Source organism: Drosophila gunungcola, unplaced genomic scaffold (assembly GCF_025200985.1).
Source record: "Drosophila gunungcola strain Sukarami unplaced genomic scaffold, Dgunungcola_SK_2 000109F, whole genome shotgun sequence".
NCBI lineage: Eukaryota > Metazoa > Arthropoda > Insecta > Diptera > Drosophilidae > Drosophila > Drosophila gunungcola.
In genome coordinates this window covers 36,573-180,751 of record NW_026453271.1, presented here as the reverse complement: position 1 = coordinate 180,751, position 144,179 = coordinate 36,573, and the positions used below count along the sequence as shown (strand labels likewise).

Sequence of the window (144,179 nt, the reverse complement as noted above, 5' to 3'; positions counted from 1 at the left end):
AAGTCGTACTTGGCCTTGTTCATCTGTTTTGCGTCCAAAGCGGTCCATTTAGAATTAGTGTCGGACCTAACCACTGATGCGTTCTTGTTGGCATTTTAAAGGTTCGTGAGCCGTCGTGGGATTCCGGAGAAGGTGTGCTGCGACAACGCCACCAACTTCGTCGGCGCAGATCGGCACATTAGGGAGTTCCGAGCCTGACTGGTGGAACAGGGGGGCGGTATCGAAACATTCGCATCAAAGAGCACCGAACTTCGGCGGACTATGGGAGGCAGGTGTGAAGTCTGCAAAACACCTGTTCTTTCGGACGGTAGGCCAACATTCCTTGACCGCGGAGGAGCTCGGAACTGTCCTCACCAGCGTGGAGGCCGTGCTCAACTCCAGGCCCCTCGGAGCTCTAAGCAGCGACCCGAACGACGGCGAAGCCCTGACCCCCGGTCATCTGCTCATCGGCGGCCCTCTTCTGGCTCCACCATCAGATCAGCCTGACCTGCTTGCGACGATGGCGAGGTGTCTCGTCTCTCAGGCACAGGTTTCGGCAGCGATGGTCCCGTGAGTACTTCTCTAGCCTCCAGCAGCGGTCCAAGTGGCACCAAGGGGAGCCCAACATCATCTTGGGAGCGCTCAGTTGTCGTCGCTGAAGACAACCTTCCGCCCCAGCAGTGGAGGATAGGCCGTGTGCTAGCGTTGCACGCCGGCGCCGATAACAAGGTTCGCGTGGCGGACGTCAGGACGCAGGAGGGGGAGTATCGGCGAGCAGTCCATCGACTGGCCCTGTTGCCCGTTCTGGGCTGAAGGACGTCGTCCTTTCAGAGGGAGCGGTGTTTGCGCACTTGGCGCGTTTATTTAAATTGAAGTCACTAGTTGTAGGGCGAGAGCGGGAGCCAATAAAGCTTTCATCCGTTTGCTCTTGCGAATTCGCCCCGTCTCTCGCCACCTTAGCATAAGTAAGGTTCTAAGAGAAATGATTGGAATATTAAATTTAGTGATCATTTGAACTCCATCGCTTTCGTCGTCGCATTTTCGCACAAGTTTTACACAAGTTATCGCAAATAAATTATCTCGAATTCTACTGCAGTCACACAAGTTTCGCGTTCGTTAAAACAAACAAGTATTAAATTTTCACAGGTATTCCGAGAATTACACTGTCTACTCACTTGATCCGCCAGCAAAAGGTATTGACAAATGCTGAAAGACAAAGCAGGCGACCATTATTTTGGGTAACACTCTTTAACCCAATCAATGACCAGAGCCTTTTCGACGTCTGAGAACGACTATGTCACCATAAAAGAATTAATGGACGACGACGGGGATATACCAAGAGTTTGGAGCATTATATTTCTGCAATGCACAATTTGCAGTTTTAACTAAGAAATAAGATGTCAGAATCCAACCTTGTGGAGATATTGAAGGAGAACCTAAATTCTCAAATGGGAGCCTCTTTGTTGGCGTCAAGCATATCTACACTAGTCGAGCTTAAGAGAGAAAGAACACGTGTCGAAAAATGGTTGAATGTTGAAGGTCGCAACCGCGGCACGTTAACGAGATCATAAATGAATCGGAAGAAGAATATGAGCCCTCCAGACTAACGTGATTATAAAGAAGACGAAGACGACAACTGGCCGACACCAGCAAGACGGCGTTTATCAATAGAAAAAAAAAGGAAAATTTTTAATATTTATTCAAATAAAAAAAAAAAAACATACGTTTCAACAGACTTTTTGCTTTATTCTGATGGCAAATTAATGATAACAATAGCCTGGCTATCTCAGACAATAGAGCGTGAGACTCCTAAATCCCAGGGCATGGGTCGAGGCCACACTTTAGGGCAATAACAACATAATTACAATCGCTCTTCGTAGTTTTTTTTGCGAGTGCATTCCATGCTGAATCACCATCGACGACCCTCGAGCGTGTTCCGGGAGCGGCCTAAGGCGGGGTAAGCAATAAAACAAACAAAAAATAAAATAACAAGAGACAGAAGAAGAAGATGAAGAAGACACTGTGAAGGGCAGGTGGTGAAACACCGAAATTGGACAATACAGTAACCAGCAACGAATTGGTCAGAGTAAGCAATTCACAGGAACATACAGCAGACAATGGGTGTGAGCAGCAATTATTACGAAACATAGCAGAAGCCAGAAGAAGGCTATTAAGCCAGAAAACGGTGAATGCTGTGGGAACACTTAGATGACCCGGAAGCAATACCACCGGTATAGAAGGTCCCCCCACTTTAGGATCGAGCAGTCACAGTCCAAGATAATTGAAAATCAGGAGTCGAAACATAAACAGAAACGACCGCGGAACCGCGTTGGTCCACTACCGGCGAAAACAGTAAACGCGAAGGACCTAACCGAGTGATTTAATTTGGAACCCGATAAAAACACACTATATATCATGGGATCTACAAGCTCAAAGGCATCCGACAATACGGCAAACGTGGTTAACAATGTCGAAATTGTAGACCACAAGGAGGTCATAATTAAAGTCTACAATGTTTTGTGCCTCATTACTGGACTCTTGATCCTTATAGTGATTCTGAATTTCCTCCGGATGTATAAGCGATGCATAACTAACTAATACTTCATAACTAATTATTTAAATTTCGTCAATATAAGACTCGTCAGAACAATCAACAATACCCAACAATAATAAATGAACAATTGAATACAAGCAATACATATGACCAAAGTTTTTATATGTAATTGGAACCACCAGGAGAAACCACTGCGCTACCGTCAATCATCGCGAGTGCCGTTTCCACTCATCTCTTCCTCGCAATTCGTTTCGCAATAAAGCGAATACCTATTTTTCTGTTTGTGAAAAATTACCAACATTGCTCAATTCAAAGAAATATCAAGTGAAATAATTTTTTTTATATAAATTAATTCAACAATTTATTAATAATGTTACGTGAATTTGCACTGATATATATAATTATAATGTGAAGCGGAAGTCTATAATGTCTTGGTAAACGTCTATAAAAGGGGGAGCTGGCGCAAATGGAAAAACTCGGGTCAAGAACAATGACGTAACTTTCGACTGACGACATTGACAATAGGGGATCGCATTGCAGTGGCCGGCAGCGATCCATCGGCATACGAAACGTATGAAGGGGCAGGGTAAAACAGCCACACGCTGCCGATCGAAAATCGGCCAAGCGCTCGAGATAGCTACTTGAGAAGCTTGTGGGCAGCGACGACAAATGACAAAATGAACTTAACGAGCTCTTTCTTTTTCCTAAGGCACGGTAAATTTATTCTCGTTATTTAGGGGTGGGAGTGGTTTCCAAATACCCAACCCGTCCGTAGAGCTGAGTCGGCACCCAGCGTGCCGAAATTCGTTTCACCTTTCAAGTAACGCAACTTGTATTTATTTTTAAAAGGTCCTGCCGGTTGGACAAGTCCAGTTCCTTGAAATGGCGATTAGTTTGTTTACTTTTGAATTTTCGGAAATCAAAACGAAATGAATTGAAAATCATGAATATGAGCGAGTTAACGGATATCTTAAATGTCCAACAGGACATCCATAATCCGACCGAGGCATTTGCCCACTTGGACGACAAGGAAGGGGAGCTGATGGCTGCATTACTGCGGCATCTCTGGCAGGAAAAAAGTCCCACATCTACGGGGACTTTTGCTCTTTTTGTAGTGATTTCCTTTGCAAACCCGTCAAACAACATCAGCTTCCCTCTCTTTTCGACCAAGTTGGCAAGTGCTTCGATAGCATTAGGGATGATATCCGTAAACTTGCTCATATTCATGTTTTTAATTCATTTCGTTTTGATTTGCGTTAATTCAAAAGTAAACAAACCCAGATCAGTTGTTCGTGCTATTCACATGTCGGAGTAGCATTAGCTAAATGCTAATACGCCAATGGAATCAGGCACATTTGAAAAGTCCACTAATGCGGCAATGGAATCAGGTTATAACATTTTATAACACAAAAAAAGCTTAAACATCGTGGGTCCACATCGAAAATCAACGCTGAAAATTTTGCTTGCTCTTCGGTTGTGAGCGTTACGTATCTTATAGCCTGATTCCATTGCCGCATTAGTGGACTTTTTAAATGTGCCTGATTCCATTGGCGCATTAGCTAAATGGAGCATTATATTTCTGCAATGCACAATTTGCAGTTTTAACTAAGAAATAAGATGTCAGAATCCAACCTTGTGGAGATATTGAAGGAGAACCTAAATTCTCAAATGGGAGCCTCTTTGTTGGCGTCAAGCATATCTACACTAGTCGAGCTTAAGAGAGAAAGAACACGTGTCGAAAAATGGTTGAATGTTGAAGGTCGCAACCGCGGCACGTTAACGAAATCATAAATGAATCGGAAGAAGAATATGAGCCCTCCAGACTAACGTGATTATAAAGAAGACGAAGACGACAACTGGCCGACACCAGCAAGACGGCGTTTATCAATAGAAAAAAAAAGGAAAATTTTTAATATTTATTCAAATAAAAAAAAAAAAACATACGTTTCAACAGACTTTTTGCTTTATTCTGATGGCAAATTAATGATAACAATAGCCTGGCTATCTCAGACAATAGAGCGTGAGACTCCTAAATCCCAGGGCATGGGTCGAGGCCACACTTTAGGGCAATAACAACATAATTACAATCGCTCTTCGTAGATTTTTTTGCGAGTGCATTCCATGCTGAATCACCATCGACGACCCTCGAGCGTGTTCCGGGAGCGGCCTAAGGCGGGGTAAGCAATAAAACAAACAAAAAATAAAATAACAAGAGACAGAAGAAGAAGATGAAGAAGACACTGTGAAAGGGCAGGTGGTGAAACACCGAAATTGGACAATACAGTAACCAGCAACGAATTGGTCAGAGTAAGCAATTCACAGGAACATACAGCAGACAATGGGTGTGAGCAGCAATTATTACGAAACATAGCAGAAGCCAGAAGAAGGCTATTAAGTCAGAAAACGGTGAATGCTGTGGGAACACTTAGATGACCCGGAAGCAATACCACCGGTATAGAAGGTCCCCCCACTTTAGGATCGAGCAGTCACAGTCCAAGATAATTGAAAATCGGGAGTCGAAACATAAACAGAAACGACCGCGGAACCGCGTTGGTCCACTACCGGCGAAAACAGTAAACGCGAAGGACCTAACCGAGTGATTTAATTTGGAACCCGATAAAAACACACTATATATCATGGGATCTACAAGCTCAAAGGCATCCGACAATACGGCAAACGTGGTTAACAATGTCGAAATTGTAGACCACAAGGAGGTCATAATTAAAGTCTACAATGTTTTGTGCCTCATTACTGGACTCTTGATCCTTATAGTGATTCTGAATTTCCTCCGGATGTATAAGCGATGCATAACTAACTAATACTTCATAACTAATTATTTAAATTTCGTCAATATAAGACTCGTCAGAACAATCAACAATACCCAACAATAATAAATGAACAATTGAATACAAGCAATACATATGACCAAAGTTTTTATATGTAATTGGAACCACCAGGAGAAACCACTGCGCTACCGTCAATCATCGCGAGTGCCGTTTCCACTCATCTCTTCCTCGCAATTCGTTTCGCAATAAAGCGAATACCTATTTTTCTGTTTGTGAAAAATTACCAACATTGCTCAATTCAAAGAAATATCAAGTGAAATAATTTTTTTTATATAAATTAATTCAACAATTTATTAATAATGTTACGTGAATTTGCACTGATATATATAATTATAATGTGAAGCGGAAGTCAATAATGTCTTGGTAAACGTCTATAAAAGGGGGAGCTGGCGCAAATGGAAAAACTCGGGTCAAGAACAATGACGTAACTTTCGACTGACGACATTGACAATAGGGGATCGCATTGCAGTGGCCGGCAGCGATCCATCGGCATACGGAACGTATGAAGGGGCAGGGTAAAACAGCCACACGCTGCCGATCGAAAATCGGCCAAGCGCTCGAGATAGCTACTTGAGAAGCTTGTGGGCAGCGACGACAAATGACAAAATGAACTTAACGAGCTCTTTCTTTTTCCTAAGGCACGGTAAATTTATTCTCGTTATTTAGGGGTGGGAGTGGTTTCCAAATACCCAACCCGTCCGGCGAGCTGAGTCGGCACCCAGCGTGCCGAAATTCGTTTCACCTTTCAAGTAACGCAACTTGTATTTATTTTTAAAAGGTCCTGCCGGTTGGACAAGTCCAGTTCCTTGAAATGGCGATTAGTTTGTTTACTTTTGAATTTTCGGAAATCAAAACGAAATGAATTGAAAATCATGAATATGAGCGAGTTAACGGATATCTTAAATGTCCAACAGGACATCCATAATCCGACCGAGGCATTTGCCCACTTGGACGACAAGGAAGGGGAGCTGATGGCTGCATTACTGCGGCATCTCTGGCAGGAAAAAAGTCCCACATCTACGGGGACTTTTGCTCTTTTTGTAGTGATTTCCTTTGCAAACCCGTCAAACAACATCAGCTTCCCTCTCTTTTCGCCCAAGTTGGCAAGTGCTTCGATAGCATTAGGGATGATATCCGTAAACTTGCTCATATTCATGTTTTTAATTCATTTCGTTTTGATTTGCGTTAATTCAAAAGTAAACAAACCCAGATCAGTTGTTCGTGCTATTCACATGTCGGAGTAGCATTAGCTAAATGCTAATACGCCAATGGAATCAGGCACATTTGAAAAGTCCACTAATGCGGCAATGGAATCAGGTTATAACATTTTATAACACAAAAAAAGCTTAAACATCGTGGGTCCACATCGAAAATCAACGCTGAAAATTTTGCTTGCTCTTCGGTTGTGAGCGTTACGTATCTTATAGCCTGATTCCATTGCCGCATTAGTGGACTTTTTAAATGTGCCTGATTCCATTGGCGCATTAGCATTTAGCTAATGCTACTCCGACATGTGAGTGGCACGAGCAGCTGATCTGGGTTTGTTTACTTTTGCATTTTGGCAAATCCAAAAGAAATTAATCAAAATAAATGAACATGAGTGAGTTTACTAAACTCTGTAATGCTCAGCAGGACATCTATAATGCGACCGAGGCATTTGCCAACTTGGACGACAAGGAAGAGAAGCTGATTACGTTGTTATGACGGGTTTGCAATGGAGACCACCACAGTTTCCAAAAAGGGCTAGGATCCCCGTATATGTGGGAGTTATTTTATGCCGGAGATCCAGCAGTAATGCATTGTGGTACTGCGAGCAGAATTTGCCGCGTGCGCCTTCGTTTTCAGTCATTTTTATACAAAATAGATTTTCAATTCAAAAGAAATCAAAAATTGCGCCAACCTTGCATATAGAAAACAGCTGTTGTAGTGGTGGCACGAACAAAATATCGTTCAACATCGGTATTTTCCGGTATTTTTTCTAAATATGTTCGGGGCGAATGGTTTTTAATCGCATTTAAAAATCGCATTTATTTTAAATGCGGCATTTAGCCTTATGGGTGTAAATAAATGCGCATTAGGCTAAATGCGTTTTAATGCGCCAATGGAATCAGGCTATTAGTGTATTATACAGTCTTTGGCCAAATGGGTCCCCCCTCAGTGTTACATTTTCGAATTCTTTAATGTAAACACAAACAAAAACAAATTCTCTATGAAAAAAGACCCACCGCCGTTTCCTACACCACCAGAATATATAAAGATATCTCAACACAAAAAAAAAACTTGATTTTACCCACATACCTTTCGAGCTTCCTATACATTAGTGATTATTAATTTAATTACGTACGGCATATTGAAATATGCCGCAGCTGACCAGCCACCCTTTTATATAAATAGAGTTTTTTTTAATACAAAAAGCTTTTTTTACTTAGCCCTGGTTTAAACCATAATCCTCCACATATCGACAAAACGGATCCTAAGCCGGAACATTATCAATCGCTTATGTTTTAAGACATATAATAATTATTCATGTTGATTATTGTAATTATTTTAATTATTTACAGATTTTAGCAGGGTAATTTGTTTCAATTCGTTGTAATAAATAAAATAAAACCCATAACTTTTTTTAACTTCTAAAAAAATTAAAAAATAGCCGGATTCCATTGGCGCATTCTAAACGCATTCGCCTAATGCGCGTTTATATATTTTACAGGGCTTTCCATAAGGCTAAATGACGCATTTAGATTAATGCTATAGATGAATATGATTAAAAATCATATTAGCTTCCCTTTCTTGTCGCCCAAGTTGGCAAATGCCTCGATATCATTGTGGATGACCGGCTGAGCACTAAAGATATCCGTAAACTTGCTTATATTCATGATTTTTATTTCATCGCTTTTTGATTTGTGACAATTTAAAAGTAAACAAACCCAGATCAGCTGTTCGTGCCACTCACATGCCGGAGTAGCATTAGCTAAATGCTAATGCGCCAATGGAATCAGGCACATTTAAAGAGTCAACTAATGCGGCAATGAATCAGGCTATAAGAATGCTTGACGGTAGACTGGCAGTGTGAATTGGAGTTTCACTTTTGCATCGTTTTCTTATCGTTCCTCCCATAAGTAGCAATGTGAATAGGCTATTACAGTTTTTTTGAGGATGTTGGATTTTTTATTTTACCTTCTTTGGCCACACAAGGAATGTTTGTGATAAATGTTTTCTTTTAAACCACTTTTGTTATACTGAAGGTACAATATAAAAAAAAATGTTTAAATAATTAAACTCAATCTGTATAATTTTATTTACTAAAAAAAAAAATTTGCAAGTAATAACATCATACTAATAAATTTAAAAATCATTCTATTAAACAAGGACTATTGACATTATTAGTAATAAACGACTTTATTTATAAGAAAGAGCGTAAGTCGACAAATTTTTCAGTATTTTGTACAAGTTACATTTTTTTATAAATACAGGTCTGTGCAGGAATATTTCGGACTTCGAAGCAGTGCTTAATAAAAAAAACAAAACACAATGTAAGTAAATCGTTTTAAATAAAAAAAAAACATTAGGTTTCTTAAAATCTGTTTTTAAATGTGAAACAAACGTACAAAAGTATGTTTTCGAGCTAAAGCGTTTATAAGCGCAACAAATTAATGCAATTGATTTTGTAACAATTTATTTATTTATTTACATTTTTATTTCGTCAACAGATTTAACCAAAGCTGGCTACTTAAATAACTAAACATTTGTACTATAAAAAAACAGCAATAAAGTATCCTAGATCGGCTTTAAATTTGTGCAGATCGAAAATAAAAATAGGTGCGAACACAGTTCAGCGATACTGAAGCCGAAGAACGACGGAATAGGAAGGAGCGGGCTCTTAACAAGGTTTATAGACTGATATTGTATTGTAGTGTATAGACTGAATTGTTATACCCTTGCAGAGGGTATTATAATTGCATTCAGTGAAGCTGACATATCCGACTCTAAAAAGTATAGATATTTTGAGTCGATCCATCCGTCCGTCCGTCCTGCCGACCGTTTCTACACAAACTAGTCTCTCAGTTTAAAAGCTATCTGCATAGAACTTTGCCAAAAGTTGTCTTTCTGTTGCAGGTAGTATACATAAGTCGGAACAAGCCGGATCGGACGACCATATCATTTAGTTCCCAAAAAAAGGTACAAAAATTGTAACTGCTGTTTTTTCATATTTTACTTTTGTTCTTAGACACACAGTAACTATTTAAATTTTATTGAAATCAGACGACTATGGAAATAATCAGAATATTACAAAATAAATGAAAAAGTTGAAACTTATTATTATAAAAATAAGGCACATTTAGATTGAATTTCAACTTGAAGTCATTTTTACCGTTGGTTATCGTAACTACAGCGGCTCACAGCTTATTTGATGCAGAGCCCATTTAAAAATGTATTCGGCTGTAACTCTTAAAACGCTAAGAGCTGTCTTAAAAATTTTAATGGCTTATAATAGATTTATATATTTAGTGTAATAAAGGAACATCGTTTTTTTCATACGAAGAAGTCAATGGGTTAATATAACAAAAAACAAACATTTTCAATTTTATTAGGTCCACCTTACATTTAGTCTTAAATAATTAACATAAAAGTCTTAAAAATATTTTCAGTACTTTGTATGATAGCTTTTGGCTTTAATGACCGCATTCAGGCGTGATGGCATTGAATCCACCAGTTTCTGGGTAGTTTCTGGTCCTATTTTAGACCACTCATCCAAAAGGCAATTTCATAGATGTTCCTTACTGATAATATTGGGTTTCCGTATGTTATTATCCAGTAAAGCCCACAAATTCTTTATAACATTCATATCTGGTGGCTGTGCAGGAGGCGTCTCCATATGAGGACAATTATATATCAGCCAAAACTGCACAATTGAGGCTTTGTGCTTGGGGTCATTATCCTGGTAGTACCTAAAACAATCACGGATTTGAAGCTTCTCAGCAAACTGAAGCAAATTTTCTATAGTATATCAAGGTACATGTTTTTGTCCATTATGCCCTCGATAAAAACCGAATTCCCTACGCCGGCTGCCGACATACAGGCCCAAACCATGACGCTTCCTTCTCCACGTTTAACGGTGGGCTTAAGGTTCTCCTTTGGAGCTCGGTATTTGGTATTTTAGTATTCAGTATTCCAGTAGTCAGATGACTTACAAATGTGTTCCTTAGCGAAGTTTAGTCGAGCAACTTGATTCTTTTTGCTTATTAAGGGTTTGTTCATGGCTACTCGACCATTAAAGTCGTGATCAAGGAGCACCAGGCGAATAGTTTCTGCGCAATATGACTTGCCTAGCTCTTGGTGAATCTTTAATTTTCCTTACTATAAGGCGCCCGCCATAAGCGTTGAAAATCTTCTTCGGTGCGTTTCTGCCCTTATTTTCGACTCGATTTTCGTGAACGTAGCGTTTAATTATATGCTGAACAGTAGACATACATACATAACGACGTTGCTGTTTCATCACGCATTGCACCCCTTATGGAGTAAACCTCGACCATGAAAGTACACGTTATTTTAGTTTGCCGATACTCAAACTCATCAACTATCGTTTGGGTACAAACTGCCGACGAAACTTCATTGTGATCTAGACATTGGTTGAGCTTTGTAGTTACTTTGATAGCGATCCGCTATTTTTTTGTAGACTGCAACATTTAAGATAATTAATTACTGAATGTAACAAGTACATTATTATTTTATGCAACATGTGACTTGTTATTTGGTCGTGTTGTCTCTCAACGAGCCCCAACGCCCTATCATTTTCAAATATGACGAATAAATAGGTCAAAGTTTGCGACAAGAACGATTGCTTTCAAATAACTGTAAAAACCGTTATTTTTCTTATGTTCTGGCAATTTTTTGCAATTTATGAAAAAAAAAAACTCAGACAAAAGTTGTAGATCCAATTGAAATACAGATTTTATGATTAGAGCGGCGAAGTAAGTTGGTCGATCACCTAGATAGGGTTGAGCAAACTTGCGTATTATCGCGTTCATGAATTTTTTCGATGTATGTATTGTCGGAAATTATTAAAAATCGTATCGATGAAAAATGCTTTTAAAAGAAAATATCATTTTGATATTTGAAAATATCGATTTTGTCGACTATTTTTGATATTTTTTAATGTTTAATAGCCTGATTCCTTTGCCGCTTTATAGCCTGATTCCATTGGCGCGTTAAAACGCATTTAGCCTAATGCGCACTTATTTACACAGGGAATCCCATAAGCCTAAATGCCGCATTTAAAATAAATGCGATTTTTAAATGCGATTAAAAACCATTCGCCCTGAACATTTATAGAAAAAATACCGGAAAATACCGATGTTGAACGCACATGCTAATGCGCCAATGGAATCAGGCACATTTAAAAATTCCACTAATGCGGCAATGGAATCAGACTTTTTAAATTAGCATTTAGCTAATGCTACCCGACATGTGAATGGCACGAACAGCTGATCTGGGTTTGTTTACTTTTGAATTTTGGCAAACCCAAAAAAAATTAATTAAAATTAATGAATATAAGTGGGTTTACTCGGACTTCCATGATCCCCGGATAAGGACAAACTTTTTTAAAATTTTTTATTTTCAATTTTTATTAACTAAATAATTACAAGTTAGCCATTTTATATGGGCTAGGGTATTTTTATATCTGTTACTCGTAGAGTAGAACGGTAATGAGTAATTGTTGAAAAGTATGTAACAGGTAGAAGGAAGCATTTCCGACCCTTGATCAGGATCGAAAGCCGAGTCCATGTCCGCCTGTCAGTATGTCCGTCCGTCTGTGCGACTTTCCGTCTGTATGAATGCCGAGATCTTGAAAACTATAAAAGCAAATGCTTTGTGATTTAAATGCAGATACATCTTACGCAGCTGAAGTTTATTTCAATCCAAAGCCACACCCACCTTAACGCCCACAAACTTACATTTCCAATATAATCATCTTTTTCAAAATCAACATTTTTCAAACTATGGTTTTCTACAATTGTATCCCAGCAAGAATTACAAAAGTTAACATGGTTACATGGTCGCAACAAAAACAGATTTGGGGTTCTCAAGGCAAACGGGTTCATTTGAAAAATTGCACTTCGGACAACTGACTTAAATTATAGACATTTGAAGGAATTGACGAGATTTGGTGGTCCTAGTTGACCGCTTGAATACGGTTATGTTTTTAAGTCCTTCCTTTAAATTAAATCAAACTTAAATTATACCAAAAACAAAACCTATTAAACACGCACCTTTTTAAGCCACTGTTTCTCAAAGTAATTTAGTATATGGTAAAAGCGGTAAATACAAACATTTTAAGAAGAGCACATGAGCAAGTTTGTTACATTTTAGCATTTTTTCGATTCCGGACGTCTTTTTGATTGGTTCCACGGAGTTTGTTAATTATTTTTTCCCACAGTTTAAGCCAGATCAGGTCCTCCTCAGTATATCAATGTTTTTATATTTTATTCAGTGTAATTTAGTAATTAAAGGTATAAAGGTTGTAGTTGCTCAGTTCCTGGTCAGAATGCTTTTGCCTCTCGTCCACTCGATCCAGTCCCAGCAAGCCTCGCTTGCCGGCGCTGCTGACACTGCAGTTTTGCCCCACCGTTTGTGATTGTCGTTATTGTAGGTATTGCAACTATCGGCCGCCGTGTCTTGTGGCTGTACTGCTGGAATTGCTGGATTGTCGCCGGACCGAATCTGCTAATGTTGGGGTGATAGCGGAAGCCGTGAGTGTCAACGGCACTTGGAATGCTGGTAGCGCTTTGGGCAATTTCCTCCACACTTTCGGTGTTTCTTATTAAAATATAACATTAAAATACATGAACAATATTGCAACAGCGATCTACCTAAAAATGTTGTCCAAAAAAGGAACAGATGTACATTTTCTAAAGTGCAAAAAAGGTCTGTACAACTAATTGTGTCGCGCCAAATATTATCCTTTTACATACATAGAATGTTAGCACAGGTTCACGCAACTTTTTTGTTGGAATTAAAAAGGAGTAAATTAAGCAAACCATAAAAAATGTAATGTATATGAGAATTAAAGCAAGTTCCAGTGCCGTATTAGTAGACTTTTTAAATGTGCCTGATTCCATTGGCGCATTAGCATTTAGATATTGCTACCTTCCGACATGTGGGCTGATCTGGTTTGTTTACTTTTGAATTGTCGCAAATCAAAACGAAATGAACTAAAAATCATGAATATGAGCGAGGTTCGGAAGTCTTTAACGCCTAGTAGGACATCCACAATGCCACCGAGGCATTTGTCAGTTTTGGACAACAAGGAAGGGGTGCTGATGGTGATGTTTGAACGGGTTGCAAAAGAAACCACCACAGTTTCTAAAAAAGAACAAGGATCACCGTATATGTGGTGATTTTTTCCTTCCAGAGATCCAGCAACACACATCAAAAGACCTAAAATTGATTTGTTTGGTGGTGCCTAAGAGTAGCTATACCAATATTGCAATATTGTGCTTACAGTTATGGCTTTGTGTCCAAGTGTGTACAGTAGGAAAGGGAGAAAATAAAGCATATACATAAAGCAAGAAAGGGAAGCAAACTTCGGGAAGCCGAAGTTTATATACCCTTGCGCCTATTGCAAAAATTAAATATTCTTAAAAAAATTATATTATGATGACTTGCAGCTCATTATTCGGTAGTACCTATGACAGCTATACGATAGAATTAAAAGTGAATTTCTGAAATGGTAAATTTTTTAAAAATATAAAAAAAAGAAAACTTTATATATTTTAAATTTTGTTTGTTTGTTTGTTTGTTTAACCGCAATTCTAAAATATTTAACCATTTCTATATGTCGAATAACTAAACACAAGCTAAAAAAAAAAACAGCAAACTAATAATTTTTATTTCATTGTTTTTTCCGAATGTTTCTATGGGAGCTATATGCTATAATTGTCCGATCCGGCTTGTTCCGACTTATGAACAACCTGCATAGAAAGACAACTTTTGGGAAATTTTGCAGATAGCAAATCCCAGCTATTTCAGCTATTTTGCGGTCGGCATCTTTGTGTGTAAGACGTACTCCGTCTGCATTGATAATGCTTATTATGAAAAGCGGCTGCGTATCTTCTAGGATTTTGGCAATTCGGATCCGACAATGAGTTTGGGATAAGGCCTGAGCATTTGGCACCTGCTGTGCACTAGACTTGGCCTTTCGGGCTTTTTGGTCCTATATGGGCTGCACGTGTTGGTGCTGATAGAAACATCGATGTTCGACAGTGTGCTAGACATATATAATATGAATTATTGTAGGTGCTGATAGACATAATTGTTTTGATAAAACGTTCGCTGCTACCAAAGTGCCAAGCTAATGATTGAAATATCGGGTAAAGGTAAAAATATTAAGTCCCAGTGATTGTTTGGTAGTATTAGCAATATGCACTTACTTTATATTGACTTAACATTTGGGAATTGATTGTATTCTTTTTCCCAAGACATATGTTACTGAACCAGTGTTGGAAACACGTGTTTGCATTGGGGCAAATACTTTTATTATAAATTAAAACATGAATGAAAGCAAACTTCGGCAAGTCAAATTCATATACCCTTGCAGCTGTTGCAAAATTGAATTAGTCTTAGCATTGTGGGCAATTATCGAATTCGAACTATCAAATTATTACTATGTCAAAGAGATTCAAAAAAAATTTTAAAAAGAGAAGTATATTTTTTTTAAATTAATTTTTTTAATGTTTTGATTGTTCTCATGGGAGCTATTGAATAGTCGTCCGATTTGGATAAATCCAAATCGTAATTCTGAAATATTTAACTATTACTACGTCTTGACGAACTAAAAACAAATTAAAAACAGGAATGCTATGTGGGGAGCTATGTGCTATACATGTCCGACGCACGGACAGAGCGGATGCTGATCAAAAATATATATACTTTTTCGGGTCGAAATGTCACCTTCACTGCGTTACAAGCTTCTGACTGAAAGTATAATACCCTCTGCAAGGGTATATATAGCACTAACAAGATTTCTGGTTGGTGGGTTTTGCACTTGTGTATTTACTCACAGTTTAACGGGTCTTGGGTTTAGGCCGAAAAATTCTTAACACAGAACAAAAACAACGATGTCCGTCTGCTGGTTGGAGACAGACAACTGGTATTGATGACGGTGGAAGTATAATAATAAATAATTAGCTGAAGACGTGAGCTACGCAGGTTACCCCAAACGGAAATTTTGGTCTGTCAAAATGACTCAATGACTCTCCCTACAGCCCCCATGACATCTACTCAGCTGATCTAATTTTTTGAGTTGCCGGAAACGACATAGTGCGGTTTCCGTCATAGAGGGCGCCAGCTGATTTTGATTGGCTGCATTTTTTTTGTTGTTGTTTGTTTTAGTACAGCTTCTGTCTATGGTTAGTATTTAAAATCGCAAAACCAATCACGATGTATACTTTGGGATTCCATAAAAGAGATCGAAGAAGCCCTTCTTCAAGACGCCAGACTTCAGCCTTGGGTGCAACAGTTGGGTAAAACTATATTTTGTGCAACAACAGTATTATAATCTCTGCATATTGTAAAATAACAAAAAAGGAAATACTAATCCAATCGACGCGGAAGCGAACCCATAACACATAAAAAACTGAAGGAGCAAAAAATGGAAAAAAAAGTTTATAACTTGCTTTTTTGTTTTTGAAATTATTTATGTAGCTTACTTATCACGATCCGCAGTCTCTATATGCATAACATTTTCCTCTTATACTATACCGTTAAGTTAAACTTGTTTTTACGTGTAGGAAAATAGGCAGTAAAAACACCTTATTTAAAATTGTTTAAGGGTTCTATTCTTTTAAATCATACAAACATACCTTCATGACTATTGAACTTAATTTTAATGGTCAAAAATGTAGTTTTACAGTTAATTTATTTTCAGAATTTATACCTAAAAAGTTACAATTGAAAATTGTCCACCGTGTCGCTAATGACAATATAAATGATTTCCTTGGCGGATGGATGGACAACAGAGTAAGAGCTCTGATTTTGGACTACGCAGTTTGATTAGGGTCCGATATCTACTAACCGCCCTTGGATTCTACGACCGCGTCGCTTTTGGGTAAGATCTCTTAATATATATTCTGATGATAACTTGAATTTTTTTTAATTCTCTCAGTTTTCCTTACTGCACATAAGTATTTGTGTACCATATTTGTAAATACAGTCGGCCGACGATATCGCGAACGAGTCACCGAAACTTATCTCTTATTTTTTGTTAGTGACAGTAAAGCTTGAAAATTTTAATTTAGCCTGATAAGAGAAAGAAATACAAGACAAACACAAAGGGGACAGCTATAGTCGAGTTCCTGGACTATTAGATACCCATACTGCTTTGACAATACTACAAGCAAAGAGCGATCTTATGCAGAGCAGCGGCAAAGCGCACACGAACTGTAAAACCGCTGTCGGCACACACAAATTGACAAGTTCCCCTCTGCAAATTACTCACACAAATTAATTGCGTGCATTTATTAGTACCATATGTGTGCTTTCCGCTGCTTTTCATTAACGAACTTGGTTTTTTTAAATATGCTGTGACGTCATAACAAAACATATTTGCCAATATTATTAAAAAAAAGCTCGCTTTTGAAAATTGCTGTGTCTTCCGATAAACATGGCCTAAACACACACACAGATTTATAGCTAAGATCTTAAATGCCCCAAAGTGATTTCTCGATTTCTGGGCGTGTCTTAGTTTTGAAATAAAATTGCGCTGCGTAAGAATTACTAGAACCTGCATGTCAAATCCTTAATCTCTACTTTAATAGTTTCCGAGATCTCGATGTTCATAGACAGGCAGACATATTGACAGACAGACAGACGAACAGAAAGACATCTTGTGCTGTTTCTTTCTCCAACGATATTCTTGGCATAAGCCTTGCGGCTCCTGGACAACTTCTGGGGTATTCCTCTGAGAGGGGTAAGGATCTACCTCTGTGAGAAACTTCATGCTCCGGACAATTTTAAGGCAAAATCGTAATATCTCTCCTTTTAAAATTCGTCTCACTGATTCCTATTCTCTAAGGCACTTGATTCTACACTTTGGCCAGTACATGAGTATCTTCAGAAAGAAGAAGAAGATGCTTTAAAAACTGAGAAAAACAAATTTGTCAATTTTATTCCAAAATGTGCGAAGTCTGTATGAATCCGATGATTCCACCTAATCATAATGGGCGATTTCAACATATTTAACGTGTCCTAGGTTTATTCAATAGACTGCAATCTACTTTTTGCCGAAAGCCTGCACGACTTTATCGACGGCCTGACGGACTTGTCTCTGGGTTAAATTAACATTGTTAAGAACAATATGGATAGACTTCTTGACTTATTCTTTGTTAATAACGACACTCTCGAAAATGTCCCTTTCTTTTCTCTGCCTGAGACCCCCCCCATCCAATCCTGTTTATTAATGTTGAGATTGTTGCAGAAATTAAGACTTAGGCGGCCTTACGCCAATTTTGTTGGTATACATTAGCATTTGAGTGCTATCGATTGGTCGTCCTTAAAATCATATAAAGTCCTTGAGGCTGCAGTAGGTTAGGTTAGGTTATAGAAGCTGTCAAATTATTGACACACTTACCCTAGAAGGTCCATTGTGATACCACGTGGATCTGTGTCCCCTTTCCTATATTATTGTCTGCTGCTCTTACCGCAGCTGACCTAGCTCCCATCCGGTTGCTTTCATGAATTTTATTATTCTCTTTAGGTTTATACTCGCCAGTTCAGATAGACTGCTCATGAAGAGATTCCCTAAGTGGTACAGTCTAGATCTGCATAGGGCCGGGCAGGAACACAACAGTTGTTCCACTTCCTCCTCGTCTCTGCAGCTTCTGCAGAAATCGTTTTGGGACGCGCCCAGTCTGCTTGCATGTGTGCCGACCAACCAATGGCCTGTAAGCACTCGTGTGAGCCGACCAACCAATGGCCTGTAAGCACTCGTATTAGCATTCCGCACTCGGTATGGTTTAGCTTTAAAAGTTCAGAAGTTCTCTTCGCATTTATAATTGGCCATGTCTGGCGAGAGATGCGACAATATCTTACGTGTGTCCATGCTAGGCTCGCAAGTTCTTTATATTTGTTTTAATGTTTTAATGTTAGTGACATGCCTGTCCAACTCATCTATATTTTATACTGCAAAGCCATCTCATGTAGAGATTTGCGGCAGTTTGATATAGTTTGAGAGTTTGTATTGGTCGAGATAATCGACCTGATAGCCGCTTGACTATCACTGTAGATGTTTACCCATTCTTTTGACAGTTTGCATCGTTTAGGAGCAACAAAGCTTTATTTATAGCATATACTTCCGCTTGGAAGACACTGAAGTGATCCGGAAGTCTGAAGGATTTCCTGATGTTAATTTGGTCGGAGTATATTCCTCCTCCGACTTGATTATTTAATTTGGAACCGTCAGTGTAGAAGTTGACTGCCTCTTTTAGGCCCGGTAGACCTTGCTCCCAGTCTTCTCTGGTTGGGATTAAAGCATCAAAGGGGGTGTGGCTGTGTTCAATTGGTTCGCATAGATCCGTTTTAGGTGGGATCGTTGTGCCTTGCTGGAGTATCCTGGCATGACCATATGTTTGGGGTTTCCATTGCCCTAAGCCCCTCACTCGAACCGCAGCTATCTTGGCCCGCTCCATACCGGCTAAGTCCAGGCTGGGAAGGTTCAGAATAGCAATTAGTGCCTCGTTGGGGGTGGTGCGAAGGGCTCCGCTTAGGCATAAGGATGCCATTCGTTGAACTTTGTTAAGGCTGCAGTATCATCCTTTAATTTGACATTGCAGTCGTCGATCAATAATTTCGTTCCTGATGTATCGGTAAGTGACACCCATAGTTCAATAGCACTTGTCTTACCTCAAAATTACAAAACCAACTCTGCGGTCGATTTTTCCAATTATGTCACGAACCGTGCGCTGTTTATTAATGATTCTAAAAATTGTTATGAATGCTACATCGCTTAATGTAGAGAAAACATTCGTAATGATCCGAAATTTTTACTCCTTTTTAAATTCTAAAAGAAAACGCTTATGATCTGCCCTGCATCAATAATATTTTGATTCCTCAATTTGAAGTTAGCGATGTTTTTAATGCCCTTCTGTCGCTGGAAACGTCCTATTCTGCGGGCCCTGGTAACATTCCTAGCTGTATTCTAAGAAACTGTGCCGAAGCCCTGTCTTGGCCAATCACTTTTCTATTTAACTTATCTTTATTATTTTCAGAGTTCCCGAAAATTTGGAATGAATCTTTTATTATTCCAAATCATAAAAAAGGCTCAAGGTCCGATGTGGAAAATAATCGTGGTATAGCCAAACTTTCTGCCATACCTAAGCTTTTCGTGCAGATGGTCACTTGTGAGCTTCAACATATGTGTGCCTCCATCATTTCTCCCGCACAGCATGGCTTTGTAAAACATCGGTCGACTACTAATGTTCTTGAATTTTCTTCTCTCAACCACCGTAGTTTCCTAAATAAACTAAAGATAAACTGACGTTATCTTTACTGACTTCAGCAAGGCATTTGATTCAGTTAACCATAGCCTTCCTTTATAAACTTTCTCTTCTTGGTTTTCAACCTAAATTACTTAACTGGTTTTCGGCCTATCTTTCAAACAGAACTCAGCGCGTTCTTTCCAATAATCAACTTTCCTCCTTCCTAAATGTTTTTTTTTTCTGTTGTCCCCCAAGGAAGTCACCTGGGGCCACTACTTTTCGTTCTTTTTATTAATGATCTTCCAGAAGTAGTGTCGTTTGCCTCTACTCTAATGTATGCGACCTCGTAAAAATTTGCCTATCATTCTCTGACCAAATGGCATACCTTCGCCTACAGTCTGACACGATCAATTACAATTATGGTGTTCCAACAATTTATTGCTTTTAACCACTCTAAATGCAAATATATGTCCTTTGTCCCACACACTCTCTTACCATCTTAAAACTCTAATTTAGAACGTATTAGGCAAGTGTCCTATTTCAAGGTCATATTTCTGTCATCATTAACAGAGCTGAGAGTGTTTTAGTCTTCATAAAACGTTGGACCAAGGACTTGACGAATACTGCGCATCTATGGAAAATTCTATTGATCGGTTATCATCAAACTTTTAGCTTTTTAAGTTATTTTAATTAGACTTATTTTAGCATATAGGTGTAAGTTTGCAGTTCATTGTTAAATAAATCAATATACAAATATATATACTAAAATTTGTGGTCCTTCGAGTCGGATTTTTATCCTGCAGTTAAGTATTATTAGTATGTATGTAAAAAGTGACCGCATGTTCGTTCCTACTTACATAATTAAGTGAACTTTAATATTTTGGATATGTACATATCCCATTATGCGTATTTCCATATCATTTACATTCCCGTCCATACATTCCCGTGGCATACCAATTGTACACAAAAATATAAATCCAATTGTTGGAAAATTCCTAATATGCTTTATATTTGTGTGTAAAAAATCTAAGACGTCATTTTAAAAGTTGGTAGCTCCCTACATACGTAAATAATTTGCATAAAAACCTGTGTCTGCATGATTATATATTTTTCTTACATAAATAAATACATAAATTTCAATTCCAGTTGTTCCTCATTCCACAGTGATTGTGTTATAGCGTATTTTCACAGAGATCCATCAACCTTTCACCATCCGTTATAGTTATGGTCCATAAGGTGTTGCTGTTCCAAAAACTTCGCAGTTAGTCCGCCGTTAAAATTTGACGGACTTTGACGGACTAATTTATGCGATAGTTAGCCGATGTTTCTGCAGTGCAACCCTCTTTCCTAGCAGTCCATCCCTAACAAACCGTTGGTATTTTTGAGAAGAGTGAAACTCCGGTTTCCACAGAGCACATCCACCTTCCACCATCCGATTTCAGCTGATCTTAACAGCTGTAGCTTATATATATGCGTATATACCTAGATCGATGTGAAATTTAAACATTCATATATGAAAACCTCATACATTAATTTTAAAGTCATGTAGTAACCATATTATTATTTTTATAAATTAACTCCATATATTATTCTTTTATTTATGTTCATTTTTAACAGTTTTATTGCACGTTAATACAAATGTTATACACACAGCCAAGAATATTTCTCAGTTTAACTAAGTTGGCACCTAAATTAACACTTCTATTTGTCAATTAAATGTGCACTTTTTTTAAAACTCGGGTCAAAACAATGACGTAACTTTAGACTGACGACATGGACAATAGGGGATCGCATTGCAGTAGCCGGCGGCACTTCATCGGCATACGGAACGTATGAAGGGGCAGGGAAAACAGCCACACGGTCAAGCGCTCTAGCTAGCTACTTAAGAAGCTTGTGGGCAACGACGACAAAAGACTTGACGAACTGAACGAGTTTTTTTACATTTATTCTCGATATGTGAGGGAGGGAGTGGTTTCCAAGATCCCACCCCGTCCGGCGAGCTGAGCCGGCTTCCAGTCCGAGTCCTTTTGGACTGGGCACTCATAAGTGTAGCTGAAGTGAGCGGACTCATTTCGCGCGACCTCCGGTAAAAGTTCAAGAATATGAATGTTTTTAAAGACAAATGAAAAAATATACAAACAAAGAAAAATACAAAATAAGCTAACTAAAAAAAATCAATGATATGATTAAAACAAGAGCATAATTATTTATAATAGTGCCACGCTAAAAAAAGCTCAATGAGCGACGAACCAAATAAAGAGCGTCGAGGCTCAGCGATCCGAAGAGACGGGTACTTCTCGTATATATCAATTCGCGATAGCGAAGTGCAAAAACGTCTACTGAGGGTAACTCGGCCCTACTGACGGTCGATAGCCAAAGAGCTCGGTCTTGCTCCCCCCCTTTTTTACGGCGTGGAGTTCTCAGTGTAAAACTCCCCACCATTAGACTCGACAACAGGAGAACCAACAATATGCAGCGGTAAAACGTTTGAAATTGCACCAAAGGAAATAGCAACAACTACAGCAACGGCAGCAAACAAATCCAAAAGAAATTAATCAAAATAAATGAACATGAGTGAGTTTACTAAACTCTGTAATGCTCAGCAGGACATCTATAATGCGACCGAGGCATTTGCCAACTTGGACGACAAGGAAGAGAAGCTGATTACGTTGTTATGACGGGTTTGCAATGGAGACCACCACAGTTTCCAAAAAGGGCTAGGATCCCCGTATATGTGGGAGTTATTTTATGCCGGAGATCCAGCAGTAATGCATTGTGGTACTGCGAGCAGAATTTGCCGCGTGCGCCTTCGTTTTCAGTCATTTTTATACAAAATAGATTTTAAATTCAAAAGAAATCAAAAATTGCGCCAACCTTGCATATAGAAAACAGCTGTTGTAGTGGTGGCACGAACAAAATATCGTTCAACATCGGTATTTTCCGGTATTTTTTCTAAATATGTTCGGGGCGAATGGTTTTTAATCGCATTTAAAATCGCATTTATTTTAAATGCGGCATTTAGCCTTATGGGATTCCCTGTGTAAATAAATGCGCATTTGGCTAAATGCGTTTTAATGCGCCAATGGAATCAGGCTATTAGTGTATTATACAGTCTTTGGCCAAATGGGTCCCCCCTCAGTGTTACATTTTCGAATTCTTTTAATGTAAACACAAACAAAAACAAATTCTCTATGAAAAAAGACCCACCGCCGTTTCCTACACCACCAGAATATATAAAGATATCTCAACACAAAAAAAAAACTTGATTTTACCCACGTACCTTTCGAGCTTCCTATACATTAGTGATTATTAATTTAATTACGTACGGCATATTGAAATATGCCGCAGCTGACCAGCCACCCTTTTATATAAATAGAGTTTTTTTTTAATACAAAAAGCTTTTTTTTACTTAGCCCTGGTTTAAACCATAATCCTCCACATATCGACAAAACGGATCCTAAGCCGGAACATTATCAATCGCTTATGTTTTAAGACATATAATAATTATTCATGTTGATTATTGTAATTATTTTAATTATTTACAGATTTTAGCAGGGTAATTTGTTTTCAATTCGTTGTAATAAATAAAATAAAACCCATAACTTTTTTTAACTTCTAAAAAAATTAAAAAATAGCCGGATTCCATTGGCGCATTCTAAACGCATTCGCCTAATGCGCGTTTATATATTTTACAGGGCTTTCCATAAGGCTAAATGACGCATTTAGATTAATGCTATAGATGAATATGATTAAAAATCATTCGTCCTGAACGTTTTTCAAAAATGCCGTATAATACTATTATTAGCTTCCCTTTCTTGTCGCCCAAGTTGGCAAATGCCTCGATATCATTGTGGATGACCGGCTGAGCACTAAAGATATCCGTAATCTTGCTTATATTCATGATTTTTATTTCATCGCTTTTTGATTTGTGACAATTTAAAAGTAAACAAACCCAGATCAGCTGTTCGTGCCACTCACATGCCGGAGTAGCATTAGCTAAATGCTAATGCGCCAATGGAATCAGGCACATTTAAAGAGTCAACTAATGCGGCAATGAATCAGGCTATAAGGATGCTTGACGGTAGACTGGCAGTGTGAATTGGAGTTTCACTTTTGCATCGTTTTCTTATCGTTCCTCCCATAAGTAGCAATGTGAATAGGCTATTACAGTTTTTTTGAGGATGTTGGATTTTTTATTTTACCTTCTTTGGCCACACAAGGAATGTTTGTGATAAATGTTTTCTTTTAAACCACTTTTGTTATACTGAAGGTACAATATAAAAAAAAATGTTTAAAATAATTAAACTCAATCTGTATAATTTTATTTACTAAAACAAAAAATTTGCAAGTAATAACATCATACTAATAAATTTAAAAATCATTCTATTAAACAAGGACTATTGACATTATTAGTAATAAACGACTTTATTTATAAGAAAGAGCGTAAGTCGACAAATTTTTCAGTATTTTGTACAAGTTACATTTTTTTATAAATACAGGTCTGTGCAGGAATATTTCGGACTTCGAAGCAGTGCTTAATAAAAACAACAAAACACAATGTAAGTAAATCGTTTTAAATAAAAAAAAACATTAGGTTTCTTAAAATCTGTTTTTAAATGTGAAACAAACGTACAAAAGTATGTTTTCGAGCTAAAGCGTTTATAAGCGCAACAAATTAATGCAATTGATTTTGTAACAATTTATTTATTTATTTACATTTTTATTTCGTCAACAGATTTAACCAAAGCTGGCTACTTAAATAACTAAACATTTGTACCATAAAAAAACAGCAATAAAGTATCCTAGATCGGCTTTAAATTTGTGCAGATCGAAAATAAAAATAGGTGCGAACACAGTTCAGCGATACTGAAGCCGAAGAACGACGGAATAGGAAGGAGCGGGCTTAACAAGGTTTATAGACTGATATTGTATTGTAGTGTATAGACTGAATTGTTATACCCTTGCAGAGGGTATTATAATTGCATTCAGTGAAGCTGACATATCCGACTCTAAAAAGTATAGATATTTTTGAGTCGATCCATCCGTCCGTCCGTCCTGCCGACCGTTTCTACACAAACTAGTCTCTCAGTTTAAAAGCTATCTGCATAGAACTTTGCCAAAAGTTGTCTTTCTGTTGCAGGTAGTATATAAGTCGGAACAAGCCGGATCGGACGACCATATCATTTAGTTCCCAAAAAAAGGTACAAAAATTGTAACTGCTGTTTTTTCATATTTTACTTTTGTTCTTAGACACACAGTAACTATTTAAATTTTATTGAAATCAGACGACTATGGAAATAATCAGAATATTACAAAATAAATGAAAAAGTTGAAACTTATTATTATAAAAATTAAGCACATTTAGATTGAATTTCAACTTGAAGTCATTTTTACCGTTGGTTATCGTAACTACAGCGGCTCACAGCTTATTTGATGCAGAGCCCATTTAAAAATGTATTCGGCTGTAACTCTTAAAACGCTAAGAGCTGTCTTAAAAATTTTAATGGCTTATAATAGATTTATATATTTAGTGTAATAAAGGAACATCGTTTTTTTCATACGAAGAAGTCAATGGGTTAATATAACAAAAAACAAACATTTTTCAATTTTATTAGGTCCACCTTACATTTAGTCTTAAATAATTAACATAAAAGTCTTAAAAATATTTTCAGTACTTTGTATGATAGCTTTTTTCTTTAATGACCGCATTCAGGCGTGATGGCATTGAATCCACCAGTTTCTGGGTAGTTTCTGGTCCTATTTTAGACCACTCATCCAAAAGGCAATTTCATAGATGTTCCTTGCTGATAATATTGGGTTTCCGTATGTTATTATCCAGTAAAGCCCACAAATTCTTTATAACATTCATATCTGGTGGCTGTGCAGGAGGCGTCTCCATATGAGGACAATTATATATCAGCCAAAACTGCACAATTGAGGCTTTGTGCTTGGGGTCATTATCCTGGTAGTACCTAAAACAATCACGGATTTGAAGCTTCTCAGCAAACTGAAGCAAATTTTTCTATAGTATATCAAGGTACATGTTTTTGTCCATTATGCCCTCGATAAAAACCGAATTCCCTACGCCGGCTGCCGACATACAGGCCCAAACCATGACGCTTCCTTCTCCACGTTTAACGGTGGGCTTAAGGTTCTCCTTTGGAGCTCGGTATTTGGTATTTTAGTATTCAGTATTCCAGTAGTCAGATGACTTACAAATGTGTTCCTTAGCGAAGTTTAGTCGAGCAACTTGATTCTTTTTGCTTATTAAGGGTTTGTTCATGGCTACTCGACCATTAAAGTCGTGATCAAGGAGCACCAGGCGAATAGTTTCTGCGCAATATGACTTGCCTAGCTCTTGGTGAATCTTTAATTTTCCTTACTATAAGGCGCCCGCCATAAGCGTTGAAAATCTTCTTCGGTGCGTTTCTGCCCTTATTTTCGACTCGATTTTCGTGAACGTAGCGTTTAATTATATGCTGAACAGTAGACATACATACATAACGACGTTGCTTTTCATCACGCATTGCACCCCTTATGGAGTAAACCTCGACCATGAAAGTACACGTTATTTTAGTTTGCCGATACTCAAACTCATCAACTATCGTTTGGGTACAAAACTGCCGACGAAACTTCATTGTGATCTAGACATTGGTTGAGCTTTGTAGTTACTTTGATAGCGATCCGCTATTTTTTTGTAGACTGCAACATTTAAGATAATTAATTACTGAATGTAACAAGTACATTATTATTTTATGCAACATGTGACTTGTTATTTGGTCGTGTTGTCTCTCAACGAGCCCCAACGCCCTATCATTTTCAAATATGACGAATAAATAGGTCAAAGTTTGCGACAAGAACGATTGCTTTCAAAATAACTGTAAAAACCGTTATTTTTCTTATGTTCTGGCAATTTTTTGCAATTTATGAAAAAAAAAAACTCAGACAAAAGTTGTAGATCCAATTGAAATACAGATTTTATGATTAGAGCGGCGAAGTAAGTTGGTCGATCACCTAGATAGGGTTGAGCAAACTTGCGTATTATCGCGTTCATGAATTTTTTCGATGTATGTATTGTCGGAAATTTATTAAAAATCGTATCGATGAAAAATGCTTTTAAAAGAAAATATCATTTTGATATTTGAAAATATCGATTTTTCGACTATTTTTGATATTTTTTAATGTTTAATAGCCTGATTCCTTTGCCGCTTTATAGCCTGATTCCATTGGCGCGTTAAAACGCATTTAGCCTAATGCGCACTTATTTACAAAGGGAATCCCATAAGCCTAAATGCCGCATTTAAAATAAATGCGATTTTTAAATGCGATTAAAAACCATTCGCCCTGAACATTTATAGAAAAAATACCGGAAAATACCGATGTTGAACGCACATGCTAATGCGCCAATGGAATCAGGCACATTTAAAAATTCCACTAATGCGGCAATGGAATCAGACTTTTTAAATTAGCATTTAGCTAATGCTACTCCGACATGTGAATGGCACGAACAGCTGATCTGGGTTTGTTTACTTTTGAATTTTGGCAAACCCAAAAAAAATTAATTAAAATTAATGAATATAAGTGGGTTTACTCGGACTTCCATGATCCCGGATAAGGACAAACTTTTTTAAAATTTTTTATTTTCAATTTTTATTAAACTAAATAATTACAAGTTAGCCATTTTATATGGGCTAGGGTATTTTTATATCTGTTACTCGTAGAGTAGAACGGTAATGAGTAATTGTTGAAAAGTATGTAACAGGTAGAAGGAAGCATTTCCGACCCTTGATCAGGATCGAAAGCCGAGTCCATGTCCGCCTGTCAGTATGTCCGTCCGTCTGTGCGACTTTCCGTCTGTATGAATGCCGAGATCTTGAAAACTATAAAAGCAAATGCTTTGTGATTTAAAATGCAGATACATCTTACGCAGCTGAAGTTTATTTCAATCCAAAGCCACACCCACCTTAACGCCCACAAACTTACATTTCCAATATAATCATCTTTTTCAAAATCAACATTTTTTCAAACTATGGTTTTCTACAATTGTATCCCAGCAAGAATTACAAAAGTTAACATGGTTACATGGTCGCAACAAAACAGATTTGGGGTTCTCAAGGCAAACGGGTTCATTTGAAAAATTGCACTTTCGGACAACTGACTTAAATTATAGACATTTGAAGGAATTGACGAGATTTGGTGGTCCTAGTTGACCGCTTGAATACGGTTATGTTTTTAAGTCCTTCCTTTAAATTAAATCAAACTTAAAATTATACCAAAAACAAAACCTATTAAACACGCACCTTTTTAAGCCACTGTTTCTCAAAGTAATTTAGTATATGGTAAAAGCGGTAAATACAAACATTTTAAGAAGAGCACATGAGCAAGTTTGTTACATTTTAGCATTTTTTCGATTCCGGACGTCTTTTTGATTGGTTCCACGGAGTTTGTTAATTATTTTTTCCCACAGTTAAGCCAGATCAGGTCCTCCTCAGTATATCAATGTTTTTATATTTTATTCAGTGTAATTTAGTAATTAAAGGTATAAAGGTTGTAGTTGCTCAGTTCCTGGTCAGAATGCTTTTGCCTCTCGTCCACTCGATCCAGTCCCAGCAAGCCTCGCTTGCCGGCGCTGCTGACACTGCAGTTTTGCCCCACCGTTTGTGATTGTCGTTATTGTAGGTATTGCAACTATCGGCCGCCGTGTCTTGTGGCTGTACTGCTGGAATTGCTGGATTGTCGCCGGACCGAATCTGCTAATGTTGGGTGATAGCGGAAGCCGTGAGTGTCAACGGCACTTGGAATGCTGGTAGCGCTTTGGGCAATTTCCTCCACACTTTCGGTGTTTCTTATTAAAATATAACATTAAAATACATGAACAATATTGCAACAGCGATCTACCTAAAAATGTTGTCCAAAAAGGAACAGAAGTACATTTTCTAAAGTGCAAAAAAGGTCTGTACAACTAATTGTGTCGCGCCAAATATTATCCTTTTACATACATAGAATGTTAGCACAGGTTCACGCAACTTTTTTGTTGGAATTAAAAAGGAGTAAATTAAGCAAACCATAAAAAATGTAATGTATATTAGAATTAAAGCAATGTTCCAGTGCCGTATTAGTAGACTTTTTAAATGTGCCTGATTCCATTGGCGCATTAGCATTTAGATATTGCTACTCCGACATGTGGGCTGATCTGGGTTTGTTTACTTTTGAATTGTCGCAAATCAAAACGAAATGAACTAAAAATCATGAATATGAGCGAGGTTTCGGAAGTCTTTAACGCCTAGTAGGACATCCACAATGCCACCGAGGCATTTGTCAGTTTTGGACAACAAGGAAGGGGTGCTGATGGTGATGTTTGACGGGTTTGCAAAAAGAAACCACCACAGTTTCTAAAAAAGAACAAGGATCACCGTATATGTGGTATTTTTTTCCTTCCAGAGATCCAGCAACACACATCAAAAGACCTAAAATTGATTTGTTTGGTGGTGCCTAAGAGTAGGCTATACCAATATTGCAATATTGTGCTTACAGTTATGGCTTTGTGTCCAATTGTGTACAGTAGGAAAGGGAGAAAATAAAGCATATACATAAAGCAAGAAAGGAAGCAAACTTCGGGAAGCCGAAGTTTATATACCCTTGCGCCTATTGCAAAAATTAAATATTCTTAAAAAATTAATATTATGATGACTTGCAGCTCAATTATTCGGTAGTACCTATGACAGCTATACGATAGAATTAAAAGTGAATTTCTGAAATGTAAATTTTTTAAAAATATAAAAAAAAGAAAACTTATATATATTTTAAATTTTGTTTGTTTGTTTGTTTGTTTAACCGCAATTCTAAAATATTTAACCATTTCTATATGTCGAATAACTAAACACAAAGCTAAAAAAAAAACAGCAAACTAATAATTTTATTTCATTGTTTTTCCGAATGTTTCTATGGGAGCTATATGCTATAATTGTCCGATCCGGCTTGTTCCGACTTATGAACAACCTGCAATAGAAAGACAACTTTTGGGAAATTTTGCAGATAGCAAATCCCAGCTATTTCAGCTATTTTGCGTCGGCATCTTTTGTGTAAGACGTACTCCGTCTGCATTGATAATGCTTATTATGAAAAGCGGCTGCGTATCTTCCTAGGATTTTGGCAATTCGGATCCGACAATGATTTTGGGATAAGGCCTGAGCATTTTGCACCTGCTGTGCACTAGACTGGCCTTTCGGCCTTTTTGGTCCTATATGGGCTGCCGTGTTGGTGCTGATAGAAACATCGATGTTCGACAGTGGTGCTAGACATATATAATTGAATTATTGTAGGTGCTGATAGAAATAATTGTTTTGATAAAAACGTTTCGCTGCTACCAAAGTGCCAAGCTAATGATTGAAATATCGGTAAAGGTAAAAATATTAAGTCCGTGATTGTTTGGTAGTATTAGCAATATTCACTTACTTTATATTGACTTAACATTTGGGAATTGATTGTATTCTTTTTCCCAAGAACATATGTTACTGAACCAGTGTTGGAACACGTGTTGCATTGTGGCAAATACTTTTATTATAAATTAAAACATGAATGAAAGCAAACTTCGGCAAGTCAAATTTCATATACCCTTGCAGCTGTTGCAAAATTGAATTATTCTTAGCATTGTGGGCAATTATCGAATTCTGAACTATCAAATTATTACTATGTCAAAGAGAATTCAAAAAAAATTTTAAAAAAGAGAAGTTATATTTTTTTTAAATTAATTTTTTTTAATGTTTTGATTGTTCTCATGGGAGCTATATGATATAGTCGTCCGATTTTGATAAAATCCAAATCGTAATTCTGAAATATTTAACTATTACTACGTCTTGAAGAACTAAAAAAAAATTAAAAACAGGAATGCTATGTGGGAGCTATGTGCTATACATGTCCGACGCACGGACAGACGGATGCTGATCAAAAATATATATACTTTTTCGGGTCGAAATGTCACCTTCACTGCGTTACAAGCTTCTGACTGAAAGTATAATACCCTCTGCAAGGGTATATATATGCACTAACAAGATTTCTGGTTGGTGGGTTTTGCACTTGTGTATTTACTCACAGTTTAACGGGTCTTGGGTTTAGGCCGAAAAATTCTTAACACAGAACAAAAACAACGATGTCCGTCTGCTGGTTGGAGACAGACAACTGGTATTGATGGACGGTGGAAGTATAATAATAAATAATTAGCTGAAGACGTGAGCTAAGCAGGTTACCCCAAAACGGAAATTTTGGTCTGTCAAAATGACTCAATGACTCTCCCTACAGCCCCCATGACATCTACTCAGCTGATCTTAATTTTTTGAGTTGCCGGAACGACATAGTGCGGTTTCCCGTCATAGAGGGCGCCAGCTGATTTTGATTGGCTGCATTTTTTTTGTTTTTGTTTGTTTTAGTACAGCTTCTGTCTATGGTTAGTATTTAAAATCTCAAAACCAATCACGATGTATACTTTTGGGATTCCATAAAAGAGATCGAAGAAGCCCTTCTTCAAGACGCCAGACTTCAGCCTTGGGTGCAACAGTTGTGTAAAACTATATTTTGTGCAACACAGTATTAATAATCTCTGCATATATTGTAAAATAACAAAAAAAGGAAATACTAATCCAATCGACGCGGAAGCGAACCCATAACACATAAAAAACTGAAGGAGCAAAAAATGGAAAAAAAAGTTTATAACTTGCTTTTTTTGTTTTTGAAATTATTTATGTAGCTTACTTATCACGATCCGCAGTCTCTATATGCATATACATTTTCCTCTTATACTATACCGTTAAGTTAAACTTGTTTTTACGTGTAGGAAATATAGGCAGTAAAAACACCTTATTTAAAATTGTTTAAGGGTTCTATTCTTTTAAATCATACAAACATACCTTCATGACTATTGAACTTAATTTTAATGGTCAAAAATGTAGTTTTACAGTTAATTTATTTTCAGAATTTATACCTAAAAAGTTACAATTGAAAATTGTCCACCGTGTCGCTAATGACAATATAAATGATTTCCTTGGCGGATGGATGGACAACAGAGTAAGAGCTCTGATTTTTGGACTACGCAGTTTGATTAGGGTCCGATATCTACTAACCGCCCTTGGATTCTACGACCGCGTCGCTTTTGGGTAAGATCTCTTAATTATATATTCTGATGATAACTTGAATTTTTTTTTAATTCTCTCAGTTTTCCTTACTGCACATAAGTATTTGTGTACCATATTTGTAAATACAGTCGGCCGACGATATCGCGAACGAGTCACCGAAACTTATCTCTTATTTTTTTGTTAGTGACAGTAAAGCTTGAAAATTTTAATTTAGCCTGATAAGAGAAAGAAATACAAGACAAACACAAAGGGGACAGCTATAGTCGAGTTCCTGGACTATTAGATACCCATACTGCTTTGACAATACTACAAGCAAAGAGCGATCTTATGCAGAGCAGCGGCAAAGCGCACACGAACTGTATAAACCGCTGTCGGCACACACAAATTGACAAGTTCCCCTCTGCAAATTACTCACACAAATTAATTGCGTGCATTTATTAGTACCATATGTGTGCTTTCCGCTGCTTTTCATTAACGAACTTGGTTTTTTTTAAATATGCTGTGACGTCATAACAAAACATATTTGCCAATATTATTAAAAAAAAGCTCGCTTTTGAAAATTGCTGTGTCTTCCGATAAACATGGCCTAAACACACACACAGATTTATAGCTAAGATCTTAAATGCCCCAAAGTGATTTCTCGATTTCTGGGCGTGTCTTAGTTTTGAAATAAAATTGCGCTGCGTAAGAATTACTAGAACCTGCATGTCAAATCCTTAATCTCTACCTTTAATAGTTTCCGAGATCTCGATGTTCATAGACAGGCAGACATATTGACAGACAGACAGACGAACAGAAAGACATCTTGTGCTGTTTCTTTCTCCAACGATATTCTTGGCATAAGCCTTGCGGCTCCTGGACAACTTCTGGGGGTATTCCTCTGAGAGGGGTAAGGATCTACCTCTGTGAGAAACTTCATGCTCCGGACAATTTTAAGGCAAAATCGTAATATCTCTCCTTTTAAAATTCGTCTCACTGATTCCTATTTCTCTAAGGCACTTGATTCTACACTTTGGCCAGTACATGAGTATCTTCAGAAAGAAGAAGAAGATGCTTTAAAAACTGAGAAAAACAAATTTGTCAATTTTATTCCAAAATGTGCGAAGTCTGTATGAATCCGATGATTCCACCTAATCATAATGGGCGATTTCAACATATTTAACGTGTCCTAGGTTTATTCAATAGACTGCAATCTACTTTTTGCCGAAAGCCTGCACGACTTTATCGACGGCCTGACGGACTTGTCTCTGGGTTAAATTAACATTGTTAAGAACAATATGGATAGACTTCTTGACTTATTCTTTGTTAATAACGACACTCTCGAAAATGTCCCTTTCTTTTCTCTGCCTGAAGACCCCCCCCCATCCAATCCTGTTTATTAATGTTGAGATTGTTGCAGAAATTAAGACTTAGGCGGCCTTACGCCAATTTTGTTGGTATACATTAGCATTTGAGTGCTATCGATTGGTCGTCCTTAAAATCATATAAAGTCCTTGAGGCTGCAGTAGGTTAGGTTAGGTTATAGAAGCTGTCAAATTATTGACACACTTACCCTAGAAGGTCCATTGTGATACCACGTGGATCTGTGTCCCCTTTCCTATATTATTGTCTGCTGCTCTTACCGCAGCTGACCTAGCTCCCATCCGGTTGCTTTCATGAATTTTATTATTCTCTTTAGGTTTATACTCGCCAGTTCAGATAGACTGCTCATGAAGAGATTCCCTAAGTGGTACAGTCTAGATCTGCATAGGGCCGGGCAGGAACACAACAGTTGTTCCACTTCCTCCTCGTCTCTGCAGCTTCTGCAGAAATCGTTTTGGGACGCGCCCAGTCTGCTTGCATGTGTGCCGACCAACCAATGGCCTGTAAGCACTCGTGTGAGCCGACCAACCAATGGCCTGTAAGCACTCGTATTAGCATTCCGCACTCGGTATGGTTTAGCTTTAAAAGTTCAGAAGTTCTCTTCGCATTTATAATTGGCCATGTCTGGCGAGAGATGCGACAATATCTTACGTGTGTCCATGCTAGGCTCGCAAGTTCTTTATATTTGTTTTTAATGTTTTAATGTTAGTGACATGCCTGTCCAACTCATCTATATTTTATACTGCAAAGCCATCTCATGTAGAGATTTGCGGCAGTTTGATATAGTTTGAGAGTTTGTATTGGTCGAGATAATCGACCTGATAGCCGCTTGACTATCACTGTAGATGTTTACCCATTTCTTTTGACAGTTTGCATCGTTTAGGAGCAACAAAGCTTTATTTATAGCATATACTTCCGCTTGGAAGACACTGAAGTGATCCGGAAGTCTGAAGGATTTCCTGATGTTAATTTGGTCGGAGTATATTCCTCCTCCGACTTGATTATTTAATTTGGAACCGTCAGTGTAGAAGTTGACTGCCTCTTTTAGGCCCGGTAGACCTTGCTCCCAGTCTTCTCTGGTTGGGATTAAAGCATCAAAGGGGGTGTGGCTGTGTTCAATTGGTTCGCATAGATCCGTTTTAGGTGGGATCGTTGTGCCTTGCTGGAGTATCCTGGCATGACCATATGTTTGGGGTTTCCATTGCCCTAAGCCCCTCACTCGAACCGCAGCTATCTTGGCCCGCTCCATACCGGCTAAGTCCAGGCTGGGAAGGTTCAGAATAGCAATTAGTGCCTCGTTGGGGGTGGTGCGAAGGGCTCCGCTTAGGCATAAGGATGCCATTCGTTGAACTTTGTTAAGGCTGCAGTATCATCCTTTAATTTGACATTGCAGTCGTCGATCAATAATTTCGTTCCTGATGTATCGGTAAGTGACACCCATAGTTCAATAGCACTTGTCTTACCTCAAAATTACAAAACCAACTCTGCGGTCGATTTTTCCAATTATGTCACGAACCGTGCGCTGTTTATTAATGATTCTAAAAATTGTTATGAATGCTACATCGCTTAATGTAGAGAAAACATTCGTAATGATCCGAAATATTTTTACTCCTTTTTAAATTCTAAAAGAAAACGCTTATGATCTGCCCTGCATCAATAATATTTTGATTCCTCAATTTGAAGTTAGCGATGTTTTTAATGCCCTTCTGTCGCTGGAAACGTCCTATTCTGCGGGCCCTGGTAACATTCCTAGCTGTATTCTAAGAAACTGTGCCGAAGCCCTGTCTTGGCCAATCACTTTTCTATTTAACTTATCTTTATTATTTTCAGAGTTCCCGAAAATTTGGAATGAATCTTTTATTATTCCAAATCATAAAAAAGGCTCAAGGTCCGATGTGGAAAATAATCGTGGTATAGCCAAACTTTCTGCCATACCTAAGCTTTTCGTGCAGATGGTCACTTGTGAGCTTCAACATATGTGTGCCTCCATCATTTCTCCCGCACAGCATGGCTTTGTAAAACATCGGTCGACTACTACTAATGTTCTTGAATTTTCTTCTCTCAACCACCGTAGTTTCCTAAATAAACTAAAGATAAACTGACGTTATCTTTACTGACTTCAGCAAGGCATTTGATTCAGTTAACCATAGCCTTCTCCTTTATAAACTTTCTCTTCTTGGTTTTCAACCTAAATTACTTAACTGGTTTTCGGCCTATCTTTCAAACAGAACTCAGCGCGTTCTTTCCAATAATCAACTTTCCTCCTTCCTAAATGTTTTTTTTTTCTGTTGTCCCCCAAGGAAGTCACCTGGGGCCACTACTTTTCGTTCTTTTTATTAATGATCTTCCAGAAGTAGTGTCGTTTGCCTCTACTCTAATGTATGCGACCTCGTAAAAATTTGCCTATCATTCTCTGACCAAATGGCATACCTTCGCCTACAGTCTGACACAGATCAATTACAATTATGGTGTTCCAACAATTTATTGCTTTTAACCACTCTAAATGCAAATATATGTCCTTTGTCCCACACACTCTCTTACCATCTTAAAACTCTAATTTAGAACGTATTAGGCAAGTGTCCTATTTCAAGGTCATATTTCTGTCATCATTAACAGAGCTGAGAGTGTTTTAGTCTTCATAAAACGTTGGACCAAGGACTTGACGAATACTGCGCATGTGTATGGAATACTGTAATATCTATGGAAAATTCTATTGATCGGTTATCATCAAACTTTTTAGCTTTTTAAGTTATTTTAATTAGACTTATTTTAGCATATAGGTGTAAGTTTGCAGTTCATTGTTAACTATAAATCAATATACAAATATATATACTAAAATTTGTGGTCCTTCGAGTCGGATTTTTATCCTGCAGTTAAGTATTATTAGTATGTATGTAAAAAGTGACCGCATGTTCGTTCCTACTTACATAATTAAGTGAACTTTAATATTTTGGATATGTACATATCCCATTATGCGTATTTCCATACATCATTTACATTCCCGTCCATACATTCCCGTGGCATACCAATTGTACACAAAAATATAAATCCAATTGTTGGAAAATTCCTAATATGCTTTATATTTGTGTGTAAAAAATCTAAGACGTCATTTTAAAAGTTGGTAGCTCCCTACATACGTAAATAATTTGCATAAAAACCTGTGTCTGCATGATTATATATTTTTCTTACATAAATAAATACATACATAAATTTCAATTCCAGTTGTTCCTCATTCCACAGTGATTGTGTTATAGCGTATTTTCACAGAGATCCATCAACCTTTCACCATCCGTTATAGTTATGGTCCATAAGGTGTTGCTGTTCCAAAAACTTCGCAGTTAGTCCGCCGTTAAAATTTGACGGACTTTGACGGACTAATTTATGCGATAGTTAGCCGATGTTTCTGCAGTGCAACCCTCTTTCCTAGCAGTCCATCCCTAACAAACCGTTGGTATTTTTGAGAAGAGTGAAACTCCGGTTTCCACAGAGCACATCCACCTTCCACCATCCGATTTCAGCTGATCTTAACAGCTGTAGCTTATATATATATGCGTATATACCTAGATCGATGTGAAATTTAAACATTCATATATGAAAACCTCATACATTAATTTTAAAGTCATGTAGTAACCATATTATTATTTTTATAAATTAACTCCATATATTATTCTTTTATTTATGTTCATTTTTAACAGTTTTATTGCACGTTAATACAAATGTTATACACACAGCCAAGAATATTTCTCAGTTTAACTAAGTTGGCACCTAAATTAACACTTCTATTTGTCAATTAAATGTGCACTTTTTTTAAAACTCGGGTCAAAAACAATGACGTAACTTTAGACTGACGACATGGACAATAGGGGATCGCATTGCAGTAGCCGGCGGCACTTCATCGGCATACGGAACGTATGAAGGGGCAGGGTAAAACAGCCACACGGTCAAGCGCTCTAGCTAGCTACTTAAGAAGCTTGTGGGCAACGACGACAAAAGACTTGACGAACTGAACGAGTTCTATTTTTACATTTATTCTCGATATGTGAGGGAGGGAGTGGTTTCCAAGATCCCACCCCGTCCGGCGAGCTGAGCCGGCTTCCAGTCCGAGTCCTTTTGGACTGGGCACTCATAAGTGTAGCTGAAGTGAGCGGACTCATTTCGCGCGACCTCCGGTAAAAGTTCAAGAATATGAATGTTTTTAAAGACAAATGAAAAAATATACAAACAAAGAAAAATACAAAATAAGCTAACTAAAAAAAATCAATGATATGATTAAAACAAGAGCATAATTATTTTATAATAGTGCCACGCTAAAAAAAAGCTCAATGAGCGACGAACCAAATAAAGAGCGTCGAGGCTCAGCGATCCGAAGAGACGGGTACTTCTCGTATATATCAATTCGCGATAGCGAAGTGCAAAAAACGTCTACTGAGGGTAACTCGGCCCTACTGACGGTCGATAGCCAAAGAGCTCGGTCTTGCTCCCCCCCTTATTTTACGGCGTGGAGTTCTCAGTGTAAAACTCCCCACCATTAGACTCGACAACAGGAGAACCAACAATATGCAGCGGTAAAACGTTTGAAATTGCACCAAAGGAAATAGCAACAACTACAGCAACGGCAGCAAAATTAACAACAGAAACAGAAACGTTTCTTATCGCGAAACCAACTGCGAAGTCGTTGACCGCAGCGCCAAATAACACGGCAACAAAACTCTGACAGCTAAATAATACCAAAACTATTCAACAATCGGGCCTGGCCATACAATCCGGCATGGATCGCAACATGCAAATTAAGCGTAAGATTAGCCCGCAGATCACCGGGGTTGGTAACAAACCAAAAATAAAACGTGTCCAAAGAGACAACGAATTTCCCGGAAGATCTAACGACAACAGATTTGTCCTTCTAGCTGAAATTCAACCAGAACTGGGTCAACAGACCCAACCGCAATCTAAGCCCCCACCAATTTGCATTAGGGAGAAAGCTCGAACGTCCTCTGACAGCTAAACAAAACCAAAACAATATTAAACAATCGGGCCTGGCCTCACATGCCGGCATGGATCGCTACATGCAAATTTTTTGTTGTTCCGCTTACTAAAGGGAATATTCACGAAACCAAACTTCAGACCAAATCTGAAGAACATTTCCGAGTTGTGTCCAAATACCTTGAGGAAGCAAAGAAAAACTACTACACGTATCAACTAAAAAGCAGCAAGGGCTTGCAAGTTGTATTAAAAGGAATCGATCCCGATGTAACCACAAATTAAGTTATCGATGACCTCAAAAAAAAAAAAAACGGTTTTTCTGAAAAGAAACATAAAGCCGCAACCACTCTTCAAGTGGTTGAAGCCAGACAGCAGAGTCTTGAAAAACAGCATTCGACGAGTGAGAACCACGCGCCTTCAAAATCCTCAAAACGTGTACACTTACTCACATACGACGCCGGGCTGCTAGATCCTCATTTGGTCAGCTTAATACCTAAAAGGACTTCTCAAACGCCGATGCCCTTCGATCAGTAACGGAAAACCCACTCCAGTCTAATCTAGGAAACCTTCAGCAGGTCCCAGGACAGTCACAAAACACACTGGATTCAATGATGGTTACCATGCAACAAAGTATGATAGATTTTATGTCCTTCATGAAAACGACCATGCAAACACTGGTTCAAAGCCAGAAAATGGTGCTACAGTTGCTTGCAGCTAAGCAATCCAAATAATTGATGGCAAACCTACGAATAACCATATGGTACGCCAATGGCGTTTCCCGACACAAACTTGAAATAACACAGTTCGTGAATGTAAATCATATCGAATTATGCTACTGGTAGAGACGCACCTCGCAAGAAAATACAAAACAAACAGGTATTCCGGGTGGTAAAACCATCGGCCATCCTAATTAGGGAACGCATCAAGCTACATTTTCATTAAAGGCTTGCAAAAAACTACTTGCAGGCCACGTCTATCATAGTGCAGCCAGTTAACGGAAACCTTTCTATAGCCGCCGTATACAGCCCGCCTTGCTTTACAATCTCTGAAAGACAATTCATGGATTTTTACAGCTTAATCGGAGATTGATTCATAGCTGCAGAAGACTAAAATGCTAAACATACGCGCTGGGGATCACGACTCGTGACTCCCTAAGGAAGGCAATTGTATAAAGCAATCATCAAACTGAACAAGAAATTGGACTATGTTTCCCCTGGTAGCCCTACATACTGGCCAGCAGACCACAGAAAAGTCCCTGACCTAATAGATTTTGCGGTGACCAAAAACATTCCCCGCACTACAATTAGCGCTTAAGCGCGTTTTGATCTTTTTTCATCTGATTTTCGTGCTAATAACTCTTCTTCAAAGCCCAGAAACCACAGACCACCCCCACAGGCTGACATCGCACAGAACATACTGGCTAAAATATAAAAAGTATGTTAGCTCTCACATTGAACTAACCCCGCAGCTCAACATCGAACGGACATAGACTGTTCTAACGATGCTCTTGAAGATATACTCGTGGCAGCAGCCACTATTTTAACACCAAAAGGGAAGGACGTGCAACCAACCATTTCAAAACAAATCTAAAAATTGAACAGCTTGTACTGGAAAAGAGGCGACTGCGACGTGCTTGGCAAGCCAACAGATCGCCATCCTCAAAACAACCTCTTAAGGAAGCCACACCCACACTAAACAAAGCCCTGAAGCAATACGCTGAAGATTCACAACTACGGTACATCGAAAAACTTTCGCCAACCAATACAAAATATCCTCTGTGAATGGGCTCACCCAAACCTGAGCTCTCCAATCGAAACAATCACTCCGATAAGAAATTCATCAGGTAGCTGGGCCCGCAGCGACGAAGATAGAGCCGAAACTTTTGCTTCAAATCTCCGAAAAGTCTTCCAGCCGAACTCAGCCACTGGTCCATTTGTGTTACCACAAACCGAATCTGAAACTAATTCCATACCAACACTGTTTCAGCCAAAGGAGATCGCGAAAGTCATAGGGGAACTGAAACCGAAAAAGGCCCCGGGCGGTGACCTTATAACCCCAAAAATGTTAATTGAACTTCCAAACTCTGCTATCGATATAATAAGTCTCGACATCTATCCTAGAAAATGGAAAAAATCTACTACCATAATGATACCGAAACCCGGAAAAGACCACACAATTCCGTCGTCCTACAGACCAATTAGTTTATTATCGTGTCTGTATAAACTGTTGGAAAAATGCCTTTTAACACGCATAATACCATATCCGGAAGCACACAATGTCATCCCTGCACATCAATTTGGCTTTTGTCAAAGCCATGGAACAAGTGAACAAATTAACATCAGAAATTCGCACAGCCTTGTATCATCGGGAACACTGCATCGCAATTTTCCTCGATGTATCTCAAGCGTTCGATCGAGTCTGGTTCGATGGCCTCATGTATAAAATCAAAACAAACTTGCCTTCATACACTCCTAAGCTACTTGAGTCGTATCTATACAACAGAGTCTTCGCAGTAAGGTGCAACACAACAACATCTGACGACTACATTATCGAAGCTGGAGTCCCGCAAGGAAGCGCACTTGGACCTACTCTGTTCGTCCTATATACAGCGGATACGTCCTACGAATGAGCAGCTAACAACATCTATTTTCGCTGACGACACTGCAATCTTAAGTCGTTATAGGTGCCCAAACCGAGCAACAACACAACTAGCCAAACACCTCATCGTAGAAGAGTGGTGGCTATCTGACTGGCGTATTAAAATAAATGAACAAAATCGCAAACACATTACGTTTACTCTGAACAGGCAAACATGCCCTCCACTATCATTACATAGTATGCAAGTCAACGAAGTAACGTATTTCGGGGTTCACCTAGACAGACGGCTAACCTGGAGAAGACACATTGAATGCTAGAAACTACATTTAAAACTAAAGCAAGCCGCTTCTACTGGATCTTAAACGCTCGAACGCCCCTGCGCCTGGAATACAAGGTCCTGCTGTACAATTCCACTCTCTCTGAACCTATGGCTCCCAGCTATGGGGGAACGCGAGCAGCAGCAATATAGACATCATACAGCGCGCGCAATCAAAAATCCTGAAAACTATCACTGGGTCACTATGGTATATTCGCAACCAAAACACCCACCGGGATCTAGGCATTCTTGCAGTAAAAGATGAAATAGGCAAACAAAAAGCGATCTACAATAAAAAACTCTCTGTGCACCCAAATCATCTCGCAAGAGGCTTGACTCGGGTTTCCACCTACAACGCAACGACCTCCCAACCCAGCAATATTTCTTCGGGCCCCATAACTCAGTCATACGACTGTTAGTTAGGTTATTACCATTAGATTAGATAAATTATTTCACCTGAATGCAAACACCAGTTGTGAAGCGAATGCCATTGTTGCAAAACCTCAACTTACAAATGATGGTTTCGAATTTTTATTTTATCAACAATAGGTGTTGAGTTAGGTACAGCTTTAAAGGATTTCCAAAGCACCATTCAAAGGTGTTTGCATTCGCTTGATCACTCTAAAGTTTCCACTTCTAATTCTGATTGCCTTTTGGTCTGAATTTGCTCATCTGAGCTACCAAAATTCACACTTTCCCTATGGGAGCAGTAATTACCTAAGAAATCTAAGATTGCCACTTAGAAAGAGATAAGCACTTTTTTGAAAGAAAGATAAAGCATATTTCGAGGCGATTAGGGATGTCTTTGCGTTTGGTCCCTTTCATTCCAAGGACCACAAACCGGTGCCGCACCCAAATGAAAGAATTCTTTCGACACACAGGTTGCTCCGAAAGTGCGCAGCACATCCAGTTCGACTTTGTTCTCGTTTTCTCCAGATGTTTTAGCCAGAACGAGAAACGTACATTAAACAAAAGCGCGTGTCTTTGTGAGTGCAAAAGTAAGCACAACTGTTTTACTTTCAGGGGTCGCCACAATACGCTCCTATATAAATAATGTCCATATATCCATAGAAGCTCTACCGATGCAAAAAGATGCCAATACAGTCAACTTCTATCCAAGCCAAATCAAGCCAGTCCTGGAGTCTCTCAAAAGCTGTGCCATTTCCAGATGGGCAACCATACGAAGCCAATCCTTTAAATTGATTCTACAAGCACAATTGATCGCAGTATTCTCAGAAACATCCAGTTAGCTGTGCCTCTCTATTTCCAGCCTTCGCAGATTGATCTGTTTCATCCTTCACAACAAAAGTATATATCGATTGTGATTCTACTATGGAGGCACTGCTCACAAAGTTCTGGGAGGTGGAGGATCTCCGGCTAGATTGTGAAGAAATCCGCTAGTTTTTGTGAAAAAAACTTTAAAAATGCGGAGCGTAAAGTATGGTGGTCTTTCAAGGTCTTTCGCTCTTGAACAGTTCCTACTATATGAAAACCACTTAAAAAAGGATGCTGGTCTAAAAAATATCCGATATAACAAAAATGTACCGCCAGATCGGAGTAACCCCCTCACACACTCCATTTCAAAGAATCCTCTTTCGAAACGATCAAGAAGATATCGCTGATTACGAACTTCAGACAGTGACTTTTGGCCTTACGCACCATACAGCAGCTATTCAATGACGTCAAAACATGGTAACCCCGTGCTTCTGATATTATTTCCAGTTATATGCAAATACACTCTCTATAATTGCAAATCTTTCAGAGAGCTGCAGGAGCAGTGTGAGATTTTTAAACGCGTAGCCGAAAAGGGAAATAAGCTGTTCCCGTCGAACGACAGTAGTTGGACCCCAAACCAGAAGAAGCAGCACGAATTTAGCGACAAAAAGGGTCATTGCTTTAACTGTGGATCTGCCGATCATTTGCGCATGGATAGCAAGGCCGCCACAAAATGTTTTAGATGCAACAAAGTGGGTCATATGTCTAAAAATTGCCCTGGATCAGCTGCTGGTGTCCAAGCTGTGCGCAGTGCGAGTCGCATGAAGAAGTGGAATGCCTGGTAGATACTGGAGCCGATGTATCCGTATGGAGAAAGCTAATCTTCAACAAAATTCCTAATGTTATCTTGGAGAAAAGTGAATCTGGGAAAGGAGATCACATGCCCAGTTGGACGTTTTTTTGCTGATGTTGCGGTAGACGAAGTGACGACTTCACAAAGCTTCGTTGTCATAGACGATGAACACATTGAATATTATGCGCTGCTCGGATATGATTTCTTCTCTAAGTTCAACCTGTCATTGTCTGCGGAAGGATACAAGTTTTCTTCCCTGCAAAGGAAGTGTCAATGCTGATAAAAAACTACATGGCAGCTGATTTGGTAGCAGAGGTTCCAGTTATCCCATTTCGTCAGTCCCCGAGTCGATTCGCCATTGCCGAAGAAAAGGATGTCGAGAAGCAGATCGACGAATGGTTAGCTGCTGGAATTATACGCCCATCTACATCAAACTTTTCTAGTCGCCTAGTGCTGGTAATTTTCGTAAACTGAATTCGATAGTGCTGAGGGACTGCTTTCCCGTTCCGGTTGCTGCAAAAAGGGAGATATTTGATACAGTGATGGACTTGGAGAATGGCTTCTTCCACGTTGCTATTGAAGAGGACAGCAAGAAATACACAGCATTTATCACCAAATCAGGACTCTACGAATTCAATAAAGAGCTGATGAACAAGGATGTTCTTAATTTATATATGGATGATATAATAATTCACGCCGAAACTGCAGAACATTGTTTGGAAAAGATGGCACTCGTTTTCAAAACAGCATGGAGCGCTTGGCTTAAATATCAAGTGGCGAAAATGTCACTTCTTGCAGGAAAGGATTTACTTCTTGGGCCACAACATTGAAAACGGAAACCTAAGGTTTGGGCAAGAGAAGACGGCATCAGTCAGCTTGTTTTCGGTGCCGAAGTATGTCAGAGCAGTCCTGCCTGATCAGCCGCATCATACGCTGCACGTTGATCATTTGGGTCCCATGGAAAGCAATATAAATACATATTTGTAATGGTGGACTCATTTACGAAGTTTATATTGCTTTTTCCTACAACGACTACAAGCTGCGAGGAAACCGTAACTTTTTGTGATTTAAGTTCATCGACGATTTCTTTCTCGGGAATGTCACAGAGGTACGGGGCACAAACTGTCCCTTTCACAAAATTGAGGGCCTCGTGGAGCTTACTCTGTACTTTGCATATACCGGTTAGCTCGGTAGTGTTTAGAAACTTTTCAGCATCGGCCAGAAATGTTACAAGCATGAGTAAATTTCCGTCTCTGAGGTTCGAAACTGTTCGGGGAATGTTATGTCTAGTTTTTGGGGTTGCCTTCTTTTTTTTTTTGATGGTGGGCTGATGGCAAGCGGCGCAAACCGATTGTCGCCCAGGTTTGGAGGCCCTGGGCCCATGATGGGGCTTCTTGACTTTATACGTTAATTGTTTTTTTATAAACGGTGGTAAGAAGACTATTGAAAAATACGCGATGAAAAGGTGTGAAAGATAAGAACCACGTGGGTCCAATAAAACCAGTGACCGTACGGGAACTGCTGTTTGGAGATAAGAGACGTCCGCTCGCGACGAGAGATAGTCTAAGACTGAATTCAGAAGTTATAATCAATTACTTATCTATAAATATCTACAATTAGTATATACATATATAAACAGCTAAGTTATAATTTTATTTCCTATTTTTCGCCTACTGTTCCAATAAGAGCTAAATGCTATAGTCGTCCGATTCGACTCGTTCCAAATTATATTCTACCTGCGACAGGAAGACAACTTAAGAATTGAGAGACTAGTTTGCATAAAAACGGATGGCCGGACGGGCAGACGGACATGGCTAGATCGTCTCTCCTAGTGATGCTGGTCAAGAATATATATCCTTCATAGATAAATGTCTCCTTCACTGCGTTGCAAATTCTGACTGAAATTATAATTCCGTCTGCAAGGGTATAAAGAGACTCACTTCTGCTGTTGCTTGAAGGGCTTCCCCACATAGTGGGGTGAGCGTTTGCGTCGCAGACGATTACCAGGCCTCGCTCTCTTCGACCACTCCTCTGACTAGGCCGTCTGGGGGGTCATCCTTTTCAAAAGTCATGTAGGCCGATGTTAGCCTGATCGTGACTACTAGTAGCTCCAGTATGGCACCACCTAAACTTGGATTTTTTTGTAGGGGAAATACTTAGGTTGAAGTTTGTTGGCTGAGTAACGGGTATCTTTCTTGATTTCACCTGTTTTTTTGGCCACTCTATTTTTTATCTCCAGCTCTGCTTAATCGAACAAATTGCTTAAACTGAAGTTCTGAGAACATAACGTAGTTCTTAAAAAATGCATGCCTGAAAACCGAACATAATTTTATCACTTATCTTGAAAATGGAACATTCACGAATCTAACGGATTTTCTTTGCAAAGACGGTGAATGTTTCGCTGTTAGCGGCTGTAAAGCATATGTTAAGTGCTATTTGCCGATGTTAACAAAGACAACAGGGGTCTAAGAGTCGAAAAATACCCTTTTTAGCAGACAGAAAAATCTGTATAAAATTGGTTAACCGGCGGATTGTTAAAGTTAATAGCTTGTTAGATTCGTGAATGTTCCATCTTCAAGATAAAGTGATAGAATTATTTTCGGTTATCAGGCGTATGTTTGTTAAGAATTTATTTATGTTGTCCTAACTTCAGTTAATTTATTTATTTATTCGCCAAAACAATGTTTACAGGCTACAATTAAGCAATTTGTTCAAACTTTTTCGAGCTCTAGCATCTATATTCGGAAACCTATTTATATCATGTGTAGGATATAATAATAATGAAAAGCGCGGGAAAATTTTTCACCCTAAATTGGTGCTCACTACGTCGAAAATGGGGGAATTAAGTTTGCACTAAGAATATTTGTTATCGACTTAATTGTCCAAAGCGATTTACATATAATTCGAAAAATATTTGTGTATATGGCACAATAATAATTGCTAGTACATGCAATTTTTTATTTCTCGGTTAAAATGCTCACTGTCTACCGATTTTTACACGAAGTTAAAAGGTCTAAGGATGGGCCGAAACATAATAAAAAAAAACATCAGATTAACTTTCAACTTTTAGCATTCTATACCTGGGTTGGTCGTTTCGAAATGAACAGGAACTTCCTTCGTTGAATCCATTGATTTTTCAACTTCCAGCAGCAGCAGGCTAAAAAAACAATTAAATTAAATCTTAATCTTAATTTTTTAAATTTTATTTATAACATCGTTCCGAATTATATACTACCTGCAACAGAAGGACAACTTTTTTTGAGGAAGTTCATGCGGATGCCTTTCAAACTGAGAGACTAGTTTTGCGTGGAATCGGACGGATGGACAGACGGACATACAATCGAATAGACATACAGACGGACGGACAAACAGACGGACAGATGGACATGGCTAGATCGACTCTCCTGGTGATGCAATCAAAAAATATTAAACAACCTTTATATGGTCGGGAATGTCTCCTTTACTGCGTTGCAAACTTCTGACAGAAATTATAATACCGTCTGCGTGGGTATAATTAATTATTTAATAATGAAGGCCTTGATCAACTTAATTTTTGTTTGCCCAGCAGCTTCACTATTATCTTCATTTATAAATACAAAATAAAAGTACATTACTTATATATTTTTCGTTTTTTTCATGAAAAACATTGTTGTCAAAAAACTTTCATTACTAGGAGTCATTTAAATATCTTAGAAAGACAAACATACATTCTGCCAAGATAAGCATTATGTTATACAGCTTTCGGTTTGTATATTTGTATATTTGATTTTTAAATGACCGAGTTTTGCAAGTTTTTTTTTCTCTAATACGTGGAATACCCCAAGGTAGCTGCTTGGATCGACACTGTATATATTTTACACAGCAAATTTACCGATAACCACTCTTTCAACCACATCAACTTTTGCTGATGATGCTGCCGATTATCAAATCTCTTCAGCTCATCTCGTGGTTTTTGAAAAATGGCTACCAGATTGATACATGTAAGCGAGCAAAAGTGCAACCACGTTACCTTAACCATAAAAAGAAAAACCTGGCCTCCAGTATCTCTGAAAAACCTTTAAAATTTCACGGACAACAAACGTAATCTTGGAGTCTTCATGGATAGACGGCTTAAATACCTCAAAGCAAAGAGAAACGCTAATATTAAAAATTTAAATTAAAAACAAACTGCCAATTGATTATTTTCCATATTGCTTGGCTTGTTCAGCGTTTACCGCTAATCCTAAGGTTTTGTTCTGTCGGTGACATTGTGCTCACCGCAAACATTTAAACGAAGTTGCATTCGTTGCACTTGTTTCGACCGGTTTTCTCAACGCCTTCATCCGACCGCTCTCAGTACCGCTGCTGCTGCTCTCCAACGCTTACACGCTCTCTGACCTGCTGCTGCTCAACGCACACATCTGACCGCTCTCTACCCCGCTTCTGCTGCTTCTACTCTTCAACGTTTATACGGTATCTGTCCTGCTGCTGATCTGCTGTTAAGGGCTTACAACTGATCACTCTCAGCTCCACTGAGAGCTTAGGCTCGACGAGCTTAGGCTCGACGCTCTTATCCGACCGTTTCCCCGCGATGCTGGCGCTACTAACGCTCGAAAACTACATCCGAGCTCTCCTCTCCTTGTTTGTGGACAGTGGACTTCTTCGATGGAAGCGATTTTAATTTTTTCATTTTTGTTTTGGTCTGCGTATTCGCTATGATGAAGTGATGTTTTGGCTACTGAAGAGTAAGAGGCGGTGTAAACCGTATTATGTGACGTTGTTTTGTATATTGTTGTGAATTATTGTGAAGCCAAACGCATAGTGCATTTGTGCATTTTCTGACTGTTTTTATTCTGAGTATTTCTCTTTGTTCTTGGTACTTGGGGCTTTGTCGAGAGGAGGCCGAATGCTCACCAGCGCAATTGGCACAGATTTTTGTGCATTTGTTTGGGGAATGGGGTGGTTGGGCACATTCGGAGCAGAGTGGGGTGTTTCCGCATTTTTGGGTTGTGTGACCGAGGAGTTGGCAAGACTTGCATCTCATGGGGTTTGGTATGTACTCGCGAAGTTTTAGCGAGTGCCAGGAAATTTCGATTTTAGATGGGAGGTTATAGAGTTCGAATGTTATTAGGATGACTCCGCTGGGTTTAGACACACCATCGTATGATTTCATAAATTTGTAAACTTCCGTTACTTTTTGTGATTTAAGTTCATCGACGATTTCTTTCTCGGGAATGTCACAGAGGTACGGGGCATAAACTGTCCCTTTCACAAAATTGAGGGCCTCTTGGAGCTTACACTGTACTTTGCATATACCGGTTAGCTCGGAAGGAACTTTTCAGCATCGGCCAGAAATGTTACAAGCATGAGTAAATTTCCGTCTCTGAGGTTCGAAATTGTCACAATGTTTTTGGAGATCATGAGAAATAAGAAATAAGCATGTATAGGATATAATAATAATGAAAAGCGCGGGAAAATTTTTCAGCATTTTTACCAATACCCTAAATTGGTGCTCACTACGTCGAAAATGGGGGAATTAAGTTTGCACTAAGAATATTTGTTATCGACTTAATTGTCCAAAGCGATTCACATATAATTCGAAAAATATTTATGTATATGGCACAATTATAATTGCTAGTACATGCAATTTTTTATTTCTCGGTTAAAATGCTCACTGTCTACCGATTTTTACACGAATTTAAAAGGTCTAAGGATGGGCCGAAACACAATAAAAAAAAGCCTCAGATTAACTTTCAACTTTTAGCATTCTATACCTGGGTTGGTCGTTTCGAAATGAACAGGAACTTCCTTCGTTGAATCCATTGATTTTTCAACTTCCAGCAGCAGCAGGCTAAAAAAACAATTAAATTAAATCTTAATCTTAATCTTAATTTTTTAAATTTTATTTATAACATCGTTCCGAATTATATACTACCTGCAACAGAAGGACAACTTTTTTTTGAGGAAGTTCATGCGGATGCCTTTCAAACTGAGAGACTAGTTTTGCGTGGAATCGGACGGATGGACAGACGGACATACAATCGAATAGACATACAGACGGACGGACAAACAGACGGACAGATGGACATGGCTAGATCGACTCTCCTGGTGATGCAATCAAAAAATATTAAACAACCTTTATATGGTCGGGAATGTCTCCTTTACTGCGTTGCAAACTTCTGACAGAAATTATAATACCGTCTGCGTGGGTATAATTAATTATTTAATAATTAAGGCCTTGATCAACTTAATTTTTGTTTGCCCAGCAGCTTCACTATTATCTTCATTTATAAATACAAAATAAAAGTACATTACTTATATATTTTTCGTTTTTTTCATGAAAAACATTGTTGTCAAAAAACTTTCATTACTAGGAGTCATTTAAATATCTTAGAAAGACAAACATACATTCTGCCAAGATAAGCATTATGTTATACAGCTTTCGGTTTGTATATTTGTATATTTGATTTTTAAATGACCGAGTTTTGCAAGTTTTTTTTTCTCTAAATACGTGGAATACCCCAAGGTAGCTGCTTGGATCGACACTGTATATATTTTACACAGCAAATTTACCGATAACAACTCTTTCAACCACATCAACTTTTGCTGATGATGCTGCCGATTATCAAATCTCTTCAGCTCATCTCGTGGTTTTTGAAAAATGGCTACCAGATTGATACATGTAAGCGAGCAAAAGTGCAACCACGTTACCTTAACCATAAAAAGAAAAACCTGGCCTCCAGTATCTCTAAAAACCTTTAAAATTTCACGGACAACAAACGTAGTCTTGGAGTCTTCATGGATAGACGGCTTAAATACCTCAAAGCAAAGAGAAACGCTAATATTAAAAATTTAAATTAAAAACAAACTGCCAATTGATTATTTTCCATATTGCTTGGCTTGTTCAGCGTTTACCGCTAATCCTAAGGTTTTGTTCTGTCGGTGACATTGTGCTCACCGCAAACATTTAAACGAAGTTGCATTCGTTGCACTTGTTTCGACCGGTTTTCTCAACGCCTTCATCCGACCGCTCTCAGTACCGCTGCTGCTGCTCTCCAACGCTTACACGCTCTCTGACCTGCTGCTGCTCAACGCACACATCTGACCGCTCTCTACCCCGCTTCTGCTGCTTCTACTCTTCAACGTTTATACGGTATCTGTCCTGCTGCTGATCTGCTGTTAAGGGCTTACAACTGATCACTCTCAGCTCCACTGAGAGCTTAGGCTCGACGAGCTTAGGCTCGACGCTCTTATCCGACCGTTTCCCCGCGATGCTGGCGCTACTAACGCTCGAAAACTACATCCGAGCTCTCCTCTCCTTGTTTGTGGACAGTGGACTTCTTCGATGGAAGCGATTTTAATTTTTTCATTTTTGTTTTGGTCTGCGTATTCGCTATGATGAAGTGATGTTTTGGCTACTGAAGAGTAAGAGGCGGTGTAAACCGTATTATGTGACGTTGTTTTGTATATTGTTGTGAATTATTGTGAAGCCAAACGCATAGTGCATTTGTGCATTTTCTGACTGTTTTTATTCTGAGTATTTCTCTTTGTTCTTGGTACTTGGGGCTTTGTCGAGAAGGAGGCCGAATGCTCACCAGCGCAATTGGCACAGATTTTTGTGCATTTGTTTGGGGAATGGGGTGGTTGGGCACATTCGGAGCAGAGTGGGGTGTTTCCGCATTTTTGGGTTGTGTGACCGAGGAGTTGGCAAGACTTGCATCTCATGGGGTTTGGTATGTACTCGCGAAGTTTTAGCGAGTGCCAGGAAATTTCGATTTTAGATGGGAGGTTATAGAGTTCGAATGTTATTAGGATGACTCCGCTGGGTTTATGATTTCATAAATTTGTAAACTTCCGTTACTTTTTGTGATTTAAGTTCATCGACGATTTCTTTCTCGGGAATGTCACAGAGGTACGGGGCATAAACTGTCCCTTTCACAAAATTGAGGGCCTCTTGGAGCTTACACTGTACTTTGCATATACCGGTTAGCTCGGTAGTGTTTAGAAACTTTTCAGCATCGGCCAGAAATGTTACAAGCATGAGTAAATTTCCGTACTCTGAGGTTCGAAATTGTCACAATATTTTTGGAGATCATGAGAAATAAGAAATTGTCTTTTCGGTATTGATGGAGGTGATTGTAATATATCTTGGATTGTCAACTGAGGTCGGTGGAAGTTCGGGGAATGCTATGTCTAGTTTTTGGGGTTGACAATCGGCGCAAACCGATTGTCGCCCAGGTTTGGAGGCCCTGGGCCCATGATGGGGCTTCTTGACTTTATACGTTAATTGTTTTTTTATAAACGGTGGTAAGAAGACTATTGAAAAATACGCGATGAAAAGGTGTGAAAGATAAGAACCACGTGGGTCCAATAAAACCAGTGACCGTACGGGAACTGCTGTTTGGAGATAAGAGACGTCCGCTCGCGACGAGAGATAGTCTAAGACTGAATTCAGAAGTTATAATCAATTACTTATCTATAAATATCTACAATTAGTATATACATATATAAACAGCTAAGTTATAATTTTATTTACTATTTTTCGCCTACTGTTCCAATAAGAGCTAAATGCTATAGTCGTCCGATTCGACTCGTTCCAAATTATATTCTACCTGCGACAGGAAGACAACTTAAGAATTGAGAGACTAGTATGCATAAAAACGGATTGAAATTTCGATTTTAGATGGGAGGTTATATAGTTCGAATGTTATTAGGATGACTCCGCTGGGTTTAGACACACCATCGTATGATTTCATAAATTTGTAAACTTCCGTAACTTTTTGTGATTTAAGTTCATCGACGATTTCTTTCTCGGGAATGTCACAGAGGTGACAGAGGGCATAAACTGTCCCTTTCACAAAATTGAGGGCCTCTTGGAGCTTACACTGTACTTTGCATATACCGGTTAGCTCGGTAGTGTTTAAAAACTTTTCAGCATCGGCCAGAAATGTTACAAGCATGAGTAAATTTCCGTCTCTGAGGTTCGAAATTGTCACAATGTTTTTGGAGATCATGAGAAATAAGAAATAAGCATGTATAGGATATAATAATAATGAAAAGCGCGGGAAAATTTTTCAGCATTTTTACCAATACCCTAAATTGGTGCTCACTACGTCGAAAATGGGGGAATTAAGTTTGCACTAAGAATATTTGTTATCGACTTAATTGTCCAAAGCGATTCACATATAATTCGAAAAATATTTATGTATATGGCACAATTATAATTGCTAGTACATGCAATTTTATTAGCTTCACTATTATCTTCATTTATAAATACAAAATAAAAGTACATTACTTATATATTTTTCGTTTTTTTCATGAAAAACATTGTTGTCAAAAAACTTTCATTTCTAGGAGTCATTTAAATATCTTAGAAAGACAAACATACATTCTGCCAAGATAAGCATTATGTTATACAGCTTTCGGTTTGTATATTTGTATATTTGATTTTTAAATGACCGAGTTTTGCAAGTTTTTTTTTCTCTAAATACGTGGAATACCCCAAGGTAGCTGCTTGGATCGACACTGTATATATTTTACACAGCAAATTTACCGATAACCACTCTTTCAACCACATCAACTTTTGCTGATGATGCTGCCGATTATCAAATCTCTTCAGCTCATCTCGTGGTTTTTGAAAAATGGCTACCAGATTGATACATGTAAGCGAGCAAAAGTGCAACCACGTTACCTTAACCATAAAAAGAAAAACCTGGCCTCCAGTATCTCTGAAAAACCTTTAAAATTTCACGGACAACAAACGTAATCTTGGAGTCTTCATGGATAGACGGCTTAAATACCTCAAAGCAAAGAGAAACGCTAATATTAAAAATTTAAATTAAAAACAAACTGCCAATTGATTATTTTCCATATTGCTTGGCTTGTTCAGCGTTTACCTGCTAATCCTAAGGTTTTATTCTGTCGGTGACATTGTGCTCACCGCAAACATTTAAACGAAGTTGCATTCGTTGCACTTGTTTCGACCGGTTTTCTCAACGCCTTCATCCGACCGCTCTCAGTACCGCTGCTGCTGCTCTCCAACGCTTACACGCTCTCTGACCTGCTGCTGCTCAACGCACACATCTGACCGCTCTCTACCCCGCTTCTGCTGCTTCTACTCTTCAACGTTTATACGGTATCTGTCCTGCTGCTGATCTGCTGTTAAGGGCTTACAACTGATCACTCTCAGCTCCACTGAGAGCTTAGGCTCGACGAGCTTAGGCTCGACGCTCTTATCCGACCGTTTCCCCGCGATGCTGGCGCTACAACGCTCGAAAACTACATCCGAGCTCTCCTCTCCTTGTTTGTGGACAGTGGACTTCTTCGATGGAAGCGATTTTAATTTTTTCATTTTTGTTTTGGTCTGCGTATTCGCTATGATGAAGTGATGTTTTGGCTACTGAAGAGTAAGAGGCGGTGTAAACCGTATTATGTGACGTTGTTTTGTATATTGTTGTGAATTATTGTGAAGCCAAACGCATAGTGCATTTGTGCATTTTCTGACTGTTTTTATTCTGAGTATTTCTCTTTGTTCTTGGTACTTGGGGCTTTGTCGAGAGGAGGCCGAATGCTCACCAGCGCAATTGGCACAGATTTTTGTGCATTTGTTTGGGGAATGGGGTGGTTGGGCACATTCGGAGCAGAGTGGGGTGTTTCCGCATTTTTGGGTTGTGTGACCGAGGAGTTGGCAAGACTTGCATCTCATGGGGTTTGGTATGTACTCGCGAAGTTTTAGCGAGTGCCAGGAAATTTCGATTTTAGATGGGAGGTTATAGAGTTCGAATGTTATTAGGATGACTCCGCTGGGTTTAGACACACCATCGTATGATTTCATAAATTTGTAAACTTCCGTTACTTTTTGTGATTTAAGTTCATCGACGATTTCTTTCTCGGGAATGTCACAGAGGTACGGGGCATAAACTGTCCCTTTCACAAAATTGAGGGCCTCTTGGAGCTTACACTGTACTTTGCATATACCGGTTAGCTCGGTAGTGTTAGAAACTTTTCAGCATCGGCCAGAAATGTTACAAGCATGAGTAAATTTCCGTCTCTGAGGTTCGAAATTGTCACAATATTTTTGGAGATCATGAGAAATAAGAAATAAGCATGTATAGGATATAATAATAATGAAAAGCGCGGGAAATTTTTTCAGCATTTTTACCAATACCCTAAATTGGTGCTCACTACGTCGAAAATGGGGGAATTAAGTTTGCACTAAGAATATTTGTTATCGACTTAATTGTCCAAAGCGATTCACATATAATTCGAAAAATATTTATGTATATGGCACAATTATAATTGCTAGTACATGCAATTTTTTATTTCTCGGTTAAAATGCTCACTGTCTACCGATTTTTATACGAATTTAAAAGGTCTAAGGATGGGCCGAAACACAATAAAAAAAAGCCTCAGATTAACTTTCAACTTTTAGCATTCTATACCTGGGTTGGTCGTTTCGAAATGAACAGGAACTTCCTTCGTTGAATCCATTGATTTTTCAACTTCCAGCAGCAGCAGGCTAAAAAAACAATTAAATTAAATCTTAATCTTAATCTTAATTTTTTAAATTTTATTTATAACATCGTTCCGAATTATATACTACCTGCAACAGAAGGATAACTTTTTTTGAGGAAGTTCATGCGGATGCCTTTCAAACTGAGAGACTAGTTTTGCGTGGAATCGGACGGATGGACAGACGGACATACAATCGAATAGACATACAGACGGACGGACAAACAGACGGACAGATGGACATGGCTAGATCGACTCTCCTGGTGATGCAATCAAAAAATATTAAACAACCTTTATATGGTCGGGAATGTCTCCTTTACTGCGTTGCAAACTTCTGACAGAAATTATAATACCGTCTGCGTGGGTATAATTAATTATTTAATAATTAAGGCCTTGATCAACTTAATTTTTGTTTGCCCAGCAGCTTCACTATTATCTTCATTTATAAATACAAAATAAAAGTACATTACTTATATATTTTTCGTTTTTTTTCATGAAAAACATTGTTGTCAAAAAACTTTCATTACTAGGAGTCATTTAAATATCTTAGAAAGACAAACATACATTCTGCCAAGATAAGCATTATGTTATACAGCTTTCGGTTTGTATATTTGTATATTTGATTTTTAAATGACCGAGTTTTGCAAGTTTTTTTTTCTCTAAATACGTGGAATACCCCAAGGTAGCTGCTTGGATCGACACTGTATATATTTTACACAGCAAATTTACCGATAACCACTCTTTCAACCACATCAACTTTTGCTGATGATGCTGCCGATTATCAAATCTCTTCAGCTCATCTCGTGGTTTTTGAAAAATGGCTACCAGATTGATACATGTAAGCGAGCAAAAGTGCAACCACGTTACCTTAACCATAAAAAGAAAAACCTGGCCTCCAGTATCTCTGAAAAACCTTTAAAATTTCACGGACAACAAACGTAATCTTGGAGTCTTCATGGATAGACGGCTTAAATACCTCAAAGCAAAAAGAAACGCTAATATTAAAAATTCAAATTAAAAACAAACTGCCAATTGATTATTTTCCATATTGCTTGGCTTGTTCAGCGTTTACCGCTTATCCTAAGGTTTTGTTCTGTCGGTGACATTGTGCTCACCGCAAACATTTAAACGAAGTTGCATTCGTTGCACTTGTTTCGACCGGTTTTCTCAACGCCTTCATCCGACCGCTCTCAGTACCGCTGCTGCTGCTCTCCAACGCTTACACGCTCTCTGACCTGCTGCTGCTCAACGCACACATCTGACCGCTCTCTACCCCGCTTCTGCTGCTTCTACTCTTCAACGTTTATACGGTATCTGTCCTGCTGCTGATCTGCTGTTAAGGGCTTACAACTGATCACTCTCAGCTCCACTGAGAGCTTAGGCTCGACGAGCTTAGGCTCGACGCTCTTATCCGACCGTTTCCCCGCGATGCTGGCGCTACAACGCTCGAAAACTACATCCGAGCTCTCCTCTCCTTGTTTGTGGACAGTGGACTTCTTCGATGGAAGCGATTTTAATTTTTTCATTTTTGTTTTGGTCTGCGTATTCGCTATGATGAAGTGATGTTTTGGCTACTGAAGAGTAAGAGGCGGTGTAAACCGTATTATGTGACGTTGTTTTGTATATTGTTGTGAATTATTGTGAAGCCAAACGCATAGTGCATTTGTGCATTTTCTGACTGTTTTTATTCTGAGTATTTCTCTTTGTTCTTGGTACTTGGGGCTTTGTCGAGAGGAGGCCGAATGCTCACCAGCGCAATTGGCACAGATTTTTGTGCATTTGTTTGGGGAATGGGGTGGTTGGGCACATTCGGAGCAGAGTGGGGTGTTTCCGCATTTTTGGGTTGTGTGACCGAGGAGTTGGCAAGACTTGCATCTCATGGGGTTTGGTATGTACTCGCGAAGTTTTAGCGAGTGCCAGGAAATTTCGATTTTAGATGGAAGGTTATAGAGTTCGAATGTTATTAGGATGACTCCGCTGGGTTTAGACACACCATCGTATGATTTCATAAATTTGTAAACTTCCGTTACTTTTTGTGATTTAAGTTCATCGACGATTTCTTTCTCGGGAATGTCACAGAGGTACGGGGCATAAACTGTCCCTTTCACAAAATTGAGGGCCTCTTGGAGCTTACACTGTACTTTGCATATACCGGTTAGCTCGGTAGTGTTTAGAAACTTTTCAGCATCGGCCAGAAATGTTACAAGCATGAGTAAATTTCCGTCTCTGAGGTTCGAAATTGTCACAATATTTTTGGAGATCATGAGAAATAAGAAATTGTCTTTTCGGTATTGATGGAGGCGATTGTAATATATCTTGGATTGTCAACTGAGGTAGGTGGAAGTTCGGGGAATGCTATGTCTAGTTTTTGGGGTTGTCTTCTTTTTTTTTGATGGTGGGCTGATGGCAAGCGGCGCAAACCGAGTGTCGCCCAGGTTTGGAGGCCCTGGGCCCATGATGGGGCTTCTTGACTTTATACGTTAATTGTTTTTTATAAACGGTGGTAAGAAGACTATTGAAAAATACGCGATGAAAAGGTGTGAAAGATAAGAACCACGTGGGTCCAATAAAACCAGTGACCGTACGGGAACTGCTGTTTGGAGATAAGAGACGTCCGCTCGCGACGAGAAATAGTCTAAGACTGAATTCAGAAGTTATAATCAATTACTTATCTATAAATATCTACAATTAGTATATACATATATAAACAGCTAAGTTATAATTTTATTTCCTATTTTTCGCCTACTGTTCCAATAAGAGCTAAATGCTATAGTCGTCCGATTCGACTCGTTCCAAATTATATTCTACCTGCGACAGGAAGACAACTTAAGAATTGAGAGACTAGTATGCATTAAAAAGCGGATTGAAATTTCGATTTGAGATGGGAGGTTATATAGTTCGAATGTTATTAGGATGACTCCGCTGGGTTTAGACACACCATCGTATGATTTCATAAATTTGTAAACTTCCGTTACTTTTTGTGATTTAAGTTCATCGACGATTTCTTTCTCGGGAATGTCACAGAGGTACGGGGCATAAACTGTCCCTTTCAAAAATTGAGGGCCTCTTGGAGCTTACACTGTACTTTGCATATACCGGTTAGCTCGGTAGTGTTTAGAAACTTTTCAGCATCGGCCAGAAATGTTACAAGCATGAGTAAATTTCCGTCTCTGAGGTTCGAAATTGTCACAATGTTTTTGGAGATCATGAGAAATAAGAAATAAGCATGTATAGGATATAATAATAATGAAAAGCGCGGGAAAATTTTTCAGCATTTTTACCAATACCCTAAATTGGTGCTCACTACGTCGAAAATGGGGGAATTAAGTTTGCACTAAGAATATTTGTTATCGACTTAATTGTCCAAAGCGATTCACATATAATTCGAAAAATATTTATGTATATGGCACAATTATAATTGCTAGTACATGCAATTTTTTATTTCTCGGTTAAAATGCTCACTGTCTACCGATTTTTACACGAATTTAAAAGGTCTAAGGATGGGCCGAAACACAATAAAAAAAAGCCTCAGATTAACTTTCAACTTTTAGCATTCTATACCTGGGTTGGTCGTTTCGAAATGAACAGGAACTTCCTTCGTTGAATCCATTGATTTTTCAACTTCCAGCAGCAGCAGGCTAAAAAAACAATTAAATTAAATCTTAATCTTAATCTTAATTTTTTAAATTTTATTTATAACATCGTTCCGAATTATATACTACCTGCAACAGAAGGATAACTTTTTTTTGAGGAAGTTCATGCGGATGCCTTTCAAACTGAGAGACTAGTTTTGCGTGGAATCGGACGGATGGACAGACGGACATACAATCGAATAGACATACAGACGGACGGACAAACAGACGGACAGATGGACATGGCTAGATCGACTCTCCTGGTGATGCAATCAAAAATATTAAACAACCTTTATATGGTCGGGAATGTCTCCTTTACTGCGTTGCAAACTTCTGACAGAAATTATAATACCGTCTGCGTGGGTATAATTAATTATTTAATAATTAAGGCCTTGATCAACTTAATTTTTGTTTGCCCAGCAGCTTCACTATTATCTTCATTTATAAATACAAAATAAAAGTACATTACTTATATATTTTTCGTTTTTTTCATGAAAAACATTGTTGTCAAAAAACTTTCATTACTAGGAGTCATTTAAATATCTTAGAAAGACAAACATACATTCTGCCAAGATAAGCATTATGTTATACAGCTTTCGGTTTGTATATTTGTATATTTGATTTTTAAATGACCGAGTTTTGCAAGTTTTTTTTTCTCTAAATACGTGGAATACCCCAAGGTAGCTGCTTGGATCGACACTGTATATATTTTACACAGCAAATTTACCGATAACCACTCTTTCAACCACATCAACTTTTGCTGATGATGCTGCCGATTATCAAATCTCTTCAGCTCATCTCGTGGTTTTTGAAAAATGGCTACCAGATTGATACATGTAAGCGAGCAAAAGTGCAACCACGTTACCTTAACCATAAAAAGAAAAACCTGGCCTCCAGTATCTCTGAAAAACCTTTAAAATTTCACGGACAACAAACGTAATCTTGGAGTCTTCATGGATAGACGGCTTAAATACCTCAAAGCAAAAGAAACGCTAATATTAAAAATTCAAATTAAAAACAAACTGCCAATTGATTATTTTCCATATTGCTTGGCTTGTTCAGCGTTTACCGCTTATCCTAAGGTTTTGTTCTGTCGGTGACATTGTGCTCACCGCAAACATTTAAACGAAGTTGCATTCGTTGCACTTGTTTCGACCGGTTTTCTCAACGCCTTCATCCGACCGCTCTCAGTACCGCTGCTGCTGCTCTCCAACGCTTACACGCTCTCTGACCTGCTGCTGCTCAACGCACACATCTGACCGCTCTCTACCCCGCTTCTGCTGCTTCTACTCTTCAACGTTTATACGGTATCTGTCCTGCTGCTGATCTGCTGTTAAGGGCTTACAACTGATCACTCTCAGCTCCACTGAGAGCTTAGGCTCGACGAGCTTAGGCTCGACGCTCTTATCCGCCCGCGATGCTGGCGCTACTAACGCTCGAAAACTACATCCGAGCTCTCCTCTCCTTGTTTGTGGACAGTGGACTTCTTCGATGGAAGCGATTTTAATTTTTTCATTTTTGTTTTGGTCTGCGTATTCGCTATGATGAAGTGATGTTTTGGCTACTGAAGAGTAAGAGGCGGTGTAAACCGTATTATGTGACGTTGTTTTGTATATTGTTGTGAATTATTGTGAAGCCAAACGCATAGTGCATTTGTGCATTTTCTGACTGTTTTTATTCTGAGTATTTCTCTTTGTTCTTGGTACTTGGGGCTTTGTCGAGAGGAGGCCGAATGCTCACCAGCGCAATTGGCACAGATTTTTGTGCATTTGTTTGGGGAATGGGGTAGGTTGGGCACATTCGGAGCAGAGTGGGGTGTTTCCGCATTTTTGGGTTGTGTGACCGAGGAGTTGGCAAGACTTGCATCTCATGGGGTTTGGTATGTACTCGCGAAGTTTTAGCGAGTGCCAGGAAATTTCGATTTTAGATGGGAGGTTATAGAGTTCGAATGTTATTAGGATGACTCCGCTGGGTTTAGACACACCATCGTATGATTTCATAAATTTGTAAACTTCCGTTACTTTTTGTGATTTAAGTTCATCGACGATTTCTTTCTCGGGAATGTCACAGAGGTACGGGGCATAAACTGTCCCTTTCACAAAATTGAGGGCCTCTTGGAGCTTACACTGTACTTTGCATATACCGGTTAGCTCGGTAGTGTTTAGAAACTTTTCAGCATCGGCCAGAAATGTTACAAGCATGAGTAAATTTCCGTCTCTGAGGTTCGAAATTGTCACAATATTTTTGGAGATCATGAGAAATAAGAAATTGTCTTTTCGGTATTGATGGAGGCGATTGTAATATATCTTGGATTGTCAACTGAGGTAGGTGGAAGTTCGGGGAATGCTATGTCTAGTTTTTGGGGTTGTCTTCTTTTTTTTTTGATGGTGGGCTGATGGCAAGCGGCGCAAACCGATTGTCGCCCAGGTTTGGAGGCCCTGGGCCCATGATGGGGCTTCTTGACTTTATACGTTAATTGTTTTTTTATAAACGGTGGTAAGAAGACTATTGAAAAATACGCGATGAAAAGGTGTGAAAGATAAGAACCACGTGGGTCCAATAAAACCAGTGACCGTACGGGAACTGCTGTTTGGAGATAAGAGACGTCCGCTCGCGACGAGAGATAGTCTAAGACTGAATTCAGAAGCTATAATCAATTACCTTATCTATAAATATCTACAATTAGTATATACATATATAAACAGCTAAGTTATAATTTTATTTCCTATTTTTCGCCTACTGTTCCAATAAGAGCTAAATGCTATAGTCGTCCGATTCGACTCGTTCCAAATTATATTCTACCTGCGACAGGAAGACAACTTAAGAATTGAGAGACTAGTATGCATTAAAAAGCGGATTGAAATTTCGATTTGAGATGGGAGGTTATATAGTTCGAATGTTATTAGGATGACTCCGCTGGGTTTAGACACACCATCGTATGATTTCATAAATTTGTAAACTACCGTTACTTTTTGTGATTTAAGTTCATCGACGATTTCTTTCTCGGGAATGTCACAGAGGTACGGGGCATAAACTGTCCCTTTCAAAATTGAGGGCCTCTTGGAGCTTACACTGTACTTTGCATATACCGGTTAGCTCGGTAGTGTTTAGAAACTTTTCAGCATCGGCCAGAAATGTTACAAGCATGAGTAAATTTCCGTCTCTGAGGTTCGAAATTGTCACAATATTTTTGGAGATCATGAGAAATAAGAAATTGTCTTTTCGGTATTGATGGAGGCGATTGTAATATATCTTGGATTGTCAACTGAGGTAGGTGGAAGTTCGGGGAATGCTATGTCTAGTTTTTGGGGTTGTCTTCTTTTTTTTTGATGGTGGGCTGATGGCAAGCGGCGCAAACCGAGTGTCGCCCAGGTTTGGAGGCCCTGGGCCCATGATGGGGCTTCTTGACTTTATACGTTAATTGTTTTTTTATAAACGGTGGTAAGAAGACTATTGAAAAATACGCGATGAAAAGGTGTGAAAGATAAGAACCACGTGGGTCCAATAAAACCAGTGACCGTACGGGAACTGCTGTTTGGAGATAAGAGACGTCCGCTCGCGACGAGAAATAGTCTAAGACTGAATTCAGAAGTTATAATCAATTACTTATCTATAAATATCTACAATTAGTATATACATATATAAACAGCTAAGTTATAATTTTATTTCCTATTTTTCGCCTACTGTTCCAATAAGAGCTAAATGCTATAGTCGTCCGATTCGACTCGTTCCAAATTATATTCTACCTGCGACAGGAAGACAACTTAAGAATTGAGAGACTAGTATGCATTAAAAAGCGGATTGAAATTTCGATTTGAGATGGGAGGTTATATAGTTCGAATGTTATTAGGATGACTCCGCTGGGTTTAGACACACCATCGTATGATTTCATAAATTTGTAAACTTCCGTTACTTTTTGTGATTTAAGTTCATCGACGATTTCTTTCTCGGGAATGTCACAGAGGTACGGGGCATAAACTGTCCCTTTCAAAAATTGAGGGCCTCTTGGAGCTTACACTGTACTTTGCATATACCGGTTAGCTCGGTAGTGTTTAGAAACTTTTCAGCATCGGCCAGAAATGTTACAAGCATGAGTAAATTTCCGTCTCTGAGGTTCGAAATTGTCACAATGTTTTTGGAGATCATGAGAAATAAGAAATAAGCATGTATAGGATATAATAATAATGAAAAGCGCGGGAAAATTTTTCAGCATTTTTACCAATACCCTAAATTGGTGCTCACTACGTCGAAAATGGGGGAATTAAGTTTGCACTAAGAATATTTGTTATCGACTTAATTGTCCAAAGCGATTCACATATAATTCGAAAAATATTTATGTATATGGCACAATTATAATTGCTAGTACATGCAATTTTTTATTTCTCGGTTAAAATGCTCACTGTCTACCGATTTTACACGAATTTAAAAGGTCTAAGGATGGGCCGAAACACAATAAAAAAAAGCCTCAGATTAACTTTCAACTTTTAGCATTCTATACCTGGGTTGGTCGTTTCGAAATGAACAGGAACTTCCTTCGTTGAATCCATTGATTTTTCAACTTCCAGCAGCAGCAGGCTAAAAAAACAATTAAATTAAATCTTAATCTTAATCTTAATTTTTTAAATTTTATTTATAACATCGTTCCGAATTATATACTACCTGCAACAGAAGGATAACTTTTTTTTGAGGAAGTTCATGCGGATGCCTTTCAAACTGAGAGACTAGTTTTGCGTGGAATCGGACGGATGGACAGACGGACATACAATCGAATAGACATACAGACGGACGGACAAACAGACGGACAGATGGACATGGCTAGATCGACTCTCCTGGTGATGCAATCAAAAAATATTAAACAACCTTTATATGGTCGGGAATGTCTCCTTTACTGCGTTGCAAACTTCTGACAGAAATTATAATACCGTCTGCGTGGGTATAATTAATTATTTAATAATTAAGGCCTTGATCAACTTAATTTTTGTTTGCCCAGCAGCTTCACTATTATCTTCATTTATAAATACAAAATAAAAGTACATTACTTATATATTTTTCGTTTTTTTCATGAAAAACATTGTTGTCAAAAAACTTTCATTACTAGGAGTCATTTAAATATCTTAGAAAGACAAACATACATTCTGCCAAGATAAGCATTATGTTATACAGCTTTCGGTTTGTATATTTGTATATTTGATTTTTAAATGACCGAGTTTTGCAAGTTTTTTTTTCTCTAAATACGTGGAATACCCCAAGGTAGCTGCTTGGATCGACACTGTATATATTTTACACAGCAAATTTACCGATAACCACTCTTTCAACCACATCAACTTTTGCTGATGATGCTGCCGATTATCAAATCTCTTCAGCTCATCTCGTGGTTTTTGAAAAATGGCTACCAGATTGATACATGTAAGCGAGCAAAAGTGCAACCACGTTACCTTAACCATAAAAAGAAAAACCTGGCCTCCAGTATCTCTGAAAAACCTTTAAAATTTCACGGACAACAAACGTAATCTTGGAGTCTTCATGGATAGACGGCTTAAATACCTCAAAGCAAAAAGAAACGCTAATATTAAAAATTCAAATTAAAAACAAACTGCCAATTGATTATTTTCCATATTGCTTGGCTTGTTCAGCGTTTACCGCTTATCCTAAGGTTTTGTTCTGTCGGTGACATTGTGCTCACCGCAAACATTTAAACGAAGTTGCATTCGTTGCACTTGTTTCGACCGGTTTTCTCAACGCCTACATCCGACCGCTCTCAGTACCGCTGCTGCTGCTCTCCAACGCTTACACGCTCTCTGACCTGCTGCTGCTCAACGCACACATCTGACCGCTCTCTACCCCGCTTCTGCTGCTTCTACTCTTCAACGTTTATACGGTATCTGTCCTGCTGCTGATCTGCTGTTAAGGGCTTACAACTGATCACTCTCAGCTCCACTGAGAGCTTAGGCTCGACGAGCTTGGGCTCGACGCTCTTATCCGCCCGCGATGCTGGCGCTACTAACGCTCGAAAACTACATCCGAGCTCTCCTCTCCTTGTTTGTGGACAGTGGACTTCTTCGATGGAAGCGATTTTAATTTTTTCATTTTTGTTTTGGTCTGCGTATTCGCTATGATGAAGTGATGTTTTGGCTACTGAAGAGTAAAAGGCGGTGTAAACCGTATTATGTGACGTTGTTTTGTATATTGTTGTGAATTATTGTGAAGCCAAACGCATAGTGCATTTGTGCATTTTCTGACTGTTTTTATTCTGAGTATTTCTCTTTGTTCTTGGTACTTGGGGCTTTGTCGAGAGGAGGCCGAATGCTCACCAGCGCAATTGGCACAGATTTTTGTGCATTTGTTTGGGGAATGGGGTAGTTGGGCACATTCGGAGCAGAGTGGGGTGTTTCCGCATTTTTGGGTTGTGTGACCGAGGAGTTGGCAAGACTTGCATCTCATGGGGTTTGGTATGTACTCGCGAAGTTTTAGCGAGTGCCAGGAAATTTCGATTTTAGATGGGAGGTTATAGAGTTCGAATGTTATTAGGATGACTCCGCTGGGTTTAGACACACCATCGTATGATTTCATAAATTTGTAAACTTCCGTTCCTTTTTGTGATTTAAGTTCATCGACGATTTCTTTCTCGGGAATGTCACAGAGGTACGGGGCATAAACTGTCCCTTTCACAAAATTGAGGGCCTCTTGGAGCTTACACTGTACTTTGCATATACCGGTTAGCTCGGTAGTGTTTAGAAACTTTTCAGCATCGGCCAGAAATGTTACAAGCATGAGTAAATTTCCGTCTCTGAGGTTCGAAATTGTCACAATATTTTTGGAGATCATGAGAAATAAGAAATTGTCTTTTCGGTATTGATGGAGGCGATTGTAATATATCTTGGATTGTCAACTGAGGTAGGTGGAAGTTCGGGGAATGCTATGTCTAGTTTTTGGGGTTGTCTTCTTTTTTTTTTTGATGGTGGGCTGATGGCAAGCGGCGCAAACCGATTGTCGCCCAGGTTTGGAGGCCCTGGGCCCATGATGGGTCTTCTTGACTTTATACGTTAATTGTTTTTTTATAAACGGTGGTAAGAAGACTATTGAAAAATACGCGATGTGAAAGATAAGAACCACGTGGGTCCAATAAAACCAGTGACCGTACGGGAACTGCTGTTTGGAGATAAGAGACGTCCGCTCGCGACGAGAGATAGTCTAAGACTGAATTCAGAAGCTATAATCAATTACCTATCTATAAATATCTACAATTAGTATATACATATATAAACAGCTAAGTTATAATTTTATTTCCTATTTTTCGCCTACTGTTCCAATAAGAGCTAAATGCTATAGTCGTCCGATTCGACTCGTTCCAAATTATATTCTACCTGCGACAGGAAGACAACTTAAGAATTGAGAGACTAGTATGCATTAAAAAGCGGATTGAAATTTCGATTTGAGATGGGAGGTTATATAGTTCGAATGTTATTAGGATGACTCCGCTGGGTTTAGACACACCATCGTATGATTTCATAAATTTGTAAACTTCCGTTACTTTTTGTGATTTAAGTTCATCGACGATTTCTTTCTCGGGAATGTCACAGAGGTACGGGGCATAAACTGTCCCTTTCAAAAATTGAGGGCCTCTTGGAGCTTACACTGTACTTTGCATATACCGGTTAGCTCGGTAGTGTTTAGAAACTTTTCAGCATCGGCCAGAAATGTTACAAGCATGAGTAAATTTCCGTCTCTGAGGTTCGAAATTGTCACAATGGTTTTGGAGATCATGAGAAATAAGAAATAAGCATGTATAGGATATAATAATAATGAAAAGCGCGGGAAAATTTTTCAGCATTTTTACCAATACCCTAAATTGGTGCTCACTACGTCGAAAATGGGGGAATTAAGTTTGCACTAAGAATATTTGTTATCGACTTAATTGTCCAAAGCGATTCACATATAATTCGAAAAATATTTATGTATATGGCACAATTATAATTGCTAGTACATGCAATTTTTTATTTCTCGGTTAAAATGCTCACTGTCTACCGATTATTACACGAATTTAAAAGGTCTAAGGATGGGCCGAAACACAATAAAAAAAAGCCTCAGATTAACTTTCAACTTTTAGCATTCTATACCTGGGTTGGTCGTTTCGAAATGAACAGGAACTTCCTTCGTTGAATCCATTGATTTTTCAACTTCCAGCAGCAGCAGGCTAAAAAAACAATTAAATTAAATCTTAATCTTAATTTTTTAAATTTTATTTATAACATCGTTCCGAATTATATACTACCTGCAACAGAAGGACAACTTTTTTTGAGGAAGTTCATGCGGATGCCTTTCAAACTGAGAGACTAGTTTAGCGTGGAATCGGACGGATGGACAGACGGACATACAATCGAATAGACATACAGACGGACGGACAAACAGACGGACAGATGGACATGGCTAGATCGACTCTCCTTAAGGCCTTGATCAACTTATTTTTTGTTTGCCCAGCAGCTTCACTATTATCTTCATTTATAAATACAAAATAAAAGTACATTACTTATATATTTTCCGTTTTTTTCATGAAAAACATTGTTGTCAAAAAACTTTCATTACTAGGAGTCATTTAAATATCTTAGAAAGACAAACATACATTCTGCCAAGATAAGCATTATGTTATACAGCTTTCGGTTTGTATATTTGTATATTTGATTTTTAAATGACCGAGTTTTGCAAGTTTTTTTTTCTCTTAATACGTGGAATACCCCAAGGTAGCTGCTTGGATCGACACTGTATATATTTTACACAGCAAATTTACCGATAACCACTCTTTAAACCACATCAACTTTTGCTGATGATGCTGCCGATTATCAAATCTCTTCAGCTCATCTCGTGGTTTTTGAAAAATGGCTACCAGATTGATACATGTAAGCGAGCAAAAGTGCAACCACGTTACCTTAACCATAAAAAGAAAAACCTGACCTCCAGTATCTCTGAAAAACCTTTAAAATTTCACGGACAACAAACGTAATCTTGGAGTCTTCATGGATAGACGGCTTAAATACCTCAAAGCAAAAAGAAACGCTAATATTAAAAATTTAAATTAAAAACAAACTGCCAATTGATTATTTTCCATATTGCTTGGCTTGTTCAGCGTTTACCGCTAATCCTAAGGTTTTGTTCTGTCGGTGACATTGTGCTCACCGCAAACATTTAAACGAAGTTGCATTCGTTGCACTTGTTTCGACCGGTTTTCTCAACGCCTACATCCGACCGCTCTCAGTACCGCTGCTGCTGCTCTCCAACGCTTACACGCTCTCTGACCTGCTGCTGCTCAACGCACACATCTGACCGCTCTCTTCCCCGCTTCTGCTGCTTCTACTCTTCAACGGGTATACGGTATCTGTCCTGCTGCTGATCTGCTGTTAAGGGCTTACAACTGATCACTCTCAGCTCCACTGAGAGCTTAGGCTCGACGAGCTTAGGCTCGACGCTCTTATCCGCCCGCGATGCTGGCGCTACTAACGCTCGAAAACTACATCCGAGTTCTCCTCTCCTTGTTTGTGGACAGTGGACTTCTTCGATGGAAGCGATTTTAATTTTTTCATTTTTGTTTTGGTCTGCGTATTCGCTATGATGAAGTGATGTTTTGGCTACTGAAGAGTAAGAGGCGGTGTAAACCGTATTATGTGACGTTGTTTTGTATATTGTTGTGAATTATTGTGAAGCCAAACGCATAGTGCATTTGTGCATTTTCTGACTGTTTTTATTCTGAGTATTTCTCTTTGTTCTTGGTACTTGGGGCTTTGTCGAGAGGAGGCCGAATGCTCACCAGCGCAATTGGCACAGATTTTTGTGCATTTGTTTGGGGAATGGGGTGGTTGGGCACATTCGGAGCAGAGTGGGGTGCTCCGCATTTTTGGGTTGTGTGACCGAGGAGTTGGCAAGACTTGCATCTCATGGGGTTTGGTATGTACTCGCGAAGTTTTAGCGAGTGCCAGGAAATTTCGATTTTAGATGGGAGGTTATAGAGTTCGAATGTTATTAGGATGACTCCGCTGGGTTTAGACACACCATCGTATGATTTCATAAATTTGTAAACTTCCGTTCCTTTTTGTGATTTAAGTTCATCGACGATTTCTTTCTCGGGAATGTCACAGAGGTGACAGAGGGCATAAACTGTCCCTTTCACAAAATTGAGGGCCTCTTGCAGCTTACACTGTACTTTGCATATACCGGTTAGCTCGGTAGTGTTTAGAAACTTTTCAGCATCGGCCAGAAATGTTACAAGCATGAGTAAATTTCCGTCTCTGAGGTTCGAAATTGTCACAATGTTTTTGGAGATCATGAGAAATAAGCATGTATAGGATATAATAATAATGAAAAGCGCGGGAAAATTTTTCAGCATTTTTACCAATACCCTAAATTGGTGCTCACTACGTCGAAAATGGGGGAATTAAGTTTGCACTAAGAATATTTGTTATCGACTTAATTGTCCAAAGCGATTCACATATAATTCGAAAAATATTTATGTATATGGCACAATTATAATTGCTAGTACATGCAATTTTTTATTTCTCGGTTAAAATGCTCACTGTCTACCGATTATTACACGAATTTAAAAGGTCTAAGGATGGGCCGAAACACAATAAAAAAAAGCCTCAGATTAACTTTCAACTTTTAGCATTCTATACCTGGGTTGGTCGTTTCGAAATGAACAGGAACTTCCTTCGTTGAATCCATTGATTTTTCAACTTCCAGCAGCAGCAGGCTAAAAAAACAATTAAATTAAATCTTAATCTTAATTTTTTAAATTTTATTTATAACATCGTTCCGAATTATATACTACCTGCAACAGAAGGACAACTTTTTTTGAGGAAGTTCATGCGGATGCCTTTCAAACTGAGAGACAAGTTTTGCGTGGAATCGGACGGATGGACAGACGGACATACAATCGAATAGACATACAGACGGACGGACAAACAGACGGACAGATAGACATGGCTAGATCGACTCTCCTGGTGATGCAATCAAAAAATTTTAAACAACCTTTATATGGTCGGAAATGTCTCCTTTACTGCGTTGCAAACTTCTGACAGAAATTATAATACCCTCTGCGTGGGTATAATTAATTATTTAATAATTAAGGCCTTGATCAACTTAATTTTTGTTTGCCCAGCAGCTTCACTATTATCTTCATTTATAAATACAAAATAAAAGTACATTACTTATATATTTTTCGATTTTTTCATGAAAAACATTGTTGTCAAAAAACAATGCTTTCATTACTAGGAGTCATTTAAATATCTTAGAAAGACAAACTTACATGCTGCCAAGATAAGCATTATGTTATACAGCTTTCGGTTTGTATATTTGTATATTTGATTTTTAAATGACCGAGTTTTGCAAGTTTTTTTTTCTCTAAATACGTGGAATACCCCAAGGTAGCTGCTTGGATCGACACTGTATATATTTTACACATCAAATTTACCGGTAACCACTCTTTCAACCACATCAACTTTTGCTGATGATGCTGCCGATTATCAAATCTCTTCAGCGCATCTCGTGGTTTTTGAAAAATGGCTACCAGATTGATACATGTAAGCGAGCAAAAGTGCAACCATTTTACCTTAACCTTAAAAAGAAAAACCTGGCCTCCAGTATCTCTGAAAAACCTTTAAAATTTCACGGACAACAAACGTAATCTTGGAGTCTTCATGGATAGACGGCTTAAGTACCTCAAAGCAAAAAGAAACACTAATATTAAAAATTTAAATTAAAAACAAACTGCCAATTGATTATTTTCCATATTGCTTGGCTTGTTCAGCGTTTACCGCTAATCCTAAGGTTTTGTTCTGTCGGTGACATTGTGCTCACCGCAAACATTTAAACGAAGTTGCATTCGTTGCACTTGTTTCGACCGGTTTTCTCAACGCCTACATCCGACCGCTCTCAGTACCGCTGCTGCTGCTCTCCAACGCTTACACGCTCTCTGACCTGCTGCTGCTCAACGCACACATCTGACCGCTCTCTACCCCGCTTCTGCTGCTTCTACTCTTCAACGTTTATACGGTATCTGTCCTGCTGCTGATCTGCTGTTAAGGGCTTACAACTGATCACTCTCAGCTTCACTGAGAGCTTAGGCTCGACGAGCTTGGGCTCGACGCTCTTATCCGCCCGCGATGCTGGCGCTACTAACGCTCGAAAACTACATCCGAGCTCTCCTCTCCTTGTTTGTGGACAGTGGACTTCTTCGATGGAAGCGATTTTAATTTTTTCATTTTTGTTTTGGTCTGCGTATTCGCTATGATGAAGTGATGTTTTGGCTACTGAAGAGTAAGAGGCGGTGTAAACCGTATTATGTGACGTTGTTTTGTATATTGTTGTGAATTATTGTGAAGCCAAACGCATAGTGCATTTGTGCATTTTCTGACTGTTTTTATTCTGAGTATTTCTCTTTGTTCTTGGTACTTGGGGCTTTGTCGAGAGGAGGCCGAATGCTCACCAGCGCAATTGGCACAGATTTTTGTGCATTTGTTTGGGGAATGGGGTGGTTGGGCACATTCGGAGCAGAGTGGGGTGCTCCGCATTTTTGGGTTGTGTGACCGAGGAGTTGGCAAGACTTGCATCTCATGGGGTTTGGTATGTACTCGCGAAGTTTTAGCGAGTGCCAGGAAATTTCGATTTTAGATGGGAGGTTATAGAGTTCGAATGTTATTAGGATGACTCCGCTGGGTTTAGACACACCATCGTATGATTTCATAAATTTGTAAACTTCCGTTCCTTTTTGTGATTTAAGTTCATCGACGATTTCTTTCTCGGGAATGTCACAGAGGTACGGGGCATAAACTGTCCCTTTCACAAAATTGAGGGCCTCTTGGAGCTTACACTGTACTTTGCATATACCGGTTAGCTCGGTAGTGTTTAGAAACTTTTCAGCATCGGCCAGAAATGTTACAAGCATGAGTAAATTTCCGTCTCTGAGGTTCGAAATTGTCACAATATTTTTGGAGATCATGAGAAATAAGAAATTGTCTTTTCGGTATTGATGGAGGCGATTGTAATATATCTTGGATTGTCAACTGAGGTAGGTGGAAGTTCGGGGAATGCTATGTCTAGTTTTTGGGGTTGTCTTCTTTTTTTTTTTGATGGTGGGCTGATGGCAAGCGGCGCAAACCGATTGTCGCCCAGGTTTGGAGGCCCTGGGCCCATGATGGGTCTTCTTGACTTTATACGTTAATTGTTTTTTTATAAACGGTGGTAAGAAGACTTTTGAAAAATACGCGATGTGAAAGATAAGAACCACGTGGGTCCAATAAAACCAGTGACCGTACGGGAACTGCTGTTTGGAGATAAGAGACGTCCGCTCGCGACGAGAGATAGTCTAAGACTGAATTCAGAAGCTATAATCAATTACCTATCTATAAATATCTACAATTAGTATATACATATATAAACAGCTAAGTTATAATTTTATTTCCTATTTTTCGCCTACTGTTCCAATAAGAGCTAAATGCTATAGTCGTCCGATTCGACTCGTTCCAAATTATATTCTACCTGCGACAGGAAGACAACTTAAGAATTGAGAGACTAGTATGCATTAAAAAGCGGATTGAAATTTCGATTTGAGATGGGAGGTTATATAGTTCGAATGTTATTAGGATGACTCCGCTGGGTTTAGACACACCATCGTATGATTTCATAAATTTGTAAACTTCCGTTACTTTTTGTGATTTAAGTTCATCGACGATTTCTTTCTCGGGAATGTCACAGAGGTACGGGGCATAAACTGTCCCTTTCAAAAATTGAGGGCCTCTTGGAGCTTACACTGTACTTTGCATATACCGGTTAGCTCGGTAGTGTTTAGAAACTTTTCAGCATCGGCCAGAAATGTTACAAGCATGAGTAAATTTCCGTCTCTGAGGTTCGAAATTGTCACAATGGTTTTGGAGATCATGAGAAATAAGAAATAAGCATGTATAGGATATAATAATAATGAAAAGCGCGGGAAAATTTTTCAGCATTTTTACCAATACCCTAAATTGGTGCTCACTACGTCGAAAATGGGGGAATTAAGTTTGCACTAAGAATATTTGTTATCGACTTAATTGTCCAAAGCGATTCACATATCATTCGAAAAATATTTATGTATATGGCACAATTATAATTGCTAGTACATGCAATTTTTTATTTCTCGGTTAAAATGCTCACTGTCTACCGATTATTACACGAATTTAAAAGGTCTAAGGATGGGCCGAAACACAATAAAAAAAGCCTCAGATTAACTTTCAACTTTTAGCATTCTATACCTGGGTTGGTCGTTTCGAAATGAACAGGAACTTCCTTCGTTGAATCCATTGATTTTTCAACTTCCAGCAGCAGCAGGCTAAAAAAACAATTAAATTAAATCTTAATCTTAATTTTTTAAATTTTATTTATAACATCGTTCCGAATTATATACTACCTGCAACAGAAGGACAACTTTTTTTGAGGAAGTTCATGCGGATGCCTTTCAAACTGAGAGACTAGTTTAGCGTGGAATCGGACGGATGGACAGACGGACATACAATCGAATAGACATACAGACGGACGGACAAACAGACGGACAGATGGACATGGCTAGATCGACTCTCCTTAAGGCCTTGATCAACTTATTTTTTGTTTGCCCAGCAGCTTCACTATTATCTTCATTTATAAATACAAAATAAAAGTACATTACTTATATATTTTCCGTTTTTTTCATGAAAAACATTGTTGTCAAAAAACTTTCATTACTAGGAGTCATTTAAATATCTTAGAAAGACAAACATACATTCTGCCAAGATAAGCATTATGTTATACAGCTTTCGGTTTGTATATTTGTATATTTGATTTTTAAATGACCGAGTTTTGCAAGTTTTTTTTTCTCTTAATACGTGGAATACCCCAAGGTAGCTGCTTGGATCGACACTGTATATATTTTACACAGCAAATTTACCGATAACCACTCTTTAAACCACATCAACTTTTGCTGATGATGCTGCCGATTATCAAATCTCTTCAGCTCATCTCGTGGTTTTTGAAAAATGGCTACCAGATTGATACATGTAAGCGAGCAAAAGTGCAACCACGTTACCTTAACCATAAAAAGAAAAACCTGACCTCCAGTATCTCTGAAAAACCTTTAAAATTTCACGGACAACAAACGTAATCTTGGAGTCTTCATGGATAGACGGCTTAAATACCTCAAAGCAAAAAGAAACGCTAATATTAAAAATTTAAATTAAAAACAAACTGCCAATTGATTATTTTCCATATTGCTTGGCTTGTTCAGCGTTTACCGCTAATCCTAAGGTTTTGTTCTGTCGGTGACATTGTGCTCACCGCAAACATTTAAACGAAGTTGCATTCGTTGCACTTGTTTCGACCGGTTTTCTCAACGCCTACATCCGACCGCTCTCAGTACCGCTGCTGCTGCTCTCCAACGCTTACACGCTCTCTGACCTGCTGCTGCTCAACGCACACATCTGACCGCTCTCTTCCCCGCTTCTGCTGCTTCTACTCTTCAACGGGTATACGGTATCTGTCCTGCTGCTGATCTGCTGTTAAGGGCTTACAACTGATCACTCTCAGCTCCACTGAGAGCTTAGGCTCGACGAGCTTAGGCTCGACGCTCTTATCCGACCGTTTCCCCGCGATGCTGGCGCTACTAACGCTCGAAAACTACATCCGAGTTCTCCTCTCCTTGTTTGTGGACAGTGGACTTCTTCGATGGAAGCGATTTTAATTTTTTCATTTTTGTTTTGGTCTGCGTATTCGCTATGATGAAGTGATGTTTTGGCTACTGAAGAGTAAGAGGCGGTGTAAACCGTATTATGTGACGTTGTTTTGTATATTGTTGTGAATTATTGTGAAGCCAAACGCATAGTGCATTTGTGCATTTTCTGACTGTTTTTATTCTGAGTATTTCTCTTTGTTCTTGGTACTTGGGGCTTTGTCGAGAGGAGGCCGAATGCTCACCAGCGCAATTGGCACAGATTTTTGTGCATTTGTTTGGGGAATGGGGTGGTTGGGCACATTCGGAGCAGAGTGGGGTGCTCCGCATTTTTGGGTTGTGTGACCGAGGAGTTGGCAAGACTTGCATCTATGGGGTTTGGTATGTACTCGCGAAGTTTTAGCGAGTGCCAGGAAATTTCGATTTTAGATGGGAGGTTATAGAGTTCGAATGTTATTAGGATGACTCCGCTGGGTTTAGACACTACCATCGTATGATTTCATAAATTTGTAAACTTCCGTAACTTTTTGTGATTTAAGTTCATCGACGATTTCTTTCTCGGGAATGTCACAGAGGTGACAGAGGGCATAAACTGTCCCTTTCACAAAATTGAGGGCCTCTTGCAGCTTACACTGTACTTTGCATATACCGGTTAGCTCGGTAGTGTTTAGAAACTTTTCAGCATCGGCCAGAAATGTTACAAGCATGAGTAAATTTCCGTCTCTGAGGTTCGAAATTGTCACAATGTTTTTGGAGATCATGAGAAATAAGCATGTATAGGATATAATAATAATGAAAAGCGCGGGAAAATTTTTCAGCATTTTTACCAATACCCTAAATTGGTGCTCACTACGTCGAAAATGGGGGAATTAAGTTTGCACTAAGAATATTTGTTATCGACTTAATTGTCCAAAGCGATTCACATATAATTCGAAAAATATTTATGTATATGGCACAATTATAATTGCTAGTACATGCAATTTTTTATTTCTCGGTTAAAATGCTCACTGTCTACCGATTATTACACGAATTTAAAAGGTCTAAGGATGGGCCGAAACACAATAAAAAAAAGCCTCAGATTAACTTTCAACTTTTAGCATTCTATACCTGGGTTGGTCGTTTCGAAATGAACAGGAACTTCCTTCGTTGAATCCATTGATTTTTCAACTTCCAGCAGCAGCAGGCTAAAAAAACAATTAAATTAAATCTTAATCTTAATTTTTTAAATTTTATTTATAACATCGTTCCGAATTATATACTACCTGCAACAGAAGGACAACTTTTTTTGAGGAAGTTCATGCGGATGCCTTTCAAACTGAGAGACTAGTTTTGCGTGGAATCGGACGGATGGACAGACGGACATACAATCGAATAGACATACAGACGGACGGACAAACAGACGGACAGATAGACATGGCTAGATCGACTCTCCTGGTGATGCAATCAAAAAATTTTAAACAACCTTTATATGGTCGGAAATGTCTCCTTTACTGCGTTGCAAACTTCTGACAGAAATTATAATACCCTCTGCGTGGGTATAATTAATTATTTAATAATTAAGGCCTTGATCAACTTAATTTTTGTTTGCCCAGCAGATTCACTATTATCTTCATTTATAAATACAAAATAAAAGTACATTACTTATATATTTTTCGATTTTTTCATGAAAAACATTGTTGTCAAAAAACAATGCTTTCATTACTAGGAGTCATTTAAATATCTTAGAAAGACAAACTTACATGCTGCCAAGATAAGCATTATGTTATACAGCTTTCGGTTTGTATATTTGTATATTTGATTTTTAAATGACCGAGTTTTGCAAGTTTTTTTTCTCTAAATACGTGGAATACCCCAAGGTAGCTGCTTGGATCGACACTGTATATATTTTACACATCAAATTTACCGGTAACCACTCTTTCAACCACATCAACTTTTGCTGATGATGCTGCCGATTATCAAATCTCTTCAGCGCATCTCGTGGTTTTTGAAAAATGGCTACCAGATTGATACATGTAAGCGAGCAAAAGTGCAACCATTTTACCTTAACCTTAAAAAGAAAAACCTGGCCTCCAGTATCTCTGAAAAACCTTTAAAATTTCACGGACAACAAACGTAATCTTGGAGTCTTCATGGATAGACGGCTTAAGTACCTCAAAGCAAAAAGAAACACTAATATTAAAAATTTAAATTAAAAACAAACTGCCAATTGATTATTTTCCATATTGCTTGGCTTGTTCAGCGTTTACCGCTAATCCTAAGGTTTTGTTCTGTCGGTGACATTGTGCTCACCGCAAACATTTAAACGAAGTTGCATTCGTTGCACTTGTTTCGACCGGTTTTCTCAACGCCTACATCCGACCGCTCTCAGCACCGCTGCTGCTGCTCTCCAACGCTTACACGCTCTCTGACCTGCTGCTGCTCAACGCACACATCTGACCGCTCTCTACTCCGCTTCTGCTGCTTCTACTCTTCAACGTTTATACGGTATCTGTCCTGCTGCTGATCTGCTGTTAAGGGCTTACAACTGATCAATCTCAGCTCCACTGAGAGCTTAGGCTCGACGAGCTTAGGCTCGACGCTCTTATCCGACCGTTTCCCCGCGATGCTGGCGCTACTAACGCTCGAAAACTACATCCGAGCTCTCCTCTCCTTGTTTGTGGACAGTGACCTGATACTTTACAAAAGGACCATCGCTTGCACTTCTAATAATGGCACTATGAGCGACGAAACCGACCTCAAATGTTGGTTATGTGATAACTGTTCGCATGTTAAGTGCGCTGGAGCTGGAATCAACGGCTGTATAGAGGATTAATCTCCAAAAAAGTTGGTTTTAACTGGTCCTGCACGTCATGCCGCGAGATGACGGATAAATTCGTACTGATTAAGCACTTGGCGCTTTTATAAGAATTTCTCTAGTTGTAAGGGGAATTCGCCCCGTCTCCCGCCGCTTAGCGTACGATAGGTTCTGAGAGAAATTGTTTGGAATTAAAATTTAGTGATAACTTGAACTGCTTCGAAGCAACTCCCTAACGTCGTCGTTCGTTTGGCTTAAGTCGCTATTTTCGCTAATAAAAATCATACCTCACTACAATTACCAAAGTTTTCTCGTTTTTCTTAACATAAACTCGTATTAAATTTTTGTGGTGACCCCGACGTGATTTGCAATAAAGTTCGCGTTTTTTTAAACAGAATTGTTTGGTGAAAAACTAAAAATACTCATTTAACACACATACATACTCGAAGTTGAAATTTTTCTGCTGGTCTTTTGTTGTTGCTGCTCGCCATTTATCGCCGATTGTGGACCATTCCGTCTTTGCCGCTGCAATTTTACCGGATTTATCATTGCCTGCTTTATAAAAAGAAAGCCAATGGATTCTTAGAGGTAAGTTGGAAATCTCGAATCGGCCAAGCAAGTACAGAGTGCTAAAAGTTGAAAGTTAATCTGTGGCGTTTCGTTAATTGTGTTTTGGCCCATCCTTAAAATGTTTGCATTCGTGTAAAAATCGGTAGATAGTGAGCATTCTTACCGAGAAATAAAAATTACATGTACTATCCACTATAAATGTGCCATAAATCGAAAACAAATATTCCTCGTCGACCCAATTAGTGCAAACTCAATTGCCCCAATTTTCCTCGTAGTGAGCACCCATTAGGGTATTAGTAAAAAAAAGTGTAAAGTTAATATAAAAAAAACATAAAAACTCTACCAACGATTTTGTGTACTCCTCTTGGTACTTAGCTCTCCTATACTGCGTGTGTTCGGCATATTACTCGTTAATTTTTTTTATTTATTTGTTTATTAATATAAATTAATTAATTACTAATAAAATATTTATTTAATACCTCTTCAATACCAACAAAAATAAATAAAAATAAACGTAAGGAAAGAGCTTAAACATATTTAAAAGATGGTAAATTGTCTGTAATTCCGGTTGAGCTCTAGTGTCGTTTAGAAATCCGAAATACGCACATGTAAAATGCTTCACTTATTCAAAATCAAATAGAAGTGAAGATTACAAAAGATGTTTACCGAGGAATTGAAAGAGAATGCCGTTTTAAGAAAATGTAGTCACGATGCGCACCAAAAGCGTGTGCATAGGAGACTATTATTATATAGCCGCAGAATTGAAAATCTGCAGTGATGGTCCGCGACGAGTAGTACACCAATAAAAAGGTATCGCTTAATGATAATTGCGTACCGAGACTTTAGGAAAATTGATTGGATATGGAGAAAGGGCGATTTTTTTTTAAATCAAATTCAAATTTGCTTGGATCCGACACCAAATTTGCTTGGATCCGATGCTCCGTTCAAAAGTTACGAAATACTTTTTTTTGGTATAATTAAAATTACAAAAGCTTTCTAGATCGTTTCTCAATTTCAACCAATTTGATGGACTTGTTTTAGAATTCTGGAATAATTATTTTTGATTTTAATAATTTTATTTTTAAAAAACTGTTTTTTTTAGCGGGAAATCGATATAACTTCTAAGCTACAGACAAGTACTGTATGTCATTAAAAAGGTATTGTCAAATGCTAATCACGTTGCATTAAAATAATTGCTTTGCCATTACCATTTGCGCATTAAAACGTATTTGGGCTAATGCGCATTTATTTATAGCCTGATTCCATTGGCGCATTAAAATGCATTAAGCTTAATGCGCATATATTTACACAGGGAATTTCATAAGGCTAAATGCCGCATTTAAAATAAATGCGATTATTAAATGCGATTAAAAACCATTCGCCACAAACGTTTTTTGAAAAAAAAACCGGAAAATACCAATATTTAACGATTTTTTGTTCGAGCCCACTACAAAAGATGTTTTCTATATGCAAGATATTGCGCCAATCTCTTTTGAATATAAAATCTATTTTGTATAAAAATGACTGAAACCTAGAGCGCACGCTGGAAATTCTGCTCACAGTACCACAACGCATTACTGCTGGATCTCTGGCAGGAAATAACTCCCACATAAACGGGGATCCTTGCCCTAATTAGAAACTGAGGTGGTCTCCATTGCAAACCCCTCATAACAACGCAATCAGCTTCTCTTCCCTATCGTCCAAGTGGGCAAATGCCTCGGTCGCATTATGGATGTCCTGCTGAGCACTCCAGAGTTCAGTAAACTCACTCATGTTCATTAATTTTAATTAATTTCTTTTAGATTTGCCAAAACTCAAAAGTAAACAAACCCAGATCAGCTGTTCGTGCCACTTACATGTCGGAGGAGCATTAGCTAAATGCTAATGCGCCAATGGAATCAGGCACATTTAAAAAGTCCACTAATGCGGCAATGGAATCAGGCTATTACACAGGGAATCCCATAAGGCTAAATGCCTATAAATAATTGCGATTAAAAATCATTCGCAACGAACATTTCTAGAAAAAATACCGGAAAATACTGAACAACAAGTAGAGATGACAGAAAAGATCTCCTCCTTAATCTCGCCCGCTCGGCTAAGAAAGCACAGCTTCCCTTTCTAAAGATATCCGTAAACTTGCTTATATTCATGATTTTAAACTCATTTCGTTTTGACCAAACAATTCAATTCAGTAAACTCACTCATGTTCATTAATTATACCCTTGCAGAGGGTATTATAATTTCAGTCAGAAGTTTGCAACGCAGTGAAGGAGACGTTTCCGACCCTATAAAGTATATATTCTTGATCAGCATCACTAGTAGAGTCGATCTAGCCATGTCCGTCTGTCGTCCGTCTGTCCGTCTGTCCGTCTGTCCGTCTGTCCGTCCGTTTATATGCAAACTAGTCTCTCAGTTTTAAAGCTATCTGCATGAAACTTTCCCAAAAGTTGTCTTTCTATTGCAGGTAGTATATAAGTCGGAACGAGCCGGATCGGACGACTATAGCATTTAGCTCCCATAGGAACAATCGGAAAAATAAATGAAAAAAAAGTATAACTTTGCTGTTTTTTAATTTTTTGTTTAGTTCTTCGACATATAGTAATGGTAAAATATTTCCGATTTACGGTTTAAGTTTCATCAAAATCGGACGACTATAGCATATAGCTCCCATAGGAACAATCGGAAAAATAAATGAAAAAAAATTATAACTTTGCTGTTTTTTAATTTTTTGTTTAGTTCTTCGAGATATAGTAATGGTTTAATATTTCAGAATTACGATTTTAATTTCATCAAAATCGGACGACTATAGCATATAGCACCCATAGGAACAATCGGAAAAATAAATGAAAAAAAATTATAACTTTTCTGTTTTTTAATTTTTTGTTTAGTTCTTCGACATATAGCAATGTTTAATTATTTCAGAATTATGGTATAAATTTTATCAAAATCGGACGTCTATAGCATATAGCTCCCATAGAAATAATAAAAATATATAAAATAACTATCTAATAATTGAGCTGCAAATCATCATAGTTTCAATGTTTTTTTTTAGCACATACTCAAGTAAATCATAATTTAAATGTTTTCAAAAGTATTTAATTAATGCAATAGCTGCAAGGGTATATGAACTTCGGCTTGCCGAAGTTTGCTTTGCTTCTTGTTTTAATTGATTTCTTTTGGATTTGCCAAAATTTAAAAGTAAACAAACCCAGATCAGCTGTTCGTGCAACTTACTTACTTACTTACTTACATGTCGGATTAGCATTAGCTAAATGCTAATGCGGCAATGGAATCTGGCTATTAATTAAGTACCTAAAAATATATTCACTTTTGTTTTTACCTTTTTGGAAATACTAAAAAATTGTTAAAGTCGATCTATGTTTTACTTTTTAAGTTTATAGCCCTGAAAATTTATCAACTTTTGGTATATGAATAGATTTTCTGAAAGTTATTAAGCAACAAAAACGGCAACTTTTTTCAAACCAGCGAACGCTCGTTTATGAAATTTCACTGAAAAGTGTGAAACAGGAAACAAGAAAGGAAGTTAGCTTTGGCATGCCGAAGTATATAAGCAATTCCAACTATTTCAAAAATTAAATAATCTTTAAAACTACTACAACTAATAATTTTCGATAAATAATTCAATCGTTCTTAGGACTATAGGCTATATGGCTATATGATATCTTTGTCCGAAACGGCTTTTTTTCTCAGTATGGAGAAATCAAGAATATCCTCCCACAAGTATCCAGCACAAATTTGGTGAGGAAAATACTATAAAAAATGGTTTAGGATAAAGGATTTTCATCAATTGTTAAATATTAATTGTTGTTTTAAATTGAAATTCAAAACTAATCTTAATTTTAACTTATTTCAAATGAGATACTTTGAAAACAAGAAACAATGCAAACTTCGGCAAGCCGAAGTTCATATACGCTTGCAGCTATTGCAAAATATTCTTGAAGACATTAAAATTATTACTTACTTGCGTGTATGTTTAAAAGCATTGAAGCTCTGATGATTTGCAGCTCAATTATTTGAGTTCCTATGGCAGCTATATGATATCGTTTTCCGATTTTAATAAAATTAAAAGCGTAATTCAGAGCTGCCAAATAATTAAATAACCAAAAAGAATTAAAAAAAAAAATTACAAAATAAAAATGTTACATTTTAAAAAAAAAATTTTTTTAAGTATTTTATTGTTCCCATGGGAGCTTTATGTTAAAGGCGTCCGATTTTGATGAAATTTAAACCGTAACTCTGAAATATTAAACCATTTCTATATGTCGAAGAACTAAAAAAAAAATTTAAAAAAGCAAAGTTATCATTTTTTTCATTTATTTTTCTGATTGTTCCTATGGGAGCTATATGCTATAGTCGTCCGATTTTGATGAAATTTAAACCGTAATTCTGAAATATTTAACCATTACTATATGTCGAAGAACTAAAAAAAAAAATTAAAAAACAAGCAAAGTTATAATTTTTTTTATTTATTTTTCCGATTGTTCCTATGGAAGTCGTTCCGACTTATATACTACCTGCAAAAGAAAAACAACTTTTGGGACAGTTTCATGCAGCTAGCTTTAAAACTGAGGGACTAGTTTGCGTAGAAACGGACGGACGGACGGACAGCTCGACTCTCCTCGTGATGCTGATCAAGAATATATATACTTTAGAGGGTCGGAAACGTCTCCTTCACTGCCTTGCAAACTTCTGACTGAAATTATAATACAAATTTTAATGTTCTATAGGGCCAGATAACTTTCTCGATAATTTTTATATCTTTACAAATGGTATTTTAATTTCAGTCAGAAGGACACACCGACCCTAACAGCATCATTTGGAGAGTCGAACTAGCGATTGTTTGTCCTCTCGTTTGTACGCAAACTAGCCCATTATCTTTAAAACTATTAGTAGGAGTTGAAACGAGCCGGATCGGACGACTATATCATACAGCTCCCATGGGAACAATCGAGAAAACATATAAAAGAATTATATTTTGGCTATTTTTCAATTGATTTGATTATACTTTGATATAAATTAATGGTTTATTGTTTCAGAATTACGGTTTATTAAAATCAGAACACTATATCAAATAGCTGAAAAGGAAAAGTTGCAAGGGTATATATGCTTGGACTTGCCGAAGTTTGCTTCCTCTCTTGTTAGTTAAGCTTTAAAGTCTTGCCAAACATAGTTTGTTATAACAAAATTAGAACTGAAGTATACGTTAAAGTTTTTTTTAAGTACCATGGTCATTGTAACGACCTGATTTCTTGAAAATCTTGCTCGCTACGTAAACGTGCGACTAGCTCAGAGAGGTTGTGGGATCCTTTCACCAAAGTTTTTGCCTTTTTCTTAATACAAACTCATATTATATTTTCACTTACCTTAATAAGACAAAATTTATTTATAAAAGTTCGTAAACTCTTTAGCGCTATGAATTACAAATTACTGGCTGTGGAGTCCCAGTTTCTTGGTCTTAAGGTTCTAAGCGATTTTAACACCATCTCTTCCACCGGCTCAAACTACTCCTTCTAGATCTTCTGTTAATCTCTCAATTTAGTCACACATTTCATTGGCTTCGGTATCACTTCGTAATGTTCTACCGGAAGAAAACCTGGCCTATTTTAGATTACAATTGGCTCCTGTTGCTACCAACTCTGCTCCTACATCTGCTTCTTCATCTGGTGCTGTTTTCTTCATCAACGATATGCCTTGTCCAAGCCTTGCGAGAGGTATCCGTCAAAGGAATAGCGATGCGACTTCTGACTTCTTCTAACTGAAATATTGCTAAACTCTTCTGTTTCCGATCAAGAAATATTTATTGATTAGTTTTTTAACTATAGAACTGACCGCATCTCCCTGTGTGGTAGCGTATTAATTGCAGTTCACAACACACTTTCATCGGAGTCTTTTCCTTTTGAAAACCCACATTCCATTAAATTAGTTGCGGCTAAAATTTATACAAATAAGATTAATCTTTAAATAACTTGCACATACATTCCACCTATATCTAATTCTTCTCAATTATTATCCTCTTTTATTGACGATAAGGACCATCTTTTTATAATGGTCGATTTCAAAATACCTAACGTGTCTTGGGTTGGACTCTAATCCCCTTTTTGCCGAAAGTCAGCACGATTTTTTCGTCGGCCTGACGGACATGTCTCTGGGTCAGATAAAATTAATTAAGAACCATATGGACAGACTTCTTGATTTAATCTTTGTTAATAACGTCACTCTCGTATATGTTCTGAGAAGCCCTCCCTTTTCTCTGCCTGAATACCTTTACCATCCAACCTTAATGTTGAATGTTGAGATTGTTGCAGAAATTTTCGTGTAAAATGTTTTCGCAACGCCAATTTTGTTGGTTTACACTAGCATTTGAGTGCTGTTAATTGGTTCGCATTAAAATTATGTTATGTTCTAGAGGCTACTGTGTTCTAAAATTAGACATTAGATATATAGACATTTGTCATACCTCAAAAAGAAGAAATCGATGTTGTATAAATAATATTTAAAAACCAACTCTGCGGAGGACTTATCAAAGAATGTCACTAACCACTGTTTATTAGTCCGTCTAAACTTTGTTATTACGCTACATGTAGAGAAAACATTCGTAATGATCCAAAACATTTTTACTTCCTTGTAAATTCGAATGCGTATCCTTCATTTATGTATTAACACAACTTAAATGAATCAGCATCTTTAAACATTTCTAATCTTTGTGCAAACTTTTTTCAGTCAAACTATTCTCTCTACAATCACATGACTGCTCCACTCCCTATCCTTATGATCTGCCTTCATCATCTTTAAACATTTCTAATCTTTGTGCAAACTTTTTTCAGTCAACCTACTCCCTCTACAATCACATGACTGCTCCACTCCCTATCCTTATGATCTGCCTTAAATCAATTATATTTTTATTCCTCAATTTGAAGTCAGCAATGTTCTTAATGCCCGTCTGTCGCTGAAATGTCCTTTTCTGCGGGCCATGTCTGGCTGTGTCCTAAGAAACTGTGCCGAAGCTCCGTCTTTCTCTCTATTTTTCCTTTGTCAACAAATTAACACTTATTCTTTATTGACATTACACATAAAAAAATACATGAGGGCACTAGTAGAGTTAACAACGCTGATTTATACGTCTTTCTTTAAATTTGTTGGGCAATAGCTTCGCGCTTACCGAAAAAATCATTAAACTCAATGAGTTCTACTCATAGCAAAGCATACGAAACTCCGATATCTGACTTCTCTTTAATTATGTGCTCCGCATTCTTTTAAAAAACCACACGGACTAAAAAAAATAAATGTTCATAAGTAAACACGTATATCAGGTCCTTAAAAACTTTTCTTTAGTTTTACAATTACAAAATTTTGAAAAATACCACACAGTTTATAATACCCTTTGAATGAAATTTTATGTATTAAGCTGTAACTGTCCCATCGACTTTATTTTTTTGGAATTTATTTTTTCATAACGTATTCCACCACTACAAATTTTTTAAACTTAATATTTAATTCATAGGAAACTTGTTTTAATCTGTTATGTGCACATGATACCTAACTCTATAACGAACTTTATAAAGAGCTTATGACACATTAATACCAGTTTCCTACAATTTTGTCAATAAAAATTAGTTTTTTTAGTAAAAAAAAAATGCGATTACTTGTAATAAAAAAATAGCTCCGCAAATTAATTTTTAAAAAGTCATTATTAACCAAATTTATTAAGCTAAAAACAGAGAGTGCTGTAAATATATATTTTTAACTTTAACTTATCGCAGAGTATTTTAAAGCAATGATTTCCTGTGCTTGGGGGTCTGTAGCCGTCAACCAAAGTTAGTAAGTTAACTGAGAATTAACAGAGGGAACTTAGATTCCATGTGAATCTTTCGGAAAACAGGGCCGATAGTCTTTATAAACGTTGCCACATTAAGGTTAAAAAATAATTGTATTTCATTTTATATTTATTATTTATTTTAATTAAATATTTAAGTTAGGTTTGAAGAGTATAAACACATTTTTTTAAGCATAGCAAAGCTCAAAACAAATGAATGCAAACGCGATTAAACGTGGCTACACTGGCATAGGGCTGTTCACTGCTGATGGTGCAATTAACAAGAAAACGGTTCGCAGAAGTCGAAGTATTTTTTAAAACTCCTCTCCATTTTTCGTTTGTCAACAAATTAACATTGATTCTTCATAAACATCACACATAAAAAAAATAAAGAGAAGAGCTAGTTAACTTAAAAACGTTGGGCAAATCGCTTTGCGCTTAAACTCAAAGAGTTTTACTCATAGCTAAACATACGAAACTCCGATGTTTAAAATAAGTAAACACGTGTATCAGGATTTTATAAAAAAATATTTTGTAGTTGAAAATTTAATACTAGTTTGTATTAATAAACGAAAAGCGAAAACTTTGTTGACTGCATGATGATTTATTTACGAAATAAACTTCTTCTGAATTAAAAAACTTTAGGGAGTGGCTTTGAAGGAGTTCAAATGATCACTAAACTTGAATTCCGAAGAATTTCTTTTTGAACCTAGCTAACGCTAAGGGGCGAGAGACGGGGTTAATTTGCAAGAGCGAACGAAAGCTTTATTGGCTCCCGCTCTCGCCTTACAACTAGAGAAATTCAAATAAAAGCGCCAAGTGCGAGTACACCGCATGGAGTTAAAAGGGTCAGACAATAGACGGCTCTCCGATATAATCCTTCCTGCTTCCTGATTTCTGCCTCGCGAACCTTCCAACCTATCGACGCCAGCGTGCACCGCTACCTCTTGCCCGACCCTCCATTGCTGGGGCGAAAGATGGTCCTCTGCGACTACGACGACAGCTCACAGGGGCCGCCGATAAGTAGATGCCCGGGGGTCTGGCTCTGCCGTGGTTCGGGTCGCTGCTTAGTGCTCCGAGGGGCCTGTAGTTATGCACGGCTTGTGGGGAGAGTTCCGAGCTCCTCCGCAGTCAAGGCCGCAGTTTTGGCCTACCGTCCGAAGAAACAGGTGCTTTGCACCTACTCCCTAAAGTGGCGTTCGACGCCGAATAAGCTAGTGGCGTTGTCGCACCACACCTTCTCCGGAATCTCGCGACGACTCACGAACTTTTGAAGAGTCAACAAAAATGCATCAGTGGTTATGTCAGACACTAATTTTGAGTGGACCGCTTTGGACGCAAATCATACCATTTACGGTGGCTTACCACGGATACTAACATAGTGCTGAAGAGGCCACAAAATCAACGCCACAGATATTGGACGGGCGGAGATCCCAAAGCCTATCTGCTGGCAAGATCTCCATAATTTGGGTCAAGAGCCAGAGTGACATTTCGTAACGCGCAGGTATGACACATACGCTCTGACGAACTGTGAGCTTTAAGAAAGCCACAACGGGATAGGAGCATTCAATAACCGATACCCCACTCGTTGCAAAGTCGAGGAACACCAATCTTATTTATTCTCCTGAATAAAGGGGTTTAGCTTTAAAATATTCGTTGCACCTTTGAATAATACAAAATACCTACACGCAAACTCTCAGAAGCTTCAGGTGCGACCAAAAGGATTCTAGTTTTTGAAGCATTTAATTTGGCTCTGGGCTGACTACGAGAAATAGTGCCGATTTGCGTAATTCCCTTGACACTACTTCAGGCGTCAGTTCAAAATGTCTATTTACAGGCCAATTATTTTTTGAGTCCAGCAAAAACGCCCACCGAACCAAATAGACGTTGTAAGCTCCTCTACGTCACATTCTCGGGACACTATGTCTGCTGGGTTGACTTTCGTGGGAACGTGTCTCCAAATGGCTTTCTCCGACCACTCTTGAATCTTGAATTAAAGGATAGGTTTTGATCCAGTGTAACGTGGTCTCGGAGTCAATAGGACAATTTAGCAATGGCCTGACACGATTGTAAAGATCTGCTAAAGGGTGAGCTGCATACTGCTCAAGGCGAGGAAAAGTCTTCGTCTTCAGCAATTTGAGTACGAACGTAGATGCACGCTCCATACGCTCGCATGGAAGCGTCGGGGAATCCATGTATTTGAATCGGGATTTTCGGATTTGTGTGGACGAATGCGATACCTTAGTTTTCGGCTGCTGCAGAAGTGTTGCTTTAAAGGTCTCAAGCGATATAAGCAACTGCATCGCTAGCGAATCGTCCCAATCTTACTTTCGAAGCCACAGTTCATGCAACAACATCTTTGCCTTTGTGACCAAAGGACACAAGAGGACAAGTGGGTCGAAAAGACAAGCAGTCACCGACAAAATATTTCGCTTTGTCGCGCGAAGATCCAAAAAAGAGTCATCCAACCGAAATTGAAAGCAATATTTAACCGGTAACCAAACAACGTCTTAGTAACGTCTGAGTCTGCCGTAAGTGGCATTACAGAGCTATCAGATGTGGATAGCTCAGGGCAGTTTGAAAACCACTTTGCCAATTCGAAACCTGCCTCTTGAAAAACCTGAGAAACTTCGTCTTGAAGGTGGTGCAGGTTCTCAACGCATCCGGCGCCAGTCAACTCGTCAAATCATTCTGAATAACCTTTGAGGCTTTTGGATGAGTTGGTTGCGCCATTTCTCCTATCCGGATTAAACACCGAATCGGCGAAGTTCCTTACGTAAAGGTATTTAATTTAAAGATTTTCTGGGACTCAGAAGGATCTCAACTCTATACTATGAGCTGAAAGTTTCGGTCAGCTTCGTCCGAAACCAAAGCAGATTCGAGTACAGCTTCCTCTTAACGCTATCTGCTTGGATGCGTCAAAAACTACTCTCAAATTAGTTGGAGTACTTTGTGGCCGTAACACGTATTGGTACGGAATGAAATAGTGCGGAATATTCGGAACTTTGTCATTGGTGGGAAACATGTGGCCCATTGAAACATATTCCGCCATGAATTCAAGATACATCTTCTTCAGCGGGGGGTCCATGTATACCAAGTCAAGAGTATTTGGGTTAGATTTGAACGGTTGTTGACAGAGTTGTTGCTCAGTGTCAATCGACTCCAGCTGAGATGTAACACTTCTTTAGCCTTTACTCTATTTTCAGAGACACATCTTTCTGACACTATCCGGCTGAGAATTGTCTTTTGTAAGATAAGTTCAAGGAACGTATCTGCGCCGATAAGCAAATCTATTTTTTGGGGCTTAAAAAAGAATGGATCTGCCAAGTGAATATTTCCAGCCCCCCTTCACCCCCTGGTGTTCACCGTTTGATACGGATGATAACCAGAAATATTTTTCTGTTTCCTTCTCTCGACTTCACAATCGTGTGTATTTTCTTCATCGGTCACAAAGTTTATTTTTGAACTAGAGTCGAGCAACCCTCAAGCTAATACAAACTCGCCACTTTTGATTTCAACGCTCACTACAGAATGCAAGAATGACAATATTCGATGCGGTTGCTTGCAAAACATGCGAAGTAAATGGAGTGTCTTGCATAAGCGCAAGCTGAGAAGGGTGTGACAACGCGAGATTTGTGCATCTGCATCTGTTCGATTTGCATGTCTTGACAGTGTGACCCTTTCTCAAGCAGTTAATGCGTAAGATGCTCTTTTAGCGAAATGGAATCTTTGCTGAAGTGTCTGCAAAGGAAGCGCAGTTTTCAATCTGATGTTTAGCTGAGTTGATATACACGCATTGGACAAGGTCCATTCCATTCTTCTTAGGGTTAGATTGGGCCTGCTGAACAATTTTTGGCTTGGAAGCCTCTACCGTTACCATATTTTGGTATCGCCTGTTGAGTGCAAATTAAAAAAAGTCGATATGTTGTCAAAAAATAAAGGCAGCCATTATACCCGCTTCAGGCTAGCAAGGGCTTTGGGATAACTTTCCGCACTGACAGGTTTTTCTTTAGCCTTATTTAAAATTGAAATAAACAATGATTTTGATAAAACGGCACTCTCTATAAACTCTTTGCGGAAAACATCTTTTGCATCTTTCACTTCTATTTTATTTTGAATAAGTGCATAATTTTCAATTTCATGTATGTTTAAGCTCTTCGATTTCCTTGGCAGCCATTGCGGTTATTATACCCTTTCAGAGGGTATTATAATTTCAGTCAAAAGTAAGGTGACATCTCCGACGCTATTAATTGTATAAATTCTTGATCAACATCACTTGAGTCGATCTGATGCAGATAAATCAAGAAGATTCGTAGCTTTCTGCAACTGCAACAGACGCTATGCAAGAAAAATGTAACATTTAATGTTTTACTTATATTTTTATACCCTTGCAGAGGATATTATAATTTCATTCAGAAGTGTGAAGGTGACATCTTCGACTCTATAAAGTATATATATTCTTGATTAGCATCACTAGGAGAGTCGAGTTTCTACACAAACTAGTCTTTCAGATTTAAAGCTATCTGCATGAATCTTTCCAAAAAAGTGTCTTCCTATTACAGGTAGTATATAAGTCGGAACAACCGTAAAAATAAAAGAAAAAAAATACTTTGCGGAAACTGAGAATTAACAGAGAGAATTTAGATTCCGTGTGAATCTTTCGGATGTGAAAACTGGAACAGGTCTTGAAGATTTGAATCCGTCTGAATCTCTCGGAAGTGAATTTTATCTAAATCAGGGGTGCTCAAAACTGCCCTATGGCAGTGCATTTACCAACTCATTTAAAAAACAACACGAACACAAGTAAAGTGTAGATTCAGTGTAGAGTCGAGGAAAGACAATAACAAATTTCATTTGACTTAGCTATCCAATGAAATTGTTGTTGCCTTGCCTCGGTCTTAGCAGTAAAGAATTGGACCGCAAGGAAGAAACGAGAAATTTTTCGTTTCTCAATAAATTAACATTGATTCGTTATAAACATAAAGTAAAAAAAAAGTAAAGTGAAGTGAAGAACTAGTAAAGTTAAAAACGTTGAGTTATGACCACTATATTTATGGACTGGATCAAAGAGATGTCGTTTAATCCAGTAATTATTCAAAGGAATAAGAAAATCAAAGTTTTTGAACAAAAACATATTTTTAAGAAGCACGTCTTTAAATTTAAAACTAAACGGCTTAGCCGTTTTCGAGTAATCTTGGTCACCGACGCGCTTAAAGTTTGTACTTTTAACTGTAAGCTATTTGAATCGCCTTTGTAAATTTGGGTGTAACTTGGAAATATTTACCGGAACGATATAAAGGGTGTATTTTAAATCTTTGTACATGAACAAAACAAAAAAAAAAAAAAATTTCCAAATTCCAACTGTATGTTTCCTATGAACTCGACAAAAAAAAAGTTTTTATTTACAAAAAATTCGATAACTTTTAATAAAAAAAATGGGTTTTCCAATAGGAGCGCTTCAACTTTTTTTTTGAATAAAACACAAACGGTTTGACTCTTCAACTAACTTTTTTTTTATTATCGAATTTGAACATATACATTAAATTATGAAACTCGATTTATTTCGCATGGCCACCGCGTGCACGTTTTACGAAGTCCAATCGTTGAACCCAATTTTCAACCACTTTTTCGCATAAATCGGTCGAAATTCCAGCAATTTCGCGTTCAATATTGGCTCTTAGCTCTTGCAACGTCACCGGCTTATTGGCATAGACCAATAATTTCACATAACCCCAAAGAAAACAGTCTAGAGGTGTCAAATCACACGAGCGGTCCAATTCGCGAAATAACACGCTCATCGAACTTAGTTTTCAATATTGCGATTGTAGCGTGTTCTGTGTGGCATGTGGCCCCGTCCTGCTGAGCATCACTTCGAGCACTTCTTGCTCTCACGGGCACCGGAACATTATGTAGCGAAAACGTAGACTCAAATTTTGCCACTAGACGGTCGATTGTCGAACGGGCTGGCTTGTTAAATGGACCGTAAAATGGCCGTAATGCTCTTAAAGTAGCAGCAACAGAACGATTATTTTGATAAAAAATTTGCACAATTTGCAATCGCTGTTCAAGTGTGTAGCGTTCCATGATGAAATGTATACTAATGAAGTTTCATATGTAAAGAGAACAAGGAAAAACATGGCGTCGTTCGCCGTCCCTATCGGAAAAAAGTTGAAGCGCACCTATTGAAAAACCCTTTATAATAATCATAAAAAATTTTAAATAAATACTGTAGGCACTTCCAAAATATTGTATACCCTATTTTAGGCACCACAGTTAAACAAATTTGTGGTGGTGAAATAAGTTATGAAGAAATAAATGCAAAATAAGTTAAGAAGAATTAAGTTGATAAAACTGCTGCAGCCGAAGATATAAACTTTCATTCAAAAGGGTATTTTATGAAATGTGTGGTATTTGTAAAGAGTCGTAATATTATAACCAGCGTTTGATAAGCTACGCTTCTCGTTTTTCGTTTTGCTATTGCTATCGCTCTCATTTTGACAAGGGCCGTAACAACTTCGTTGTTCTGTTATGGCTCTGCTACGGCTCTTGTTAATAGCGATAGCAATAACATAGCAATATTTTTATGAATCTCGCTGCTACGAAGGAGTAAATGCAAACCCTGATTATTACTTAAAAAAAAGTAATTTTTTTTACGATATACATATGTGTACTTATTTAACATAGTATCTGTAAAAAAATTTCAGGCAAATTAAAAATTTTACGCATTAAATGGTGTTCGGTTTGTAGAAGAATGACCCATAATTGGAATTACCTAATAGTGTTATTTGCTGTAAATCACGCTCAATACACCACCGCTTTGCCATATATATGATAAAAATGACACCCGTTTAAAAGTATTCAAAAGTTGAAACCATAAAAACAAAATGTACGTAATATTACCCAGGGGCTCCAAATGTGGTTATGAATAGTTGACTATTTTTTTCCTTTCACCAAAAAGTTTTCGTTAGTATATTTCAGATGATTTGAACCTCCACTGGAAATTCTTTTAGACCAAACAATTTTTTAATTTTGTTTATTGAAACTTTTAAAAATAATGTTAGAAGGTAGCAATATTATATTACAATTTATTTAACAAACTGACATACAAAATTTACAATTTTTCACCAAATTAAAATATGTAAATATCAAAAATGGCAACTGATACCTTTCTTTATTTTATTTGAATGTTTATATTTACAGTTAACGCATACACGATACGATGTCGAAACCCTTTTTTAATCATATCTCCTTTTTGATTCTGTGCGCAACATTCACAATAAGTCTTTGTGCTTCAAACGACCCGTATGCTATTTTAGGACTAAATAAGATTGCTACTGCACAAGAAATTAGAAAAGCATACAAACAGTTGGCAAAAGAATGGTAAGTCTATCAAAAAATACTATAATTCGGTGATACAAAGGTTACTGAACTCAAACGATCAAATATATGTACTTCCTTTCATAACTATTGATGTTTTGAATGATATTTTTATTGTAATTATTGCTGGAATTTAATATTAGATTTTTTTGCCTTCGCGATTTTTATTTTGTTTATATTATTTCATTTATTTTGAACCTTTTTCCTTTTTGGATTAGACAAAAGTGTGAAATCTTAAATAAATAAATTTACTTGATGCCATTTAACAGGGCTAATTGGTTGAAGTGTGGCCACATTAGTTAACGGGCTGATAAGACATTTCTTGTTAGCCGGGTTTGTGTTCCGCTAGCTGGTTTGAGTGCCTTGATATTTGAATATTAATTTTGATTGTAGTTGGGCAGTTTCATCTTTTACTAAAGTATTGTTTAATTTTAACCTTAATGGAGAACGGTAATATATTTGCCAATGCAGTTTTTTGTTTGCGCTTCGCTTTGTAAATCTACAATTTACAAGAGTAGGTACAAGAAGCAATAGTAATCTAATAGAGTAAGAACGTCTTTCCCTGTTTAATTTTGGGTCAAGAAAAACTGCTAAATCGTTGACTTAATATATGCGGTCCAGTGCCATATTATAAAGAGAATACCTTATAATCGAAGGCGTGCCCCTATAAAAGGCAATACAGATTTTTCGGAAACCCGGCTGATCTTATTAAAATAAAAGAAGAGAATGATTAAAGAGTCAAAAGCCTTACTTAAATCTGTATATAAAACTTCAGTCTACATTGCGAATATTAAATCCCTTAATAGCAATAGATGTCAACTCAAGAAGTTTCGTGGTGGGTCGCTTAACAAAATCATGTTAATAAGGTGATATTACAGGATAGATCTGCAATAAATTAATATTAGGGGAATATAATTTCTAGTTAATCTACTTGGCAATGTGAAGTTAAGACTATCCACCAAACCGGGGCTATCAATCTCACCACGTATAGGGTTATAATTAAAGACAGTGCCAGCATCGTTCAACGATTGGCAAAGTTAAAGTTTTTTTGAACTGATTCAATGCGGTCACAATATATTCCATATGGCGGACTCCATACGTGAAAGCCGAATTCCTTTGACCACTTTTAATTTAAATCAAGTACACCCCTAGTCCAAAAACACCCTAGTAACTTAATAGCTGTTGTAACCATAATTTAAATTAAAAATTAAAAAAAATTAACCAACTCAAATTTGCAGTTCATATATAATACATTTTTGATTTGTTATATTTGTATTTTTATCCAAGTACAACTTTGTTTTCAAAATTATAATTATAAAAATCCTTTAATTTGAATTTAAAAAAACATAAAAAAATAGAGAAGTTAATATAAAGTTCTAATTTTATTTCCATTTTTTCCCGAATGATTCTGTGCTATAATCATCCGGTCCGGCTCCTTCCGGCTTATATACTACCTGCAACAGGAAGACAATGTTTGTGAAAGTTTCATGCAGATAGTTTGAAAAATGAGTTTGCGTAGGAACAGAGGAACGTACAGACGGACATGACTATTTCGACTCTCTTAGTGATGCTGATCAAGAATGTATATACTTTACATTATATATAAATACAAACTTATAATACTCTGCAAGAATATAAAAATCGTTGGTAGGCAAAAATAACAAATTTTACTTATTTTTTAAGGCAGTGATGGAAACTGTCCTACAAAAGTCTTGATCAACTCTTGAAGAAATCAGCTGAGTTGCCCGACATAATTCAAAGATTTTTATTTCGGCTTATAAAATGTTTATACAAATTTTAGCAAATAACAAGTATAGGAGAAGGCAGTTTCTCCGTTTTCTAGCAAACGGGTCCTAGCAACTGGTGGTGGCAACGAATCACGATGTGAATATAAGAACACATTTTCCAAAACACTACAAGAAAGTCGTGAGATCATTAGAAAGCCTAAACTCCGAGAACATTTCCTGCGAACAAACATTAGTTCAAATAACTCAATCTAGGGAATACGTATTGGAAAAATTTTTATTTTTTGTTTTAACTACACGATGTTACGTCAGTCCGAGCAAGACAACCTATGATCCAATTAGCAATGAATACCCGATACCCGATAGTACAAAATATGAGCCGGATTTTCTTCAATGAATGAGGCGAACAATGTATTGTCATACCCGTAATAAGTAGGCGGCACGCATGTTAAAATAAAATATGAACCGGATTTTAGTATAAAATTACCATTCGATAAAATACCACCGGGGCCGATAAAAAGTAAAATTTTTCTCATTTATTGGAGTTGGCAACAAAAAGGAATGAAAAAGCGAGGCTTAAATGTTTTCCCATTTAAAGGGAAGAATTGAACCCCTTAAACCTTAAAGTTAGAATGATAAACATAAAACAAAAAAGTTTGAATTTAACGTTAAAAAGGCAGTGTGTCCGTAAAATTATAATCAAAAAAAAATCTCGAGTAGAGTCAATATGAATCCGTCAATGAATGAGGCGAACAATGTTATGTCATACCCGTATAACGTAGGCGGCACGCATGTTAAAATAACAAACCCAGTTACGGCCCCTCGTTATATTTGAATCGAAAAGGCTATTTCAGCATTAATGCAATGGTATTTAAGTAGTTTTAAATAGGAAAATATACTGTTGTTTTAGTTATATTTGTATATCCTTGCAGAGGGTATTATAATTTCAGTCAGAAATTTGCAACGCAGTGAAGGGGACATCTCCGACTCTATAAAGTATGTGTGTTCTTGATCAGCATCACTAGAAGAGTCAATCTAAATCTAAAAAATGTATTATATATGAACTACAAATTTGAGTTGCTTCATTTTTTATAAATTTTTAATTTAAATTATGGATACTACCGCTAGGGTGTGTTTGGACTAGGGGTGTACTTGGTTTTATTAAAAGGTGCTCAAAGGAATTCGTATGGAGTCCGCAATATGGAATATATATATGTGACCGCATTGAATCAGTTCAAAAAAACTTTAATTAACCCTCTTTTGCCAATCGTTGAACGATGCTGATACTGTCTTTAATTATAACCTTATACGTGGTGAGATTGATAGCCCCAGTTTGGTGGGTAGTCTAAACTTAATTCTTCGACACATGGTAATGGTTAAAAATTTCAGAATTACAGTTTAAATATCATCAAAATCGACGACTATATCATTTAGCTCCCATAGAAACAATTGAAGTATAAAAAATAAAAAAATTTTGTTAAGTTTTCTTTTTTCTATTTTGTATATTTTTAAAAATTTTTTTTGACTTAATAATTTGACAGTTCAGAATTACGCTTTTAATTTTATTAAAATCGGAAAACGATATCATATAGCTGTCATAGAAACTATCGAATAATTGAGCTGCAAATCATCATAGCTTCAATGCTTTTAAGCATATACGCAAATTTTTTCAAGAATATTTAAGTTTTGCTGCAAGGGAGTATGAATTTCAGCTTGCCGAAGTTTGCTTCCTTTCTTGTTTAATATTTAATTATGAAGGGTATATGAACTTCGCTTCCTTTGCTTGTTTGATTTTACATTTTTTTGTGTGGATCAGCTGTTTTGGTACCATTGTTGTGAACTTTTCAAAAGTAGTGTTGACGATGAAAAAGGTCAAAACACAACACATTTAGTAAGAAAATACTTTTTTTCGTACAATGCAATCCTTGCATTCGAAACTAGAAAATTGGCGGCGTATTTGCTGAGCTGCTGTAGGTTAGAATCGAACAAAGTTCGATTCCAAGGTGCAATCACAAATTAATTTTTAAAAAACCAAATATGTTGTTATAAACCAAATTTTTTATGCAATAATGTCCTTAAAACATCTAAGAATAAGGGTACAAATAAAATAATTGCATGTTATCTATCGCAAAGTATTAAAAAAAAAAAATTTCTTTGTTGACGGAAATAAATCCGCAAGTCAGTTGGACAAATATTGACAGACTATAAAAAATAGTTTTGGCTTTATACCTCTGCACAGTTCAACTGGAATATTATGGTATCATAAACGGTTTAAAAACAAAATAGATTTTTAAAAACTTTAAGTTTTATCGCAAAACATAAAAAAATCTTATAATATCGCCAGTGGCTCCGGTTCCCAGGTAGTTATGCTCTCCTGGAGCGCCAAAATAGCCCTGGATCCCTCCGTAAAAATATGTTGCAGGGATTCGAGCAATTACTGGCAACTCGAAAACATTCAACTGGGGGGAACGTCATTTAGGATCAGTGGGAATCGTCTCAACCTTCGTGTCCGCCTCCTTCGATAACGACTGCAGGGCGTTGACCACCTCGCTGGCGTTATAATTCTTGGTTATTGGACTGCTGTGTGGAAATATAATTGCTGGCCATGCTCTGCTCCCGGTTTCTTCCGATCGAAAAGTTTAAAACCAACACCGAAGAAAACGAGAAGTTTTATCAGACATTGAAACGAAATAAAACAAAAATGGTATGCAAAAAACTACAGCATCAGCACGAAAATAAACTTTAACTTAAAACGTTGAAGGACTTTGATTATAAACACAGAAAATGGCTGTCTCAGACGAATGTTAAGAGATACAATTAATACAAATTATGCTTAAAAACATTGACGCTATGATGATTTCCAGCTCAATTATTTGATCGTTTCTATGGCAGCTATATGAAACCGTTTATGCTTACATGGCCCACACGTAGCCCAAAAAAAAAAACAAAGGCTCTCGTTCAGTATACAAGGAATGATATATCCATCCTAATTGGTGCACTAACAAAACACTGCCTTATGGGCAATCATGCTAGACGACTCGGATTCCAGTATCACGACTTCTACCGTAGTTGTAGACAGACATACGAGGAAAAAACCATCGATCAGCTCCTGTGTTTGTCCCCAGCGCACAACCTTAAACGTTTCAGGCACTTTGGCAGGAACACTCTTCCCAACCTTGCGGTCGTACCACGTATCAAAATAGCCAACCTCATGAAATTCTTATTTTACTTATATTTTTATACCCATGCAGAGGGTATTATAATCTCAGTCAAAAGTTTGAAGGTGACATCTCCGACTCTATAAAGTATATATATTCTTGATCAGCATCACTAGGAGAGCCGATCTAGCCATGTTCGTCTGTACGTCCGTCCGTTTCTACACAAACTAGTCTCTCAGTTTTAAAGCTATCTTTATGAAACTTTTACAAAAGTTGTCTTCCTGTTGCAGGTAGTACATAAGGCGTGCCGGATTGGACGACTATAGTAAATAGCTCCCATAGAAACAATGGGGATAAAAAAATAAATAATAACTTCACTGCTTTTACATTTTTTTTTAGTTCTTCGAAATGTAGTAATAGTTATGTAATTGAGAATCACGATTTAAATATTATTAAAATCGGACGACCATATTATATAGCTCCCATGAAAATAATCGGCAAATTAAAAAAATAAATTTTGGAAATTTTAAAGTCAGGGTCAAGCCTTGAAATAAATATGTATTTTTTATTGTGACACACAGTTTCATATATTTTGTTCAAATCAAGTGGGTAAAACGGACGTCCATTGCGGCACCACATCGCGACCTGCACATTCGGGTATAGAATCTATTTTAGCCCCCAATCTTTGTTCCATGATGCAGCTTGCGAATCGCGGGGAGCTGGTTCCACAGCAATGGGAGCTGGTTCCATCACAGTAGTAGCGTAAGCCATTTTTTTTCTTGATGGCATTGCAAACCATGATAGAATAGCCAAGACACTTGTCGAGAACTTTTGACATGAATGAACTTTTCCACGAACCCTCTCACAAATATTCCGGATAAAAACTATAATCACTATTTATTAAAAAATTATAATTGTAAAATGTATTTTTAATTATAATTTCAGTCTGAAGTTTGCAACGCAATGAAGGAGACATTTCCGACCCTATAAAGTATATATATTCTTGATCAGCACCACTAGAAGACGCGATCTAGCCTCGTCCGTCTGTCCGTCCGTTTCTACGCAAACTAGTCTCTCAATTTTGAAGCTATCTGCATGAAATTTTCCCAAAAGTTTTTTTTCTTTTGCAGGTAGTACATTGCAGATAGTACATAAGCCGGATCGGACGACTATAGCATACAGCTCCCAAAAGAACAATCGGAAAATATTAATGAAAAAAAATTATAAGTCGGCTGTTTTTTAATTTTTTTTTGTAGTTCTTCACACATAGTAATGGTTAAATATTTTAGAATTACGGTTTAAATTTCATTATAATCGGACTCATATTGGGAACAATAAAAATATTAAAAATTTGTTTTTTTAATTTAACTTTTTTATTTTGTAATTTATTTTTTAAATTCTTTTTGACTTATTAACAATTTGACAGTTAAGAATTACGCTTTTAATTCTGTTAAAATCGGACAACGATATCATATAGATGCAATAGGAACTATCGAATAATTGAGCAGAAAATCATTATAGCTTCAATGTTTTTGAGCATATACGCAAGTTAATCATAATTTTATTGTTTTCAAGAATGATTAATTTTTGCAGTAGCTGCAAGGGTATATGATCTTCGGATTGCCGAAGTTTGCTTCCTTTCTTGTTGTTTATTTATTTGTTCTTAGCATTTTGATTATTTCCATGGGAGCTATATGATATAGTCGTCTGATTTTGATGAAGTTTAAATCGTAATTCTTAAATCATTAACCATAACTACATCTCAAAGATTTAGAAAAAAATTAAAAAACAGCAAAGGTATATTTTTTTCATTAATTTTGTGGTTGTTCCTATGGGAGCTATACCTAAAGTAGTCTGATTCGGCTCGGTCCGATATACATACTTTCTGCAATAGAAAGACAACTTTTTGGAAAGATTCGTGTAGATAGCTTTAAACCTGAGAGACTAGTTTGCGTAGAAACGGACGGACGGTCAGACGGACGGACGGACAGACGGACGGACGGACAGAGGGACATGGCTATTTCGACTCTCCTAGTGATGCTGATCTAGAACATATACAGCCCTGTTCCAGTTTTCACCTCCGAAAAATTCACACGGATTCGAATTTCCCAGACCTGTTCAAATTTTCACTTTCGAAAGATTTACATGGAATCTAAGTTCCTTCTGTAAATTCTCTGTTAACTTCCGCAAAAAACTCACGGAAACTTTTCGACAAGGAACAAAGCAAGGGTTGTCATGGTACGAAAAAAAAAAGATTATTTTCTTGGGACCTATTTTTAGCAAGCGCTTTTCGGTTTGAGGTTAGAAGTGTTAATTATCTAAGTTTAGTTTAAAAGTGTTTTTGTTTTTATTACACCTTAATTTAATGTACTTATTGTTCAAAGCGTGCTGTGTTGGGACCTTTTTCATCGTCTTTGACAACTTTGGTTCCGAAAACTAGTGACAAGTTTGCAACACTGGTGCCAAGCAGCTGATTCACACGAGTTGTTCAACACTTTTGTTGGTTATTGTTATTTTTGGCTACCAATGATTTTTTGACTAATTTTAGACATTAAATGTGTGCACCAATAATGCACAAAGATTAGGAATAGCAGCGAGCCAAATGTTGATCAGAGATTTGCCAGGAAAACTTTGCCACAGTCAGCTGTTTTATTTCCCCCCAAATAGCAATTTCCCTTAGAAATTTGTTAGCAAGCAAGGGAACTTAGATTATGTTAAAGGGGAGTTCGGTAATGTTAACGAATTCACTTCCGAGCGAAAACTGTATACCATGCCATGTCAAAAATTAACAGAATAACAAAAAACTAACATGTCTTTAACATAGTAGCAAATTTATCGGAACGACTAATGAAGTCTGACTGCTTTAAAACAAATGAAATGATTACTGTCCAGAAGCCAAAAAACATATTAAAATACATATTTATAAAACCATATCAAATATACAACCAATGGACAAAAGCAATTTAATTTACAATACAACAAATGTAATTAAATATATAAAGGAACGAGTAAATATAAATTTAAGACAAGGATACTTATCTGCACCAACGGTTCTTCTGCAAAAAGAAAAACAGTACATAAAGCGCTTCACATTAGAAATGTCTTATGTTCATAAGACATTGCAACACATTGGAAGCCTTATTTGATATTTTTCTACCGCTAAAACTCGTAAGCCAAGAGAAATTTTGTTTGTTTCTGCACCAAACTCAAAGTTATCGAATGGAAAAACCAAATTTAAGACAAAATTACTGGAAAAATTTGCATCTTACTTAAAAATCTTAATATCTACAAAATTGCTAAAATTTAACAATTTATTGTCAATAAATTCACCAAAAAAAAAATACTCTTCTGAAAACAGAAAATATTTTTATCTCTTTATCATGAAGATGGAACATTGACGAATCTACCAAGCTATTAACCTCAACATTCCGCCGGTAAATCTATTTATACGGATTTTCCAAGCTTGCAAAAACGTTGAATTTTGGGCTGTTAGCGGCTGTAAAACATATGTTAAGTGCTATTGCAGATGTTTTCGAAGACTACGGGGACTAAGAGTCGACAAATACCCTTTTTTTGCAGATAGTAAAATCCACATAAAATCGGTTTACCGGCGAATTTTTGAAGTTCATAGTTTGTTAGATTCGTGAATGTTCCATCTCAAAGATAAAGTGATAAAATTATTTTCGGTTTTCAGGCGTGTATTTGTAAATTTTTGTTGTCATAACTTCAGTTTAATAATTTGTTCAAACTTTGTCGAGTTCTAGCATCTTTATACGGAAACCCATATTGGAGAAATTGAGAGTTTTCTATTTATAGTGAAATAAGCTATTGATGACCGATGGGTTCGGCAGAACTGAAGATAAAAATTAAATTGGCGAATTGTTGAAGTTAATAGTTTGTTAGATTCGTGAATGTTCCATCTCCAGAATAAAGTGATAAAATTATTTTCGGTTTTCAGGCGTGTATTTGTAAATTTTTGTTGTCGTAACTTCAGTTTAAGCAATTTGTTCAAACTTTGTCGAGCTCTAGCATCTTCATTCGGAAACCTATATAGGAAAAATGAAGAGTGTTCTATTTATAGTGAAAAAAGCTATTGATGACCGAATTGGGTTCGGCACAACTGGAGATAAAAAATAAAATTGGCGAATTTTTGAAGTTAATAGTTTGTTAGATTCGTGAATGTTCCATCTCAAAGATAAAGTGATAAAATTATTTTCGGTTTTCAGGCGTGTATTTGTAAATTTTTGTTGTCGTAAATTCAGTTTAATAATTTGTTCAAACTTTGTCGAGTTCTAGCATCTTTATACGGAAACCTATATTGGAGAAATTGAGAGTTTTCTGTTTATAGTGAAATAAGCTATTGATGACCGATGGGTTCGGCAGAACTGGAGATAAAAAATAAAATTGGCGAATTGTTGAAGTTAATAGTTTCTTAGATTCGTGAATGTTCCATCTCCAGAATAAAGTGATAAATTTATTTTCGGTTTTCAGGCGTGTGTTTGTAAATTTTTGTTATCGTAACTTCAGTTTAAGCAATTTGTTCAAACTTTGTCGAGCTCTAGCATCTATATTCGGACCTCTTTATAAGAAAAATTTAGAGTGTTGTATTTATAGTGAAATAAGCTATTGATGACCGAATTGGGTTCGGCAGAACTGGAGATAAAAAATAAAATTGGCGAATTGTTGAAGTTAATAGTTTGTTAGATTCGTGAATGTTCCATCTCAAAGATAAAGTGATAAAATTATTTTCGGTTTTCAGGCGTGTATTTGTAAATTTTTGTTGTCGTAAATTCAGTTTAATAATTTGTTCAAACTTTGTCGAGTTCTAGCATCTTTATACGGAAACCTATATTGGAGAAATTGAGAGTTTTCTGTTTATAGTGAAATAAGCTATTGATGACCGATGGGTTCGGCAGAACTGGAGATAAAAAATAAAATTGGCAGAAAAACAGGTGAAAAACGTTTTTCAAACCAATAAAAAAATGGTACCATACAAAAAATGTTAAGTGACATTTCTTGAATCAGGATGTCCATCTGCACCGGGAAATAAAGGTTTGATCTCTGGAGGAGTTCATCGATTTAGTTTTGTAAGCCAATGTAATTTAGTTGTATAAAGATCGTTAAATTCTTTCGACCATCGCTTTATAAACCCCAAAACAAAAATGCCTTGTTCCTATATGACAGTAGAAATTTAATTATGGGTTAAGAAGAATTTCTAAGTCGTTGACTCAATATATGCGGTCTAGTGGCATATTATGAAGAGAATACCTTGTAATCGAAGGCGTGCCCTTAAAAAGACATTACGTAACAATAAAGGCAATTCAGATCTTTCGGAAACCCGGTTGATCTTATTAAAATAAAAAGAAAAGAACGATTTAAAGAGTCAAAAGCCTTACTTATATCTGTATATAAGTACTTCAGTCTACATGTTAATGTTTAATCCCTTAACAACAATAGATGTCAACTCAAGAAGTTTTGTGGTGGTTCGCTTAACAAAATCATGTTAATAAGGTGATATTACAGGATAAAGTATATTATAGTCAGAACATAAACGGCTCTGAACGGCTCATGCAAGTCATAATTAGACCTACAATGATTTAATATTAAGGTAATATAATTTCTAGTTAGTCTACTTGGCATTAGAAGTTAAAACTTCCCGTCAAACCAGGTTATAAGTAAAGACAGTAACAGCATCGTTCTCCGATTGCCTAAGGAGGGTTAATTTATTAATAGTAGTCCAATATAATACGAAGGCCCAGTTCGGGCGCCGTAAAGCAAAAAGTAGAGCGTTTTATTGAACTGATTCAATGCGGTTTTGCTATTGCGGACTCCATACGGAAAAGTCACCTGACCACCTTTTAATAAAACCAAGTACGCCCCTAGTCCAATAACACTCTAGTAACTTGATAACTTTAGTAACTTTAATTTAAATTAAAAATCAATTTAAATTAAGGAACTCAATTTTGTAGTTCATAAATAATACATTTTTGATTTGTTATATTTGTATTTTATCCAAGTAAAACTTTGTTTTCAAAATTATATTAATAAAAAAAAAATTTCAGACCTTTTAAATTAAATTATCAATGAGAAAAAAAAATACTCTGTAATTGTAATACTTAATTTTGTTAATATTTAAGTAATACATATAATTTATTTTTTTTATTTAAAATTGTACTTAATCCGTTGTGGCCAAAGCAAGTCTCCACTTGTAGCGTTAGGATATAATAAGTTAATGTGCTATAATCATCCGATCCGGCTCTTACCGGCTTATATACTTCCTGCAACAGGAAGACAATGTTTGAGAATGTTTTATGCAGATAGTTTGAAAAATGAGAGGCTAGTTTGCATAGAAATAGACGAACGTACAGACGGACATGACTAGACGACTCTCTTAGTGATGCTGATCAAGAATATATATATTTTAAATATTATATAAAAAAAATCTTTTAATAAATATAAAAATTAATAAATATAAAAAATCGGTGGTAGGCAAAAAAAACAAATTGTACTTATTTTTTAAGGCTGTGATGGAAAAAGTGTTGATCAACTCTTAAAGAAATCAGCTGAGTTGCCCGACATTGTTCAAAGATGGTTGTTTCGACTTGTAAAATGTTTATGCTAATTTTAGCAAATAAATTCTACGTTTTCTAGCAAACTGGTCCTAGCAACTGGTGGTGGCAACGAATCACGATGTGAATATAGGAACACATTTTCCAAAACACTACAAGAAAGTCGTGAGATCATTGGAAAGCCTAAACTCCGAGAACATTTCCTGCGAACAAACATTAGTTCAAATAACTCAATCTAGGGAATACTTTTTGGAAAAATTTACATTTCCCAATGTCATTGCTTATGGGGTTATGATTCTACATTGTTGGCCTCATTCTTTGCTTATTTTTTGCTTTAACTATACGATGTTACGTCAGTGCGAGCAAGACAACCTATGATCCAATTAGAAATGAATGAAGAAAATTATCAGAACCGATACCCGATAGTACAAAATATGAGCCGGATTTTCTTCAATGAATGAGGCGAACAATGTTATGTCAAACCCGTAATAAATAGGCAGCACGCATGCTAAAATAAAATATGAACCGGATTTTGGTATAAAATTACCATTCGATAAAATACCACCGGGGCCAATAAAAAGTAAAATTTTTCTCATTTATTGGAGTTGGCAACAAAAAGGAATGAAAAAGCGAGGCTTAAATGTTTTCCCATTTAAAGGGAAGAATTGAACCCCTTAAACCTTAAAGTTAGCGTGATAAACCTAATACAAAAAGTTTGAATTTAACGTTAAAAGGCAGTGTGACCGTAAACTTATCATCAAAAAAAATCTCGAGTAGAGTCCATATTGTTGTCTCTGTTTCTCAGCTTCAATGAATCCGTCAATTACGTAGGCGGCACGCATGTTAAAATAACAAACCCAGTTACGGCCCCTCGTTATATTTGAATCGAAAAGGCTATTTCAGCATTAATGCAATGGTATTTAAGTAATTTTAAATAGGAAAATATACTGTTGTTTTAGTTATATTTGTATATCCTTGCAGAGGGTATTATAATTTCAGTCAGAAATTTGCAACGCAGTGAAGGTGACATCTCCGACTCCATAAAGTATGTGTGTTCTTGATCAGCATCACTAGAAAATGTATTATATATGAACTACAAATTTGAGTTGCTTAATTTTTTATAAATTTTCAATTTAAATTATGGTTACTACCGCTATTAAGTTACTAGGGTGTGTTTGGACTAGGGGTGTACTTGGGTTTATTAAAAGGTGCTCAATAGAATTCGTATGGAGTCCGCAATATGGAATACATTGTGACCGCATTGAATCAGTTCAAAAAAACTTTAATTAACCCTCTTTTGCCAATCGTTGAACGATGCTGATACTGTCTTTAATTATAACCTTATACGTGGTGAGATTGATAGCCCCAGTTTGGTGTGTAGTCTTAACGTAATTCTTCGACACATGGTAATGGTTAAAAATTTCAGAATTACAGTTTAAATATCATCAAAATCGACGACTATATCATTTAGCTCCCATAGAAACAATTAAAGTATAAAAAATAAAAAATTTTTGTAATGTTTTCTTTTTTCTATTTTGTATATTTTTAAAAATTTTTTTTGACTTAAAAATTTGATAGTTCAGAATTACGCTTTTAATTTTATTAAAATCGGAAAACGATATCATATAGCTGTCATAGGAACTATCGAATAATTGAGCTGCAAATCATCATAGCTTCAATGCTTTTAAGCATATACGCAAATGAATAATAATAGTAATGTTTTCAAGAATATTCAAGTCTTGTTGCAAGGGTGTATGAACTTCGGCTTGCCGAAGTTTGCATCCTTTCTTGTTTAATATTTAATTATGAAGGGTATATGAACTTCCCTTCCTGTGCTTCCTTTCTTGTTCGATTTTAAATTTTTTTGCGTGGATCAGCTGTTTTGGTACCATTGTTGTGAACTTTTCAAAAGTAGTGTTGACGATGAAAAAGGTCAAAACACAACACATGCTTTAATGCTTTAAAAGCAAAATAGATTCTAAAAAGCTTTAAGTTGTATCGCAATACATCAGAAAAGCTTATAATATTTGTCTATTTTCGTGTTACTTTTTAAGTTTTTATATAAGTCTATAAAAATTGATTCGCTATAATTCAAAATGTAGTAATAGGCAGTCGGTGGTCAGTCAGTTCGTGAGCACAGGCCAGTTTCTCGTTCTACACACTCACTTGGCCATAGGGCTGGGGATCCCTTCTGGCGGCCAACTTGCCGGCCTCCTTGGCAATACAGAAGGTAAGCCGCGTTACCACTCCAGTGCTTCCGGTTCCTAGGTAGCTATGCTCTCCTGGAGCACCAAAGTGGCCACGGATTTCTCCGCAAATTGCAATTGCTGGCGAGCGGAGTGCAGATCACCGTCCTCAAATACATTCATCAACTGGGGGAACGCCATTTACGATCACTGGGAATCGTCTTAACCTTCGTGTCCGCCCATGTTGACCATGTCGCTGGCGATCCTGGTGTTCTGGTTATTGGACTGCTGTGCGGAACTAGAATTGCTGGCCATGCTCTGTTGCCGGTTTCCCCCAATCAAAAGGTTAAAAACCAACACCAAACAAGAGGTGTTATCAGACATTAAAAAGAAATAAAATAAAAATGGTAAAAAAAACTACGGAACGTTCAAGGAATACGATTATAAATACAGCAAAGGGCTGTATCAGACGGATGTGAACCATATCGGAGTAGTATACTACAAAGAGACCTAATACGAAATACAATTAATGCTAAAAAACTAATTTCCAAAAAACATAATATACAAGAAAGAAAACAAAGTTCGGCAAGCTGAAGTCCATATACCCTTGCAGCTATTGCAAAAATGAAATATTCTTCAAAACATTTAAATTTTGATTACTTTGCGTATATGTTTAAAAACATTGACGCTATGATGATTTCCAGCTCAATTATTTGATCGTTGATTTACCTGCGTTAAGCAAACTTTGGCAAGTCGAAGTTCATATACCCTTGCATCTATTTTAAAAAATAAATATTCTTGAAAACATTAAAATTATGATTTACCTGCGTATATGTTTGAAGGCATTGAAGCTGTGCTGATTTGCAGATCAATTATTCGATAGTTCCTATGGCAGCGATATAGTTTTCCGATATTAACAGAATTAAAAGCATAATTCTGAACTGTCAAATTATTGTCAAATAAGTCAAAAAGAATTTTTTTTAATATTTTTCTAGTTTCTATTAGCTATATGATATATTTGACCAATTTTTATAAAACTTAAACCATAACTCTAAAATATTTCAGCATTACTGTATGTCGAAGAACTAAATAAAAATTAAAAATCAGCAAACTTATAATTTTTTTTTCATATATAGCATATATATATGCTATAGTCGTCCGATCAGGCTCGTTCCGACTTATGTACTATCTGCAATGGAAAGACAACTTTTGAAGAGGTTAATGCAGGTAGCCTTTAAACTGAGATACTTGTTTGCATTTGCAGTCAATGCGGATTTTGAGTATTTATTAAAGACCTAAATTATTGAAGTGAGCTCTAAATTCCAATTATTATCCGGAATATTTGAGAAAATTGGAAAATTGCGGGAAAGTTTTCTGGGCTGGATGCCTTGAATTTTCCCCATTCATGTAAAAAGTTCTTGTCAAGTGTCTTGGCTACTCTATTATATTTTGCAATGCCATCAAGAAGAAAAATGTCTTACGCTACTACTGTGTTTAGTGCATCGCTGTGGACTCAGCTCGATTTGCAAGCTGCACTATGGTACTAAGATCGGGGGCTAAAATAGATTCTGTACCCGATTGTGCAGGCCGCGATGTGTTGCCGTCCGTTTTAGCAACTTGATTTGAACAAAATATATAAATGGCCATAACACCTCATGTTGACTAAAAGTCCGTATTACCGGGCAATACTAATATAGCAAATAATAATTCTGCATTACCAAAAACTGTGTGTCACAATAAAAAATACATATTTATTTCAAGGCTTGACCCTGACCTTTAATCACTGGATATAACGCCTTATATTCGTAAAAAAGTAAAAGTTGATGGTCTGAAGGTCAAACAGTTAAAATGTTCTTATGTTATAAGAATTTATCAGTTAAGATTGCTACTCCTTCTGCACGTTTTGCAAACCTGTGTTCACCCAATTACAGGCTTAAGGTCATATTTGTAAAAGAGTGCGAAGCGAAGAAAAAAAAGTATATATACTGCCATTCCCATTCCTTCTACTTCTACTTATGTCCCAAAAAAACTAGCCTCCTCATATCTTCTATCCTATTAAAATACACGAAGCTCATTAAGTAGGTTGACAAAAGTGTACTCTGATAGTTTTTCCTTTTTATAGGCTTGGTCGTCCTTTGGAGGTGGAGGTGAATGACATCGAATTTTTGGGTAAACAATTATTTTTCCGGTTGTTTTTTATATATAACTTGCTTATAAATTCCGCCAATTGAGTTTCCAATTTTTGCAAACCACCTTTCCGTTAAACAGTCCATTTGTAATAAACTATCAGATATAGATCAGATCTAGTGCAACTTGGTCCCCGGCCGAAAAAACTAATATTTTTCTTTCTTAAGCGCAGCGGAAGGGTCAAACGAAGAAGGCGTTTCTGTATTAAGTTTAACCCACAAAAAAGAACCAATCTTTGGAAAATAAGCAATATTTTTATTGAAAGTACCTGATATAATGTTTTGAATTTTTTTCACATAATGGGGTTCGTTTTCAACTTTATTTTAAGATTTTTAGTACTATGGGCTGTCCTTAGAGGCTCCAAAAAATTAGGTACTCCAACTGCTGACTTGATTCCGGTCCAAAATACAAAAATTCAAAAAGATTATAAAAGCTTAATATATTTCCCTTACATAACCTACGAACTTTAAAAATCTAAAATATTAACAAAATGGCGTCGGTTAAGTTATTTTTTGGGCAATTTTTGACCAATACAAAAGTTCGTAGGTCATTGCAGATACAACCCACTCAAGATAAATGATAACTTATTTCATATTGTAAGAGCTCTAAACGAAAAATTTTTTAAAAGGTGTGCCCCTAGTGACGGAATATACGATCTGGAGCCGGTAAACAAAATGAACCTCCCAAATTGTTTATATTTGGAAGACACGGCCGCTGCACTCACCACTGGCGCTGTGAATCGGTATTGACGTGATTAGAAAATTCATTTAATCTAAGTCATTTAAAAAAAATTATTTACGCTAAGATATGAAACGCACTCCACCTAAAACAGAAACAAAGAACAGCATTCTATACACTTCTATCCCCTCATCCTCGGGCGCAAAAAGGCTTTTAAAAGTCGCCGGAAGATCGTTTAAAAATGGAAACAGGAATAACAATAGGGCACATAAATTCAGCTAACCTGATGAAGTTTATGTCCCGTTATTGGATGAAAAATTTAAAAATCTTACCTCTTTTGTCCTGTTTCATTATCGGCTTAAAAGCCAATGTGTTAGAGCTTTCCCGAGAAAATTATACTCTAAAAGAGGAAGGCTGTCGAATGAGAACTGAACGGCAGGAAGTAAGCTTCAGGAAAATCAAAGCCCCCACCTAAAATTATTCGGGAGAAGAATTCGAATGCCCTCGTCAACAAAACAGTTAAGCTGGTCGGGAAAGATAACTTCCATGTTATTATTTCTAAAGGAAGTTTTGGGAGCAGACAAGTCTTTACAGCCAAATTAAAATGTAGACAATCGATTGTTATCTATTGCAATGAGATCACTGTTAACTCCAGCTGCCAGCATTAATCTCTCGCTCTCTTGTCGCTGTTCCCTTTTTGGCAGTTATATACCTATTGCGGCTCTCTGCTGGTTGTTGCTTGTTGGATCAGAAGAAAAATACTTTGTCGTTGTCGTTCCCTCGTAATTTATATAGCCAAAATAAATATCTATTATAACGATTAAATTTACGAGCTATTATTTAAACAAATAAAGCTGCCAAAAATCTGCTAGCGTCAGCAGGAAGTATAAGTGAAACTAAACTTCAAACTTAAATAGAAGAAAATTTCCGAGTTGTTTAAAAATACCTTAACGAATCAAAAAAGAATTACTGTACCAGTTTAGAAGCAGCAAAGGATTGCAAGTTGTTCTGAAAGAATTAGAACCCGATCAATCGCCACCTACTGCATCACCTATGCCAGTGGTCGAAGAACAGGAACAAATCACGCAGAGCCGAGAATTGAAAACATCCAGCAGGCCTTGTAACAGCCACAGAGCAATATCGAAACTATGGTGAGCACTACAACAAAGTATGATGGATTTTTTTGCCATTCATAAAAACCACATTGGAAAACCTTATGCAAAATTAAAATATATTAATACAGAAGCTTGCATTCCAGCAGTCCAAATAAGCGTACTAATATTTCTGTGGAATGCCAACGGCGTTTCAGTTCCTCAACGAAAATTACATCGAAGCAGAATCGCACCTTACAAGCAACATACCTTTCAAAAACGAGGTTACACTTTCATCCAGATGGCAAATCCAACGGCGGAACCGGCATCTTAATAAGAGACCGCATCAAACACCACAAAATTATTTGCAAGCTACATCGATAAAGTTACAATAAGCTACTTTTTGCCCACCTCGCTTTTTAGTCTCTTAAGGCCAATTCATTGAGAGACTATAATGCCAAGCATGCACACTGGAGATCTCGACTTGTGACCCCCAGAGGATGGCAACTATATGACGCGATGATCAAAACATGCAACAAACTGGACTACTTTTTACCAGGCACTTCTACATTCTGGCCAGCAGATCCCAGAAAGTTTCCAGATTTAATTGATTTTGCTGTTACAAAAAATATATTTCGCAATCTGATTAAAGCGGTCACAGACATTTCATCGAACCACTCTCTAGGCCTATTGACTTTTCTCCAAAGCCCGAAAATTAAGCAACCCCACAGGCTGACGTCACACAGAACCAACTGGCTTAAATATAAAATGTATGTATGTTCCCATATTGAACTAACCCCGTAGCTCAACATCAAGAAGGACATCGATTGCTGTGCTGACGCACTGGAATCTGTACTCGTCGCAGCAGCCAATATCTCAACACCACAAGAGAAAGATGTGCAGACCAACCGATACAATACTAATCTTCAAATTGAACAGCTTGTTTCGGAAAAAGGACGTATGAGACGTGCTTCGCAAACCAGCAGATCACCAACCTCCATGCAATGTCTTAAGAATGTTACTTGCAGACTCACCAGGCCTCTTAAGAATAGAGAAAAAAAAGCACAACGCCGTACAAGCTCACCCAAGCCCCGGCCGAAATAGTCACACCTAAAAGAAACTCTGCAGGCAGTTAGGCCCGAAGCGAAAAATATATTTTAACCAAACCTTGCAACTAATTCGATTGCACTACCGTCGCCTCCAATTCGTACTGCAACAGAAACGGAGTCAATTCTGTTTCCGCCAAACGAAAGTCATTAAAGTCTCCAAGCGGTGACTTGATTATTCCAAAAATGATAATTGTACTCCCAAACTTTGCAATTAAAGCCGTAACGTGCATTGTCCAACGGGATCATAAGACTTGGCTACTTCCCGAAAAATTGGAAAATACCGTAATCATAATGATACCGAAGCCTGGCAACTCTCGTGTCTCTCAAAACTATTCGAAAAATGCCTTCTGACGTGCACAATCCCATATCTGCAAGCGCACGATACTATACCATAGAGCAAGTCAACAGAATAACATCAGAAATACGGACAGAATTCAAGAATCGAAAATACTACAGTGCAATATTCCTTGACGTCGCAGAGGCTTTTGACCGAGTCTGGCTTGATCGTCTAATGTATAAAATTAAAACAATCTTGTCGTCACAAGTTACTTAAGTCGTTCTCTACAATAGAGTGAGATACAACGATACATTATAGAAGCTGGAGTTCCTCAAGGTAGCACCCTTGGTCCAATTCTGTTCGTGTTTTATACAGAGGATATTCCCACAAACGAGCGTCTGACAACATCTAAACGTTCACTCTCAACAGACAAACGTGACCCCCTCTTTTCCTGAATAATACTTATCCAGCGCGCTCAATCCAAAGGCCTGAGAACTATTACCGGGGCACAGTGGTATGTTTGAATCGAGAGCATGGACACTTTTTAATTTAAAAATTGAAAAAATAGTTCTTTTTTTTCGTAAATTTTAGAACTTTCCTTTTAAAAATGTGATCCTAAAAGCATTTTTCAAAATTTGAATTATTGGAGACACAGACAATTTTATGACGTGGCGTCCGAGCCATTAGAATTGTTTCCTGTACTTCAAACGTGTTTTCTCGAAACTAGGTCGTTGGCATGATATATCAAGTTCAACTGAACCCATTCCTTTGAAATTTGGTGTATATCTTGTTAATACAACTCTTCTGCCTTGGATTTTAAAAATTTTGACTTCAAGTTTAAAAGTTCGAAAAGGTCATACAAATTTTGTGAAAAACATTTTTTTAATCCACGTCATTTTGTTGTTTGGTTTTTTTTTTTTTAAGTGGTAATCGCGATAGCGACATCTCTATTAATGAAGAACATGTTTAATTTTTTTTTGTGTCAGATCTCTACAAGGGTTGAAATCATGTCAATCAGGACAAACCGTTTTTTTTTAAACCCACTTCACCGGGATGTTATTCTTTTCTTATACTCCCGAAGTGTCAATAAAAATCATATAAAAATTTGTATATAAAAATGTTTTTTATTTTATCTTACTTGAAAAAGTTCACAAAATTTAAGATTTAATACACTTAGTGTTTGTCTCACTAGGGAGAATATTCAATAAAATGTAAATGTAAAAAAAAGAAAAAATTTATTTGGGTACCCTCCGGAAATGAAGTGATTTCTTTAAAATCAATTAATCAATTAATATGTTACCAAAATCACCCGCGTGCGGTTTTGCTTTAGTTTTCGAGAACCGCGGCCTTAATTACTTGGGTTTCATTCTTCCCTATTAAGCTGGATTAAATCTTGCCTAGATTGCCGCACTTATAGGGTCAGTATCAATTGATAATTCTCTTCCCCATTTGAGCCAACGTCTGGCCTTCCGCAAGGCAATACCTTTGCTACCCTCGTTTTCATAATTTATATCAAGCTTGTCTTTAAAATATTCGAAATAAATGTCATTATGTCAGATACAGCATATCCCTGCGTAATGTCACAATAGCGTATTCATTAAACACGCAGCATTTGGCACACCAAGATGAGTTTTTGGACCTTGGGTACTACGTTTAGTTTTGTGAGGCGTAACAGCACTCAATTTAAACCGTACACTAAGTTGGCATTGTTTTCGGCATTTGTGTATTCCAAATTAGAGTAGGCTGCCTTTATATGGAGTCCTACGACGGCTTCTCATGTCTATAGAATTGAACGTCTCCAAAAATCCCTTATCCCTTAACTTCGCTCACCCACTGTCATTATACTCAAGTAGATGTCGCCTGGTTCACTTAACTAGCCTTGAGGACCGAAGAAAAATATATTCACTACTTTTCCTGAATGACTTAATAGCTGGTATCATAGACTGAGACTCGGTTAATTAAAAAATTATAAATGTTAAGCCACTAAATATTTTGTATTGTTTAAATTTTTTTTTGATTTGATGTATTTTAAGTGTGTGTTAAAATAAAATGAAACCCTTTACCACTCTTTTCTAGAAACAAAAATGTAATAACTAGAAATATAATAAATAAAAAAAACTTTTATTCTTGAAGTGTAGAGCTCGCAAATACTACGAAACTAGTGCTCAATTTTAAGTTCTCTCTGGCTGTGTATGGATTAGCGTTATGACTTTCCTTAAAACATATCGAACAAAATTATCTCTTGACGAAGTAAGAAAAATTACTTTATTTTTGTTATACTAGTTTCGTAATCTGCTTTCTGCATTGAAATTGTTAAGTAACAAGGCTGAAGCAGTATCAACGCAAGTTGTTGAGAAGATGTATTAATTATTAAAGCAGTGTAACAATCTATGAAGCAGTTGTAGAATCTGTCTAGTGACTGCAGTCACAAGTTTTCGCGTTGTTAATACAAAACAGTATTAAATTTTCATGGTGACCCCGACGTGATAGCAGAGAGTTCGCGAGTTGTTTTAACTTTTTCGGTGAAAAACTATAAACATTACCAACAATACCCAAAACCAATTTATTCATGTCGGTTCGGCCAATAAATTAAATTCAACAATATTTCGTCGCTGGAAATTTTCTGCCGTTCCTTGAGTTGCCTCAGACGTTTCTGCAAGGAAAAAAGGAAGTTGCAATTATCAAGTCAGCCATCCAGGTATAGAGTGCCAAAAGTTGAAAGTTAATCCGTGGCCCATCTTTCATATTTTTGCATTCGTGTAAAAATCGGTAGATAGTGAGCATTCTAACCAAGAAATAAAAATTTGCATGTACTAACAACCAAAATTCTGCAATAAACAGAATTATATGTGAATCGCTTTGGCCCATAAACAAGCAAATAAAATACTCGTCGTCGTCCAATTAGTGCGAACTTAATTCCCCCAAATTTCGTCGTAGTGAGCACCAAATTAGGGTGTAAATAATACAGCTGGAAAAAAAGTGCAAATTGTGAAAAGTGCAGTTCTCAAAAACGAGCCGCAAAAACTTTCGCCGCAATTTGTCTGAACATTTTCCCGCGCTTTTCAGAATTTTCCCGCGCTTTTCCAATTTTCCCGCGCCTTTCATAATTTTTGCGCGCATTTCGGCGTCAGGCTTATATATTCGTTGCCCTTAGTTATCGGTCAGTGTATCATTCTCCGTTAGCATTTGCCTAGGAAGAGCCGCTAGCCGCCTACACATACACACGCACACCGACACCGAGTTATCTTTGGTACGTTTTCGTTCTCGATCGCTGCAGCAGTGCAATTTTCGGTCTGCCTAAACGTTTGTTCGTTTTTTCGGTACGCTTGAGCTTGAGCGATAGCTTCCCTACAGTGCGTGCGTGTGGCATATACTGAAAACCCTGTTTAGATATTTTCGCTGTAATTCTCTGGGCACTTAGCTCCGTTACACTGTGTGCGATCGGTATATTACTCGTTGGTTTTTTATTAGATTATTTAACAAATAAATAATTTAACAAAAATAAATATTTATCACCTCTTCGATACCAACAAAATAAATACAAATAAACGCAATGGCAACTAAGGATATCGAAGAGCTTCAACACCAACGAGATGTTTGCATGAAAAGTATTAACCGATTTAAAAGCAGCTAAATTATCAGTAAATCCGGTCGAGCTTGAGTGTCGATTAGAGATTATAAATACGCACATTGAAAATGCTTCACTTTTGCAAAACCAAATAGAAGTGAATGATACATAAGATGTATACCGCGAAGAGTTGGAAGAGAGGGCCGTAATGACAAAGTCATTGCTGATTTCGATTTTAAATAAATGCAAACAAAATAATATTAAGAAATCCGCTCCGCCAGCAAATCGTCCGCCTCAATGCCGTCTACCGAGCGTTGCTCTTCCAACTTTTAGCGGAAAACACTCCGAAGTTAAAAATTTTATAAGCCTTTTCGAAACTTTCGTTGTCAAAGATGACACTTTACACGATATTGAAAAATTCAATCATTTAATTTCGTGTTTAGCTGGAGACGCTTTAGGAACAGTTAGGGCCTTTCAAGTCTCTGCAGAAAATTATTCTAAAGCCCCTGCTAGCCTGAAGCGGGTGTACGATAATGATTGTCTTATTTTTTTTTTCAACGTATCGACACTTTTTATTTAAAAAAAAAAATACCAGCTTTCAGCTACAGCCTTGAGAACCCCCATCGACACGGTATTGTATGACTCCTTGCTGTCTATGATAGACGCATTACTAATGCTATTTTAATACATCATATAATGAGCAAGGTCGATGCAAGAACTAAAAGAAAATAGGAAAAACAGTTAGATGATACTTTGCTTCCACTTTGGAGCGAATGTGAGGCGGCCCTCAACAGGCGATTCCAACACATGGTAGCGGAAGAGGCATCCAAGCCAAAAACTGTTCAGCAGACCCAATCTAACCCTACAAGAATGGAAATAGGAGTTTTTCGTTTGTTGCTGTCAGGAACGACTCTTTTCAATGCGTGTATTGCAACTCAGCTGAACATCAGATTGGAAACTGAACTTCCTTCGCAGCCCTAACAGTTCAGCAAAGAGCACCCTTATGCATTAACTGCTTAAGAAAGGGTCACACGGTCAAAAAATGCAAAATCTAACAGATGTAGAGTGTGCAAATCCTCACATCACACTTTGCTACACATATATTCCCCAAACACAAATCTCGCGTTGCCACCCCCTTCTCAGCCCACGCTCATGCAGGAGTCTCCATCCACGTCGCATGTTTTGCATGCGAACGCATCGGATCGAGTCATTCTTGCAACTGCTGTTGTGAGCGTCCAAACCAAAAGCGGCGAGTTTGTATTAGCTCGAGCGTTGCTCGACTCTGGTTCACAAATTTTGTGACCGACGAGCTCGCTCAGAGGCTCAAAATTAAAAGAGAGGACGTGTGCATGAGCTTGCGAGGCATTGGTGGAACTAATGCCCAAGCCACACAAAAAATACACACGATTGTGAAGTCGCGAGTAGGGAACAGCTAGTTGTCGTCCGATTTTTGGATTATGAAAAATATTTCTGCTTATCATCCGGATCAAGCGGTGAACACCAGCGGGTGAAGGGTGCCTGAAAATATTCAGTTGGCAGATCCATTCTTCTTCAAGCGCTGATACGTTCTTTGAACTTTTATTGGCCAGATAAAGCAGGGCCCTGAATTCCCCATCTTACAAAAGACAGTTCTCGGCTGGATAGTGTCAGGGAGATGTGCCTCTGAAAATAATGTAAAGCTGAAAAAATGGTACATCTCAGCTGCCAGGAGGAAGCGTTGGAGTCAATTGGCACAACCCTGCAAAAATTTTGGTCTGTGGAGGACTTGCCGCCCAAGGCTAAAGTCCATACTCCTGAGCAACAACTCTGTCAACAACACTTTGAGAAAAATACTCAAAGATTGTCGCCCGTAGATTTTCGGTTCGTTTTCCGTTTAAATCTGACCCAAATACTCTTGGTTCGTCATACGAAGTTGCGAAACGTAGATTTTTGTCGCTAGAAAGGAAATTGTCAAAGGACCCTTCGCTGAAGAAGATGTATATTGAATTCATGGAGGAATATGTTTCACTGGGCCACATGTCCTTCACCAATGACAAAATTCTGAATACTCCGCACTATTTCATTCCGCACCAATGCGTTTTACGGCCACAAAGTACTTCAACTAAGTTGAGAGTAGTTTTTGATGCATCGAGCCGTACTTCTACGCAGGTAGCGTTGAATGACATCTTGTGGTAGGCCCAACTATTCAAGAGGAGCTGTACTCGACTCTGCTTCGGTTTAGATTGCATAAGTTTGCCCTTGCGGCCGACGTCAAAAAGATGTATGGCCAAGTGATGACCAAAACTTCCAGCTAATAGTATGGAGACGAGATCCTTCTGAGTCCCTGAAAATCTTTAAGTTAAACACCGTTACATATGGAACTTCGCCAGCCCCCTTTTTGGCGATTCGGTGTTTAATGCGTCTAGGAGAGATGGCGCAAGCAACTCATCCAAAATACGCAAAGGTTTTTCAGAATGATTTTTATGTTGACGATTTTTTGAGACGAAGTTTCGCAGGCTTTGAATTGACAAAGTGGTTTTCAAACTGCCCAGAGTTATCCGCATCTGATAGCGCTGTAATGCCACTTATGGCAGACTCAGACGTAACCAAGACCCTTGGCGTGGTTTGGTTACCGGTTAGAGATTACTTTCAATTTCGGTTGGATGACTCTTTCCTGGATCTTCGCGCGTCAAAACGAAATATTTTGTTGGTGACTGCTCGACTTTTCGACCCACTTGTCCTGTTGTGTCCTTTGGTCACAAAGGCAAGATGTTGTTGCAGGAACTGTGGCTTCGAAAATTAGATTGGGACGAGTCGCTACCGATGCAGTTTCTCACGTCGTGGAAGACGTTTGAAGCGACGCTTCTGCAGCTGCCTAAAATTAAGGTATCGCGATTCGTCAACACAGATCCACAAGTCCCGATTCAAATACATGGTTTCGCTGACGCTTACATGCGAGCGTATGGAGCATGCATCTACGTTCGAAATCAAACTCCTAAAGGTTTGAAAGTGTCTTTATTGACCGCCAAATCGAAAGTAGCTCCCCTCAAGACGAAAACTTTGCCTCGCCTTGAGCTGTGTGCAGCTCACCTCCTAAAGGTTTGAAAGTGTCTTTATTGACCGCCAAATCGAAAGTAGCTCCCCTCAAGACGAAAACTTTGCCTCGTCCTTGAGCTGTGTGCAGCTCACTTTTTAGCAGATCTCTATAATCGTGTCAGGCCATTGCTAAATTGTCCCATTGAGAATGTTTTTCTGTGGACAGACTCCGAGATCACTTTACACTGGATCAAAACCCATCCTTCGTCATTGTCGGTTTTTTTTTCGAACGGGTTCGCAGAAATTCAGGAGTGGTCGGAGAAAGCAATTTGGAGACACGTTCCCACGAAAGTCAACCCAGCAGACATAGTGTCCCGAGGATGTGACGTAGAAAAGCTTACAACGTCCATTTGGTTCGGTGGGCCTTCGTTCTTGCTAGACTCAGAAAATAATTGGCCTGTAAATAAACATTTCGAACTGCCGGCTGATGTAGTGTCGATGGAGCTACGCAAATCGGCAATAGCTCTCGTAGTCAGCCCAGAGCCAAATTATTTGCTTCAGAAATTAGAGTCCTTTTCGTCGCACATGTAGCTTCTGAGAGTGTTCGAGTGGGTTTTTTCGTTTTATTCAAAGGTGCAGAAAGGTTCGAAGCCCTTTGAAAAAAGTATTTCGCCAAGAGAACTGGATTTCGCTTTTGATAAAATTGTCGAAGTTATCCAATTTCACGAATTCAGGGACAACATAAATAAAATTCGGAAAAATAAACCGGTGGCAACGAATATTCAAAAGTTAAACCCTCTTCTTCAGGAAAATAAATTAGATTGGTGCTCCTCGACATTGCAACGAGTTGGGGGTCGGTTATTGAATGCTCCTATCCCGTACGAAGCCAAATTCCCGTTGTTGCTGTCTAAAAGCTCACAGTTCGTCAGATCCTATGTGTCATACCTGCACATTACGAACTGTCACGCTGGTCCACGAGCTCTCGTAAGTCGTCTGCGCGAAAAAATATGGCTAGTTAATGCTCAAGAAGTCTTCCGACGAACAGTTCGGTCGTGCGCGCTGCTTTCGCTGTAAGCCGCAACTCTTGACGCAAATTATGGGTAACTTGCCAGCAGATAGACTTCGAGCTCTCCGCCCGTTCAATATTTGTGGCGTTGATTTTTGAGGTCCCTTCAGCACAACGTATCGTATCCGTGGTAAGCCACCGTACAAGTCGTACGTGGCCTTGTATGTCTGTTTTGCGTCCAAAGCGGTCCACTTAGAATTAGTGTCTGACCTAACCACTTATGCGTTCTTGTTGGCATTTCAAAAATTCGTGAGTCGTCGCGGGATTCCGGAGAAGGTGTGGTGCGACAACGCCACTCTCTTCGTCGGCGCAGATCGCCACATGAGAGAGTTCCGAGCACGTCTGGAGGAGCAGGGGGGCGGTATCGAAACATTCGCTTCAAAAAAGAATGCGCGTTTGCGTTCATACCGTCCAGAGCACCGCACTTCGGCGGACTATGGGAGGCAGGTGTGAAGTCTGCAAAGCACCTGTTCCTTCGGACGGTAGGCCAAGACCTCTTGACCGCGGAGGAGCTCGGAACTCTGCTCACCAGCGTGGAGGCCGTGCTGAACTCCAGGCCCCTCGGAGCTCTAAGCAGCGACCCGAACGACGGCGAAGCCCTGACCCCCGGGCATCTGCTCATCGGCGGCCCTCTTCTGGCCCCACCATCAGCGGCGCTCCCGGACCAGATCAGCCTGACCTGCTTGCGACGATGGCGAGGTGTCTCGTCTCTCAGGCACAGGTTTTGGCAGCGATGGTCCCGGGAGTACATCTCCAGCCTCCAGCAGCGGTCCAAGTGGCACCAGGGGGAGCCCAACATCGACGTAGGAGCGCCCGTCGTCGTCGCAGAAGACAACCTTCCACCCCAGCAGTGGAGAATAGGTCGAGTGGTAGCGGTGCACGCCGGCGCCGATAGCGCCGGACGGCGCGTGGCGGACGTCAGGACGCAGGACGGGGAGTATCGGCGAGCTGTCCACCGACTGGCCCAGTTGCCCGTTCTGGGCTGAAGGACGTCGTCCCTTCAGAGGGGGCGGTGTTTGCGCACTTGGCGCTTGTATTTGACATCTCTAGTTGTAGGGCGAGAGCGGGAGCCAATAAAGCTTTCGTCCGTTCGCTCTGGCGAATTCGCCCCGTCTCTCGCCACCGTAGCATAAGTTAGGTTCTAAGAGAAAGTTATTGAAATATTAAAGTAAGTGGTCAATCAGACGTCATCGTAGCCACTCCTTTTAGTCGTCGCTTTCGAAACAGTTTGTTCACAAGTTTCGCAAATTAAAATCGTCTCGAACCACTGCAGTCACAAGTTTTCGCGTTGTTAATACAAAATAGTATTGAATTTTCAGAGTCGATATTGATGTTTTAATTCCGACTTTTTTGGCTTAAACACTTACTTGAGTTATATAGACTGGTCAGTTTTACAGGCATTTACCAATATGAACAAGGCAGTTCTCTACTTTAACGAATCAGTTTACTCGGCTATAGATTCTTTTGTTCCTGAGGTTTCTGTTGGAAACTCATCAAAGCCTGCCTGGTTTTCCAGGCACTTGTCTTACCTTAAAAATAAAAAATCACGGTTTAAAAAAAACTTCCAGAAAACCCAGCAAACAATCAGTGTTATGCGGATTACGGTGCTCAGTGTAGGGGGAATACTAAAAACAACCCTAATTTTAATCGTTCGTTAACACTAAAAGAAAATCGAACCTCTATCCTTCTACTTTTCATTTACATAAAGAAACTGAATCCTCTGATATTAAAATCTCTAATCTATTTGACACCATATCGTTATCACTTATCTCACGCTAACAATATTATATATTAATATACCCCCTTTTGAAGTTTGTGATGTTCTGCAAGGTCTGTTGACAATTGACCTATCTCTCACTGCATGCCCCGATAAAATCCCAAGCTGCATTCTTAAGCGCTGCGCAGAAGCTCTCTGTATCCCAATCACATTTCCTTTCAATCTTTTTTTGCAATTATCTTACTTTCCAAATTGTTGGGAGGAATCATTATTATTCCCTCTTTATAAAAAGGATCTTGGTCGAACATTGAAAATTGTCGTGGCATTGCCAAGCTATCTGCTATCCACAAGCTCCTAGAAAGATTAGTTACTTGTCAGCTCCAGTATATATATACATACATACATTTACATATTTGGTTTTCCTCCTTACCCATGCGGTTGGATTTCGTCGTATTTCTCGAATAGAACACAAAGAGTTTTATTTAAAAACGAATTGTCCAATACGGTGAAAGTTACTTGTGGAGACCCGCATTTTTATTTGTCTTGTTTATTAATGACCTCCCCCAGGTTCTCACCTATTGCACAACTTTTATTTACGCTGGCGATGCTAAAATTTGTTTGTCATTTTCTGATTCGAGCTTGCATCTCTGCCTTCAGTCAGATCTAAACCAATTTCAGGCGAGGGTCTCGTTCTAAATGCAAGTCCATGTTATTCTATCGAACTTCTGTCCATCCTATGTCGTATATTTTTGGAAAATCGACTTTGGAGCAACTATTTGATCATAAATTATGTTACAAAAGCCATATTTGTTAATAAAGCGCATATAGTCCTAGCTTTTATTAAGAGAAGGGCTAAAGAGTTTAATGATCCTTATACAACTAAAGCATTGTATGTTAGCTTAGTTCGTCCAATTCTTGAATATTGCTCATGCGTTTGGTCAATATAATCATTATCAGAATTTAATAGAATCGGTTCAAAAACTATTTTTAAGTTTTCACTGCGACATCTGAACTGGCAATTACCGTCCTACTTATCAAGATTAAACTTAAATAACGTACACACTTTAAAGCACCGAAGAATTTGAAGTAGGGTAGTCTTTATGCACAAACTACTTAACGGTTTGGTGTACTTTCCATTTCTTCCTGGCAAGACAGATTTTGCAGTACCCTCTACCAATTTGAACGTCTAAATATGCACTTCGCCAACCTTTTTGAGTTTTGTGTACTAACTATAACTTTGTTTATCAATTTAAATGTTTTGAAAAATCTGTTCCTAATATTTCGTCTCAAATTAATTCACACCTTAAGACCACAAATGTCTAAATATAAAAAATCGTAGTTATATAGTTAAATTGTTATTATTTTAAATTAGTTTAATAAATTAATGTTAGCATTTTGAACTCTCAGCTAAAAAATTAATATATTCTTGATCAGTTCACTTTTGACAACAGATAGATAGTTCTCAGTTTTAAGGCTTGAAACTTTCCCAAAAGTATATAAAAAATGTTATCTTTGCTGTTTGAATTCATTTGAACATTTTTTTAGGTAAAGCTGCCATAGCAACATAGCATAGCTTTATTACTTTTAGAAATATAGACCTAGAAATAAAAATTTCGTTTTGTTTTTAAGGGCCTTTATGCCTTTTTTTTTAATATTTTCAAAACAGTTTTACTTTATTTAATTTTTTTTGTTGGTTATTAGTTTTTGGGAGACCTAGAATCACGGTTGAAATTTGATTATATAATATAGCTCACATGGAAACAACCGGACAAATAAAAAAATATATTACCGATTTACTTGCAAAATAGTTTTTAATCAAATTGGCCTTGCATAGATAATTATAAAGATCTGAATTGGGTTACATTTTAAACGCTGAACGCTGAGCAAAATGGATTATCGGACGTTGAATCACTATGATCAGTACAAACAAAAGATCGCGATAGGTGAAAGAAACTGGGCAGTAAAAGAACGAACAGACCCATTTTAGATATATACCAAACTTCTAGTTTATACTAATTACGTGCTGAGTAAGATAAGGAGTCAGTAGTAGAAATGATAAGAAAGATTTTTTTATAGTCATTACAAAGTACTCTAAGAAGAATATAGTTCCTAATTATTCTATTAGGCACAGGGAAATATAGGCGAAACAGTAACTCGGGGCTCTCTACTTCCCCGTGATTATGTTTAAGAATAAAAGTAATTTTTAAGCATAAAGTTGGATAAAGTTGGTAAATTAATACTACAGTAAGATGGTAAGATTATTTTTGCATCCCAATTACAGCCCCGTAGAGCAAATAGTAAAAAGTTGTATCCGGTCGCTTTGTACACTATATTGGGGACTCCAAACTGGTAAACAGTACTCCAGGATTGGACGTACTAATGAAATAAAGAAAGTCTTTGTGTCATAGGGATCATTAAATTCCTCAAAACCACCAAAATTTCATTACTTTACTGCGATTTAAGTCCAATAGATTTTCAAAAGACCATGTTTGAAAGAATTTAATACCTGTTTGTAAATATCAAATGATTTGATGTTTTTATTTATTTGTTTTTATTATCTGGGATGACTCTTTAATTATTTTACTACATAAAAAGTCGGAGGTTCAAAATTATAGAGGTATTTTTAAATTGTCTTCAATATCTGATTCATTTGAGCATATTATTACTTCACAATTTCAACACTTGTGTTACTCGCTAATATCACTTCTTCAACATGGTTTTGTTAAGCAAACGTCAACCACCACAAACTTACTTGAATGAAATTCTATTGTAGTTAAACGATTTAACAATAAAATACAGACATTTCCTGAATTAACATTATGTTGAGAATAATTTGTACAAAGTTCAACTCAATTCGAGTAAAACTAACGGAGTTACAGCGTTTCAAACGACCGGATGTGCTACCAGATTGTAAACGTGATTTTTGAAGTTCGTGAACATCAAAACTCAAAATCTACTGAACCGATCCTTCATCAGGTAATCACAAAGAGTTTATTTTTTATATTTTTAATAACAAATTAACCGCGATTTTTTTACCCGTTACTCGTAGAGTAAATGGGTATATTGTATTGTTGAAAAGTATGTAACAGGTAGAAGGAAGCGTTTCCGACAAATAAAGTATATATATATTCTTGATCAGGATCAATAACCGAGTCGATCTAGCCATGCCCGTCTGCCTGTCCGCATGTCCGTCTGTATGAGCGTCGAGATCTCTAAAACTATAAAAGCTAAAGATTTGGGACTTGGCATGCAGATTCTAGTAGTTCCTAAGCAGTGCAAGTTTATTTCAAAACGGAGCCACGCCCACTCTACCGCGAAAGTGTGAAAGTGTGTACTGTCACTCTGAGACATGAAGGGGTTGTTGTTATGTGAGTGTTTCGGTCATATCTATCGGTAGACCCAAACAGAATCCTGAACCAGGTGTTGAACCAGGCGTTGAGGCAGGCGTTGAACCTGGCCGGGAGTCGCCGCAAGGACCAAGGGAAGGACGCAACCAAAAAGGAACGGGGTCGTAGCGATAAAGTGTTAAAATTAAATATTAAAGACGTGAAGAATACATTTTGAATTTTCCTCTCGGTTGCGGGCAATCACAAATTTGGTGGGATGAACCCCCGGAATCTCTGAGCTTGCCGCACAATTACGTAGCGAGCGAGAAGCACGAAGAAAGGTCTTTAGAACAGAATTAGGTGATTTGGTTTTGGCTTCTATCTTCTCAATTTTGGGGCTGCAGTCGCTCGACTCCAAGAGGTGTTGAACTGCTTGACCATCTAACGTCTTCTAGTTTACAAGTTCTATCTACTGGAGAACCTACACACTTTCCATCTGATACCAGGGGGAACCCAAGTGCAATTGATTTTGCTGCCTGCAAGGGTATTTCACAAAATTTATTGACTGTTCATGATTCAGGTCAACTTAGTTCTGATCACATTTTGGTTGAAATACTTTCATGCGCCGCTATTTGGACCCATTCAGCTAAGCCAATGATACTCTTGCGTTGCGCCAACGTTAGTCGCATTAAGGACCCTCTTACGAATCTTATTGAACATGAGAAATCCACTGATCTGAGTGCCCGCTCTATTCCACAGTTAAATGCCCGTATAGGTCCAGGCTCTGGTGAGGCAAAAGCGAGCATTACGGCAACGTTGGATGCGTACGCGTCAAGCACAAGATTAAAGTGTTTTTAAAAGGGCAGATTCTCTACTGAGGAAAGCACTTAACGAGGTCAAGTCGGACTTTTTCCTCCGGAAACTTAGTGGGATTGATCCAGATGCTGATCGTGTCTTGAATTTAAAAAGGACAATGAGGACGAATTTTCTAACTTTCTTTAAGGATGAATCGAGCTTTTGAGTTGGCCACGGAAGAGGAAACTGCTACTACGGTAGCTCACGATGACGTCCAATCTACTCCTGATCTGTAAATTGTGCCTATTGATGCTGAGGAAGTTAAAGTCAAAATTAAGCGGCTAAAGTAAAATAAGGCCCATGGGCATGACAATATTGACGCGAAAGTAGCAAAAGCGCTTCCAGTGGAGGCTATTTTTTTTCTAACGCTCATCTTTAATGCTGTGATTATTCTTTTATTTTATCCAAAGCAGTGAATGTACGCTAATGTTGTTATGATCTTTTGACCCGACCTTCTCGAGCGCTTTCTCCTTAAAAGACTTTTAAGCTTTGATCCTTTCCATGACGCAATCCCTGATCAGCAGTTTGGTTTTTGGAGTCTACATGGTGCTGCTGATTAATCATGTTAATCAAAGGTGAAAAATTTAAATATTTTGTCTAAATAAACACACCGAAAAGCGAACTTACATTTGGGCAAACGAAACAAAAAAAGAACTACGTGCCACTACGAGTGGCATATTAATCACATAAATAAATACTTAGCGCGAATTCGCCCTAAACTAACTTACAATAAACTGCAAATTATGTGACTTCAACAAATACTTCAAAAAAACTTCAATTTAAAAAAAAAACAACTCAAATGAGACAAGACAGGCCCCGTTGAAGGCCTGAAATGCTTCAAGCCACTGGTAGCGGCGCCAGCTTGTGGATGGCCCGCCGAAAAATTCTTCCATCTGGGCCTAACGTCTCGACCTAGGGTCGTTCCTGACCATGCCGTCCTCCCCTGCGTGCGTCGCGACGATCCGCCTTAGAAGCCACTGTTGAGGTAGCAGGTTGTCCTCCGCCACGACGACAAGGTGCCCTTCCCAAGAACACACACCCGTTCCCATCGCCGCCAAAACATATTCCTGGCTGACGAGACAGGCCGCCATCGCCGCAAGCAGCGCAAGGGAGCTATTGCGTCTCCGTCGCTTGGGTCACTGCGCATCGCTCCGAGGGGCCTTGAGTTCATGACGGCCTCTATTCCGACCAGGACTGTCCCCAGCTCTTCTGCGTTCAAGATCGCGCTGCTCACCACTCGTAGGAGTAGGTGCTTGGATCTATTAAAAACTATAATATTGACAACATTAATGACACACATAGAAACAACAAAGACATTGTTAAGCTAAATGAAAATTATTATTATCTATTTTTAAAATAAAGTGTCAGTTTGGTCTTAAAACCGAATCGATGTCTACAACTAATTTTACAAGCTAAAGTTAAGAGTGAAAGATGGCTCGATGTGGTTTTAAAAAGCCCATAAAAAGAAAATAACTAAGGAAATTGACAAACTTATAAAAAAAAATCGTAGAGCCCCCAGTATCAGAATATTACAGCTCTCTATTACTTCTTCCAAAAAATCGTTGCCCGACTTAAAGGAGAAAATATGTTTAGTAATTGACAACATTCAAATTAATAAAAAAAACGTTTAGCAGATAAATTTCCTTTACCAAGAATCGACGTTATACTCGATTAATTAAACCGACCTTATGTCCGGATTTCACAAAATTGACATAGAGGAATCATCCAGAAATATTATTTCATTTTCTATGAGCAATGGCTCTAATCGTTTCACATTATAGTTTGAAAATAGCCCAAAACTCTTTTCAGCGTGTGATGACAATCGCATTTATCGGTTTGGACTTATCCCATGCATTCCTATATATGAATGACCTAATAGTTAGAGGATGTTACGATAATCATAGGCTAAAAAAAAAACAAACGTCTTTGACCTTTGCAGAAAAAAAACCCCTAAAACTAAATCTGGTGAAAAGCTCATTTTGCATGAATGAAGTGACCTTTCTTGTCCACAAATTTTCTGATCAGGATATATTACCAGAGACAAAAACTATGAAGTCATCGATAAATACCCAGTTCATAAAGACGCTGATTGCGCTCGAGGATTCATTGCATTTTTCAATAAGTGTTGTCGATTCATTTAAAAAGTTCGCAGATTACCCCCGTCACATCACCAGATTATTCCAAAAAGATGTTAAACATTAATGGGCATCAAAATGGACATAAAGAAAAAATTACTCCAATTACAACATTACTCCAATACCCCGATTTTTGTAAAGAATTTTGCATAAGCAGGGAAGCAAGTAAACAAGCTCGCGCCGTCCAGTAACAGACTGGAATAGAACTTCCGGATCTTATGCATCAATATCAATACTAAAGGGGAATTCCATAAAAACATAACTGAACAAGAACTTTTAGCGAAACACTGGGTAATTAATAACATTAAACCTTACGTTTTTGGGCGACTTTTCATAGTTAAAATCGACCCTATAGCATTAACCTTACGTTTTTGGACGGCGTTTCCTAGTTAAAACCGACCATATAGTATTTTTTTTCTTTGGTTTACCCAAATTCTAAATAACCTAGAATAGAATTTCATTACGAATTTTCAGTTGTTTATCTTTAGGGTAAGGCAAATAACGTTGGTGATCCGTTTTGTAGATTAACCATCGAAGTATTTAAAGATATACAAAATAACAAGTCACTGAAAGAAAACAGTACAGACAGAACAACCCCTGCGCAGGGAAAAATCAAGCTCAGCTACCTAGACAATAAGTTGAAACAGCTTCTATGCCCAAAATACACGATGTCCTTAACAAGATCGATATTAAGAAAGTAGTGACCTTGCATTTAACTAATTCTAAATGCTTTATAAAACATGGGAAAAAGGTTATTGCAAGAATTAACGGAATCGAGATGCATACCAATGCTAAATTTCATTTAGGTCCAAGCACACCTTCGAAAGACCGTGGAATGTCATTAGGTAAGAGCAAGGGAAATCTCTCACATAGGTTAACGACCAAACTTCACAACTTCAAGAAATTAAAACGTGAGCAAGATTGCGGAAATAATTACAGCACTCGGAATTCGGAAAATTCGACACCACCCAACCTCACTAGTGCATGCTGTTGTTATTCGTCGGGAATGCAGACTTTTGCACCCAGATATCCTGATCTAGGTGCATTGATGAGAACAGATTTGGTGCGGAACGGGCATTTAATTAGGAACGAAAGAATTCACCTTTTATCATTCTTGACACACCAAACAATTATCATAATACGAAAAAAAAATATTTTTTTACTTATTTTTTGCAAGACGTTTATTGTTTGTTTTAACATTTTAAGAAAGGTATTTAATCAAAGTTAAATTTAAAATTTGTTTTTGTTCTTTTTACTGCTTTATTTAAGTAAATAAATGTTCGGAACTTGTTGTGTTGGGACCTTTTTAATCGACTTTAGCAAATCTGATCCTCAAACTTCTTGTGAAAAATTCAAAACACTGCCACTAGAAGTTTCCAGCACTGGTTACAAAGCGGATGATAACAATAACAAACTAGTTCTTTTATTCGTTAAACTACTTTACCATTATTGTCATAATCTTAAAGACACCTTCGGGTACAAAAGTGGTCAAACGGAAATTCAGTGGGAAATATGAAAAGTTTATCAAAAATTTACCTTTCGAATGAAAACTGGAATGGACCAGTATATACTCTAATTGCCTAATTTTGCCCCTTTTCCCAATATACCATATTTTAATTCACATTTAAGAGTGTTCTTTAATTTAGCATTAATTTATTGGACTTTAAAATTGTTATATCGGTTTTTAAATTGCTTTAAAAATTAAATCTTGCATGTTTCTCGTAAAGGTGGATCGATAGATATCTCAGTTACCTAACTGACATTGACGTAAGCAGACGACTGGCTAATAACAAACAATTAATTTTACCACAAAAAGTTCAAGAACTTTTAGAAGCACCAAATATAAATCAAAATTTGGATCAGATAGTGTTTCCAATTTTTCTTTGATTTGAAACTAGAAGAAGAGTAATATATATTTCTTAAAATAAGTTTAAAAACACATATTTTTAAAATATGTATTCAACAAATTTTATATACTTATATATATAACAAAAATTGACGGTATAGGTTGGCGTGGTCGGACTACCTTATTTTATTTTTTTTGTTCTAAGAATAGAAGCTAACTTTGGCAAGCCGAATACATATAAATTACAAATTATTTAAAAATTACTATTTTTAAAAGAAATAAAAAAAAGTAAACAAGAATGGAAGGAAACATTGGCAAGCCAAAGTTTATATACGCTTGCAGCTATTGCAAGAATTAAACATCTAAATTTCGAGTTATATGAGTACCCTTTAAAAACCATTTTTTTTTCACTTCAATTATTTGATCGTTCCTATGTCATCTATATGATATCGGTTTCCGATTTTAATGAAATTAAAAGTAAATAAATAAAATAAAAAAAAAAAATTAATAATCTGTTTGCATAGGAGGTGTATGATATAGTCGTCCTATTTTGATCAAATTTAAACCGTAATTCCAAATTAATAAACCATCACTAAGCATCGAAGAACTATAAAAATTTAAAAAAAACAAAAAAGTTATATTTTATTTTAATTTTTTTATTAATTGTTCCTTTGGGAGTTATATGATATAGTATTCCGGCTTATATGCTACCTGCATTAGGAAAAAAAATCGTGCAAATAGCTTTAAACTGGGAGACTAGTTTGCGTAGAAACAGACAGACGGACAGACAGATTGACTCTCCTTGTGACGCTGATCAAGAATATATGCACTTTATTGGGACGGAAACGTCTCCGTTGAAAACTTCTGACTGTGTTATTACACCCTTTACAAGGGTATAAAATTAGAGAGGAGACAATAAAAATAACCTTGCAGAGGATACTATATTCAGTCGAAAGGTTGCAACGCAGTGAAGGAGACTTTTTCAGACCTTATAAAGTATATAGATTCTTGATCAGCTTCAATGGGAGAGTCGATTTAGCCATGTCCGTCTGTCCGTCCGTCTTTCCGTCCGTCCGTGTCTACGCAAACTAGTACCTCAGTTTCAAAGCTACCTGCATGAAACTTACCCAAAAGTTATCTTCCTACTGCAGGTAGTACATAAGTCGGAACGAGCCGTGCTGGAAAAAGAATTATAACTTTGCTGAGGGTATTATAATTTCAGTCAGAAGTTTGCAACGCAGTAAAGGAGACATCTCCTATAAACTATATAAATTCTTCTCTTCTATTCTCTTCTTCTCCGTCTGTCCGACCGTTTCTACGCAAACTAGTCTCTCAGTTTTAAAGCTATCTGCATGAAACTTTCCCAAAAGTTGTCTTTCTATTGCAGGTAGTATATAAGTCGGATCGAGCCGGATCGGGATATAGTAATGGTTAAATATTTCAGAATTACGATTTAAATTTCATTCAGACGACTATAGCATATAGCTCCCATAGGAACAATCGAATAGCTGCCATAGGAACTATCGAATAATTAAGCTGCAAATCATCATAGCTTCAAGGTTTTTAAACATACACACAAGTAAATCATAATTTTAACGTTTTCAAGAGTATTTAGTTTTTGAAATAGCTGCAAGGGTATATGAACTTCGGCTTGCCGAAGTTTGCTTCCTTTCTTGTTTTAATTTTGTTTTGTTTTTAGTTCTTCGAGATATAGTCATAGATTATTATTTTTGAATTACGGTTTCAATTTGGCTATATCATATAGCTATCATCAACACAATCGGAATATTAAAAAATGTAACTTCTCCAATTTTCAATTTTTTTAAATTCCTTTTGGACATAGTAATTGTGTAAAAGTTCAGATATAAGCTTTAATTCAAATTAAAAAACGATATCATATAGCTGAAACACGAACGAGCTAAAAATTAGACTTATATTTATTCTTATACTTTATATTTTGTAGTTCAAAGTTTAGGTGTTTTAAAGAATATTTAATTTTTGCAATAGCTGCAAGGGTATATAAACTTCGACTCGCAAAATTTTCTTTTTTTTTGTTTTAATTTATTTTTTTAATATTTCGATGGTTTCAGTTGGTTCTATATGACATAGTCGTCCGATTTTAATAAATTTTTAATCGTAATTTTGGAAGAATAAATTTTTACTATATATCAAAGAACTAAAACTAAATTTAAAATCAGCAAAATTATTATACACATATGAACGTGATAGGGTCGGAAATGGCTCCTTCACTACTTTCCCTTTGCAAGGGTATCAAAATAGTAATTGGGCGACTATATCATACAGCTGCCATAGAAACGATCGAATAATTCAGCGAAAAATCATCACAGCCTTGCTGCTTTTAAGCATAATGGCATTAAAAAATAGTTATTCTACGAAATAAAGCTATTCAGCAACAGCTGAAGGGTATATAAACTTCAACTTGCCAAAATGTGTGCTTCCTTTCTTGTTTTAATTTGAATTGCGTGGTTAGGAAGCTGATTTAATTTATTAAAAAAGTTATGCCAATAAGGTTTTTAGCTCTTCTAGAAACGTTGATTCTTACATTTTCAAACTAATAGATTTGCTGGTTTTAAAAATAAAATTTCTTGAAAAAAATAAATACACGCGTATAAGCCTAGTCGGTTAATTTCTTGTCTAAAGTTGGTAAGCAAATCAATATAAACGTTCTGCCCGGGGTAGGTTGAAAATGTACCTAGCAATACTATTGTTCAATTCAGAGCCCCAATTAATCGCTGCCAAAGCGGGGCGTTATATTGTTTACCTTATTACATATGTACAATGTTTTGCTCTCGCTTGTTCTCATGTTTTTACCGCCTTATATTATCAATGTTATCAATGCCGTGCGATGTTGCGTTCGGCCAGCTCTTAAGGGTTCGAAGAATATGAAAAGGGCAAGCACGAGAACTTGCATTTTGGATCAGGAACAGAAAACATTAAACTGCCTTCAAAGGTTACGACGAGCAAAGATGGTTAGGCCATAAGATGGATGGAGCTATGCATGTCTTTGCAATTAGTATTCTTACATAAGTGGGCTGGTAACTTTTGGTTACAGACAATATTCTTATTACGCCATCTTTTAAGCCTTATTTTAAATGTAAAACCTAGATTCGATTCCGTTTTGTTGCATATGGCAGGACACTTCCGGAAGCATTATTTAAATCAGTGATAAGTAGATACACTGTTTTCTTTCGCTCATAGCACTCTGCTATTGTGGATGTTAGTGTGAAAATTCTATCTACTATGGAGTGATTTTCTTAATACCCGCTTGGTATTCGCCCAGAATTTGGTTTTGATCAACGTACTTGAAGATTCTCTGTGCGAACATTTTTTGGACCCTGTCTAGGAGGGATATACCTCTGTAGCTAGCGGCAACGTCGCGAAGATGATGTTCCGCTTGAAACTCTCTGGTGGTCGGAAATTTTGGACTTCGCAGAGTTGTACTGAATGGACAAACTTTTCGGATCATTTAATTTTTAAGCCATTTTTCAAAACCTATGTAGGCTCGTCCTCTTACGAAAGTAAAATTCCCATTTGTATTTGTACTCATTTTCCCTTTTAATGTTGCCATTTTAATGGTTTTGCTTTGTTCGTTAAGCCTAAGACCATTTTAGCAGTTTAGGTACACGAGCACTATGGTGAAATTTCCGAAAACATGACCTTGCCGCTTGCCCCAACAATCTTTGTTACGATGCTTCCATTTTCGTTGTATGTTTCTTTTATATTCCTGAGCGTTAATTTCAGACTATTATCAGCCGTTCCTAGATGGGTTTTAGTTGCAGCAGCACTAGTTTGTGTTCCGGCTTTTCAATGCTTCGATCTTTTTCGAAAAATATTTAAGGTCTAGCTAGTTTCCTCCCATTCCATTCGCTGACCTTAGATAACATTGATTGTCCTCTCGAAAATAAATCGAACGTTTTGTACCTTAACCTGAGCGATGTCAAATTTGTCTCGCAGAAGCTGCCGGACTTTAGATGTGATGTTTTCTGCGGCGGCATAGTTAAAATTAGCCTGTTGAGCTCCTTCATTCACTTTTCAGTGGTTTTAAATCAGCTTTTAATTTTTTGAAACACCTCCCATCTGTTTCTTTAATTTCCCAGCATAGTTTTTTGTTGAAAGTTCTTGAACACTTCCAATACTTCGGTCATTGTTTTCTTCTCTTTTTGAACGCATCCTCATCCTTATCTTTCATTGGGGGTCGCATCAATCCACCCTTTTCAGGCTTTCCAACGATGATTTTTATAGCAATTTTTAAAAGCTGAATTTTATAGAACTTGTCGTTTAGTTATCGATATTCCAGCTGCATGCCCGAACATCTGGTCCAGTTAGTCTCTAGTTCTTTCAAATTTTAGTCCCTCGAATATGTTTCTCTTCGCTTTTATGTACCCTAGGCAAGAATGCCGGAGGAGTCAAGGACAACAAGGTCAAACTGTAAACAACGGAACTTGGACATGGGCAAAGCGGAGACACCGTGAACTAACGGCACCGCGCTGGCCATTGGACCCTCACATGGCAAGGGCAACACGGTCGAACGGTATATTGGCGGACTTTGGAACTGCATAAAGAGGACGCTCCTGAACTAACGTTGCGGCAGTGGACCTTGGATCCGATCACGCGAGCTGGAGGAGAGGAATAACGGGACCATCACAGGCAAGCGCAGCTCAGCCCCGAAGTAATAGTGCGAGAATCAAAGCGAGTGCGTTTACGCAAGACCAGTAGCAAGTTAATCAAGTCCCGGATTAATATCGTAAAGTCAAGTCTATAAGGCCAAGACTACAACGCTGAGATCCAACGGGTGCTAGGTCGTTGTTAAATCGAGCTCAGGAATTACTTGCATGGAGTTTGCAATTAAGGTGGCTGGGCGAAGAGGCGGAACCTAGTTCTACACCTTACCGACAGGTGGCTGAGCGAAGAGGCAGAACCTAGTTCTATAACATCCAGAGTCTCGGTGGAGCCGTCAAGAGTTAGACATCAGTAAGCAGTCGAGATTTCGATAACAGTTTATCAAACTGGCCAACATTGAGCTGGTCATACTAACCGGCGCCTACATAATCAATGCAATTCCCTCAAAGCAGTCACTTGTGCTTTGGCGTTTTTTCGAGAAGGTATATAGTATATAGTAAAGCTCCATTAGTTAGCTCTTATTAGTGTGAATGAGTACTAATAAAAATTCTGTAATTTTGGGATGTTTCAGTATGGCTTGCTACAGAGTTCAAAATAATAAACTACTTTTTTAATGCTACTAAAATTACTATACATTAGATGTCAAGAAAGCAGCATTACTTTTGAGAAATCTAATGAGATGTTTTTTTTTTCAGTAGCGTTTCTTTCCTTGACATCCAATGCAAATCTTTTTTTTTTAGTAGCAATACTCTTTTCAATGCCAATGAAATACTTATTCATTGGCATTACATTTAAAAAATCCAATGAAATATTTTTTGACTAGAATTACTTTTTTGACAATTTAATGAAAATGTTTTTTCAGTAGCATTACTTTCTTGAATGATAATGAAAATTGTTATCATGAAAACATTTCATTTTCATTTTTTGATGATACATATAAATGAACTTTCTGGATTCGGAAAATACCAAGTGGTAGTGCTGAAGTGCAGATACCCACTAGCTTTTGCGGATTGTCTATCCAAGAAATGCTTGCGTTATTTAACTGTCTAGAAGTCTGTTGCTATCTTGAATCAACATGTTTAATGACCATCTTACAAGCTTTTTGTGCTCAAAATATGAATAGTTTGCGTAGAAAAGACTTTCTTACATGGAATATCGACTTCAAATAACTATAACCATCAAGATTATTACAAAACTTATACATTTTGAAACTATATTTGCTTTGTAACTGTGAAACATCTGAATCTTTTTAACCGTTTTTATACCCTTGGAGAGAATATTCTAATTTCAGTCAGAAGTTTGCAACGCAGTGAAGGAGACATTTCCGACCCTATAAAGTATATATATTCTTGATCAGTATCACTAGGCGAGTCGATCTAGCCATGTCCGTCTGTCCGTCTGTCAGTCTGTCCGTCTGTTTCTACGCAATGAATGAAACTTTCCCAAAAGTTGTCTTTCTATTGCAGGTAGTATATAAGTCGGAACGAGCCAGATGGGACGACTATAGCATATAGCTCCCATAGGAACAATCGAAAAAATAAATAAAAAAAATTATAACTTTGCTGTTTTTTAATTTTTTTTTTAGTTCTTCGACATATTGTAATGGTTAAATTATATAGAATTACGGTTTAAATTTCATCAAAATCTGACGACTATATCAAATAGCTCCCATAGGAACAATCGGTAAAAAAATACAACAAAAATTATAGCATTGCTGTTTTTTAATTTTTTTTTTAGTTCTTCGACATAAAGTAATGGTTAACTATTTTCGAATTACGGTTTAAATTACAACAAAATCGGACGACTATATCATATAGCTCCCAAAGAAATAATAAAAATATGTAAAATAACTATCTAATAATTGAGCTGCAAATCATCATAGCTTCAATGTTTTTAAACATATACGCAAGTAAATCATAATTTTAATGTTTTCAAAAATATTTAATTCTTTCAATAGCTGCAAGGGTATGTGAACTTCGGCTTGCCGAAGCTTGCTTCCTTTCTTGTTTATAATAAGATTGTTAATTTGTTTTAACTTTCAGGCATCCAGATAAAATACAAAGGGATGACGATTCCAAAAAGTTTGTTCAAATAAAATTAGCCTATGAACTCTTAAGTGACACTGATCGACGACGAGTTTTTGACCGGCATGGAGTAACCGATGAAGATTCTCATTATCTACAAAAAAAATATGATTACACTGGATATAATCGCTTTTCATTAGATCAATATGATGATCCTTTTGGAAACAGATTTATTATTGATCAGAACATTGTACTTTACCATAAATTATCTGTAACGTCCAATTATTTTGAGAAGACAATATTACCAAACAGTGAAAAAAAAGCGCAAGTTGTAATGTTTTACAATGATTGGTGCTTTAAATGCTCTCGACTAGTTGGAGCCTTCGAAAAGATAAGAGATTTACTGGAACCTTTAGGTATTTATTTAGTTTTAAAAACATGTATTAAACAGCTAACTAACCATTTCTTTAAAGGTATTTCCTTTGCAACAGTCAATGCTGCACATGAAAAGTCAACATTTCGTAAAACTGGCGCAAGTGAGGTTCCTCAACTAGTTCTCATTTTGGATAACCAGTTCTTCCTTTATCGGGATCACACACTTACACCGCAAAAATTTGTTGGTAAGTTTGTATTTTACCTTTCACCCATGTATTGTTTAATCCAAGTATTTCCATAATGTGCAAGAGGTACTAAAAAAAAAAACAAAAAAGGGTGACGGCCCTGCCCCACAACCGTATTAAAAGTACGTATTTAAACACGCGACACAAGGTCTCACTTCAAGCCTTTAAAAAACGAAAAGCCTGAGACATCTACTTGTAAACATTAAAATTAATTCTGAACCATGTACACCGAGAAAAAAACCGTTATCAACAGACTCAATTTTCCGTGCTCAATAGTGCGCCATGAACGGATTTACCGAAATCAAGAATACATTTTCTTAGATCAAAACTGTTTTTCAAGACTGAACATATTCGATTTCAGAATAAGTCTTCTCGGCTTCGAGAGTATATCGTTCTCAAAATCAAAAATGATTTACTCTTGAAAACGAGAGCGCCTATGCTTGGACTCAAGAACCTATTCGTTCTCAGGACTAAGAAGACCTGTTCTAAAAGCTAGAATACTCAGTCTTGATCTGAGAACGTTTCTTCTAGATTTCGGAAAATTTTTTCGGAAATTGAGACTGTTGAGAACAGTTTTTTTCAGTAAAAGTGTCAGATCCCAAAAACTGTTCGAATTGTTTTTTTGTTTGTTTTGTTTTTTTATTTTCTTCTTTTATTTATTTTTTTTTATACATTTTACATTGGAAATTATATAGCTAAATATATTTAATTTTATACTTTTCCTATCAGTAATTAAAACATACATATGAAAGGGATGGGTATCGTCTCTTTTATCTATTCTGCTGTGATGAATTTAAGCCACTCGAAATTAACACCGGCCCCTAGACAAAAAAAATGATTTCAAAAATTAACTGTCTGCAACAAAACTGGTTAAAAAAATGTATATTTAAATTTACTATTTAGCACGTGTTAAGTGAAACCAAAGAGTTGTGAAATATAAATTTTCCGCCAGTGACGCTGCTGCAGTCTACAAAAAAAACTGTTTCTTATGATTCTAACTCTTTTACGACTGTGATTTTGTGCGAGCATTTACAAGAAAACAATCGAAGTTTAGGTGGCGCCATCTGTCGAGCTGCATAGCCATAGCCACTAGAAGTAAGTGCGTGCGGCAGCCCCTTCTTCCGCTAACATTTATTTCGTTCTGTCTCCCTACTGCAGCGATTAACGCCAGAGCAGCGGCCGAACAGTGGCCGAGCAGCGGCAGAAGGGTGGCAGAGACGTGGCCGAGCTGCGGCAGAGGACTTCATTAGGACATCATATAGGGTCGAAAAAATAACTTTCGGGTATAATAACGACAGATTTATGTTAATGAAAAGAGACTTAATTAACAAATTCAAAATGTAAAAAATTATATAATCAACCGTTTTTAAACTTTTTTACTTAACCATACAGTTTTTATTAATTTATCACATTTAGTTTGAGCCAGTATATCTTTTAAAGTATTTTCGCGTACTCAGAATACAGAAATATCTAACTATCTAACTAACTGTCAACTGCTTCGTGGATTAATAAGCTACTTTACTGATCAATACACTGACTAGAGGCCAACAATTAAAATTTAAACAAAACTGTAAGCTATGGTTTTTTCAAAAGCCAAGTCATAAGGGACGGCTCATGGTCGTGGTTTTAAAATTTCTCTTTTATTGTAACTAGGTTTTGGAGCTTTGCAGTAATAAGACTGTAGTTTCAAACAAAAAGTTCTGATATAAAGAAAACAAAAAAGGAAGCACACTTCGGCAATCCGAAGTTCATATACCTTGCAGCTATTGCTAAAATAAAATATTCTTGAAAACATTAAAATTATGATTTACTTGCGAATATGTTTAAAAACTTTGAAGCTATGATGATTTGCAGCTTAATTATTCGATAGTTCCCATGGATATATAATATCGTTTTCCGATTTTAATAAAATTAGAAATGTCAAATTATTAATAAGTCAAAAAGAATTTAAAAATAAATTACAAAATAAAAAAGTTAAATTAAAAAAACAAATTTTTAATATTTTTATTGTTCCCAATATGAGTCCGATTTTGATGAAATTTAAACCGTAGTTCTGAAATATTTAATCATTACTATTTGTCGATGAACTAAAAAAAAAATGTAAAAACAGTGAAGTTATTTATTTTTTTTCCCCCATTGTTTCTATGGGAGCTATTTACTATAGTCGTCCGATCCGGCACGCCTTATGTACTACCTGAAATAGGAAGACAACTTTAGGAAAAGTTTCATAAAGATAGCTTTAAAACTGAGAGACTAGTTTGTGTAGAAACGGACGGACGGACAGACGAGCATGGCTAGATTGACGCTTCTAGTGAAGCTGATTAAGAATATATATACTTTATAGAGTCGGAGATGTCACCTTCAAACTATTGACTGAGATTATAATACCCTCTGCATGGGTATAAAAATGTAAGTAAAATATTAAATGTTAAATTTTTCTTGAAAAGGTGAGTTAAATGGCTTAAGTAATGAGAGAAATTTGGTTTGAAGCGTCTGTAGTAGTTGCAGAAAGCTACGAATCTTCTTGATTCATCTGCATCAGAAGGAACAGGAATGGGACTTCGTTCTTATCCCGAAAAGGCTATTGTCATCATTCTTTATTAGCGGCTTTTTTTTACACCATAAGGTAATCGTTTAAAGCGGTATGAGCCAGTGCGCGTTGAAAATAAAGTTATGTCTCTGGAGTCATTTTTTAAAGTAATTTGGTGGAATCCAGACAACAAATCCAGAAATGAAAATAATTTTGATCTACCAAGTGGATCGAGTATATCGTTGATTCGTAGTAATGGGAATTTATCTGCTAATAACTTTTTATTTATTTGTCGGTAGTCACTAACTAATATCCATCGCTTATGTTCAAGGAAATGATTTTTGGGCACAAGAGGTAATGGGGTATCTGGTACGGAGGATTGTACTATGCCATCTTTAATTAGTTTTTTGTCTGGTTTATCTATTTTTATTTTTTTTGTCGATATAAGAAGCTTCTAGTGATTTACGCTAGTTATCAAGTTCGTTTGTGAACTAGGTTGAGGTTTTTCCTTTTTGGTACATATTTGTCATTTTTTCTTTAATAACCTCCGAGGTTTCACCGACAATTGTGCTTAGAAGTTTATTGATAGTTGCATCAATTGTAAACTCATTTTGAACTTTGTAAATGGTTGATCCAATTGTCTTTGATTTAGTTACCACTATAGCAATTCCTTCGTAGGGCCCTTTTGTCATGATGACCAATTTTGTTGCCGTAATGAATCGTTGGAGATGTATTTTTTTCCATTAAATTTTGGCACAGCATTTGAAATTTCTCTAATGTACGTCCGTTGGGCGGCTGCTTGTCAGCCATTTAATAATGTTTATTATCTACTACACTATTTCAGTAACGGAATCTATTATATCTTGGTCTGAGCATTCAGATTAAATTAAAACGGCGGGAATGGTAAAATTCCTCGTTTTCATAATCAGAATTCAGAATTATATCCAAACTATACTTTTCTTTTATTGTTAATAAATTCAATCATTAGGTAAGGTTAGGTTAAATATGGCTGGGAGTGAATAAAATTCCACCCCCACCCTAGACCGCAAGGACTTTTGTGATGCCATGTGATCCCAGTAAAAGGTGTGTCCTTAAGCTCGTTAAAGGTGCGACTGTCCGAACAATCTGGTATGGTTCAAGAATCTCATGAGGCTGGCTATTTTTATACCTGTTACGACCGCAAGGTTGGGAAGAGTGTACCTGCCAAAGTGCCTGAAACGTTTAAAGTTGTGCGCTGGGTACAAGCACAGAAGCTGTTCGATGGTTTTTTCCTCGTCTCTCTGTCTGCAACTACGGTATAAGTCGTGATACTGGACTCTGAGTAGTCTTGCATGATTGCCTATGAGGCAGTGTTCTGTTAGTGCACCAATTAGGATGGGCCACGTTTCCAACGGTTTCATATAGATGCCATAGGAACGATCGAACAATTGATAATAATAGCGTCAATGTTTTTAAGCATGCACGCAAAGAATATTTCATTTTTGCTGCAAAGGTATATGAACTTTGGCTTGACGAAGTTTGTTTCCTTTCTTGTTTATTATGTTTTTTGGTCATCTTTTTTAGCATTAATTGAATTAATTGTATCTCTTAACATCAGTCTAATACAGCCATTTATAATCAAAGGGCTTCAACGTTTTAAGTTAAAGTTTATTTTCGTGCTGATGCTGTAGTTTTTTGTATACCATTTTTATTTTATTTCGTTTCAATGTCTTTTTTTTTTTTTTTTTACATATGCATTTTATTTATTGAATCTTCTCTGAATTGAGACTAACAATAAGTATATAAAATCTTAAATTAAAAAGCTTTATCTGACAGTCAAGTTGACTGACGCGGGATGTAAGGGCTCTAATAACTATTGCTGGGCTGGAAGGTCATTTCGTTGCAATCGGGTCCGGTTGGAAACCCTGGCTAGGCCCCTGGCGAGCTGGTTTGGATGAGAAGTTAGCTTGGTGTGGTAGGACGCCTTTTGTTTTGAAATTTCATCTTTTACGGGTAGAATGCCAAGATCTCTGTGGATGTTGTCGTTCCGAACATGTTGTCGTTCTCAGGATTTTTGATTGTGCTCGCTGGATAATGTCGATGTTACTGCTGCTCGCGTTTCCCCACAACTGGGAGCCGTAAGTCCAGACTGGCTTAAGCGTTGAATTGTAGAGCAGAAGTAAGGGGGACACGTTTGTCTGTTAAGAGTAAACGATATGTGTTTACACTTTTGCGCATTTATTTTTATACGCCAGTCTGATAACACCTCTCCACTACACGAGATGATCAGCTAGTTGTGCTGTTGCCTGAATTGGGCATTTGGACCGACTTAAGATCGCGGTATCGTCTGCGAATGTAGAAGTAGTTAGCCGCTCGTTCGTGGGAATATCTGGTGTAAAGAAAAATAGAGTTGAGGAACTCCAGCCTTATCGTGTAATCGTCGGATATTGTAGTGTTGCATCTCACGGCGAAGGCTCTGTTGTAAAGGTACGATTCAAGTATCCTGTGAGTGTTTTCCGGTAGTAACGTTCTGATTTTATGCATAAGGCCATCGAGCCAGACTCGGTCGAAAGCCTGCGCAACGTCAAGGAATACCGCACTGCAGTATTCCCGAGACTCGAATGCAGTTCGTATTTCTGTTGTTAATCTGTTAACTTGCTCTATTGTTCCATGGCTTTCTCGAAAGCCAAATTGATGCGCCGGAATAATGTTGTGCTCTTTCAGATATGGGATTATGCGTGTCAAAAGGCATTTTTCGAGCAGTTTTGACAGACCCGAGAGTAAACTTATCGGTTTATATGAGGCTGGTATTGTGTGATCTTTTCCTGGCTTTGGGATCATTATGATTACGACTTTTTCCATTTTTTTGGGAAGTAGCCAAGTCGTGTAATCCCGTTAAATAGTTTACAAATTACCTCAACTGCACAGTTTGGGAGTTCAATTAGCATCTTAGGAGTTATTAGATCACCGCCTGGGGCCTTTTTTGATTTTAATTGCTCGCTGATGACTTTTGCAACTTCGTTTGGTTGAAACAGAATTGGCGCCGTCTCAGTTCCAAGTCGAATTGACGGCGACGGTAGTGTGAATGAATTATTTGCAGGGTTTGGCTGAAAATAAATGTACAGGCTCTGTCTTTGTCGCTTCTGGCCCAGCTGCCTGAAGAGTCTCCTACGGGAATTACTGTTTCGGCCGGCGCACTTAGATTTGGGTGGGCCCTCCACAGGGGATGCTTGGTGCTGGGGGGTGAAAGTTTCTCAATGTACTGGCGTTGTGCTTTTTCTTCTTCGTGCCTTAGAGCCCTGGGGTGCAGAGACTTTGGCTGCTGCGACGAGTACAGACTCCAGTGCGACGTCAGCCTGCAAGGGTGCTCGATTAATGGTGAGTGGTCCGATGATAGATCCAAAAGCGATTTTGCAGATATTAGATTGCGAGAAATATTTTTTGTCACACCAAAATCAATTAAATCAGGTAGTTTTCTAGGATCTGTTGGTTAGTATGTAGGACTGCCTGGTGAAACGTAGTCCAGTTTGTTGCATGTTTTGATGAGTGCATTATATAGTTGCCTTCCTTTGGGGGTAACAAGGCGGGATCCCCAGTGTGTGTGCTTGGCGTTGTAATCACCTGCTGCTATGAATCGCTCTCCAAGTGAATTGTAGAAGTCCATGAATTGGTCTTCTGAGACTGTAAAGCGGGGTGGCAGTAGACAGCGGCAATGGCAAGGTTGCTGGTGCCCAACTGTAAATTTATCGATGTAGCATGCAGATAATTTTTTGCAAACCGTTGGTGAAAGTGGTGTTTGATACGGTCTCTTATTAAGATGCCGGCTCCGCCATGTGCTTTACCATCTGGATGATTGGTGCCGTAGAACGTGTATCCTCGTATTTGAAAGTTATATTTGCTGGTGAGATGCGTTTCTGCCAGCAACATAACGTCGATGTGATTTTCGTTCAGAAATTGAGTTATTTCAGGTATATGCCGTGAAACACCGTTGGCGTTCCACAGAGTTATTCGGAGGCTAGGCATAATTTATTTGGACTGCTGAGCTGCAAGCATTTGTAACAAGATATTTTGGTTTTGCATTAGAGTTTGCATGGTGGTTTTCATGAAGGACATAAATTCCATCATATTTTATTGCAAATTTATCATCATAGTTTCCATGTTACTTTGTGGCTGTCCCATGGCCTGCTGTATGTTATCAGTTTCAATGTCTGATAAAACTTTTCGTTTTCCTGGTGTTGGTTTTTAACATTTCGATCGGAGGAAACCGGGAGCAGTGCATTGTCAGCAATTATATTTCCACACAGCAGTCCAATAACCAAGAATTATAACGCCAGCGAGATGGTCAACGCCCTGCAGTCGTTATCGAAGGAGGCGGACATGAAGGTTGAGTCGATTCCCAGTGATCCTAAAAGGCGCTCCCCCAGTTGATGAATGTTTTCGAGGATCTGCACTCCGCTCGCCAGCAATTGCTCGAATCCCTGCAGAATTCTTTTACGGAGGGATCCATGGCCACTTTGGTGCTCCAGGAGAGCACCATAATATTCCAATTGAACTGTGCAGAGGTATAAAGCGGATTTATTTCCGTCAACAAAGAAATTGGTTTTTTTTAAATACTTTGCAATAGATAACGAGCAAATAATATTTGTACCTTATTCTTAGATGTTTTAAGGATATTATTGAAAAAAAATTTGGCTAATAATAACATATTTGGTTTTTTTTTAAATTATTTTGTGGAATCGGTTCGATTTTAACCTACAGCAGTTCAGCAAATACGCCGCCCCTATTCTAGCTTTTGAACGAATTTGATAGGAACTTTTCAAGGGTTGCATGGTACGAAAAAAAGAATTTTCTTACTTTATGTGTTGTGTTGGGACCTTTTTCATCGTCAACACTACTTTTGAAAAGTTCACAACAAGGGATTTAAAACAGCTGATCCACGAACAAAATTTAAAATAAAACAAGAAAAGAAGAAAACTTCGGCAAGCCGAAGCTTGTACACCCTTGCAGCTATTGCAAAAATTAAATATTCTTAAAAAAAACATTGATGATTCTCAGCTTAACTATTCGATCGTTCCTATAGCATCTATATAATATGATATATGATCTATATATAAAATTCATATATCTGAACTAT

General features: G+C 37.6%; 1 protein-coding gene and 1 long non-coding RNA gene across 8 annotated transcripts; both read left to right on the top strand.

Annotated features, from left to right (window-relative positions):
• Positions 1-8,566: 8,566 nt before the first annotated feature.
• On the top strand, positions 8,567-9,927 carry LOC128265311 (uncharacterized). Of its 3 annotated transcripts, none has more exons than XR_008268849.1 (4): positions 8,567-8,624; positions 8,749-8,796; positions 8,853-8,912; positions 9,090-9,927. It is a non-coding gene; the product is annotated as an uncharacterized LOC128265311 (long non-coding RNA). The 3 variants fall into 3 exon arrangements; XR_008268848.1 differs by lacking the exon at positions 8,567-8,624 and having other exon boundaries at positions 8,654-8,796; positions 9,090-9,267; positions 9,496-9,927; XR_008268847.1 differs by lacking the exon at positions 8,567-8,624 and having other exon boundaries at positions 8,654-8,796.
• Positions 9,928-24,063: 14,136 nt separating this feature from the next.
• LOC128265307 (dnaJ homolog subfamily C member 16-like) lies at positions 24,064-143,372 on the top strand. Of its 5 annotated transcripts, none has more exons than XM_053001226.1 (6): positions 24,064-24,296; positions 24,353-24,412; positions 92,547-92,726; positions 135,935-136,332; positions 136,390-136,536; positions 137,695-137,801. In XM_053001226.1, exons 3-6 carry the CDS (start codon positions 92,566-92,568, stop codon positions 137,784-137,786), a joined length of 798 nt encoding a protein of 265 aa, XP_052857186.1. In that variant the 5' UTR covers positions 24,064-24,296; positions 24,353-24,412; positions 92,547-92,565; the 3' UTR covers positions 137,787-137,801. The 5 variants fall into 5 exon arrangements, 2 of the variants coding, with proteins under 2 accessions (XP_052857186.1, XP_052857187.1); XM_053001227.1 differs by having other exon boundaries at positions 24,106-24,123; XR_008268844.1 differs by lacking the exons at positions 92,547-92,726; positions 137,695-137,801 and adding an exon at positions 143,306-143,372.
• The last annotated feature ends 807 nt before the right edge of the window (positions 143,373-144,179 follow it).

Coding starts and splice junctions, on each gene's coding strand:
- LOC128265307 (XM_053001226.1), top strand. CDS start 92,566: ATGTCGAAACCCTTTTTTAATCATATCTCCTTTTTGATTCTGTGCGCA. Junction 92,727..135,934: donor AAACAGTTGGCAAAAGAATG/GTAAGTCTATCA, acceptor TTTAACTTTCAG/GCATCCAGATAAAATACAAA. Junction 136,333..136,389: donor AGATTTACTGGAACCTTTAG/GTATTTATTTAG, acceptor ATTTCTTTAAAG/GTATTTCCTTTGCAACAGTC.